This window comes from Xenopus tropicalis, chromosome 1 (assembly GCF_000004195.4).
Source record: "Xenopus tropicalis strain Nigerian chromosome 1, UCB_Xtro_10.0, whole genome shotgun sequence".
NCBI lineage: Eukaryota > Metazoa > Chordata > Amphibia > Anura > Pipidae > Xenopus > Xenopus tropicalis.
The window spans coordinates 126,787,179-126,907,447 of NC_030677.2; the positions used below are offsets into that span (position 1 = coordinate 126,787,179).

General features: G+C 38.6%; 4 protein-coding genes across 11 annotated transcripts; 2 read left to right on the forward strand and 2 right to left on the reverse strand.

The window, feature by feature from the left end:
- Positions 1-5,399: 5,399 nt before the first annotated feature.
- uhrf2 (ubiquitin-like with PHD and ring finger domains 2, E3 ubiquitin protein ligase) lies at positions 5,400-60,251 on the reverse strand. Of its 3 annotated transcripts, XM_018093102.2 has the most exons (17): positions 60,163-60,251; positions 59,008-59,181; positions 41,712-41,936; positions 34,625-34,878; positions 33,671-33,889; positions 24,009-24,118; positions 22,748-22,934; positions 20,562-20,685; positions 20,303-20,410; positions 19,531-19,635; positions 19,331-19,437; positions 14,808-14,970; positions 13,966-14,103; positions 11,588-11,831; positions 9,271-9,431; positions 7,752-7,850; positions 5,400-6,899 (listed from the first exon to the last, which is right to left on the reverse strand). In XM_018093102.2, the coding sequence occupies exons 2-17, from the start codon at positions 59,158-59,160 to the stop codon at positions 6,753-6,755; spliced, it is 2,544 nt and encodes an 847-aa protein (XP_017948591.1). In that variant the 5' UTR covers positions 59,161-59,181; positions 60,163-60,251; the 3' UTR covers positions 5,400-6,752. The 3 variants fall into 3 exon arrangements, with proteins under 3 accessions (XP_017948591.1, XP_012818210.1, NP_001096244.1); XM_012962756.3 differs by lacking the exon at positions 60,163-60,251 and having other exon boundaries at positions 59,008-59,826; NM_001102774.1 differs by lacking the exons at positions 5,400-6,899; positions 7,752-7,850; positions 9,271-9,431; ... (1 more) ...; positions 13,966-14,103; positions 60,163-60,251 and having other exon boundaries at positions 14,736-14,970; positions 59,008-59,446.
- Positions 60,252-77,051: 16,800 nt separating this feature from the next.
- kiaa2026 (uncharacterized protein KIAA2026 homolog) lies at positions 77,052-97,482 on the forward strand. Its single transcript, XM_012952707.3, has 8 exons — positions 77,052-77,586; positions 80,700-80,894; positions 82,924-84,323; positions 86,176-86,255; positions 87,766-87,855; positions 89,878-89,993; positions 91,443-91,609; positions 93,094-97,482. Exons 1-8 carry the CDS (start codon positions 77,549-77,551, stop codon positions 96,393-96,395), a joined length of 5,388 nt encoding a protein of 1,795 aa, XP_012808161.2. The 5' UTR covers positions 77,052-77,548; the 3' UTR covers positions 96,396-97,482.
- A 4,075-nt stretch (positions 97,483-101,557) lies between these two features.
- On the forward strand, positions 101,558-106,920 carry fxn (frataxin). 4 transcript variants are annotated; one of them, XM_018089307.2, is made up of 6 exons: positions 101,558-101,835; positions 102,511-102,608; positions 104,215-104,335; positions 104,685-104,765; positions 106,056-106,153; positions 106,703-106,920. In XM_018089307.2, the coding sequence occupies exons 1-6, from the start codon at positions 101,686-101,688 to the stop codon at positions 106,854-106,856; spliced, it is 702 nt and encodes a 233-aa protein (XP_017944796.1). In that variant the 5' UTR covers positions 101,558-101,685; the 3' UTR covers positions 106,857-106,920. The 4 variants fall into 4 exon arrangements, with proteins under 4 accessions (XP_017944796.1, XP_002934226.1, XP_017944800.1 ...); XM_018089311.2 differs by lacking the exon at positions 101,558-101,835 and adding an exon at positions 101,916-102,024; XM_018089312.2 differs by lacking the exon at positions 101,558-101,835 and adding an exon at positions 102,031-102,190.
- Positions 106,921-108,807: 1,887 nt separating this feature from the next.
- mlana (melan-A) lies at positions 108,808-115,579 on the reverse strand. Of its 3 annotated transcripts, XM_002934172.5 has the most exons (6): positions 115,505-115,564; positions 114,205-114,234; positions 112,439-112,547; positions 111,505-111,601; positions 111,289-111,393; positions 108,808-110,059 (listed from the first exon to the last, which is right to left on the reverse strand). In XM_002934172.5, exons 3-6 carry the CDS (start codon positions 112,522-112,524, stop codon positions 109,991-109,993), a joined length of 357 nt encoding a protein of 118 aa, XP_002934218.1. In that variant the 5' UTR covers positions 112,525-112,547; positions 114,205-114,234; positions 115,505-115,564; the 3' UTR covers positions 108,808-109,990. The 3 variants fall into 3 exon arrangements, with proteins under 3 accessions (XP_002934218.1, XP_002934217.1, XP_004910854.1); XM_002934171.5 differs by lacking the exon at positions 114,205-114,234 and having other exon boundaries at positions 115,505-115,579; XM_004910797.4 differs by lacking the exons at positions 114,205-114,234; positions 115,505-115,564 and having other exon boundaries at positions 112,439-112,692.
- Between the last annotated feature and the right edge of the window lie 4,690 nt (positions 115,580-120,269).

Here is a 120,269-nt window from a genome sequence, read left to right on the forward strand (position 1 = left end):
CACAAAATGTTTCTGCTCATCAAAAACCGTTAACTATTAGTCAAAGATAACATAATTGAACACAAAATGCAGTTTTTAAATGAAGGTTTACGTTATTAAGGGAGAAAAAAAACTCCAAATCTACATGGCCCTGTGTGAAAAAGTGATTGCCCCCCTTGTTAAAAAATAACTTAACTGTGGTTTATCACACCTGAGTTCAATTTCTGTAGTCACCCCCAGGCCTGATTACTGCCACACCTGTTTCAATCAAGAAAGCACTTAAATAGGAGCTACCTGACACACAGAAGTAGACCAAAAGCACCTCAAAAGCTAGACATCATGCCAAGATCCAAAGAAATTCAGGAACAAATGAGAACAAAAGTAATTGAGATCTATCAGTCTGGTAAAGGTTATAAAGCCATTTCTAAAGCTTTGGGACTCCAGCGAACCACAGTGAGAGCCATTATCCACAAATGGCAAAAACATGGAACAGTGGTGAACATTCCCAGGAGTGGCCGGCCGACCAAAATTACCCCAAGAGCGCAGAGACAACTCATCCGAGAGGCCACAAAAGACCCCAGGACAACATCTAAAGAACTGCAGGCCTCACTTGCCTCAATTAAGGTCAGTGTTCACGACTCCACCATAAGAAAGAGACTGGGCAAAAACGGCCTGCATGGCAGATTTCCAAGGCCAAACCACTTTTAAGCAAAAAGAACATTAAGGCTCATCTCAATTTTGCTAAAAAACATCTCAATGATTGCCAAGACTTTGGGGAAAATACCTTGTGGACCGACGAGACAAAAGTTGAACTTTTTGGAAGGTGCGTGTCCCGTTACATCTGGCGTAAAAGTAACACAGCATTTCAGAAAAACAATACCAACAGTAAAATATGGTGGTGGTAGTGTGATGGTCTGGGGTTGTTTTGCTTCTTCAGGACCTGGAAGGCTTGCTGTGATAGATGGAACCATGAATTCTACTGTCTACCAAAAAATCCTGAAGGAAAATGTCCGGCCATCTGTTCGTCAACTCAAGCTGAAGCGATCTTGGGTGCTGCAGCAGGACACTGACCCAAAACACACCAGCAAATCCACCTCTGAATGGCTGAAGAAAAACAAAATGAAGACTTTGGAGTGGCCTAGTCAAAGTCCTTAAAAAGGCGGTTCATGCTAGAAAACCCTCAAATAAAGCTGAATTACAACAATTCTGCAAAGATGAGTGGGCCAAAATTCCTCCAGAGCGCTGTAAAAGACTCGTTGCAAGTTATCGCAAACGCTTGATTGCAGTTATTGCTGCTAAGGGTGGCCCAACCAGTTATTAGGTTCAGGGGGCAATTACTTTTTCACACAGGGCCATGTAGGTTTGGATTTTTTTTCTCCCTAAATAATAAAAACCCTCATTTAAAAACTGCATTTTGTGTTTACTTGTGTTATCTTTGACTAATAGTTAAATGTGTTTGATGATCAGAAACATTTTGTGACACAAACATGCAAAAGAATAAGAAATCAGGAAGGGGGCAAATAGTTTTTCACACCACTGTATGTGGTATACCATTGGAGGAGGACTAGTAAATTCCCAAATTAACAAAACAGCGGCCATTAGGAACTGGCCATAGCCTGCCACTAAGAAACTAAGCTGCCCTATCCTTCCTTTATTATTCTGAATGCTTTATTAGAAAATACCTTGTAAAACGTTGCATCCGATCATTTCAAATACGGCGATACAGAAGATGCAGAATCCACTATGCGACGATCAACATCTCCTCCTAGCCTTCCTTCTGTACATTCGAACAATTGACTTCCACTTTTGGAGTGGGGCTAGGAGGAGATGTCGATCGTCGCATAGTGGATTCTGTATCGCCGTATTTGAAATGATCGGATGAAACGTTTTTTAAGGTATTTTCTAATAGACTCCATTTTAATCAAATAATTCAGAATTTAAAAACCGAATTTCCTTTTTATCTGTAATAATAAAACAGTACCTTGTAACTGATCCCAACTAAGATATAAATACTAGAACAAAATAGACAGGCACATCTGGGGTCCCTTTTACGTCAAAAAAAGTCTTCAAGAAGCAGCTTGTAGTGTAAATAAAAGTATCAAAAGGAGGCTTTTGCAGTTGTTTTTTATGGAATAAATAAATTTTGATACTTTTATTTACACTACAAACTGCTTCTTGAAGACTTTTTTTGACATAAAAGGGACCCCAGATGTGCCTGCCTATTTTGTTCCAGTATGTTTCTGCATGACTCCTGATGGTCTGGGGCATGAGCACCTGGACCCACCTAAGTAGGGGGTAAGATTCTACTTCAATACGATAATTGTGTTAGTCTGTGAGATTTATGTATATATTCATAAGATATAAATAATCCTTATTGGATGCAAAACAATCCTATTGGGTTTAATGTTTTATTGATTTGTTAGTAGACTTAAGGTATGGAGATTCAAATTACGTAAAGACTCCTTATACGGAATACCCTTGGTCCCGAGCATTCTGGATAACGGGTTCTATACCTGTATAACAAATGTATTTATTTTTGTCATCGTGAAGGGCCATCTGCCACATCAATGGTGTTTTGGAAATGACAGCTATGTTGCGAGGCGAAGCTTGCATGTTCATTTCCATATTCCTCGCTCTTTTTGGGATTGGCAACAAATTTACAGACTAGTTGTTGTTAGGGCGGCTGCCTTGCAAACGATGTGTTGCACGTTCACTTTTTTGAGATGCTTTAGCTCACATCACAAAGTTTCATCTGCCACCTAAAACCTGCACTACAGCTTCAGCACTTTCCCTTTCCTTCACTTTTTTGGAGGCTTTCGTTACAATTGCTTTGGTTTTCAATGAAGGACCATCTACCACCAAATGTCCATCCCAAGTGTAGGGCTTCATCAAAGTGGTGGTAAGCGAGACGACTTTATAAGAAGGTTGAGAGTTAAATTCCGGATTCTTCTGACATCTATCTTTTTAGCCACCAAAATGTGCTCAGCCAAACCTTCAACAACATAATTGCTTGAGGGGTTGCTTTTCAAGAAGTGGGCAGGAGGCATCAGGCACTGGTAGGAAAGACTAGCATGGCTTGACAGGGTGGCATAGATTGCATGTTCCAAATAAAATACCTTCCTGTCTGTTCACTCTTCTAAAAAACCCTTTCTTCCCAACCCCTGCATCTGTCAGAGGGTACCTGATCTCTCACTTCTGTTTGCACCTGCTAAATTCCTCTCCTTTCTTGGCTATTCCTTGCCCAGGTACCCCTTCATTGATGTAGCTGGGTCTCCTTTTCCTGATATCTCCATATTCATCTTGCTCTCTTGATATGAACCCTACTGTGGCTGCAAGGATTGTTTATGGCAGGACACCTATTGTCTAGACCAGTGCTGTCCAACTGGCGGCCCGCGACCCCCCCTCTGTGTGGCCCCCCACCTGTCTGGCTGCTTTGATGGCTTACTCTTGTGTAAGCTTTAAATGGTATCAGTACTGAGATTAACTGCCCCCCTGCATGGCTCACACCTCAGATTCAGGCAGTAATCCCCCTGTATTGTTAAACATGTAATCCCCTGTGTTGTTCACACCTTTTAATCTCTGCATTGTTTACACCTCAGGCTCAGACTGTAATCACCCACATTGTTCCCCTGTTCACACCTCAGACAGACTGTAGGAGCAGTAGAAAGCCACAAATAATCCCTGCACACTACAAAAAGAACATATACTGAGGTGGTACTGCAATAAAGAAGTTTTTTAATATATAGTTATTGTGCAGACTGTAGGAGCAGTGCCAGCATTGTGTCACTGTATGCTGCCTGTGTGTGCTATACAGCATAGGGCAGGTAGAGTATGGCACACACAGGCAGGGTAGGGCAAGCAGAGTATGCACACACAGACAGGGTAGGGTAAGCAGAGTATGGCGCACACACAAGCAGCATAGGGCAGGCACAGTATGGCACACACAGGCAGCATAAGGCAGGCAGAGTATGGTACACACAGGCAGGGTAGGGCAGGCAGAGTATGGCACACACAGGCAGGGTAGGGAAGGCAGAGTATGGCACACACAGACAGAAAAGGGCAAGCAGAGTATGGCACACACGGGCAGGGTAGGGAAGGCAGAGTATTGCTGTACTACAACCATTAATATGGGTATGGTCATGTGATAACACAGGTGTGGTTTCAAGTGGGTGCAGTTTCAAAAAGGGGAGTGGTCAAAACTGGGTTCCATTATCGGTACCATTCCGGCCCTCGGTACCACAGAAGTTGGATAGCACTGGTCTAGACTTAGACCTCAAAGTTGCCACATGATATAAAGGCAATATATCTGTTAACCTGTTGTGTGTATGTGTGCTTACTGTAGAATATCCAAAATGCTGTACTACAGAAGAAAGAAATTTACCCATATAGGATACGGGAGAATGTGTTCTTTTCCAAAAATGTATGGTTTTCTATGATGAACTTTTTTGTGGTGTTACCTCATGTAAGCGGCATTAATTGCACTGATTTTACAGCAGCTAAAATACAGAAATGAAAGATAAAATGGGGTATATTAAGTCACTTGCGGGAGACTAACATTTTGGCACCCCCAAGTGACTTTGCCTCTCCTTCTCCTTTAAGCTACTAAAAAAATACCAAACACACATGTTTTGTGCATGGTAAGTGTTACAAATAGTTTAGCCAAAAAAAACATATATTTTTAAAAGTATACCTTCTAACAAATCAAAAATGTCGTTCACATCTTTCTCCTAATGGCAAAGGCTTGCTAAATTTAGCATTTTTCATGACATTTCTGATAATTTATTCAAATCTTTAACTTTCAGGATCTTTTATCCTACATATACTTATGTACTAAGATAAGACAAAACAAACTAAATATAAATTGCAGAGGTCTCCTGGACAGTTTGATGACCAACATCCATAGAATTACAAAACTATATGGCCCATAAGAATACAATGACCCCAGGAAAAAAAAAATACACTTTCAAAAAAGCCACTTAATTGTACAGCAATTTATCTCCCACATATCCTTACATACATAGGCCAAATGTCCTAAAGGTGAAAACTTTGTTTTGATATGACAGTATACTACGTTACACATGGATTGACAATATAAGCCATCCACCTGAAAGATTAAATCACATTAGAGCTAACTACTTTGTTGTACCTGCTTTTGACCTACATACAATTGCTGTCAAATCAGAAGCAAGTAGTAGGATCCCTAACATCCATAGGCAAGCCAATTCCTGCAAAGGACAGCTGGAGATCAATACTTATAGTCCAATTTATTCGTTTTTTCTACATGTGGAGTTTGTACATCGTACTATACCGCCTTTCTGGGGAAAATCATAAACAATCCCTTTTCTGAACCCAGTTGTTTAAAGTTACTAGTAAGTGGGATATGATGCTTACAATGCTGAGAACAGAGTAAAACAAATGAATAATCCAGCAGCATAGTGGTTTATTTGCATAAAAAGGGGAAAAAAAGAAAAGAAAAAACATTTCCATGACCGTACTGAAAAGAAATATAAAGATGTAAGTAATATTTAGGTAATTTGTGGCTGTCATATAATGGTAACAATCTTCTGACAAAAACCAATTGGCTGGGAACATGCTTTTTCATCCCTACTAACCAAATGATCTTACAACCAACTATACAGAAGTCACTTTATACCAGTATCCAAACACAAGCTCATTTAACAAAGCTCAAAGTGGCATTTTCTTAGAAAATCTGACAATAATCATATGTATAAAACACTATCCAAAAACAAGGTTAAATCACTACATCTACTGTACTTAGAATAGAGCAGCAAAAAATCATAAGCATCATTTCAAGAGTCATAAAATATTTAATAAGGTATATTTCTGGGATTATATGTTGTATAAAATTGGAGATCACAATAGGAAACATTTTCAGACCCACAGAGCTATGATTAGCACCCACCAGCAATGCTTGGTATTGCCACTGATACAAGCCCTACTAAAGCATACAATTTTAACTAATACAAAAGTGGCCTGTCTCATAGAAAATATTCTTAAACATAGCTAGACTGGATTGATTATTTCTAAGTGCAGTAAACATGAGCAGAAAAGTAAACAGAAAATCCCAACAACACAGATCACGTTACATTAATGCAGCAACAATGCATACGTATTGTTATTAGTAGTCAACTTGCAGAAAAGCTTAACGTATTAAACTACAAATAGGCTTTGCAAAAATAAAAGTTAAAAAAAAATATGGAAATGCAAAAACAGTATAGGATGAAACCAGGAAAAAAACAGAGTAAATGCACATTAAACTGCTGATTTTGAATCTAAAATTTTTCTAAGTGCTGTCAGTGAACATTGTGCCCTTAAGCCCTATAAGAGTCAACAAGCTGTTGTCCTGCAATGCACTGTAAACTCTTGGTACCAGAGCTGATAAATCTCATAGACCAGGCACAACTAAACATCCAAGAGGGAGTGGTTTGCTGAACACCAGCTGTCCTCATTTCTGTGTCTCCACGCATTCATTCTCCTGATGTTCTGGGGCAGCCAAATCAAACAAGCAGGACTTTAAACGTGGGGCTTTGACAGCCAGCCTGTCATGATGGTCTTCAAAATGGGGACAACACTGGTACTGGAGTCCAAAAATGAACTTTTGGGAACAAGCTGTATGATTTTATATTTTTCATAACAAAATTCCATGGTTCCTGTTGGTCCGCTGCCAATTGTCTTGTTAAATTGTCATATATGTCTGTTAAAATTTTATAAAAAGTCAAAAAGAGAACAAGCCATGTGAGCCCCTAAAAAAATCACCGGCCTTTGCTATATCCAGGGAAGAACTGGTCAAGGAGCGTTTGTAAAACCTTGTTGGGGACCATGTTGTAAGACTTGCCTAGATCGTAGCGACAGGCAGGGCAGGTGTAGACCTCTGCTCGGAATGAACGTTGCAGGCAGCTCTAAAATTGGTAAAAAAAAAAAAAAAAAAAATCACAATTTTTAATTCTTGCTGGCAGCTATAGATTAATGATTATAAATATCATTTAACTATCAATTCAAGCAAGTGTATAAATATTAATCAGTACATTATGCTTTGCACTGCCTCCCCAAGGCTTCTCACATTTTCATTTGAAAGTATATATTGTGGGACTGCCATTTAATGCATTCAGCCCGACAACATTTAGCAGGTCTGAAAACAAAAAAGGCCCTTAGGCTTGCACTGAAAGAGCATTACTCTTCAAGTATCTGAAAGCATATGTGACCATGCACTAGATCAAAACTTATTGTGTGAGGATTAAATACATTACTGGAAATTTTCCAGAGAGCAAAATACTTCATTGCCAAAGTCCCAATATCCATAAAATAAAAATGAAAGTTAAAAGTTATTAAGTTACAGTAGAACGCCAATTTCACGTTTCCCAGGGATCGGTGTCCAAATGGCATACAATCTGGGAAATGCCAGTTCCGGTTTGTAAAACTGGGGTTCTGCTATATTTGCAAATGTAATTGCAATTGAAATCTATATTTATTTATCAATTTCTGTTCCTATGTTCTGTCTCTGTAGCAGAAGGCAGATCTCCTCCAGGTCTGGCTCCAGCTGATTCTGCTACACTTTTTCAGTAGTCAGACCCATTTTTTGCAGTGAATATCAGCAGTCCGAGATACCGATTTAAGTTACATTTACAAACAACTTTAAAATCATTTAAAATTTTATTTTAGGTATATTGAAAAATTGCTTAGAACTGTAAAAAAAAAGTTTTTGGGTGGGCATTTCCCATTAAAGATCAAGGAACTGCAAAATAGGTACTTACTTTGCACACATTGTGGAGGCACGCAGTTGTAACAGGTTGGTACACAAGCTCTTGGCAGCAGACACACATAAAAGACTGTTCAACGTTCTTCAAAAATTTCTACAAAAAAGGGGGAAAAAATAATTTGTCTGTCCTTATTTAATTCCCAGCAGTATATGATTTAGCAGTACCAGATGGTAGGAACAAGCAGGATCACAAAAACTAGGGAACAAGTTTAACTAGTTTTCAACAAAGAATAATCCTAGAATTGCTACATGTCAAGTTTGGGGCTTCTGAACCTGTCTAATGCCAATTAACTTAGTAATGATCTGTACCACTAAAGTAGTCCCCCACAAGGATCTTTTTTTCTGATGATTTGCAGAAGTTCTTGGCTAATGTCAGTTACCTGAGCTAAGGGACTGACAACATACATAGATACATACACAATATAAAATTCTTGATTAACAATGTGAACTGATGTGTCGCAATTAAAATTGTGGTGCCAGGAACAGGCAAAACATAAGTTTTGTATAATATAATGGTGTTCTACAGAGCTTATCTAATATTGAATGAGTGCCATTTAGCCCTATTTCAATTGCTTCCATTGCTACACAGAAGTTTGCATATATACACAATAGTAGTGTCCCTAAAGCAAACATTTGAATTACTTTACAAGACTTTTTTTGGTGTTAGGGCTCTGGCACACGGGGAGATTAGTCGCCCGCGACAAAACTCCCTGTTCGCGGGTGACTAATCTCCCCGAGTTGCCTTCCCCTGCCATCCCACCGGCGAAAATGTAAGTCTCTTCGGCGATTTGCGCGAAATCGTGCCGCCGCGTGTGCCATCCCACCAGCGACTTACATTTTCGCCGGTGGGATGGCAGGGGAAGGCAGTTTTGTCGCGGGCGACTAATCTCCCCGTGTGCCAGAGCCCTTACTATTCCTTTCATTGAACATCTGGAATTAATGTATATTGAAAGTTGCCTACATTTTCTTTCATTATGCAAAAGGTTTTGGGTTTACAACCCCTTTAAGATAATTCATAAATATGTTAATCAGAGTTGCTTAAAGTTGCAGTAAGTACTCATGGTAATTTTCATGAATCAATTTTCCGGTTTTGCATTTTAAAGTCATTTAAAACAGTGAGATTTTTACATTATCACAAAACGCCATTAATTATGAAAAATCATGAATCACAACTCAGCACAAAAATTGGGTTGCAACCATTGAGAAATGTGCCCCTAGCATTTAATTACAATATCGACAATAGACATCCTATTGTGGTAGTCTATGCTAAACTTTAGATTCGGTGTTGTTGTTGTATTATTGCTTTTTTTTTTTTTTTTTGTTTGATAGAAGGTATACATTTTTGCCTCACATGGCAACATTTTGTTTGGAGTGGTAGGAAGGGTTAATGCAAGCTGCACACAAGTATACTGGGCTGTAAAATATTGTAGGCCTGCAAACACTATAGAAAATTTCTGCACAAAGGAAAATTATTTGTATTGCGCATATTTGTGGGAAAAAAAGTTTATACATACGGGTCCTTCCTTGATGGACGCAAGCACTTCGTCCCACAGTTTCTGATTCAGAGTGTCCTCTCCTATTAACCACTGCTGTTGCTCAGTGAGCTGGAAAGCCTCTCCTTTTGAATCGTCTGATAGTTTCATAGACTTGGCAGGGGGCTTAATCTCTTTGTCCTCTGAAATAATATTCCATGCAGAAGTGATGAATACAAGCAAAGTGACAGGTTAAGATATTTTGATAATTTAACTTGATACAGGTATAGGACCCCTTATCCAGAATGCTAGGGACCAAGGGTATTCCGGATAATGGGTCTTTCCGTAATTTGGATCCCCATTCCTTAAGTCTACTAAAAAATCAATAAAACAATAATTAACCCCAATAGGAGTGTTTTGCATTCAATAAGGATTATTTATATCTTAGTTGGGATCAATAAGAAGACACTGTTTTATTATAACAGAGAAAAAGGTCATCAGTTTTAAAATTTTGCATTATTTGATTAATATGGAGTCTATGGGAGATGGGCTTTCCGTAATTCGGAGCTCTCTGGATAATGGGTCCGATACCTGTACGATGTTTGACTCCGATCTTTAGGGTTAGACTGGCCTGTCAGAGTGCCAGAGATCTCCCATTGGGCCCCAGTCAAGAATGATTCTCCATCAACCCTTTTATATTACCACCATGGGCCTACATAACATCTGTAACATTAAACACTATATCTAATTGTTGTAAAAGTGGGTCACTGGATGTCCAGTCCTCTGATGCACACTAAGAAGCTCAGTCCAACACTGCTGATATTCATATGGGTTTAAACTACAGCAACAGATGCATAAAAATTGTCATATTATGACAGCCCACAACTTTTTCAGAGATAGGAAGCTGGAACAATATCATTAGTATTGTTATTATCCTTTATTGGGAATTATCACCCCAAGATCAAAGTCAAAGTTTGTGTTTTCTCCACAAATAAATGAAAGTTGTAGAAGTTAATTTTTATTTATTTATCTTTCTCATAGCATGGATCCTGCTGATCTGGTTAAAGAGTATTTAATTGGATTACATACAACATTATACTGGAATGCAAAATATGAATTAAAAAATGAAAATGCTACACTCAGGGGCAGATTTATCAAAATGTAAATTAGATCTTAATAAATGAAAACCCACCATTTATTCTTATGGAATTTTTAGAAGCGTATTTATCAAATAGTGAATTCTAAATGTCGGTGAGTTTATATGTATTAAGCTCTAAACAGATCTTGCAAGTGGCAAGCATGATGTAACTATGATAGAAGGGATTGACACCCAACATAAAAGCAGGAATATACTGGGATTGCAAACCAATGTGTTATTTACACTAAAATTCCATTTCTAATGGGCTTAGAACAATTTCACTGATCATTAAAATATTACACATTTAGAATAGAATCAGAATCAATTTTTTTTGGGATTGAGCCGAATCCCAAATTTTCCTCAAATGATTCAGACAAATCCTGAACTGAATCTAAATTTGCAAATTCGTATAATTCAAATGGGTAAATATGCACCTGAAGCATGTGCAAAAAAATATTAGACGATGTAATTACATAAATTGACAAAGTCATGTGATTTTAAAGGTTTGGATCTGGCCAGGCACCTGGATTTAGTCCAAGAAACTGTTGCACACTGTAGAACTTGTTGTATTGCCTTAAAGAGACTTTAATGGCTATACATGTAGAAATCTGAAAGGCAACGTTTTGGGCCTTACTGGGCCTGTATCAAGCCTACTGGGCCCTTTACCAAGGCACTTGGATTTAGCTAAATCTTAATCCAAAAAAGGCATCCCAATGTGAATCCAGGATTCGAAGCACCTCTCAGAATAGCATGTTTAGTAATATATAGCTGTATAGAAATAAAAGGGAAATTATGTAGTAGCTATAAGCTCTAACTTGAGCTCAATTTTGGCAGTTTTGCCCTATCTGCTGCCCCTAACTCAGCATGTGCTTCAAATATTTTTACCTATGCAAACTAGCTTTACAACTGCCAAGTAGGGTACTTCTGGGCAACTTACTTAAAACTTTGGCCTAGAGATTGAATAGCATGACCAGGGTCCCAAATATTGAGAATGTCATTTTGAATATAATCAAACCTATCTTGTAGGACTGGACAACTGCAATGCAATCTCTTGTGTTTGAGAAATGTCTTATGTAGTATCCTTTCATGGCCACTCTTTCTTAGTTTGCAAAGTAAAAGTAAACATTTTTAATATATGATTAAAATGGAGTTTGTGGAAGCTGGCATTCCTGTAATTCAAAGGTTTCTGGATAACAAGTTTACAGATAACCGATCCCATACCAGTACTATCTTCCACTGCTCTTTTCTGGTTCCCATTGCTTTCGCTGCTGTTCAACTTCTGGCTTGCTTGTCTGACTGGACTAGTGGCTGGCTCTGGGCTGCTAGGTTGCTGCTGGGTTGCAGTGCTGCTGCTGTTGTGGAGATTCTGATTGACTGGGCTGCTGGTTTCTGATCTTGGAGGCTGCTTCTTTACCTTATCCTTCTTCTCTTTGTTAGCCATAGCTTCCAAATACCCCTCAGGGAACTAAACGTACAAGCAAATAAAGACTAAATATACATATATCACTTAGGATGGGAACATTTCCCTCCACAAATAAATCACAGACAGAACAAGTTGTCCAACAGAGGAGCTAACACTGTCCATAATTGCTTGTTTCATATTACAAATATAAATTCCTCTTAAAGTTTCCTTCAAAGTGCTGGTGTGATATTGCCATATACAGTGGAGGAAATAATTATTTGACCCCTCACTGATTTTGTAAGTTTGTCCAATGACAAAGAAATGAAAAGTCTCAGAACAGTATCATTTTAATGGTAGGTTTATTTTAACCGTGGCAGATAGCACATCAAAAGGAAAATCGAAAAAATAACTTTAAATAAAAGAGAGCAACTGATTTGCATTTCATTGAGTGAAATAAGTTTTTGAACCCTCTAACAAAAAAAGACTTAATACTTAGTGGAAAAACCCTTGTTTGCAAGCACAGAGGTCAAACGTTTCTTGTAATTGATGACCAAGTTTGCGCACATTTTAGGAGGAATGTTGGTCCCACTCCTCTTTGCAGATCATCTCTAAATCCCTAAGGTTTCGAGGCTGTCTCTGTGCAACTCTGAGCTTGAGCTCCCTCCATAGGTTTTCTATTGGATTAAGGTCCGGAGACTGACTAGGCCACTCCATGACCTTAATGTGCTTCTTCTTGAGCCACTCCTTTGTTGCCTTTGCTGTATGTTTTGGGTCATTGTCGTGCTGGAACACCCATCCACGACCCATTTTCAGTTTCCTGGCAGAGGGAAGGAGGTTGTCGTTCAGGATTTCACGATACATGGCTCCGTCCATTTTCCCGTTAATGCGAATAAGTTGTCCTGTGCCCTTAGCAGAAAAACACCCCCAAAGCAAAATGTTTCCACCCCCATGCTTGACGGTGGGGACGGTGTTTTGGGGGTCATAGGCAGCATTTTTCTTCCTCCAAACACAGCGAGTTGAGTTAATGCCAAAGAGCTCTATTTTGGTCTCATCAGACCACAGCACCTTCTCCCAGTCACTCACAGAATCATTCAGGTGTTCATTGGCAAACTTCAGACGGGCCTGTACATGTGCCTTCTTGAGCAGGGGGACCTTGCGAGCCCTGCAGGATTTTAATCCATTGCGGTGTAATGTGTTTCCAATGGTTTTCTTGGTGACTGTGGTCCCTGCTAATTTGAGGTCATTAACTAACTCCTCCCGTGTAGTTCTAGGATGCTTTTTCACCTTTCTCAGAATCATTGACACCCCACGAGGTGAGATCTTGCGTGGAGCCCCAGAGCGAGGTCGATTGATGGTCATTTTGTGCTCCTTCCATTTTTGAACAATCGCACCAACAGTTGTCACCTTCTCTCCCAGCTTCTTGCTAATGGTTTTGTAGCCCATTCCAGCCTTGTGCAGGTCTACAATTTTGTCTCTGACATCCTTGGACAGCTCTTTGGTCTTTCCCATGTTGGAGAGTTTAGAGTCTGCTTGATTGATTGATTCTGTGGACAGGTGTCTTTTATACAGGTGACTAGTTAAGACAGGTGTCCTTAATGAGGTTGACTAATTGAGTAGAAGTGTCTAACCACTCTGTGGGAGCCAGAACTCTTAATGGTTGGTAGGGGTTCAAAAACTTATTTCACTCAATGAAATGCAAATCAGTTGCTATCTTTTATTTAAAGTTATTTTTTCGATTTTCCTTTTGATGTGCTATCTGCCACTGTTAAAATAAACCTACCATTGAAATGATACTGTTCTGAGACTTTTCATTTCTTTGTCATTGGACAAACTTACAAAATCAGTGAGGGGTCAAATAATTATTTCCTCCACTGTAGTAAAACACAGCATGCTATTTTGTAAGTCAGAAAGTTTTATTTCTGGTTCACACGGGCTTCATTTTCTGCATTTTACTGACACCTTTCACTGTGTAGTATGAGATGTGGAAATCAAATGTTTACAGTAAAGGTCCACAGCAAAGAATATGATTATTTCAGTGGGAAAAAATAATTTACTACATACATGCACACACAGACTAGATGCATGAATTAATCAGATAATGAATGCCTATCAAATTAACAGAAGCTGAAATATACACAGAATGCAATCACACGCACATTTTCTGCACAGAGTAGTGACTCATACTTGATGTACGCACCTGTAATATAAGGCCTAGGTTTTTTGACCGCTCCGTGCCTTCTGGAGTCCAGGGAGCAGGCTCGGCATCATCACGCCTTAGAAGGTAGCGCCAGACCAGAAACCCACATTTGCCTATTTCTGGCCAGTATTTCACAACCTAAATTTCAAGCAAATTAAAGCAGTACACAGTGTTGTCTTAAATCAATGGGGCATTTAGCAGCTTACGCATTAAACTGGGATTTGTCACATTTAGCAAAGCTTCAAAAGCAAATTAAAGACAAGGAAATAACCTTTTCTAAATTCACATCTATGGTAAACATAAAGAACACTCATTTAAAAATAAAAACACTAAAACCGTTGCACATAGAAAAAAATTTGGAAAAAAAATTTCACATCCAGTCTCACTGCTATAAAAATATTCCAGCTTTTTGCATTAGTGAGCTGCCTTAAGATTCTGGGAGTAGTTGCTTGTCAGCAGATGCAGAGCCAGGGGTGGGAGGTTACTGCCATATTAATGGATTCAGGCATTATTCTAATGACTTAAGTCTAGAATACTAGACTTAAACTGGCTGCAATGCAATTATTATTATTTTTTCAACTTTAGTTACTTTAGTTTACATTTTTTTACTAATCATCTTTATACACTAGTTCATTCTTTGTAAATCTTATCATAGCTGAAACTCAAGTAAATAAGCTATAACCATTATAGATAACAATGAAACAAATTGTTTGTAGTGCACTCCCCTTTTTTTTTTTTTTTTTTTTTTTTTTAAATGAAACAAAATAAAATGCATTCTTTTGAAATTTTAATTAAAACATTTAAAGGTGAAAGGGATGTATTTATCCCCAGAGATGGTAGACCTTGTAAATTCCATCATATCTGTTGCCATCTTCAGGGGCATATTTGCTGATTCTACGCCCCTTAGAACTACGAACCACACGGACTGGCTTCCCAGCTCTCCAATTCTTAGATTCTGCACCATCTTTATCGTTCAGAGCCGCATCACAGTTTAGGGCCAGGGCCCTGAAAGGATATTCAAACATATAAGTATGTGAAAGAGCTAAGAAACTTCATAGTCCTCTTGCCATTATTTTCATAATTTCTTGCCTCTGTCTGGTAATCTAGGTACATATTAAGCTTGAAGGTCCCCATACACCTTCAGATCCGCTCGCTTGCCGATGTCGTCAAGTGAGCGGATCTTCTCCCGATATCCCCCACCTACGGGTGGGTGATATTGGGAGAATCCAGGCTAATTCGTTCGTTTGGTCAAAATGTATCGCCCTATTGAAAAAAAAATGATAGCATCACTGAAACTAAATGAGCAAATAAGAACAAGGATATTGCTATAATTTTCTAATTATAATTCAAAAAAGCACTAAAATCAGACTGAATCAATGTACCCCATGCAATTGTAGATGAGCCAAATTGGAAGTTAGATCTGCTGTGTATGGCCACCTTTATAATTACTGCTTGGTTGTACACAGAATAAATGTATTTTTATATCTTCTATTGCCTATTTACACTTCTGAGCTTCAAAGGTTAAAATCAATCAAAAACAATAAAAGAAAAAAAGGAAAATCCCTTTTTAAAATAAAAAGAAATCATACACTGAATTTTAAGTTTTCAAATTGTGTGTGCACCACAGAAAAATAGAAACAGGGTGTGGAAGAGAAAGGAAGAATAGCCACAAACATTGCCTTTGCAAAATGGAGACTGAGAGCACCCATGTGCTTGGAAAACTGCTGTATCAGCACAAAGTTAGTGTACCTTTTTATGGCTGTGAAACTTTAATTCTTCATAAAATATTTTTATTTTATGGTGTTATTAGGATTTTAATGTTATATTGGATTGTCTTACCCCTGCAAATTCAAATATTTCTTGTCAGTACAGTCTTATTTTTATCCTTTTATTTTGTAGAGAACCATCAATGGCATTTAAACCAAGATTTTCTGTATCTCTGCTAAGGCTGATGGTATGGATCAGAGCTTTTTAAGGGAAAGACCATTTACAGGTGGTTCCCTTTGAAGTCAGTGGGAGGTGCCACAGAGAGCATTGGTGGGCCAAGCCACCAGGGCTGCCTAGGCAACTCAACCACCCCCACCATTCGGGCTTCTGTTTGCATGTGTGCTTGTTTGTTTACACACACAAGCGAGTTACAAGAGCCCGGACTAGTGGTAGGCGAGAGATACATGCCTAGTGTGCTCCCACCATTGTGTCTTTGCACGTGCACCTCCCCAACTTCCCTCTTGTTTCTGACCTGATAGAGGGGTTTGGATGCTGAAATGCATGTTTAATGCATAAAACAGCCTTGGGCGCAAAAAGTACCCTTAACTATCATTGCTTATGCTTATTACTACTCATAGCATAACTGAAATGCATGTTTAATGCATAAAACAGCCTTTAAAGGAGAACTATACCCCCGGGTGCAAAAAGTACCCTGAACTATCATTGCTTAGACCCCCCTCAGCTCTCCCATATCACATAGTTTTTAAGTTTACACTCTGTCCCTATCGCTAATTGCTAGCTAATAATGCAGAGTAGCACAGCCGTGTACCTGGCTCACATCTTCTTACTGACTGAAAACTCTTTGGGTCTCACCACCGACACCTAACCTGCTTGCGCATGCGCAGTTGAAGCAAATTTCCCACTACCTCCAACTGCACATACACAAGCAGGTTCATATTGGCGGAGAGACCCGAAGTGTCTTCAGTCGGTAAAAAGATGTCGGCGAGGTACAAGGCTGGGCTTCTCTGCATTTTTACCTAGTGGTTAATGATAGGGACAGAGTGTAAACTTAAAAACTATGCGATAAGGGAGAGGTGAGGGGGGTCATGGCAGTGATAGTTATGGGGGCTTTTTGCGCCTGGAGGGTATAGTTCTCCTTTAATTTTTTTTGTGCCCTGAACTTTTATTATGCAGAGTTTCTTGAAATTACCCTTTTTTTCCCGTACGAAGCCACAAGCATAACAACGTTTTAATGGAGATTAACGGATAACATGCAAAAATGTGATATTTGTTTCACTAATGCCATCCCTGACCAGAGAATTTCTTTATAAGTAATAAAAGGTACAATAACCATGGGCCCACATGTGGAAGAGTAACAAAACATAACTCACTCTTCTGTAGATAAACTCCAGGATTAAAAGGATTATAATACTAAACGCTACCAACTAACTGGTCAGGAAATTACATGCTGAAAAACACAAAGGGTGTAACATTTTGTCTGATATATAGTTTACCACCATTCTAGTTTTTATATTAGAAAGGTATGAGCAAATGAGTGAACAAAAGGTTTTTTTTTTCATTCAACTTACAAATTGAATCCACTATTTTCCTAATTGCCATTTGTGTCTTGTTTACAAATTATTACTTTAAGACTCATCAAAAGAGACACTACTGCAGACATATGAAAATCATTAAAATTTCAATGTGCATTCAAGTGATACTGACATGTGCCTATTGTATCCATAAGATCTTTTTCCTTTGAGAAGAGAACTTTTAAAGGGGTAGTGACCCTTCTCAGGTCATACCAGAATTGTATTCTTCATCAAAATGTACCTATTTGTCCTTTAAACCAAAGGTTGCTTATGCTTTAGGAGTGTGTCGGACTATGACACAGTTCTGTGGACCCTTAGAGCCTGAAAGGCGGAAATTAAATGCTTGACTGACAGAAATCTGTCAGCACAGTTAAATGGTGCTGTTGTCAGCTTATACCACATGACCAAAGAGCTCTCCTTTCTGCAGTGATAAGAGCAAGTCTGCAAGACGCATGTTTCTTTTTCATGCCATCTGTTGCCCACCTCTCATCAGTGCCTTTAGGTACCCTGATGGAAACTGAGTCATGGTAGCAATCTATAAAACCTATACCAACAGTGGTCTATTAAACAACGTCTCCAAAAGCATACCACCCAGACAATGTATAAAAACACGGGGAATCTAGAAATGAAGAGGAGCTGTTAATACCTAACAATGTAACAAGGTGAGTTGGGGGAGCATTAAACTGTGTGGAGCTGGGTGGAGTTATGGTCCCTGCAAGCACAAAGACAGACTATGTCCTGAAAAAGGAAATCCTAGTCCTAGTAGTTTTTAAAAAATTTAACACACACATTCTGTGATATTACCACAGACACCACCTACACTTGATAGGACTGCCCTTCAAACCAGACAGTAGTGTGCAGCGTGGTCAGGTTACTCTTTAAACGGCAGAAAACTTGTGGTTCACACCTTAACAGGGTAAACGGCTAAGTATTTACAAACGTATTATAATGATATTAAATTGTTTCTTAGAAGAATCCCTTTCTCAAATCATCAGCTCCCAATTAAACATTTTCTAGAATACATGCGCTTTATATAGTGTAAAAAAAAACTTTTAATATGCCTCATTTATCAGTAAAAGTTTCACTCACATATAAAACAAGTAAAAACTACTTGTCAGTCAATCTGAATCAGTGCCTGCCCTGGACATCCAGTTAATTGGAATCAGTGCCTGCTCTGGACTCGCTGATGTGGGCATCTTTCTTTACCCAGCGTGTTTCTCTCCAGGACGCACTCAGATGACATCAGCAGGTTGTGCCTAACGCGTTTTGCCACTCAAACTTCTTTGGAGGCTTCAGAGTGACGAAATGCGTTAGGTGCATCTATTCTAGAAAATGTTAAATTTAATCGTATTATGTGAAGGTAGTGTCAACAACACGCACAATTAATTTTAAGGTGTGTCTTAAATTTTTAAGAAACTACTACACTATATTATTTTTATTTTTTCTTTGTTATCTATCCTTCAGCTTTGTTTAAAAGCACTGGTTTACAGCACTAGGATTTCCTTTTTCAAGATGCACCGGTTGGTGAACAGATAATAATGAACCGGCTAAAGGAGTAAACCTTCCCTTAAAAGGTAGCCTTAGACATTTTTGGTCTGCTTTCACACATTTTAGTGTGTTCTGGTGGCAGCAACATCTCATGTATAAATAATGTGTAATGTGCTTGCACTATTTTTACATTTTGATGAACAATAGTAGCAAAAAAGGTAGACTATGTACATGTTCAATTTGCTGAAATATGTAGATCAATTATAACCACTGACCAATGCTATATTATGGGTGGGATTTGATGCTTTTAAATTGCAACACACTTTTGGAAATTTGCTGCCTACGTGAAGCAATAAGAGACAGTAGTTTAATTTGCAGAAAAGTTATCCTCTAACTTTCTTTGTGCCCCCACACAATAAGACACAAGGACAATGTAGGCACTTAAGTGTTAACATGTCAATATCACCTTAACAAACATCTATGAGTAACAAAAATTCCCAGACTTGAAACAAAAAGTATGCAAAAGTATGATAAGCATAAGTTCACTATTTGTTACTTATTCCAAATGCTCGATATACCTGTTCATATGAGTTAACGTCTGATCAAAAGAATGTTCGCCGATTCTTTTGTTCCCGGAAAGATCACGGCCTCCACTACCTGTATAAGTGAATTCATCACCTCGATCCTGACAAAAGTACATTTTTGACACTGTTATTCAAGCAGATTCAAGACAGCAGCATGAAATACATTGTTACATGTTGCCATATAAAACACATACCACTTCATCTTCAAAACCCCCTGCTAACACAAGAGAATAGGCTCCATCATTGCTGCGTCCATGGATGCCACCCACATGAGGTCTGTGGACACCTGCTTCACTAACCTGGGGGGTTAAAAGTAACAAATTTCCAATACTATAGCTGCAAAAACTGAAAATAACAACCTAAAATATTTCTCCCTTGAGAGGCGTAGAATTACTTTGAGTGAAAAATAATATATAAGGTACCGGTATACCACTGTACCTGCAGTTATGTGCCACAGCATATCATCATCTTGTAAGGAAGTGTAATTTATACTTAGCATTCTGAAAGCATGGAGGAGCCTTACATACAGAATTAAAGTTATATAATCATCTCTTAAAAACACAATAATAAGCATATCATGTACAAGAAGATTTCTCCTACATTCTTAAGAAAAATTATTTCCTTGCACTCAATGAAAACAATTTTTCTTATTACATGTGCCAACAAAGGTAACTAGATATAAAACAGGCTACCAACTGCTCACTGAATCTCATTTCCTTCACTTCCGGACATGACTTTCTGGGCAGAATCTGGAAGAGGTACTATGGGCCTATTGCCCATAAACTGCATTATTTATATAGCATTATAACTAGCTTTTGGAAGAAATTCATGAAAATGAATTCATTCATGAAATGTCATGAAACAAGAGAATTTCCAGAAATAATATCAGAAGTGAAAGCCATGGGACACAAGCAATATATTTCTACAAAATAAATGATATCTGAAGAATATTCTGTTACACAATACCTGCACTCGGAATTTCCACGTAGCACCAACAGGGACCCCTGGGATAGGTCCATAATGATTAGATGGAACAATAGTGCACTCCTTTGTGCGGCCAACACAAGCCATTCCCTAATATAAAAAGAAACAAAAGCCCAGAGTCTGCACAGCTGTCAAATGTTTTAGGTATAGAGATTACTGAAAATAAAAAAAAAACAAAAAAACATTTAAGCAGAGATGCACTAAATCTGGGATTCTGTGTAATAAAATTCACACACTGTACCTTCCCCCAGTCCCTCTGGCTCTCAGTGCTGGCGGAAGGCATCTTTGCTTTCTTTTTACTCTGCTTTAGTTTCTCACCAGCTTTCACCACTTCAGTGGCATCATTTTTACAGGAAGGGCAATACCTACACCAAGACATAGCAGAGTTTATTTTCATACATGTTCATTTTCAATTAGTTTCTCCAGCATTAAGTTGTAATAAGTAATTTTCTTTCATTTATATTAACTCAGACAGTTAAAAACATTTTCACTAGAAAGCCCCTACTGTACGTCTACTCAGCTCCTTTTTTATTACAAAGGAACCATAATGTGTAAAAACCAAGCATTTGCCAGTGCATTAAACTCTCATAAAAATAAAAGGAATGTACTTTAAAGAATAATGTTTCAGGTTAATTTATTGAAAATATTTTAAAAAAAGCCTACTAGTCCCACCCATCTGTTCTACTTCCTGCTGCCTCCTTTCTCAAGCTGTGCAGGGGAGCTGGCAGCTCTCAGCACACTGCACTGTACGATAGGAACCAATCAGCATCTGAGCTGACCTGATAGGGAAATAAATGCAGGCCTATAATTTACTATCCCCCTTATACTGTGCTTCTGGCAGGGACCATTAGGACACAAATATGCCCACTACAAACCAGAAAACAGACCCTGTTAAAAAACGTGCACTAGGCATAGTCCTTATGGAATGTAGCAACCATATCAGGGGCATCAATTGTTACTGTTGGATACACCGCAAGATCCTCCTCTAAACTGCATGTGACATAAAAACTCCATAAAACCTCATATTTACAAAATATTATTATATATCCACATAGATAGGCACATGGTTAAACACAACCCATATTACTAGCACAGGACATGGGTAATAGAATGTTTGTCATGAACAAAAACTGGCAGAAGCTAGCCATCCAGAGTATGGGCAAGTTGATTCTTATTTCATGAGAGGACTGCATGTCTATGATATGAATTCCAGGTACATTATAACAGTTCTGCTATAGGAAAGGCCTGCTTATCTATGATGTGAATTGCAGGTACACTATAATAGTTCTGCTGTATAAAAAGCCAACATATCTGTAATGTAGAAAAAATAAATAAAAGATGCCGCTGATAGTAACTGCGCACAGCCTTAACATTTAATCTCGCCACTCCCAGGCAAAGCTGTATCATCCAGCTGGAGCACTAGCACCTAAGCACAATGGTATTAGAGTTCCACAGCCAGACCATCACCATTTCCGCCACTGCCTGTTTAGATCAACATACTGCTGACGTGCTTTTCATACCCTCACTTGGACTTTGTCAAGGTGCAATCAGTTTGCATCATCTCAGCAGCCTCACTCAATATGAAATCTCAGTACACACTTTAGATACTCCTGTGCATACGACCCTCCAGGGGTGGCTATTCAAAGATCATGTTGTTTCCCATAGAAAAACCATTAGCACCATCTTGGTAGAGGGCAATGAGGTCTAATGCCCTTACTTATATCTTAGATCACAAAGTTTTCTATAGAGGCCATTAGCACCATCTTGGTAAAGGGCAATAAATGGCCTTACTAACATCACAAATCACATAGTTTTCCATGGAAAAGCCATGATGAAAATAAAAACACCTTACTTACAGTAATCAGCACTACAGGTCACTTAACTATTAAACATTGCACATGATGCCACCAGATAATATTTGTACTTAAATAGACCAAAGCTACAGGGAATGTCTTGGCAACTGTCTATTTTTTTTGGAATTTATGTATAAATACTGCAACCTGATTGGATGCTGTACAGAGGTTTTGTTGTTAAGGGAAAAAAATACACTTCCAAAGCCTTTGGTTACTTGTTTACTGGTCCAAATTTCATCTTCTGAGAAAGGAATATCACACAGAGTTATTTTTTTGCCCATTTTGTGTTTTCAGTGGAGAATCTGCAAAATTGCCTGAGAAGTGTTTTAATGTTATTTGTGTTGCCAGCAATAGGAGGCAGCAATAATTATTTTTGGTGTTTAAACAGTGCTCTTGAAGGAAGAAGACATTTAAAGAAGCTGTGAATCCAATATATATATATATATATATATATATATATATATATTAGTATTAAAAAAAATCAATGGTTTTATGCCCTCACTTGTGACATTGGTCTTATTATTTGTAAATGCAATTGAAAAAAAATCAGTCTCTTTCTAGGTTTTACACATACCAGTCTTCATCTTCTGGTATCTTTTCTAAAGGTGGATTCAGGCAGTATATATGGTAAGCCATGTTGCATTCATCACATAAAAGCTGCATGTGCGCATCCTGCTTTCCACCACACATATAGCAGGAACAGAACCTGCATTCAGTGTCTGGATCTGCTTTGCAGTGCTTACACTCAGGCCCACTTTTCCCTGCAATAAAAGGGGAGGCACGTTAGGCATGCAATATACATGGTTACAAACTACTCAGAAGTCATTGATTCTGGTTTGATTCTTAGGGTAGCTGCTGTTCAAACTCCTTAAAGCCTCAGTGTTGTGTTACGCTCAAATTTTTCATTTTACAGTATCGTGCATAACAAATTTAGAAGATCCTGTTTAGTTATAACATCAAGGTTTAAAGAAAAAAAAATAGGATTTTTTTTATAAAGAGAATTAAAAAAGTATCAATATGTGATTGCATTAACTTTTTTAGTTTAACAACTCACTAGGATCCAAAGGGATGTGAATGCAGTCACTAATTTAAAGAGCAACCAGAACACCACCCAAAACTACATTAAGGGCAGTGGAACACGGGGAGAATAGTCGGCCGCAATAAATCTTCGTTACTGCGGGCGACTTATCTCCTTGAAATGCCATCCCACCAGCAAAAATGTAAATCGCCGGTGGGATGGCATACGCGTGCTTACTGCTTCCTATTGCATGGAGAACTGTACCTGCCAAACATGTTCCTAGTCCCTTCATACTCTATATCCTAAACATGAGTAATCCAAAGACCATGGCAATATTTGAGGGACAAGAAGCTGCAAAAGATATGTCAACTGCAATCTTTGTTGCCATAGGCCTTCTATGTCTAATATTCTACAGGTATGGGACCTGACAGCCGGAATGCTCAGATAAGGTATGGAGATCCAAATTATGGAAAGATTCCTTAAGTCTACTTAAAATTGATTTAAACATTAATAAATCCAATAGGATTGTTTTGCCACCAATAAGGATTTATTACATCTTAGCAAAGATCAAATAAAAGGTAGCGTTTTATTATTACAGATAAAAAGGAAATCATTAACAATTTTTAATTATTTGCTTATAATGGAGTCTATGGGATATATTTTATATCCACTCTTAATTTGCATTTCTCTGCAATGTATTTCCGTATTAGAAAATGAATGAAATATAACGTACGTGGAAAATCTGAAAGCTGTTCAATGACTTCTAAATCAAGGTATTAAAAATAAATAAATAAATAAATAAAAAAAACAAACTCACTTTTGAATTCTCCATCCCCAGATGATAGTGGGTAAGCTCCAGGCTTTTCTATTTTGTAAATTTCATCTGCAAAATTTATCTTGCAGTCGTTTATTACATCCACAGAGCCACTATAATAAAAGAAATTATACCTTTTTAGTTAAAGTTAAAATAAAAAAATGTGACTATAAAGCACATAATTCCTAAAAATCATATGAACGACATTCCATGTGACTTTCTATAGCCGCCTAACTTTCAATCTCAACCTCATGTGCTCATCACGCCTTACATTTTCAGATGTTTTTAGAGCCCCCCTTTTGTAGTCCAACATTTTCTCATGTCATGTCAGGCTTAACTCTTTTACTGCCAAGCACGTATGGCATACGTGCTGGCAGTAAAAGGGCTTAAACGCCAACGACGTGTCTCATACGTCGTTGGCGTTTAAGCGCTGCCCTCTGCAGCGGCGGCATGTGCCGCCGATAGCTCACAGGACCCTCCAGGAAGCAGCAGACGCGATCGCATCGCGTCTGCTGCTTCCTGCTTCCTCCCTCTCCCCCAGCGCCGGCCCAAATGAGGAAGGAGGCGATCGGTCTTCAGGAACAGGTAAGGAGTTTTTTTTTTATTGCATTTACACACTTTTACACACTTATACACACATTTACATACATTTATACACACTTACATACATTTACACACACTTACAGCACACATTTTAGCATTTTTTTATTTTTTTTTTTTCATTTTTCACACTTTTATACACTTATTTACACTCATATACACACTTACACACTATCACACAACTTTTACACATGTACACACATGTATACACAAACACTTTGGGTTTTTTTTGTTTTGCTTTTTTTTTTTTTTTTTTTTTTTCATTTTACCACTTTGTTTTTATTTTCTTTTACCTAAAAACTGTTTATTTTGATAGCGTAACTATTGGATCAGATATTCTGGCCACTAATTACACTGTCATGTGACTTATTTTGTTGTTTCACTGATTTGCACAATTTTTGTGGTTTTATCACATTTTATCCCTATATAAGTGTTCCTGATCTGTTTTTAGCGTAGCTTTGCCAGGTGTAACTTTGGTGTACAAAAATAACTTTACCTATTTTGAATTCATCAGAATGTGTACTTTCCAAAAATATATGGTTTTGTGGGGGTCTCTGTATAGTTAGGGGAAGTTTTGGCACATAATACACTGACAGGGGGCTCTGTGTGCAAAAGCTGAGCAGGCAGGCGAGAAATCCTTATGCGCTATTTTCATTTTGGGTTCAGTACATACCGCAGACTTTGGTATATCTATGTATATTGGGCATCAAACTGTTCAGTAGACCTCTGGTGTTCCTTTTTGGGGTGATTTGTCTTTATCTGATCTTTATCAAGAAATTGTGAGAGATAAATGCGGCAAATTGCAACATTTTTATGCGATTTTCGAAATGTCATATAAATCTGCAAACTTAGGAAAGCTTTACAGCTTGGTACTTTGTAGCAATAAGAAATATTTACCCATTATAGATTCGGGGGGATGTGTATTTTCCAAAAATATATGGCTTTCTGGGGTGAATGTACTTTTTTTGTAGCATTATCCCACATAAAGGATGTAAATGTGTTGATTTTGCAGGAGCTGAAATGATAGATCATATGGGGGTATGTTCCCATTGGGGCCCCTACATGCCACATACTTAGGTAAACCTATACATATTGGGCATCAAACTGTTCAGTGGACCCCTGGCGTTCAAATTTAGGGTGTTTTATCTTGGTACCTAACACTATGTGGGAGATAAGATGCTGCAAAGTGGAAGCTTTGAGGGGATTTTTGGAAATGTCATCAAAATTGCTAACTTTAGAAAAGCTGTGCGGCTTGGTACTTTGGAGTAGAAAGACATGGGTACCCATTTTAGATTCGGGGGAATGTGTACTTTCCAAAAATATATGGCTTTCTGGGGTGAGCGTACTTTTTTGTAGCTTTATCTCACATATAATGATGTAAATGTGTTGATTTTGCAGGAGCTGAAATGACAGAAATGACAGTATATATGGGGGTATGTTCACATTCGGGCCCCTACATGCCACATACTTGGGTAAACCTATACATATTGGGCATCAAACTGTTCAGTGGACCCCTGGTGTTCAAATTCAGGGTGTTTTATCTTGGTACCTAATGCTATGTGGGAGATAAGATGCTGCAAAGTGGAAGCTTTGAGGGGATTTTTGGAAATGTCATCAAAATTGCTAACTTTAGAAAAGCTGTGCGGCTTGGTACTTTGGAGTAGAAAGACATGGGTACCCATTTTAGATTCGGGGGAATGTGTACTTTCCAAAAATATATGACTTTCTGGGGTGAGCATACTTTTTACTAGCTTTATCCCACATATAATGATGTAAATGTGTTGATTTTGCAGAAGCTGAAATGACAGAAATGACAGTTCATATGGGGTATGTTCACATTGGGGCCCCTACATGCCACATACTTAGGTAAACCTATACATATTGGGCATCAAACTGTTCAGTGGACCCCAGGCATTCATATTTAGGGTGTTTTATTTGGTTACTTTATGACCTGTAGGAGATAAGATACTATAGACTGGAAGCTTTGAAGCGATTTTTAAAAAAAATCACAAATTTTGATAAAAACCAATAACTTTAGGAAAGCATTGCGACTTGATAGTTTGGAGTAGACAGACAGTTGTGCCTATTCTGTATTCCCCAGAATCTGTTCTTTCCAAAAATGTACAATTTTCTGGGATAAACCTTCTGTTAGTGGAATTTTGGCCTTGAAATCCAAAGTATGCAGTTTTTTTGGAGCAGTGCTTTGGGAATTTGGTAGTGTACTGCTGGGAGTTTTTGACCTATACAAGTGAGAAATCTCCATAAAACTATATATATTTGGTATTGGCACGTTCAGGAGACATGGGACTTTCCAAATCAGTTGTATATTCGTGCATAAAATAATTTTTGTTTCTAGTATGTGTGATTATATTATGGAAAATTTGATTTTTTTTGCATTTTTAGACATTTAGAAGCCTATATCTTGTTACAGAATTGGAATTACACAAAAATTCTACCATATTTTGAAAGCTTAGGTTGTTCTGAAAAAAACGATATATTGTTTTCCTTGGTAAACTAAAAGTCCCCCCGAGGAAAGGCCCCTAAAGTGAAACAGTGCAAAATGTTCAAAAACTGTCTGGCAATACAAGTTCCGCTTTGACCAAAATGGCTGGCAGTAAAAGGGTTAATCTTATTTTTCTTTCATACTGCAAGAAAGAGACAATTTTTGATTGGAGTCCTCTTCTGTCCTGACCATACAAATACTGGCTTATGATGACCGATAGTAAATGGTCGTCAAGCACACCTACACCATGTCCCTGGATGGAATTTAAGAAGACATCACAGTTGCTGCATTCATAATTTGACCAGTATTCTATATACAATTATCTATTTACAATTATCATTGTTTACACCAAGGGGCAGATTTATCAAAACTTGAGTTCGAATCCCGAATGGGAAAAATTCAGATTGGAAACAAAAATTTCTGAAGATCTCAAATATCACAACAATGCGGCACAAGTTGCACAAGCGGCGAAAAAGTTGCGGAAAATACGATTGGACCGATTGAGCGAATGGTCGGAGAATTGGTGGATAAGTAAATGTGCCCCCAAGTGAAAGCATATTTGCTCCCAATTTGGTTTTTGCAGGGACTGTATAAACTAAAGGTACAGCCTAATTTTCAAATATACAATTGATACAGGCCATTCATAAAATCTTAGATATCAATTTTAATAAGTGCAATACCAATAGTGCCCAGCAGATGTCACATAAGTTGCAATTATTTCACAGCCTATATATAATACTTAGTTTCATAATATGGAGTGAAAGGAACATGCATGCTCCACTCATGTCTCTCTAAAAGCAAAATAACTTTAGAGGTATAAATATAGTAAATATAAATAATATAATAAAACCAAAGCAAATAAGGCTAAACTTGTATTTTTATGGTCAGACACAATGTATTAAGCCTTTTATCCCCCTAGACTAAGTATTTTAAGTCTTTTTGAACCCCAGATTCACATAATTTATATTAAAAAAAAGAGGAAAGCCTACACTGAAAGATTTAACACAGATCATATTTAAAAACAGCCAACGTTTAAATAGCTATGGTGCACAAGACATTCTCTGCCATGGGAGAGAAGCCTGATACAATCACTGCAGTTTCCTCATTTACTACAGTTGCCACTCTCACCCTGAAAAGCACCAGTACCAGTATGCAACATCTTTCCCATTAAAGTTAACAAGACACAGCAGTGTTGGGGGAATAAAACACTTTTCATATTAAAGACTTAATATGGCAGTTCTCTGAAACCTCTGTCATCTGAAATAGATTAGGCCGTGAATCTGCCCCGTGCGCCATTAGCCTTACATTGCAGTACTACATTAGTATTCTACACCATTTTTCTTGCAGGGGCTTAACAATATAGAGACCCTGCAACTGCAGAAGGCCTGAATGGTGCATAATTTCATTACATGTTTGTGAAACAGGTTGTGTTTCTGAAGGCTTGGAGACCCGAAAACTATTTTACTACTAGTACATCGGCTAAATACAACAAATGATTTCCAGGTTCGCCTATGTTTAGCTTTATTATTTAACTGACACACATTCAAATCTTTACTCTCATACAGATCTTTAGGACTCCGTACAAACATTTGTACAGTAGGTTGATCTGCCGTGCTTTATGACACAGTGAAAGTATTGCAGTCTCAGAGGGTTACTCATTAAAGATGCATTTTTGTCTCTTCTGTTTGGTTCAGGCGCTGGCATTCAGCTACACATTCTGGCTATAATAATATGCCTGCAGAAAACTTCATAAGAATGTTATATGATAAGAACATCAATTAAACAAAGACTTGGATAATCTTTTCTCAAAAAGAAAGCTAAGATAATATTTACACAGGATTAAAAGTAGGGTTTACATTTATTGTATATTTATTTTCAGTAAGCTATTGGCCTAGGTTATTCAGAAAGCTTTATCTTGATAGTTAGGATTATCCATATGAGTCAGTGTAACCAGTTACATTTAATACATGGAGATGCCAAAATAATAAATTAAGAAGATTGCTTAGCTGTACCAAATTAATTACTTATGACTGGAGAATACCACACATACTTAGGTGTCCCCTTGTTATACCAAGAAAAAGATAATGGGAAGTGCTTAACAATCAAATCAGTATACAACTGATGTCCGTATAAGTTATGCAGTCCTCATATAAAGGCAGAAAAAATTTATGCAATTTTAGCAAATAATATAATTACAACAGTAATTAAAACACGCAATAAAATAATAGCTTTGACTACAATCTCCATGTCACCAATGCAATACAAAATTAAATTCACAGTGGCAGTATGTTCAGTAAAGCTTGGAGTCTTTTTCTCTCCACTCAAACTCCATCCAAGAAAAAAAAAGAAATAACACTGTTTTTAAGATATCTTATACTGGGTTTGGCCTGAACATTCACCATAATGGTATTAACTGTAAAATTGTTGGGCTCTGGGCTTTAACAAAACAGCGTCTTTATTTCTATTTGTCTTTGACTTTCTTTTTTTGGGCATAAAATACATTCAATACCAATGCATGGCATACAATAGCAACCATGTATACAGCAAGTGCCAATACAAAATTTATACTGTACAGGCACATATTACTAATCTCTCCTAACTGTATACAAGGCTTCTCAAAAGTGAAGCCTGCTCTTGTTACATTAAAAAAGTCTGTTATGCTGCTACCCACAGCCAGCATCTCCAGCGGTATTGGGTTAGAGCAGTTATCCCCAACCAGTGGTTTGTGAGCAACATGATGCTCACCAACCCCTTGAATGTTGCTCCCAGTGGCCTCAAAGCAGGTTCTTTTTGAATTCCTAGACTGGAGGCAAGTTTTGGTTGCATAAAAACAGCTGCCAAACAGAGCCTCGTTTAGGCTGCCAGTCCACATAGGGGCTACCAAAGAGTTAATCACAGCATTTGGCACCCTTGTGAACATTTTTCATACTTGTGTGGCTCCCCAACTCTTTTTACATTTGAGTGTGGCTCACGGGTAAAAAGGTTGGGGATCCCTGGGACAGAGCCTCCTGAGCTTACCTTTTGGATTCAACTGGCATGAACTGTGGGTGTTACAGGGTGTAGAGAACTAAAGCCACAAGCACCATTGTGCAACACACCCAGGGGGCTTCTCACTGCTCACCAGCTACACCTCAGATCAATAGGAGGGTGGCCATGCCAATAGATATTCATTGTAAGTTCGGCTTTAAAGTTCAATGGTAATTTAAAAGGTTGCTAGATGTGCAAAGTGATCCTCAGCAGATCTATAAATAGGAAAATAATAAAGGTTGCAGCAAATTGGCCCCCCAGCTAGTATACTAACTAGTATACTTGACAAAATGCAACGCTGCTTAAAAAAACAAAAACTTGCTAGCAGCCTTACTTGCAAAATCAGGCAAAACCTGCAACATTCCCATTTCCTTTTTGTTGTCAACCATATGCAGCTGTTTTGTACTATAGGAAATATCTTTTTCCTTGTTTTTTTTCCTGATTCTTCAGTGTATTTGTTCTGCATCTCCTATTGTGGTACAGGCTTTCGCTTGCTGTTAGGCTAATAGCACACAATGGATCAAGCCAAAGCATTCCTGTGTGTGCAAGTGATATGAATAGCACCTCATCTGTCACTGCCCCCAGGGGGGTTGATATTTTGCAGAAAACACTCCAATGTGCATACCAATATCTAACTCCCATTCTCATCACTCTGCTGTGTTTAGGCCTGGAAACATTGTTGATATATTTCAATAGATAATGCCCTAATTATTTGTAAAATATATCATTATAAAACAGTGTTAGTGTTTCATTGAAATGTGTGTATTATAAATAGTGGCTTTCTGAATTACACCAACAGGATAGAAGATGTAGTTCCATTGCCTCTATAAAAGCCTGTGACCTTGTGACCTGGGCCTGTGTGTGTTCATAAAGGTCCTAGAAGACTGAATACCCTTATATTTTACAGTGAATACATTATTACCTGTATAACCTATATAACTTTTGGAAATGCCAGCACAAAAGGTCTTTCCCACTCTCAAGCACTCACTCATGACTTATATCTTAGTTCCTTCTCTACTAGAACACTACTTACATCAAACTTTTCTGCCTGTTCAGTTATGCTTTCATAAATTCACATCTCAAATGTTTGGCTGCCATCCAAGGAGCTGCTGTTTTTATACATATTTTATGAAGACACTGAAAAACAATCCACAGTAAATGCTTAACCAAACCTGCTGAAAGGCTGAGCAAGGATTTGATTTTTCTTTTGTTTATTTTTGAATTGAAAGACAAATGTATGTCTTTCTCTCAATCTGTTTAAGATAAATTAGATGTTCCATCAGATGTGTGTATTAAGGAGGAACACTCTTTACTGGGGTTCAAAACACAGCCATAAATTGTTATACAAAAAAGAAGGGCAAATAACACAAATGTTTTCTGAGGCTACTGATAATAACTAAAACATCTGAATTTCAAAACATTTCTAAAATTGTTTGCAGAAAGTGTGTCAAAATAACACATGTATAAACTCATTGCATCTCATATCAGACATCTGACAGTTTCTTAAATGCTCTGAACAAAAGCCAGCAAGAGAAAAACATGACCTCAGCAACCACAGAATCCAAATTTCCACGTAGCATGAAGAAATTAAATTCCCAAAGAGGAAAAGGGGGAAACGCTACGGACCAGGACTTCAAGGAATTAGATTTTGCTGTGCATACACAGTTACATACACTGTTTCATAAAAATACTCATTGTCTGAGGATTAAATTATCTAAGCCATTAAGTACATTTATAAATCTGGCAAGATATGGTAACATGCATATTTCATACAAGCTCACGTGTATTTTTTGGCATTTTAGCTCTTGCCTTCCACGCAGGGGCAGGTTTCTCAAAATGTGTGATTAGAGCTCACCAGGAAACACTCACCCACTTTCTATTCATTCCTATGGGATTTTTAGAAAGGGTATCAGTAGTCACAAAGACCCATGGTAGCTTTATAAGTACCTTTTAACTCCACAAATATACTCAAAAAAAATGGTGAGAAGCACGGTCGCTGTTGCCATGAGGCGAATTGAGAAACTCGCCTTAGGCGGCAGCGCCCAATTAGTTACCAGGGGCGGCAAAAATCCGCTCCTGGTAACTTTAAGAGCTGATTTTCCCTTTATTATACTGGAAATTCAGCTCTGCTAGTGCAGGGAGCGCTCTCTGTACTAGTGAAGCAGCCTCCCCTAGACCCTCTCCGGCGCTCTAAAGGTAAAGGGGGGGGTGGGGGGGCAAGGGGGTGGCACCGTGAAAGCCCCTCAGGCGGCATTAGGTACAGAAACACTGCTGGCGAGAAGACTACAAGACCATACAAACAAGGATATAAATATAAAAGTATGTGGTCTATTGCCAGGAGTGCTTAGGAAATGGGATTTTCACAATAAGGCAGTATTCTGTAATTTTGAATTCCATGATCTAATGCTGCTAAATACATATGACTTAACCCAAAGGCGATGCTGAAGAGATACAAAAGATGTGCAGTAAGGATAATGTTGAATGGCTGGGAAAACATAATCCATCCACGCCTAATAAGAACTCACTACAATACTTTATATGGGAAAAATGCTTAGAATTAGGTTTCCTATCATTATGGCAAAATACTATTAGCGGTAAATTCTGATAAAGGACACTGCAAACTGTGAGCATTAAAATAGTAGTGCAAACACACTTCCCTGAGAGGTTGCCAAAGTTATATTTTATTATTTACCTAGACTTAAAGAAAAAATAAATGAGAAAAAACAATAATGAATCAACTTGAAGGCCTTTACTTCTGCACTTGCTACAGTTTTTTTTCCTGTCTTTTAAATTGAACAAATGAAAACTAACTGCATCATTGTGCATGTGGACAACGCTTGTGGAAAGAGTGTTTAAATATATTGCATGACGACAATGTGTTAACTTCTGTTTACTTATTAAATCAACAACACATTTTATTTGTGCTGGGGTGCACAAATATGGGGCAATTGCTCATTCTGTTTCGGTTTGAAAATTTTAGATTTACTTTTGACAACCTTTCTGTATATATGTTTAAAACTAACATTTCATTTCTATTGCTATTTATATTTGATCTAAAATGTTTGTTACAGCAAAGAAAAATACAAAATAGTGTGTTTTTGTTAAATCTGAATTTATGATTCCCTTTATGAAGGCTTTTATACAAAAATAATTGTACTAAAATTAATGAGTGCAAAATGATTAAAAAAAATTGCATGGCAACCAGTGTGCACTTGTAAAAAAAAACCACAACTGGCACTGAAGCTGTATTTCAGACTTTATTTGCCAACTGAATTTTTGTTTGTTGCAATACTCCTCAATCCCACGTTATACTTATACTATAAAATACTCTAAGATGTTTCCAAAGCAAATGGATACCTCACTTAAGATATGCAAGGGCCACATTTAAATGTTAAGCCTCACTGGCAAAGATCTCAACCCACAGGAAACAAATATGACTGCTCACGTCAGTTGGAAGAACACAAATTATATAGTGGCAAAAGTTTATACTAGAGATTTTGTCTTACAAGCAGTTACAAAAATTACAGTTGCTTACCCCAAAAATATCTTGGCAAAAACTTCTTTATTAGTTCTTGACATTTCCTTTAGTTCAGTTATTTCAGCATCAAACCAGAATCCCCGCTCCTCTGGAGTTTCAACATTGTAATTCACCATGACTTTGTCACCAGTTTTGAGATCGCTCCACTTTAGTAAAGTTCTTGCTCTTGGCCGCAGGTTGGACAAATCCATTTCCACTAGGCCATTTTCTGGATAACTGGGATAAAACATTTTAGATTTTTCTCAAACACAATTACACAATGGCAATATACAGAATTGACAAAAAAAAGATGGAAATTTTGAATGTTTCATTTATTAAATAAGATTTGAATTAAACATCCCTCTGCAAGAAAAGCTATACGCAGGGCTAGAACTATGGGCACAAGCCTAAGGTGCTAGGTGGGGGCTGCTGGGCACATACCTCTTCTGTCTGCCTACCCCCTCTAACTCTGAGCAGCAGCCAGCTTAGAGAACAGCAGCTGCTCAGAGTTTTCTTATTTGGCATGTCATGGCAATCGGCGATGGGGCTTTGCCTTTGGTACTCTTGCTGCTCCATCAGGCCCTGGCTATAAGGCAATAGTATTGGCTTTCATAAAAGTATTTGCAATTATTGGTTTATATAATGAAAAATTATGGATTTTTTTGCAAGAGCAGACTAGAGCTATCTATACACAGACCAACAGTGGCTACAGCCATTTCAAGTTGGCAGATGAATGACCCATGTACAGCATCAAAACGACAGCCTGCCCAACCAAAATCTTGATGTAACTGATTATTGTGTGTCAGTGTGAGAAGCTTTTTATTGTGGCAGTGTTAGAATTTTGCATATGGGAAAAGTGTTTATCTTTCTGTTTTTATGCAATGTACAGATACATTTCTTCAAAGTATCTTAAAATCCTGAATCCCTATTTTGAAACCAGAAACGTCTTCAAATTAGATTCACAAGACTTACTCGTCATATTTGATATGATAAATAACATTTTCATCTTCATCCAAAATGTCATTGTAAGAAGTTGAAGGATTAGTATCCACAGCATGGGAATTTTCTCTTGAATGCTCCAGGTTTCCATTAGTTTCTCTGTAAGAATGGCCACCTTTCAAGTAAGCCTTGCCATTCTTCTGTGCTTTTTTCTGGGTGACATTCTCCACATGAGCTTCAAACCAGGCTCCTATACTGACATCACGGGCATCCACCAACTCGTTAATCTAAAGACAATTGAAATTTAGATTAAACAAACAATTAACACTGTAATTAATAATAATCTCTCTTTAATGAGACAATAAACTGGTTTCAATAACACTACCTGTGTACTGCCTGCTATGGGTAACTAAATAAATAGCAAACTTTAGACCATTTATTACATTACCCCAATAGTCCAGTAGAACACCTACTCCAATAAGTATATCTAGAATCTCTACGTTAAGCAAGACAGGACTTCTGTTGTTCACCAAAAAGTTTACTTGAATAGTTAGTACTGGGAAAGGGATTCCTCCATGCAAGCATACAAAATCGAAGCAGAACATTTTTTTCCCAAAATTACTTAACTTGACACAATATTACAAGATGTTCTTGGGTAAAAGAAAACACACAATTGCTAATAAATGTTAAATTGTGCCAGAATATTTTCCACAGTGCTGTCCACAACCCTCACAGGAACTGCAAAACTTTGGAATCACTAACATCTGTATTGAGTCACTCATGTAATAAAATGCATGCTAACTTGCAAAAGTAACACTAACACAAAATGATTCTGCTTTTCACAAAATATAAATGACGCCATGTGCGAAAGTGCAAATATTCACATCCACAGGTAGTTCAAATTGATACAGTTAAAACTATTTACATTTTTTATTTGGAACACATATTTAATGTACATCCATTATCATAAATTATGTTGCAAAGACCTTTAGCCCCCATCTATCCTGACCCTTGAGGAATGCAAGAGCCTACCAACCCACTTACCCTCCTGGGTGATACCAACTATGTGACTGGGTTGATTTCTTTTTTTTTTTTGTTTTTTTTTTTTCATTTCAATATAGGCAGCAGTGCTTCATGAAATTCTGAGCACATGCCAGCTCGCATGACACTGCCTCACTGTGTAGTGTAAAAAGTGCTGTGCTATGATCCAGTGATACTGGCACATGATTAACAGAGAAATAGACTTCCACCTAGTGGACTGCATCTACATTCTCAGCAAGCAGAGTAGTAAGTTCTTTTAATGTAGATAGCAGGTAACTGAAATCAATTGTACACTATTAGCTAGCTATATACTTAAAATTACATATTTCTACATGTAGGTGAACATGCCCTTTAAAGGGATTCTGTCGTGATTTTTATAGTGTACTTTTTATTTTATTTTTTTTATAAATATATATATATATAAATCCAGGCCTTTCTGCTATCGCAGCTTATAACTGTGACACTTTATCAGAATGTGTTCAACTGCTTTGAATGCCCAAACTTTTTCAGCAGTAGTGCTAAGCACAATCACCTCTCCGAATGTTTGCTCCTATGCAAATCACAGGTGGCAAGAGAGGTTTCAGAAATTTTTCATTCAGGGCACAAAATGAGTTGTTACATCTAAAATGCCCAGTAACGTTTTACAGAATGGCCACAATCATTACTGCTCAGTAGAAAATACAATGGTTTTAAAAACTGCCCCCTTTAAAGACTGAAAGGATTCATCTCTGTACTGTACTGTGCACAAAGATGTGGGAGAAACAAACAAAATCTTGTGCATCTTTTAAAACTAAAGCATAAGGCATTAGTAAAACATTGCATAAGTTGTGGTAGAAATTTTTTGCAACAAAGACCAAAAGACCAAACATTTTTTTGCCCCCACTGCTGATATCAATAGAAAAGCTATATTAGTTGAACCACCAGTGGACGTTAGCCAGCATGATATCTACTGGCAAGCAATTCTAAAGGCCTATGTTTCATAGGAGCAGAATACTGCTAAAGCTGAGCAGTCTCTCATTATCGTCATTTTCAGGATATGTTAAATGGGTTAACTATGCACATTCATTGTACTTTGAAAGAGAAAAGAAGAAATACACTGCAGCACAATTACCCATTAGCTTGAAATCATTACAGATTCCTTTCTTCAGCATTTCCCAGTTCTGCATAAGCTAAGGATTCCTACATCATATCCATGCCAAAAAACCTTCAGTTCCCGCAACAAGTTCATAACAAATGCAAGCTCAGTATCACAAAATCCCCATGGTAACCGAATGTTAAATTAGACACGTGAAAAGAATACCAGATGAGAGCTATAGCCGTAGCTACACTGAAGTCTGAACCACACATTCCTTAATATTCAGTGGGGATCATTAACACTTATTGCTTGTACAACTGGTTAGGTCAGCTGGTTATCTCTAGCACCTGCATACAAAGAAGAGGAAGACCAAAGTATTCTAAATTTTCATTCTTTTAGCAAGCGCTTGATAACTGCTGCTTACACCTTGCACATTTTCACCATCAGAATTCTGTCGCAGAAGCCCGTCAGTTTGCAAATTGTTTAAGCTTGGGGAACATTTTCTAACATCTTGAAATTTCCTATTATAAAAATTTTCTATATAACAAGTCAGTTGTTTTTATACTGCACACTAATGACACAGCAGACCTACTACACATTATCATGCTATCAAATCGCATTTTAAAAGTATTTCTTATGTAAAATAAGATTTAACAGAAATGCTTAGCAACAATTATGATGGCAAGCATTTGTTGCAACAGGGATACTAACCCAGAAGGTACTTTCTGCACATTCCGTTCCGAGGCTTAGCCTTGCGATTGCGAAGATTAGGAAGACTAAAGATTAATAATTGCTTTCACTTTACAATGCTGGTAGCATAGGCTCAGAAATGTTGGGAGTAACTAATCTCTTATTTTAAATGTTAGTACAAAGTTGCAATTTGGGCAGAATAGCATAAGAGAATGGATAAAAGTTTCAGTTCTTTCTTAAGAGAGACGGATATTGGCAATAAACCGTAGTAGGATTTGACTGTGTGAATATACAACTAGAGAAGAGTCAAATGAGCATGATACCATAGGTCTTCTACTACAGAAGAGCTCTATCAACAGCTAAACAACTGTACAGGTATGGGAACTGTTACCCAAAATGCTCAGAATCTGGGGTTTTCCAGATAAAGTTTTTTCCGTAATTTGGGTCTTCATGCCTTAAGTCTACCAAAAAAATCATTTAAACTTTAAATAAACCCAATAGGACTCTTTTGGGCAAAGGCACACTTGTTTCATGAAAAAAATCACGAGGCACACCACCATTAGAAAATGTTAAAAAATTTAACTCTGTGCCCAGCAGCAGTGCCCCCCTAGTACATTGGTGCCAAGAGCAGTGCCCCCCTAGTACATTGGTGCCCAGCAGCAGTGCCCCCCTAGTACATTGGTGCCAAGAGCAGTGCCCCCCTAGTACATTGGTGCCCAGCAGCAGTGCCCCCCTAGTACATTGGTGCCAAGAGCAGTGCCCCCCTAGTACATTGGTGCCCAGCAGCAGTGCCCCCCTAGTACATTGGTGCCAAGAGCAGTGCCCCCCTAGTACATTGGTGCCCAGCAGCAGTGCCCTCCTAGTACATTGGTGCCAAGAGCAGTGCCCCCCTAGTACATTGGTGCCCAGCAGCAGTGCCCTCCTAGTACATTGGTGCCAAGAGCAGTGCCCCCCTAGTACATTGGTGCCCAGCAGCAGTGTCCCCCAGTACATTGGTGCCAAGAGCCAGCCCCCCTAGTACATTGGTGCCCAGCAGCAGTGCCCCCATAAGTCAGTGTGCCCCGTGGCCCCCCCTAATACATTGGTGCCCAGCAGCATTTTACTTCTGCTCTTCGGCGGCTTCTCCAGTGGCTTCAGCAGCATCTTCGTATCCCTCAGGCGCGCCGCCTCTGCACTTCTGCCTATACGCGACCGCACACAGGCCCTTTTATAACGTTGCGCCCCGTGCGTACTGACGTCACCCGTACACACGGGGCGCAACCAATGACAGGGCCCGGATTTTATTGAAGGTTGCTTCACATGTAAAACATATGTTATTATGCAAAAGGTATGTTGGTTGGAAGACCCCTTAAAAAATGTGTAATCGTTTTCAGATATTAACTTTTAACTTTTTCACCCTCGCAGCAGTTGAGTTCCTGTGTTCACACATGCTGCTAGAGCGGGTTGCAGCAGATTTCTTTCAAAGCAGTCGGGTCTGCAGTAGCTTTGAGGCACAAGTTCTCTGCTTACTGTACTAATCAAGCCTGAAATCTGTTGGCCAGATCAGTAGAAAGCAGATCTCCTAAAAATACTGAATGCTCTGAAAAACTTTAGTCACTCCTTACTGCTAGGCTGCATGTTGGAATGATATCAACCCCCTTTCCCCTCAGCAGCCAATTGGCACAACAGTGGGAAAGTAGCAAGGTAGCAGCTACTTGACACCTGTATTGCTAAAACTGCTCTCATGCCCCACCTAATGGTAGATATGATAACAGAACTTAATGTAAATAATCCAAGTCTGTTTTACCCAGTTCATTACACTGAGAAGGAGAAACAATAGCTTGTTTGAATAGCTGCTTGAAAGTAGTTTTATTGTGTAGTGCTGGCTCTTTCTGAATTCTCAGGATCAGGCATAATGACCTGCCTACACACCATAAAAATCACAACAGAATCCCTTTAAAGGGATTAGTAGCTTCTGTGCTGCAGCTCTGGCTGCTAGTAGCTCAGATTACAGCACATTTGGGAGGGGGAGAGAGATTATGGGAGGGGAAGGAGGAGAAGGGAAGGGGATAGAGGAGCAAACTGAGCAGTCTAGTGCATACCCTGAAAGATTTGTAAGCAGGAAGTCAAAACAGAAGAACATGTGTACACAAAAGAAAAGAAATCCTGTGTTTCTTTTGATAGAGGACTGTGGCTGTATTTACATAGACCTTTCTCATACAGTTTACTTCTCCTTTAAAGAATCCATACAGCTCAGGGGGAAACTCTGATTTCCTCCAATACCCTGCTGCTGGGCTGTGTTGGATTTCTTCAATAGCAGAGAGCCTGGGTTTTGATGCCGAAAGCTACGAGAGACTAAACATTACAGAGTTAACATATGAACATCAGTACAAACTGCTTTGAAAGAAATCTAATACAGCTCCAGGAGAGGCATGAATAAGGGCTAAGACAAACGGAGCAGTAAGTGGCTGCAATTTTTGAAAACCAAGTCACAGCTACTAATCGCAGTGGCAGCTAATTCCATACGCAACGGTACAAGTCGCCGTGTGTGAAATATCCCATACAGCACAAATCCAAAGCCACGACTGGGATTTTAAAAACAGCAGCAACTAATCACCCCTTTTGTCTTCACCCTAAGAGTAATAGCACACTGAACATATGTAGTGTTTTATTGCTCCAGCTATTTAATGCTTAAATGTTGCCCTTTGTGTTAGTGTTACCCTGTCTGCATGCCTACTGATTGAACTTTCCGACGAAATGAAAAATGGGAGGTTTTAGTCCACAGACCTAATCCATGGGCACATGCCTTACTCACCTGGATGGTATGCTGTGGGAACTTGTGCACTAGCAATGATTCTTAATTATTTGTATGGTATATTAATTTAAGTAAGGCAGGTGAAATCTAAAGGGAACACAGTCAACTTGTATACAGAACTTTCTCTACATATGCTTCACAAGAGTTAGACTGCATTAAGTAAAAAGCCATGAGAGTCAATAGTTCAGGAAAGAATGGAGTTACAGGTATTAACAAAATTATTTGTTATATTATATTATTAAGGTGGAAAGCAGAAAGACTAGAGTTAAGAGATATATCTAGAGTTGTTAGGTTAACAGTAAGTATAGTGAACCAAGATGGGGTGGGGTTAGATAAGATTAAGCAGGGAGTGAAAAAAAGACAGATACAAGCTAATGGGGATTCCTGCTAATTGCAGTAAAATATTTGGCAAAGTGAACCAAATAAAGAGTAGAGAAAAAAAATCAAGTTAAGTAATTTTATAATTATTTTTGCAACAAAATTTTTAAACCATTCCACACAGATTGCAGGTGGGATGGACTTGCATAAGAGAGTTTAAATGTCTGCAGCTTTTTAGAAAACCTATTATCTATTTCTCTCTTCCAGTTCATTAGGAAAGATCAAAGGGCAAATATTTTAATTTGAAAGGCTAATGGGTCAGAGATTTTAGAGGGTCAAGGAAGATCCCTTTTTAAGTGCTTGGTAGGCACTGCAGGCCAGTCAGCAATAACACATGGGGGAGTTTGTTAAAAAAATCAGTACCACTAGCTCCAAATCTCCCCGAAAATGGCTTGCCATAGACAAACCTTGGGATTGCCTCGAGTGTGAGTTTACTTGTAGTGATCCTAGTGTTAGCAAGGCATTGGCAAGGCAAGGCATTGTCATTGGATATCCACATCTTAAGTCTATAAAAAAAATTTTACTCAAGAGGATTGTTCTGCCTGCAATAAGGATTAATCAAATCTAGTTAGAAGCAAGTACAAGATACTGTTTTATTACTACAGAGAAAAAGGAAATCATTTTAAAATCTTTGAATTATTTGATTAAAACGGAGTCTGCGGGAGATGGCCTTCCTGTAATTTGGAGCTTTTTTGGATAACGGGTTTCCACATAACATCCCATTTTTTCCCAGGGGATCCAAATAAAAAGAGTCTGCATTAACTATAATGAATAATGTTTATCATGAATAATCAGTTTTCAAGATATGTTTTTCAGATATAAATCTGCTTTTTATTGAGGAGGAACATTTTGGGAACAGCTCAACAAAAATCTGGTTATCTTTTACCTACTATGCAAGAGATTTTAAAGTGTGTTATATTTTTGCCAGACAAAAATATTAGTGTTCACATAATAATAAACTAAGACAGAATGAAAAAATATTTTTCATTGTGGAGGAAGCTTAAAAAAAAAAAAAACAAAAACCACACAGCAAGCAACTATACAGAACATCGTATAAAGCTACTGACAAACACCTTAGATTTATACAATATTTCTTTCCCACATCATATACAATTTATAACTGAAATAATTAATGTACCAACCTTGTAAATTCCAATGCCTGGATCAATGAGGAATGCTCTAGCTGATGTCGATGGAGTGGAAGTTGCATTGACTTTGGACTTGTTGGTGGCATTACTGTGAGCCCTCCCATCCCCATCTTTTTTCTTTGTGGAAGATGAGGAGCCATCTGACTGTGAGCGAATTAATAGCTGGACAATGTCATTCAAGCCAACATTGTAGTCAAAAAGCGTATGCCCATCTTCTAGCTGAAAATGGATAAAAGATGAATTTATTTAAATGACTCATGAATTTAGTGCCTACAATCATACTAATAGTTCCTGTAAATAACATTATTGCTGGGATCTCACATCTGCACAATTAATACAATATCAAAGCTTGCCATATATACACACACATATTGCCATATGATATCAGGCTTTTGTACCATTTTGGGACATGCATGTTTACAGCTCAAATTAGTTTCTTACACATAAAACAGGGTAATTTTGCCATGAAACTGGATTGCCTAATTGGCACTGCCTAATTAGAGAGGAATGTAAAGTAAGGCAATAATTAGAAATCTGTTCACTATTATTACAAAGCCACAATTTTGCACCTATTAATATTTCGTTATTTTAACTATTCATTTAGGTGCTGCATTATACATCTATCCATCAAAATGGATTACTAATTAGCCAATCAGCCTGTCGACTCCAGTGGTGGTCTGCATGGCACAGCCAGGTGAGCCATATAGAATAGAGAAAGCACTTCTCATAGATCTAAATGGCAAGATTTTACCCAATGTCAAGATCCCTAAAATGGATGTCTACTAGATAAAGTATAATAATTCCTTTGGGAACTTCTTGTTCCTACACTTCTGTAATATATAAGGATATTTAAAGTCAATCCATGACCTCCCAAATTCTAAGGGTACTGGCACATAAAATTTATCACCCACAGGGACAACCTTATAATTTTACAATGGCTAGTACATTTTCTTTTGTAGTAAAAAAAAAAAAGTTTGTACACCTCAAATGAGATACATAAGCAAAATTTTTAAGGGTATATTTGATAAGAGTTACTGATGGCTCTTCTGGATTCTACTCTATGTGCAGACGCAAGTTTATGCTAGTTAATACTCAAAATAGCAGGGGATGAGGCAGAGCTGAAATGGAAATTATCCCTGGCAGGTGTATATTCCCCCCCCCATAAAAAGAAGCTCCAGTCCAGGGGAAAACCTATGGGCCTGAATTCTCATCAGGGGTGTCAAACATATTGGCATCCACCAATGAATTTAGGATTTCTAATGCCATAAGATTATCTTGGTGAAAAATAGGACTGCAATGGTTTTGTTAGTGCTTACCAAGAAAAAGACAAATGTATGATTTTCATCTTAACCTCGATCCAAAACATAAATTTCCAGGACCTCTAAAACTATCTAGAATCAGACTACAACCCCACTTTAAAAAAAGGTTACCATGGCTATCTTCACTAAAGGGAAGTACAAAAGGTTTTGAAGATCTCCTCCACTACAAAAAGGACTAAACTAAAACTGGTGTGTGCAAAAACAGAAAATCATAATTAAACTGAGGTGCATAAAAATTCTAAACCAAGTCCTTGGTTGTGAAGTCAACTCTCAGATTTAACCTATACATGCCTTAACTTTCTCTTATGTTTAACTTGCCTTAAAAAAAGTCACAGCCAGCGATTGAAACATCCGGTTTTTGATCCAGTAAAAAAAAAACATGTTTGGTGTTCAGTGCTACACAAACTGCACTCTCTTTTTTGCACAAAGTCCCAGAGAGTGCAGTAATCTTTTTCTATATATTTACTTCAAAAGTTCAAGACGTTATGTGGTACAGGTACTCTAATCCGGAAACCCATTATCCAGAAAGTTCCAAATTATGGAAAAAGCATCTCCCATAGACTTCATTATAAGCAAATTTTTAAAAATGATTCCCTTTTTCGCTTTAATTATATAACAGTACCATGTACTTGATCCCAACTAAGATATTATTAATCCTTGTTGGAAGCAAAAAAGCCTATTGGGTTTATGGAGATCCAAATTACAGAAAGATCCCTTATCCGGAAAATCCCAGGTCCCGAGTATTCTGGATAACAGGTCCCATACCTGTACAGACCAAGGGATATGTCAAACACTAAAGGTCAAATTTCAGGCCATAACCACAAAGCAATAATTAGATTTTGTTTGTTCCTGGAAGAACAACTTCACAGCTACTACCTGAGCCACCATGGGGCAAACCAGGAAGCAGAGCTGAAGAAAAACTGTATAAAGGAAATGTTTACGCCTATAATAGCTGCCAGCATTACAAGATGGTGACAAGGTGACAATGTCATATGCTTGACCTAACATTCTGCTTCAATACACAAAATAGATACTAAAAGATTTTCCTTTAAGTTAGTGAGTGGGCCTTATCTGGTTCGTAAACCTGTGAGGATACTGTAAATGGTACAGATGCTCTGTAGTGAAGGAAAGAGAAAATAGTCCATAACCAAACAATAAACAAAAACATTAATTTGGATTACCACCTTGTCTTTAATCTTACATTCTTTCCTCAATAATCAAATAATATAACCTTTAAATAAATACTAAATTTTCCACAAAAATGTGGCCAAATACTGAATCAAATGCAACAAAAATGATTGCATTAAGTTTTCCAGAGCTAACAGTCATGTTTTTAATAGTTTGGATTTGGCCAGGAACCACCATTTTCTTGTGGAAATCACACAAGATATGACTGGCCCTTACTATTTAAAAAAAATCCTCTGTTTTTCATTATTAAAGTGCTTTAATAGACCCCTCCATTCAAAATAATACCTATTATTCACAACTACTAGTACAAACAATAAATTGTCTGGCAAGCTGTACAGGCATGAAGAAACTATAGCTGGGGAGAAAAAAAAAAAGTGCACTTCTGAGTGATATTACAGGGATTACATTTTCAAGGCTGGTATTAGCACAAAATGCAAATCCACAGTACTGCCATCTGGCATTTTATGCTTAAGAATTTTTTAACATTTTTAAAGAAAAAAAAAAAGCAGGCAGAGCTGAAATGGAAAATATCCCTGGCAGGTGCCCCCTCACCCCATCAAAAGAAGCTCCAGTCCAGAGAAAAAACTTAAGGGGCAGAATTTTCATCTGGGGTGCTGTTGCCCTCACTTCCTTACCCTATCGGTACCACCCCATGAATTCTTGGTCTACATGCAATCCATCGGGTCCAGAGGCCTTCATTCTGACACATATACATACACGTTTTGGGGGTTTGCATATAGTGCACACGCACACTATCACATTGGGTACACCCTTTTTTGGTAATCCTATGCATTTTGCCTTCATATTTATTTTTGTACCTAAAAACATGTGGGAGATAATATGCTATAAAGTGCAAGTGCAAGGTTTGAGGCTGTTTTCATAAGTTTTACAGAAAAGTGCTAGTTTTAGCAGAGCTTTGCAGTTTACTAGTATGAAGTACAGCAAGACCCATTTTGAATTCATGAGAATGTGTACTGTATACGAAGTTTAATATTTTTATTTTAATAATGGTATTTTAATTTTGTGGGATTTGTAGCTATACGATCTCCATACACTATAAATCCCTTATATTAAACAACACTGCAGAATACACTTATGCTTTAAATATGTGTGGTATTTCATGCTGGCAAACTAGACAGCTGTATGTTCTTGCATATAATAAAATATATTTCTTTAATGTCTCTATAATTAGAAATAAGCACTTAATTTTTTTTTATTTTAGAAATTATCTAGTTTCAGAACTAGAACTGCACAAACATTCAGACAGGATTTAGAACTCTTAGTTTGTCCTGAGAAAAAAACAAAACAAAGCAAATTGACAAATTTTAAATAATGATAATTTATTTATACTTGTTTATTCATATTATAATCAAAGAAGAGATTCAAGGCAAGTACATTTCCCCTAGGTTCTTCTCGTGCTTTCTAGTGTGCAGCTGTCCTGGGTAGGTTAATTACAATGTCTCACCTGGGGAATAACTAGCAGGTTTAGATCTGCTGGTAGCCCAGAGAGAGCAAGGGTCCACAGCTACAATCTGAAAGACTGAGTTGAGACCTTATACTGTGTGGAAAGAGGGGGGCAGCTTGGAGTATTTTAGGGCCCCAAAATATTGGTATGTTAACCTATTCTATCAAGATGTATTGAAATGGCTTATTAATTACGGATTTACTGGGCTCCATACAGTCATGGGCCCCCTGCAACCACAGGGGTCTGTTTCCTCGCTCACAGATACCCCAGGCTGGTGCTGTTTTCTCCTAACAGGAGCACCAGCCCGGGGTAAAAGGTAAGCGATTAAAGTCACTTGGGGGTGCCATTTTGCCCGATATCTGGCCGATGTCAGGCCAGATACCGGTCGGGAAGGCCTGTCGGGAGTCCAAGGGACCGATATCGGCAGCTACTATCGGCCCGTGTATGGGGACCTTTATGCATTTAAAAGAGAGGCATTGTAGTTCAACATGCCGTGAAAAAGGATAGTGAATCTCTGAAACGTTGCCTTTATATTTTTGCTATGTGTTTTTAACATGTTTAAAATGTTATTTAAATGCAGGACTTTATCAACCATAGTCTACATTATGCAAATAATTTTTTATAAATTCTAATAATGATTTCCTTTTTCTCTGTATAAATACATATTTGATTGGGTTTCTTTAATGGGTTTCTTTAATGTTTACATATTTTTTTTTTTTTAGTAGATTTAGGAGAGAATTAAACCCTAGTCTAGTCCCATCCACAGCCCCCTCCAAACTTTTTATTATATTGCACAGTGGAGTTAAAAGGCGCCATGTTTTTCTGTGTTCTGATTCTCTTCTGTCAGTTTGTATTTATCTGTAACCAATAAATGTTTCTGTGTGAAACTACTAATTCTGGTTGTATGTTCAAATATTATACATCTGTAGTAAATCTCACTCACAGAAAAGTTACATTTCTCCGTCATACAAATTCACAAAGTATTTACATGAATATAAACAAATGTTACAGAATGTGCTCTCTTAGTAGTAACATTGTACTTTAGCTCAGTAGTGCCAAAACCATTAAAAAAAAAATAACTATATATCCATATACCACCCACATCTAAAAAACAAACGGTTGGGGCTAAGCAAAGGTATGGTACCAATTACTGTCCTTAGTCCACAACAAAGTAGATATATACTAAAGATTTTCAATTTAGCAAAACATGTGCTTTCATTATAAAGTAAATTTTTTTAACCTATAGCTTTAAAGCTGAAATATTTCAAATATGTCATTATTTATAATTATATATTAATTATAGTGATATGCCCTCCAAAGTGAAACAAAAAAATTAAAAAAGGACAAAATAAATTATTTTACTGTGACTACTAGGACAGCTGCATATACATTAAAGTTCTGTGTTAGTCATAGTTTAGGATAAATGACTGCTATGTCAAGGGCATGATTTAGGATCATTTAGAGTGGTATTTCAAAGGGTCTCAAAGTCCAGGAAAGACTTGTATAATTTATAGGTGAACTCTGAGTGTACAGGAAGCTTTAACGCCTTGATAAACAATGACATACCATTCACGCAGGGGTAAGGGAAAGTTCGAAGGTTCCCATACAGTAAGTAACCAGTACACACATTGGGGCTAAGGCTCATAATAAATTTATAGAAACACTGAAAATATTAAAGTTTTTTTTGCTCTATATTTCTCAGTTTTAGGCATCTGGTTCTTGTAATCTACATCAGGACAGCCAGTCCAAAGGCATAGTATGGTGAGACCAATTGTCTGCCTGCCCGATATCTGGTTGGAGACCAGAAAGATGTTGGACAAGCCCGAAATCCAGCTAAGAAAGCAAGGCAGTGCCTCTGAAGATGCCAAGGGAAGGAATAACCAATACATATGGGGATAATCAGAGTTATTCTATACAGTAAATACAAATTCAAAAAACTGGTTAAAAAGTCAGTGGAAGGGGGACAAAAAAATACATTTTAAATTGATGAATTTTACAATTTTACAATGTATAAATCTTGAAAAACATCTGTTATAGTAAGTAATCCATTGTTTTCCATTATACATAAATATTCTTCTCCTTTTGAATACTAAATTTCCTCATAAAAAATGACGGCAAAAGAATGTGAACAGGATCCTGTGTGGGAGGTCATCAAACACCCAGTTTTGCTTTTTTTCTTTCCTTTTACTTTGACCCCAGCCATTGTAACTGAGTGAACTTCCTCAGCATAAATGCCTCTGATCATATGGGCATGTCCATGAATTTCCAATTCCCCGTCTCTAGGCAATCTGAAACCCTCCCCCAACGAATACCCTGTAGCAACATATTTCAGACCTGTTTCTGCATACAAAGACCTTTTTTTAAATGACAGGGGGGGAAATGATCATATACTGAATAAAGTTCAGTCTGAATGTTAAACTATTCTAAAGCCAAGGCAAATTAAAAAATCTGAATCTGTCATAAGAAAAAATTACTTTTGTAATAAAATGTATTAAACTATTGTAATAACAATAACAAAAACATAAGCTAGGATGTTAAATCCTATATGAATGGCACTAAAAATCTTTGATTAGAAATACTTTACCCAACAGTAGTTGTTACTAGCTGGCTGCTGGCTTGATAAGGTACAATTTAGCTTGGCACAGAGTTCTAAAACAAAGTAACATGTTTCTTGGGTAGCAATCAATATTAAAGTAGAACCTGAATTTTACATTTCCTGAAATAGACAGTTTTTTTTCTTCCAGGGCTATAATACTGTATGGTGTAGCCATAGGCATATATGTCCCCCCTTTCTATCAGCAATCAGCACATGCACAGTACCATAGTGCAGTTTGTGGGGAGCCAATTATGAAGAGAGTAAAAATACCCATTTTTTACATTTTTGTTGGGCTAAACCCTACAAAATTCCACACCTGGCCACCTCAGGTGCCTATATGGTAAAGATGGCTTTGGCTATACTCCACCTTTCCAAAATGCATTGGATAAAATTCAAAGGATCATAAAAGGATCATAATTTCACCCACTATTTTTTGTTATATTTTTTGACAGTACTGAGACCCAGCTCATAAAGGATACCAGAAAGTCAAAATGCTGTCTCCTTTTCCCTACAGAAGCATACAGTTACCCGTCTTACTAAACCAGGGTCCGCAACCTTTTTTACTTGTGAATCACATTCACGTGTAAAAAGTGTAACTGAGCCACACAAGCATGAAAAAAATTTCTTGAGGATGCAAAATAAGGGCTGCGATTGGCTATTTGGTAGCCCCATGTTAATTGCTAGCCTGCAGAAGGCTCTGCTTGGAGTAAAACTGCATCTCTATTCTTCTAAAATTTGTTTCTAAGCCAGAAAGTTAAAAAGGGCACCTACTTTGAGGTCACCGGGGGCAATATTCAAAGGGTCGTTAACATGTTACTCACATGCAACTGTTTGGGGATCACTGTCCTAAATAATTCTTTCTGAGACCAAATTCCCTACCAATGATTGTCCCAAGTATGCTGCATTTTAAATAGATGGGCTACCTTCTTCTATAACTGGTCACTGCCTTAATTGTGATGATTTCTCAAACATGAATTTCTACTTGCACTTTTTAAAGGAATACAAATACAGGTATTTGCAGTGAGGGTTCTATTGACAATTTAATATTCCTGAAGTTGAGTAAACCATTGTATGTAATAATCCTTAAAGGAGAACTCAAGAAGTAAGGCAGATATGCTAGCCATTAAGTTTTGCAGATCTGTACCAGCCCAAGGCAACCCATCTTTTTTCCCTTGAATCACACTGCATGCTCTGTGCTGCTGTCAGTTACCTGAGCTTAGGGACAAACTTACAATATACTATATACTATACATAGAATATAAAAGTCATGATAAAAGCAGGTTAAGTAATTCAGATCCTAGTTATATGGCAGTTCAGAAACCAATTTAATTTGCACCTGAATTTGCCTTTTAGCATTAGGTATCAAGTGGACTAGTCGCCACCAGGTTTTTCATTCACTTGACTTTTAGTCTACAGAATATCCCATAAGCTTAAAGTAAACTGCGGGTATGGTAAAACTGCATGACTGCACAGATTCTATACTTTTGGCCCTTCACTAGTTAGCAGAATGACAAGAAAAATTGATGTCAGTGGCACAATATAAAAGTTCATGATGCTTCATTTGTGTCTGTGGCATGTTAATTCTGTGTTTTCTGTTTAAGTAGGACTTGATTGGGCAGTTGCACATAATGTTGCATGGAAGTATAGCACATAGTTATTATCTTATACAGTATTTTTTTTTTTTTCTTGATAAAATTTTCTGGTTCTGACAGTGAAGACCTTTGCCTCTCATGTTGTCTATTGTAGCTTCTTATCTTTCAAATCATTTAACATGCTGCTTCTGAAATGTTTATGGTATGCAGCGCATACTCAGTAATAGCACTCTAATGGAAGGTAGATTAAGGCCAATGCCACATAAGCCGAAAACGCTTGGGAAAATACGCACCATATGCTCCTACCTGTTCCTGCACCCGAATGAATGGAATACGCTTGAGTGCAGGCACATGTACTCAAAATTCACATATAAACTGGAGAGAATGCAAAATCTGGTATTTTTATGCATATTTTGGCTACATGTCCCTGCACCAGAGCGTATTCAATTTATTCGGGTGCAGGTACAGGTAGACTTGCCGAAAATATACACCATACGCATGGAATGGCATTAGCCTAAGATTTCATGAGATATGGCCTATTAGTAGGTATAGATATTCACTTTTTATTTTGCAGTTTTGCCAGAGGGTGTATAATCATGTATGCTGTGTAACTTATAATGCATTAAAGCATAATGATAAATTCATGTACAGGTATGGGATCAGTTATCCAAAAACCCATTAACCAGAAAGTTCCGAATTACAGAAAGGCCATCTTCCATAGACTTCCTTATAAGAAAATAATTCTAATTTTTAAAAATGGGGATATAATTAATCCTTATTGGAAGCAAAACAATCCTACTGGGTTTATTTAATGTTTAAATCACTTAGCACAGGGGTCCCCAACCACCGGGCCGGGGACCGGTGCCGGGCCGTGGGCTGTGCTGAACTGGGCCACCTCTGGTCCCAATTACTTGTGATCCCAACCCCATGACAACAGCTATGCAAAGCCCAGGAAGCTTTCTACTGATTGCAAAAAGGATCAAAGTACTTAAAGCTCCATACTAAGGGGCACATTTACTAATGCACGAACTGGCCGAATGCGTCCGAATGCGTTTTTTTCGTAATGATTGGTATTTTGCGATTTTTCAGAAAATTGTTGTGACTTTTTCGTAGCCGTTACGACTGTTTCGCAAAATGTTGCAACTTTTTCGTAGCGTTACGACTTTTTCGCAGCTTGCACGCCGAGTACAAAAGATTCGGATTCATTCAAGCTTCAGTATGGTGACTTTTCTTGGGCCAGGTTGGAGCTGCAGAGTGCCATTGAGTCCTGTTGGAGGCTTCCAAAATCATGCTGAGTCTGAAAGTTTTGCCCGCAGTTTACGAGCGCTCAATACGAAAAAGTCGCGACAAGATACAGGCATATTGTAACGGCTACGAAAAAGTTGCGACTTTTCGCGCAAGTCGTAATGGTTACGAAAAAGTTGCGACAAATTACAAAAAGTCGTAACGGCGACGAAAAAAATCGCAAAAAATACGAAAAAGACGCAAAATGTTCGTTTTCCAATCGGAATTTTTCCAATTCGGATTCGAATTCGTGTCTTAGTAAATCAGCCCCTAAGTGTCAGGGGATGTCAGCACTTAGATGATAGTAAGAAGAGCAAGGGGGCTGGGCAAATCAAGTTGCAGGGAAACAAAGTCAGGTCTCCCACTGATTTTGTATTATGATGAGCTGTATTATACCACCACCCCTGGTCCTCAGAAAAATTGTCTTGCTTGAAACCGGTTCGTGGTGCAAAAAAGGTTGGAGACCACTGTCTTAGCAGACTTAAGGTATGGAGATCCAAATTACGGAAAGACCCCTTTCAGCACACACAGGCAGCATAAGGCAGGCAGAGTATGGCACACTCTACCTCTGTCTACCCTACCCTACCTGTGTGTGGCATACTCTGCCTTCCCTATGCTGCCTTTGTGTACCATACTCTGCCCTATGCTCCCTGAGTGTGCCATAATCTGCCTATCTATTGCTGCCTGTGGGAGGTGAACCTGACAGGGGTTTGTTCTGGAAGTTTGTTAGCATTTGGAAAGTCATTATATGGTTCCCAAGGTGTGTAATTGTATGCTGTGCTATCCACAGGGAAGGAGGAGGCATATGGACTTAAAGGACAAGGAAAGTCAAAATCAATTAAGCACACTATTCAAAAGTACTACTCTCTACTGCACATGCTTCCCCCCCCCCCCCGCTCCTCAAGCACTTGCAGGCTGTGTCTTTGATTCCTCCCCCCCTGCTCCGGCCCTCGGTACCACAGAAGAAAATAAATTTAAGGTGAGAATGAAAGGGTGTGGGAAAAAGTGCAAATTGGACTAAATATAAAAACATGAGGATTTAATGGAGAACTAAACCCTAACCAATACACAGCTCCGCTCCAGCCCCCTCCATTGTACCTCAAAAGCACACTCCTACAACAGCTATTTTGTTTACAAGTGTCGCTATGTGCTGACAAGCCATTGTTCAAAGGTGCCATCTTCCCCGATCTTCAGATCCTCTTCTGTTAGATCACCAACCTCCTGAAACGGACAGGAGAGGTCAGAACTCAGAGAAAGATGGTGCTTTTAAACTCCTCTATACTGAACTGCAGATTTATGGCAAGTCAGCACACAGTGGAACTTTTGAAGAGACTATAGGGAGCTTGGAGGGCGTGTTTTGTAACCTAAGTTGAGAAGAACTGAGCATGCTCAGTTAGTCAAGAGCCAAAGAAAATTTGGGGGGGGGATGAGTGGGTTAGAGGAGAAGGAATCCCAAGTAATTAAGGGGATGCTTCAGCCTTACTATTAACCTTTAAACAACAGGAGTGGCAGGTATTTAAAGAATTCAAAGAAGCTGTTCACTAATTAAAATTTTTTTTTTGTGGGGGGCTTACATGTTCTTTAAAGTTAGATGAAAAAAGTGTAATTTGAAAATGCATAGCCTTAGCATTTTGATAATTTACTTCAATAACTATGTGGGACCGCAGGTGTTGCGCATATCAGGTGCCAGTTGTCTCCTTTCTTCTATTGTCTGCCAAAAGTTGGTAATCGATCAGCTGCTGGTATGGGAGGGTTTTGCTCCTCTTTAAACACAGAAACTTGATATTTAAGAATCATTATAGGTTTTTGAAAAAACAAACTAGTCTTTGAATGCAAATGAAAAAAGTAACGCGATATTTTAAGTATTTAAACTTTGGTGACTATCATTTTTTCTGTGTATAAATCAGAAGCAGAAATATCATACATACAAGCCCCTTCAGTAAAAATATAATTCTACTCCTACACCTGACAACATGGGCACAGAATAAAAAAAATGTTTAATTGTAACAGAAAGGAAACTGGGTCAGCAATTAAACTTATGGGGTTAGTCAATAATAGCAAAGTACATAACTACTTCAATACTATTGGATAAGCAGCCATCAAATGTAGATGCCTTTTTCATGACGGTCATTCCAATCTCCACTCATGAGCTGAATCCTAAAACAGGGCCACCATTAGAAACTTTGGGGCCTAGTAGAAGTTATTTATGTGAGCCCCCCTCATGGACACATGAATACTAATTTGGCCACATCCCTTGTGTTAACTACACTAAGAGGCACATTTACTAATCCACGAACGTCCGAAAAGCGTCCGAATGCGGTTTTTCGTAATGATCGGTATTTTGCGACTTTTTCGAGCGCTCAATACGAAAAAGTCGCGACAATTCGCGAAAGTCCCAATGGCTATGAAAAAGTCGCGACAATTCATGAAAGTCCCAATGGCTATGAAAAAGTCGCGACAATTCGTGCAAGTCGTAACAGCTACGAAAAAGTCGCAAAAAATACGAAAAAGTAGCAAAATGTTCGTTTTCCAATCCAAATTTTTCCCATTCGGATTCGGATTCCTGGATTAGTAAATCAGCCCCTAAATGATCAGCTAGCAGGGTGGTAGATATTGCTGGTCTAAAACATTGAACTTGATGGCTATGCAGGTTTTTTTTCAACTGCAGATACCACTCACAAATCATTTTATTGAAAAGCAGGGTTATAACTATACAGGAAATAGACCCTGCAGCTGCTAAGGGGGCCCTGAACTATTGGGGCCCCATAGGGATTTTGACTGATAAGCAGCTGCAAAATATGTTTATGGAAGAAGTATTGTTCCCAGAGTTTGGGGGCTCAATAACTCGTCATTTATATACCGTAAAGGTATATAAATTGCATAAGGTTTAACATAAGTTTACAAGTAAATTACACAATTTACATAACTTTGCATTACACAGCCAAGCCCCCTTTGAAACTAGAAATAGCAGTATTGGGGAGCTCAACTCTCTGTTAACTAACCCAAACGGGTATCAGGTGCAAATACTGGAAGAACCTCACCTTGCATGGGGGTCAATATTCAACAGCAAAAAAAATCCAGTAGCACACTGAAGTTGCAAGCCCTGTAAAAAAGTTTTTATTTGCCCAAGTACATACAAAAAAACAAGAGCAATGTTTCAGGCCCCTCCGGACCTTGCGAAAGGGTCCAGAGGGGCCCAAAACGTTGCTCTTGTTTTTTGTATGTACTTGGGCAAATAAAAACTTTTTTACAGGGCTTGCAACTTCAGTGTGCTACTGGATTTTTTTGCTCCCTTTGAAACTAGAATCAGTCCCCCCTCACCCTTTCATGACGGCCCTATCCATATACATATTTGTGTTGCCGCTCCCAAGCTAGGCCACCAGGACCCTTACTCTGGCCATATAGCATATGTTTAAGCCTTTTTTGCCCCAGTATATGGTGGTCTTAAAAGTTAATACCCAAAGTACTGAACATTTTAATGAAGAAAGATAGCCCTTCATATAGTGAGCTCCAGAAGACCTATGCAATGCTGCTATCTGGTCTTTAAATATAATTATTATTAAAACATTATAAAACTTGATACCTTAACTAAAAGGATAGCTAAAAGTTCTTGTCTTTCAAGATGTTAAAAATTTCATAGAAAATGGTTTCAGTCTTTGTTTTAGGCAGTGACCTCACCAAGCTAGTGAATCTTTAAATATATGGCCAGCTTTAGGTTACCTAGAAATAGTGATCTCTGGATAAACAACCCCATCCCTTTAGCCTTTGTTGGAACTGTTCCACAGATGTGGAAACGTCTATTTAGCAGTAAAATTGTCTGTGCACTGGTAATTTAATTATCTACCTTGCAAAAATGAAACATGAAGTGGTTTAAGTTCCCCCATTTGCCCTGTATAATTCAAGTACTATCAAGAAGCATTGATTTTTCATAATTAAAACAATGGCAAAAAGTATGTTCAGCCTAAGCCCTATTCATTAAACTCTTGTTGAACAATGGGGTGCATTGCCATAATAAAGTTAAAGTGGAACATTTGAGGTGAATTTTCCAAAAAAAATCTTAGATTTCAGCCAAGTATTAGATTTACATTCTGTGGGCAGCGGTGCTAATGAATTACACATTCTCAGTTCACATGTTCAATCTAAAACACCAAATAATCTTTATAAAATTACATTTATGTTAAAAAAAATATTTATGTGAAGGGGATGGGGGGGTGTGTGCAGATGGGGGGGTGTTTGGGGTGGGGGGGTGCGTGCGGATGGGGGGGTGGGGGGGTGCGTGCGGATGGGGGGGTGGGGGGGTGGGGTGGGGGGGTGCGTGCGGATGGGGGGGCTGCGTGCGGATGGGGGGGTGTTTGGGGTGGCGGGGGGGGTGCGGGTGGCGGGTGTTTGGGGTGGTCACCTAATCATGCATGGGGAAAAAAAAATACCGTCAAATACCGTGATACCGATATAATTTTGAAAAATACCGCGATATAAATTTTTGGTCATACCGCCCAGCACTATGAGTAACAAGTTGCTCCCCAACCCCTTGGATGTTGCTCTCAGTGGCCTCAAAGCAGGTGCTTATTTTTGAATTCCTGGATTGGAGGCAGGTTTTGGATGCATAAAAAAACAGTTGTACTGCCACACAGAGCCTCATTTAGGCTTCCAGTTCACATAGGAGCTACCAAAAAGCCAGTCACAGCCCTTATTTTGCACCCTCATTAACATTTTTCATGCCAGTGTTGCTCCCCAACTCTTTTTACATTTGAGTGTGGCTCATGGGTAAAAAAAAAAGGTTAGTGCTACCTGTTCTAAAGGTACAAGACCAATAAAAGAGGTTTCTTTGTTGCTACATTGCCAAGGTTTCTGTAAAAGCTCCCTTGTGTTAATCATTTCCTTTGGCCCTTGGTACTAATTGAAACGCCTTACTAAACTCCCTACACATTATTGTACAGCTCTGAAAAAATATGCTCTTGCTTAACACCTTAAAATAAAACTGCAAAAATAACAGATAAAGTTTAATTTGTGGGGAAAGTACAAGTAAACAAGCATGCACATGTGTGAAGATATTTTTCTAGCCCTGTAAAATAGTTAGATATAACTGATTAATTTGCATAAACAATAAAAAGCAAAACAACGGCACAGGGACCAGCATGGCTGCCTACACTTTAAATTAAGCAAAAACCTGGATTAGTAAAATAAAGTTTAGTATAGGAAATAAGAATGCATGCAATTACATAGGACCTATTTTTAAAAAAATATTTATACCCCATTTACCCTAATTTATAATGTGTATAAAACATGCATGTTGTATTTGGTCTGTCAGCACATAAGTGACATGTTTTCTTCCAAAACTAAAAAATAATACTGAAGAATTCAGATTACCCAACACAAAGCAGTACTATAACTACAAGACCAAAACATGCTGTAATGTTAGGGGGCGGTTTGCTATTCAATGCCATATGCCTTTCATTAAATGTGCAGACTGAAAGTAAAAAAAAAAAAAATAGACTACTGAGCTGCAAGGCAAATATGTCTAACCTTACTGGCAAATATCATTTGGTGTGTATTGTACATTTCATAGGTGGTCATTTAATATGAAGTGCTAAATATGAAAATATGATTCTTGATTATAGACTAATTGGTATAAAAGCCTGTGGACAGATTTAGGCATATATTACACACCACCACTGAAAACAGCAGTTTACCAGAAAATGACTGGTAAAAGTGTTGCTAATGGCGCAAATATCTTTTTTTCTATTCAGAAAGAAGCTTCATTAATTAATTAGGTAACTGATTGTAATACAGAAGAACACAGAACAGCGTTACGAAAGTACACACCAATATATGTATGCAAAAATAAACATATTTGTAAAATGTCTTAGTTAGGCTGCAAACAATCTAGTTTTGTGGTCCTAGAAAATATATAAACTTGTCCTGCTATTGGAAACTCTGTTTACGGATACATTTAAGAAATGGTACAATAGTTTAAGGTTTTTACTTTTATTTAGTGACAAGCCTTTGACACAGAAAAGCCTGAGCAAATACACTGTTAAATTATACCACTCAGGCCCTATCCGACTTTTTTTTAGCAAGCTTTGTTCAGAAAGACGAGTCACATGGCGGAGACGGCCACGGCTTAGTGGCTTCTCGGTGGGCAGTGCTGCAATCTGCACATTTCCACCAAAATAAAGGGTAAAGATGGAAATTAAAAGACACTAATGAGGTAAAGACAAGTGTCATGGCTGCAATTAATTAAAACAATTGCATAAATTAGCCCATTATGTCACAATGGCACAAGAAAACAAAAGCTTGTTTAAATGCAGTTCAGTATTTTATAGAACAGTGTTATTGCACAGTAATTAAATAAAACATTTACGTCACCCTGTCTCATTCTAAGAAGAATGCAATTGAGTTTAAAGCATATAGTGAATAAACTGCATGTTATTACGGGATTTTTATTCCGACATATTGAATTAGAAATCTGAATATTAACTCAACATTGCACCCACACATCAAAACACAGGGAAAGAAAGCCACTGGGAAAGACTGTACATTTACAGAATAAATATCAGGATAGTATTAAATGAGAAGTGAGGCATTAAATTACTGCTAATATAAAATGTATTCTGTACAAAGCTCCGGCATAGCGAAGCAAACGATGCCTCTGTATTGACTAGGATTTAGCAGTAACAGTTGAAAGAGATGAAAAAAATAAGAATATGCACCACATTTATTCGGCTGAAAGGCTTTATTTACCATGTGAGCTATTCTCCATGTAGATATTGGCTTTAGTGTAGCAAGGAAAGAAAGACGCAGCCTATTTTGCAGGCCTGTGAACGACTAGCAAACTAGAGTGTCTAAATGCTAGGGTACTGTAGGCCTTGTCCAGAAAGACTGCAGTAGACACAAACAACAAAACTGAATAACCATGCCTGAAGAAGGGGATCTAAGTCGTGTCACAGATTCATATTAACCAAGCCATCAAAGGGCTCAACTTGGGTTATCCTTCTATTTACTTTTATGGCCGAAGTCCTATGTACTTCATCCAAACAATGCAAGAAATTGACTTCACGAGAGCATATAACGATTTTAAAGGTTAAAGGTAAAGCTTGGTTGTGCAACTACTTCCTGCAGAACAAACTTTGAGCACGCTGCGCATTTACAGAACAAGGCACCATAAAGGTGATACAGGAACAGGAAGGTTTTCAATTTACCAATGTTAGTTAACTAATTGGGGTGCAAGAAAAATACAAAACTGAGTACTACTATGGACAGATGGTGATATCAATAACCAATAGAATATCTAATATCTATACCCAATGCACAAATTTAGCCCTTGAGGTTTGGATTTTAAAAAATCTTTAATATTTCTGCATCTGGTGTGGTTTGAGCAGAGAAAAAAAAAAGTGTCTGACCTATGGGCGCTCCTAGTTTCCTGTGTGTGTTTAAGGGTCTATAGTGCCACATTAAGGGGGTGGAGGAAGTAAAACTAGTTTGAAGAGGGTTGAGTGCATGAGGCAAAGTTGCACAGCACTGTTTTCCTGCGGATCTTCCAAGGCTAAGTTCAGCAAAGCCCCCTGCATTTGTTCCAGGGCCCTTAAGCATGAACCATGAGCACTGCAAACCAAAACAGTCCTATTGACAGACCACCCCCCTCCCCCAGCTCTAGCCTGTCACTCAGTGAAGGAATGCAACCTTCCAGCCTCCTGCAGCTTCGGGACTACAACTCCCATCATCCTCCTACATTCTAAGGAGATAAGTATAGTGGCAATATCAGTACCAAAGAGTAGTTGTAGAGGAGCTAGGCAAAGCCCAGCAGATGCGGGTAAGGAGTCAAATGCACAGATGGCTGGGGCTTTACCTGTTTGCCCCGGTAGAAGAGCCTTTGCCTGTCTGGTGTCACGTTGAAGCTCTCCTGGATCTTCAGCCTCAGGCTCTCAATTTTGGTAAGCCGCGACAGGTCATCTATGGTCTGGGTCTCGGTGCCGTCTATGGTTCGGACCTGGATCCACATTGTGGCGCTGCCCACTTACCACTAGTGGAGAGGAAATATAAAAGCACCAGTTTTATCCGTGCAATCGTCCTTTGCCCTTCTTAATAATAAAGCTTGCGATAAAAAAAAAATCTAAGATAATGGCAGATGAGCCAACAAAAGAGAATTAAAAAAAATCGCAGGTAAGGCGCTTGGCAGGGATGAGGGTGGGCAAGCAGCACCGAGTCCGCCGCTAATGTGTCGTTGTCTCGCTGAGGGGATTCTTAATGTTGTTTTGGATCTATTTTTACAAGGAATAAGAAGCCATGTCTAAGCTGCAAAGGGAGTGTTTACTAGGAAACTGCTTCTCACATGGGGGGTCACGGCGCCAAGCTAAAATCTCGCGAAATAAAGCGGAAAGGCGGCTGGGCTGGCTCTGGTTAAAGAGACAGGGAAAGGAGAATGGAAGCTTGAAAGCTTCACGCCCTCTGCTGGAGAAAGTGCCCATAGCATCCCCTCTGTCAGCCGTGTGGCATGTTGCCTGTTCGCTGATGCATGCTGGATAATACCACTAAGCTGCTCGCACTTGTACAACACGCGTCCACTTTCACTTCGGCAATGTTACGACTTTTAAGTTGAAAGAGTTCGGGAGAGTCACAATGTATATTCTCATTACCAGGGCTGGTTTTATTAACGTGACGCGGAATAACAATGACTATAAAAATTAGCAGTATGATTGTTATAAAGCGCAAGCGGGATTGGCTCAGGGGGAAGAGCAGCCTTCCCTCACTCGTGCTTCCTCGTCTTCCCACACCGCCTGCAATCCCACCTCTTCCTAGAGATAAGAAGGCGCGAATTTGTCCCAAGTTCCCATTGCAGAGGCTTTGGATTCGATTTGTTCTATTGCTAAAAATAAAAATAGGCCCCAGCCCCCCCCCATAACTTTGTAGCGTCTTTGGGGGTAATGTCCCTGGTGCTACATTCCCCCTGGTCCCAAACTTTATACAGGGCCCCACCTGCCCATGGCAGAACCTAACACATTACCTGCAGCAGTGTTTTGTCCCTCAGTGCAGTCACACCTCCTGCCCCCTGGCATACATCCCAACATTTGAAAAAATGCAAAGAGGGACAAAAAGAAAAGGCGTGCGTAGCGTGGCAAAGTCTTTTTGACCATGCCTGTTTTCGTGACCACACCCCTAAATACTGCTCCCATTTTACAAAATTTGGCAGGTTATTTAAAGTTTTAACACATTTCTGGGGATTTTGGAGTCTTGTTTTATGTGTTAATACAGTTTTGCTTAAAAAAAAAAAAAAAGGTGAAATTGCCCTTTAAAGGAGAAGGAAAAGTAAAAACTAAGTACCAGTAAGCTTTATCAGAAAGGTATATGTAAATACAACCATAAGCACTTACAGTAATGCTGCACTGAGTCCTCTATCAAAAGAAACACTGGATTTCTTGTCGCTTTTTTGTAAACATGATGTTCCAGTAAGAACTCCCTCCCCTCTCCCTTAGGAATGTGTGATCAGTGCTACAACAACTAGGAAGGAATGAAGCTACTTAAAATGGCAGCTGCTATCTCAAGCAAATGGAGAAAGCTTCGAAAGCTGCTTACTCAGGAATAGTTATGGTTTCTGCAGAATAAATATAGTTCTAGGTGGCACTAATGTGGCAAATCTATTGGAAAAAAATGCCAAAATTACTTTCCTTCTCCTTTAAGCTGCAAGTCTCAGTTCCCCCCCCAAGAGACCTATTTAGCTAATTAGTTACAATTGTATTTAAGTCAAGGTGTTGCCTGTTGAGTTTTCTGGGCTCTCTGCCAAAAGCCTCCTCATCTAATTAAGAGAAACATTGTATCTTTTTAAGCATTCAGTGCAGGAGATCTAAGAGAAATAAGGGATTTTCCAGTAAGAATACAGGACTGCGGGCTGAGCTGTTAAAATTGGTGCTGTCCCACAAAAATTAGGACAGTTGGGAGGTATGCCCTGGTAGTTATGCCACTGAACCCCAAACACTGAAAAGGCCTAAAACCAGTAACATAACTGTGAGTAACATAACTGCCCAGTGCAATCTTTGTGCTGGATTCGAGTGCGATTACACCTGAGTCCGCACCCCCTGTAGTTTCACCACTGCCTAAAACACACCCAAATTACCCCAGAAAACCGGAAGGATTGGGATACCTGGGGAGCTGTGTGGCAAGACACATCTGAAACACAAAAGCACTGGGTTGGCATCACTGTTATTGAAGATAACAAAGAAGAGAGGCTAATATTTTTCCCAGAAAAGGTGGTGATCTTGAGAAATGTGCAAAATGATATATAGACTGATTGTACAACTGTTTGTCTTTAATTTTACACTATATAGGTCCTATAAAAATTGGGCTATACTTGAACCCCATTTATTTTGGATAACTCACAGACTGTTAAAGAGTTAAAGTAGAAGTTACTGGGCCCAGCAGCAAAACAAAGGGGGGCCCTCATTATATATTAAAAACTGCTTATAGTTAGACCCTGGTGGGTGGATTGGTTGATCTTCTCAACATAACCTTCTGTAGAGATATGTATTATAGGCTTAGCTAAATGGTAATTTTTATGATACTCTGCATGTGGTATTTTATTTACTTAGAGAAAGCATATCATATAGTTGACACCACAGATCCTTTTTAAAACAAGGGCATCTTATCTGCCTGTCTCAGAAGGTAAAAGTAAAATGTAGAAAGAAAGAAAATGCACAGATAGTAAAATATAAAGAAAAGTTGCATTTAAGTGGTATTGTAACTCTTATTCCTAGCATCATACCCTCATTCTGTTCACCAGGACCCATCTTGATATTTCCTACCACTAGTGCAGAGATTAGAATACATTTCTATTAAAATTAGGGCTCTTATACATGGGCATTTTTGTGTGTTTTAGATGCACGTTTGAGACGCAGGTTTGAGTGCACAGTAACACATCAGCTAAATGATTCCATTATCTTCTGTATTCATGAGTGTTCAGGGTTGCATTTTATTTAATTATTTAAATGCAACATGCCGCATTTTCTTGTGATTAATAACAGAGGTCTTTTCACTCAGGTATGGTAAAGCTTTCTGCAGAATAATTGTGTTTGGTTGAACACCCCAACATACTGTTCTTCGACTTATTCTTCCACTTCTTATTCTTAGTGTCCTCCATTTTCTCAACGCTACTCCTCCTACAGTTTTAGGGGTACAACACCCAAACTCTCCACACTTCTTCGCCCTATAGCGGAGCAGGTTGCTTGTGCTTTTCTTTGGATGACCCCCAAAGTGGGAGGGGCCAACAACAGCCAATCAGATTTCACCTATTGATTTTTATTGGTTTGAAGCCAGAGTTCCCAAACTTTGACTTTCAGTCACTGGGTAACTATGCATTCAAGTTTTTTTTTTTTTTTTTTTAAACAAACAGTGAAGTGGGAGGGGCCAATAACAGCCAATCAAATTTCACCTATTGACTTTTATGGGGAAATTGAAACTGCTGCCGATCTTACAGCTTTGAGGCTACCCAAACTTGAATCACATAGTCATAGGGTCAGCCTGAATGAAAATATGATGATTGTTGGATGCCCAAAAGTGGGCGGAGCTGTGATCAGATTTTAGCTATTGACTTGCTGCCATTCTCACAGTAATAACACCAGAGTCCCCAAACTTTGCAGGGTTAGGCACCAGGTAACTGCAGTTCAAGGTTAGAAAAAGTGGGTAGAGCCACCAACAGCCAATCAGATTGACTTTTATTGGTTTGATGCCAGAGTTCCCAAACTATGCACAGTCAGTCACTGGGTGATTACGTATTCAAGTTGGGTTTTTTTTAAGTGGGCGGAGCCACAAAGAGCCAATTAGATTTTACCTTTTGACTTTCAATGGGAAAATTCAACCTGTTGCCATTCTCACAGGATTAACACCAGGATCCCCAAACTTTTCACAGTTGGTCACTAGGGGACTGCAGGTTTAGTTTTGAAAAAGTGGGCAGAGCCACTAACAGCCAATCAGATTTCACCTATTACATTTAATTGGTTTGATGCCAGGGTTCCCAAGCTTTGACTTCTTAGCCAAGGTTAGAAAATGTGGGGGGGCCGCCAAAAGCCAATCACATTTCTTTCATTGTTTTCAGTGGGGAAATTTGCAGACATTTTCACATGTTTAATGTCAGGGTCCCCAAACTCTGCACAGTTTGTCACTGGGTGACTATGTTCCAAGTTTAGAAAAGTGGGTGGGGCCCACAACAGCCAATTAGATTTCACCTATAGACTTCAGATGGATACATTTAAACTGCTGCCATTCTTTAAATATTAATACTACTACTAAGGTCCCCAAACTTTGCAGAGCTAGTCACCAGGTAACTGCGGTTAAGAGTTAGAAAAAGTGGGTGGGGCCACCAACAGCCAATCAGATTTTAACTTTTGATTTTAAATGGGTAAATTCAACCTGCTGCCATTCTCACAGTATTAACACCAGGGCCACTAGTGAACTAGATTTTTAGGTTTTAAAAAAAAGTGGGTGGAGCCATCAACAGCCAATCAAACTTTACCTATTGAATATTTTTTTGTTAAATTAAAAATGCTGCCTTTCTCACTCTATTTATGCCAGGGTGCCCACTGTTTGTCACTGGGTGACTATGTTTCAAGTTTAGAAAAGTGGGTGGGGCCAACAACAGCCAATTAGATTTCACCTATAGACTTCAGGTGTTTAAACTTAAACTGCTGCCATTCTTTAAATATTAATACTAAGGTCCCCAAACTTTGCAGAGCTAGTCACCAGGTAACTGCGGTTCAGAGTTAGAAAAAGTAGGTGGAGCCACCAACAGCCAATCAGATTTTAACTATTTTCAGTGGGGAAATTCAACCTGCTGCCATTCAGACACTATTAAAACCAGGGTCCCCAAAACTTTGCACAGTGGTTTTTACTATATAACTGTGGTTCAAGTTTAGAAAAAGTGGGCGGGGCCAACAACAGATCAGATTTCATTCAGTGACTTCACGTTTTTCAACCCAACATGAAGTTTGTTCTCAAACTTCCCTTTCTAGTTATAGAATGCTAGCTTGCACTAATGTGGCTAATTTATTGGCAGTACAATGCCAACAGGACTTTCCTTCTCTTTTAAACACAATTTTCTGTGATCCAAATATTTTTTTTGACACAATAAAGAGTAATATAATAATATAATTATAATATATAATAATATAATGAGTATTTTGTATGTTTGATACACTTGGATCTAAAGTATCAAAATGCTTTAGATCCAAGTGTATCAAACATACAAAATACTCAATAACATTTAAAGAGAGGGGCAGTGAGTTAGCATTCATCACTCTAGTGGTCTTTAATGCTTTTGTGCTAATAAACATTTTTCACTAATTTATATATAAATATGTCCATCAAGTTCATCCTCAGGAAGTTGCTGATTAAGCCCCTTCAGACTTCAGGTGCATGCACAGTCAAAGATGACCCATGGTCTTGGACAAGTATGTATGCTTCAGGTCACTGATCTAAGGTCCATGCTGGAAAGGAAGCAATGCTTTCAAAGACTGGGCAAGTGATAGTGATAACATGTGGAAAGGCACAATAAGGGGCAGATTTATCAAAATGTGAGTTTAGAGGTTAACACATAAAAACTTACACACTTTCTGTTTATTCCTATGGAATTTTTAGAGGCATATTTATCAAATTAACTTTCACCTATTGAAAAATACACTTCTAAAACCCCATAGGAATGAATAGAACATGGGTCAGTTATGTATTAATCTCTAAACTCACATTTTGATCAATCTTTTCCTTTATTGAAAATATTAAAGTGTAAAGATTGAATATTTATGCAAACTATTATTTTTTTTTTTTTTTTTAACTTTTAAAACTTTCTAAAAATTAATTTTCAGCCAGAGAAACAGATACATACACATGCAAAAACATTAACAGGGTACACCTTACCCTAAAAATGATGTTAAATATATCACAGCACTTTTGACCTTTAAATATCTCACTGAGGTGGACACAATTGTCAGTTTTCTGTGAATGCTCGATAAACCAGAACATATTTGGCAGAGATTTTACATCATTCACATCAATTCCTATCAATAAAGCTGCATATTTGATGTAATTATACAGGTAGCTGCAATGTTTTTCTTGTTTAATTCCTCCTCACATCACTTTTACATTATTATTTGTATTTTTACATATATTAATGTTTCATTTGCTGTACACAGTTATGGTGTAATGTGTTTTATGTAAGTTAGCTATATAAAAAAAAGTAAATATCCGGATAAATTTTCATAAGGCGCATTTACTATCGGTACTGCTAAAGGGTGATAATGATTTCTCCATTTAGGATATATATATATATATATATACACTAATATTCTAGCTTACTGCTTTATACATTTGATAAATTAGCTACTTTACAAATACATTTGCTTTTAAGTTTATATGCAAGTTTTCTAGGGTATAATGGTCACTTACTCGACTTTGGAATGCTGACTAAACCTTTCAGTGGTTTCTAGCACCCCACCCATACTGGGTTAATTAATAAGGATATTAATAAACTGCATATTGTAGATGGTATTGCTAAAAAATTATGTATGCAGTTCTCTCTGTCATCCCATGTGATGCATCAGTATGTGCCTTATGCACTAGCAAAAGGAGATTCTGAATATGTATTTGGATAGAGTACAGTTAACTGTCAATAGATACAATATCCTAGCTCCTAGAATCACACACAGACATCATTTTGACACCAAGCCCAGAAATGACAACACTACATCACAGAAAATGTGATCACAATTGCATCTGATTCACGCTGAAGCACAAGCACAATTGATTGCTTTTTAATGCATTAAAAAAGAAGGGGGTTATAAAGCCAATTTTACTCTGTCTCTTTCTATAAGAGATAAGAGCCAGAATCGAAGCTATATGAATGGAGAACACCTTTTTAAGTCTGTAATAGTGGGGAAACCCAATGAATCTCTAAATGGCTTTAGTGCTTGTAGGGAGAGGTAAGTCTTGAACTGCAGAGATTCAATCCATTTCAAACCTTTCCTGGGAGGAGCTTGGCATAAAGGAATTCTTTCTCACATAAGATAGAACTTCATGTACCTGGGCTCTGTGATTGATATGTGTTGGAACCAGCAGGGCAACGAAGTCCAAGGCTCTGACCCCCAGAATTTCTCCCCAGTTCCTAAAGATGAAGCAGGCTGCTTGGTAGGGAGTCAGGGAGGTAAGAAAACTTTTGTGTGGCTGCAAGCTACCTCCCGCTCAAAATCATCCTCCATCGGGCCTGCTGTGATTAGATAGATAAATCTTTGGAGAAGACCAAGCTATTGTAAATGATCATTAATGAATTCCTGGAAGACAGGTGGGCATTGCAGAATCCAAAGGGCATTACCCAGTACTCACAGTGCCCAACTCTGGTGTTAAAGGCTGGCTTTTGTTCATTACCATTATGAATCAGATTATAAGCCACGCTGAGGTCAGTTTAGTATAGATCCTTGCTGATTTTAGTTTTAGGTCCAAAGGATATTGGTTCTTTGTAGGAGAGACTTATGTCCGGATAAACCCATCTTGGAGATTGTCTTGAATGCACTACTTTATAACCTTTGTTTCAGAAGGGGACAGCAGGTAGATTTGGCCACTACGAGGCATCAAAGGATATCAGCAGGGCAATCCTAGGACTGATAAAGTGGAAGAGTTTAAGCAGACTTTTTATTGAAAAAATCGTCAAAGTCTTTAAACCAACCAAGGCAACTGGCAGTAGTAAGGAAATTACAGACAGTTCTTGAAGCAATATGAACTCCTCCAGGACATTTGGTTTCAAGACCAGTCTGCTGGAGGATTATATAAGTGGAGGTATTGAAAATCTAGAACCTCTGGAGCTGAAGGGCAATTTATAATAATGAAAGCAGGAATCGATCAGTGATTTTAGGGGCAGAAGGTTCAATACCACCCAGAAGAGACTACCCCGTTCCACCTAAGCATTGGAATTTCCCTGCTTTAGATGCAGACAAGGTGAGCTTTGCCTATAATGTAGAGGCACTAAACCGCAAAAAATCTCCAGAGCTTTTTCTGTTCTGACCTTCATCTGGTGACCTTTTTAAATGTGGGGCCAAGATGGGTTGTAATCTCCTGTTACATTTTTATTTGCCTGTCATTCTCTAAGGCGAATCTCTACTTTGATTCTAAGATCTATGGATACCTTTCAGTTTTTCAGACAATCCCATCCAACAGGTCGCAAAATAGGCTTTGTAATTCCAGCCAGTCCCTGAAGCCAGTCTTAAAAATGTGAACTGCAGAAAGGTTCGTTGTCATGGTTATGTATGATTGTGCCTATTATTAAGTGCCCTTTTGGTATGAAATGCATTAGGCCGCACAGATGTTATAAACAAATAAACTTTTTTATTATATTTTTGTGGCCTTTGTGGATTCCTGGAGTGCCCATTGCCTGTTTTTGCTTTGCAATGGTTCACCACTCAGTTGCACATTTTTGCTCAGAGTAATTATTTTAAATAATTTAAAAAGGGTAAGTGAACATAGTTCTAACATTCACACATAATGAAGTTGCTAGGGATTTAATGTCTGTAAATGCACCTAAATATTTAGTACACAGTACTAAATACTAAGTACTTTGTGTGTGTGCAAATAATGACTATATATTTCTTATAGTAGCTGGTTAACTTTAGAGTGTATACAGTATTTGTCTGAGAGCTAAAAATTGGTCATTGCTATATTGTGGGTCATCTGCTGTGCATTTGTGTCCTTCTAAGAAAATCTGTTTTTTATTTACGGATCTGATCTGTGTTCTGCTACTGGCCAAAATAAAAGCCACTTTCTCATTAAAGAAACTAGCTGTTGTCAGAATAACTCTGCATAATGGGAAAATTTCTATATATGTCCAATTTAGAGAGAGGTTTTGAGCGCATAACATCGTTTTCTCTGTATTTTCCATGCCTTTAGAGAGTAATCTGCATCTCTAGAACTAGAATATATTGTCCTTTCCATTTCAGGTAGTACTAAATGACCTCCAGCCAGCACATCATCATGGGGCATGCACATAATGAACAAGAGTCCCACCTTGCTCTTAAGGTGTATGTGCATAGTGCACAAACTGAGACTTGCTCATTATGCAAATATGTTCTCTAATGTGGGGTGCCTAGCACTGTCTCGGGAGCTTTTCTGCAGAAAAAGTTTTTCCCTTTCATAGTATGAGCTCTGTCAGCCTCTACTTGTTGTCTACTTAGATTTTGTTCAAGCATTAGATACGGTATGACACAGAAGGTTAATAAATATTGGTAAACAAAAAAAATTCCAATTGGACCATTGTTGGAAATAGAAAATCAGAAAATTTGGGACCCGTACAAGTTTATATGGCCTCACCATATACACAAGTACACAGTACTAACATTCGGCTTTTCACTCTTCTGTGCATGCACAAGCTAAGTGATGACAGAAGAAGAGGATTGCTCTTTCGCCGCTACCCCATGCTGGTCCAGGGTATAAGGAAAGTGATTACAATCACTGGGGGGTGGCTAACATTTTGGCATCCCCTAGTGATTGTACCTTTACTTCTCCTTTAAACAGCTGATGTTACTCTATAATAAGCAATTTATATAAATAGTTCTATTAATTAATGTTCTAATTAACAGTCAGTTTATTGGAGGGTCAGTGGAGTTTGCCCTAAGTTTAAACTCTTCACTCCTTCCTGACTCTGCTCTGCGCTATAATTGCTTGATATGTAAGTTATGTGACGGAAGTTGCATAAGTTCATTTGAAAGTAATGTAGGTTTTTGCATAAGTTACTGTGTATTGTGACTACTTGGAGTAAGGTTCTCAGTGGGGTCCCTTAGGATTCTGTACTGGGTCCAATTTTGTTTAACTTGTTCGTTAATGACTTAGGATAGTTTATTACAAGTATGTATCAGTGTTTGCAGATGACACAAAACTCTGCAGCTCGATCAATTCTATCCAGGATGTGGCATCCTTGCAGCAAGATCTTGACAATCTACAAACAGGACATTATTGAGTTAGAGAGGTTCCAGAGAAGGGCAATTAAACTGGTAAAGGGTATGGAAAGCCTGTGTTATGAAGAAAGATTGGCCTTGTTAGCATTACATTTGAAAAGTAGAAGGAGGGACAAAAATGTCTGGCGTGCGTAGCGCGGCAAAGTTTTTCAGGCCACGCCACCACTTTATGGCCACCCCCCCCCCAAAACAGGCCCATTTTACAAAACCACACCTGAAAAGCATAACCAGAAGACAGACACGGTGGCCCCAATCATTTTATGACATATTGTGGCCCTAAGGATTTCATTATGCACTGTGGCACCTGTATATCATGACAGACTCATGACAAGACATTGGTAGCCAGGGCCCCCCTAAAACATTGGTAGCCAGGTGTTACGTTTTGAATTGGTGCCAGAGCAGGGACCCCCTATAACATTGCTAGCCAAACCGCCCTGGGCCTCCTAAAACATTGCTGGTTCTCCCCCAGTGTCCCCATACTATGGGCCGCTCCCCACTGCAGCATCCTTCAGTTCCCCCCAGCATCCACCCAACATCCTCCAGCTCACCCCTGCATCCACCCAACATCTTCCAGCTCCCTCCCAATGTCCTCCCCAACATCCTTCAGCTCCCCCCTAGTATCCTTCAGCTCCCCCCTACTATCCTCCAGCTCCCCCCCAGCGTCCTCCCCAATGTCCTTCAGCTCCCCCGCAATGTTCTCCCCAGCTCCCCTTTAGCTTCATCCAGCTCCCCCCAGCGTCATCCCCAATGTCCTTCAGCTCCCCCACAATATCCTCTCCAGCTCCCCCTTAGCTTCCTCCAGCTCCCCCCAGCATCCTCCCCTACATTCTTCAGCTCCCCCCTAGTATCCTCCAGCTCCCCCCAGCGTCCTTCCCAACATCCTTCAGCTCCCCCCTAGTATCCTCCAGCTCCCCCCAGCGTCCTCCCCAACATCCTTCAGCTCCCCCCTAGTATCCTTCAGCTGCCCCCTACTATCCTCCAGCTCCCCCCCAGCGTCCTCCCCAATGTCCTTTAGCTCCCCCGCAATGTTCTCCCCAGCTCCCCTTTAGCTTCATCCAGCTCCCCCCAGCGTCATCCCCAACGTCCTTCAGCTCCCCCACAATGTCCTCTCCAGCTCCCCCTTAGCTTCCTCCAGCTCCCCCCAGCATCCTCCCCAACATTCTTCAGCTCCCCCCAGCGTCCTTCCCAACATCCTTCAGCTCCCCCCTAGTATCCTCCAGCTCCCCCCAGCGTCCTCCCCAACATCCTTCAGCTCCCCCTTAGCTTCCTCCAGCTCCCTCCCAGTGTCCTCCCCAACATCCTTCAGCTCCCCCCTAGTATCCTCCAGCGTCCCCTCTAACATCCTTCAGCTCCCCAGCGCCCCCAGCTGCCCTTTACCGTCTTTCATCCCCCTTCCAGCGTCCTCCCCAACATCCTTCAGCTCCCCCGAAATCTCCTCTCAGCATCCCCCTGCTTCCTGCCGCTCCCCCGCTCCTGCTGCCTGCTTCCTCCGTCTGTGTCCCCCGGCTCTTCTTCTCCCCATGACGTCACACTCTCGGGAGCCACTTCTTCTGCACCGCAGGACATTTACAAGTCAATTCGGGACAGCGTGGCAAAATCGGGACTGTCCCGCGTAAAGCGGGACAGTTGGGAGGTATGTTGTTAGGTATGTTTACACTGGAGAAGAGATGCTTAAGGGGTGATATGATAACTATGTATAAATATATGAGGGGATCATATAATATTCTCTCTATTGCTTTATTTACCAGTAGGTCCTTCCAACTGACACAAGGGCACCCATTCTGATTAGAAGAAAGAAGGTTCCTTCTAAATATTTGTTAATACTGGCTAATACATTATATAGCTTCAAGAAGGGGTTGGATGTCTTTTTAGCAAGGAGGAAATACAAGGTTATGGGAAATAGCTCTCAGTACAAGTTGATCCAGGGATTGCCACCTTGGAGTCAGGAAGGAATTTTTTCCCCCTCCACAGCAAATTAGAGAGGCTTTAGATGGGGTTTTTTGCCTTCCTCTGGATCAACTAGCAGTTAGGCAGGTTATTTAGAGGCATTTAAGTTGGTTGAACTTGATGGATGTGTGTCTTTTTTAAACCTAACTTACTATGTTACTATAATGCCGTGTGGCCCAATTCTCACTGTTATATGAGCATCTCCTACATCAGTGCTGTCCAACTGGCGGCCCCCCCTCTGTGTGGCCCCCCACCTGTCTGGCTGCTTTGATGGCTTACTCTTGTGTAAGCTTTAAATAGTATCAGTACTGTGATTAACTGCCCCCCCCCTGCATGGTTCTCACCTCAGATTCAGCCTGTAATCCCTCTGTATTGTTTAAATATGTAATCCACTGTGTTGTTCACACCTTTTAATCTCTGCATTGTTCACCCCCTGCAGTTTTCACACCTCAGGCTCAGGCTGTAATCACCCCATTGTTCCCCTATTCACACCTCAGGAGCAGTAGAAACCCACAAATAATGAGGTGGTACTGCAATTAAAAAGTTTTTTTAATATATAGTTATTGTGCAGACTGTAGGAGCAGTGCCAGCATTGTGTCACTGTATGCTGCCTGTGTGTGCCATACACACAGGCAGCATAGGGCAAGCAGAGTATGGCACACACAGGCAGGGTAGGGAAGGCAGAGTATGGCACACACAGGCAGAGTAGGGCAGGCAGAGTATGGCACACAAAGGCAAAGTTTGGCACAAACCAGCCAAGAATGGCACACACAGTGAAAGTATGGCACACGCAGGCAGGGTAGGGAAGGCAGAGTATGGCACACACAGGCAGGGTAGGGAAGGCAGAGTATGGCACACACAGGCCAAGTATGGCACAAACCAGCCAAGAATGGCACACACAGTGAAAGTATGGCACGCAGGCAGGGTAGGGCAGGCAGAGTATGGCACACACAGGCAGGGTAGGGAAGGCAGAGTATGGCACACACAAAGGCAGGGTAGGGCAGGCAGAGTATGGCACACACACAGGCAGGGTAGGGAAGGCAGAGTATGGCACACACACAGGCAGGGTAGGGCAGGCAGAGTATAGCAGGTTTTTTGCTGTACTACAACCATTAATATGGGTATGGTCATGTGATAACATGGGTGTGGTTTCAAGTGGGTGCGGTCAAAACTGGCTTCCATTATCGGCCCTCCACCACGTAGGTCGGAAAAATTCCGGCCCTCGGTACAACAGAAGTTGGACAGCACTGTCCTACATGAATGTTCTTGTAGGAGATGCTCATATTACTCAGTAAACAGACCACTATATAAACAGCTGATGTTACTCTATAATAAGCATACCATATAACTAGTGTAATAGTGTAAAGTCAGTCAGTTCATTTGTGGGCAGTGAAATTTACCTTAAAGGAATACTGTCCGTTAATAGCACTGCTCCTGCAGAATTTTGCACTGAAACTAATTTTTTAAAAGAGCAAAATGATTTTTTAATATTTAATTTTAAAATTTGACATGGGACTAGAGATATTCTTAGTTTCCCAGGTGCCCTCAGCCATGTGACTTGTGCTCTGATGAACATCAGTTTCTCTTTACTGCTGCACTGCAAGTTGGAGTGATGTCACCTCCCTCCCTTCCCCCACAGCATCCGATCACCAGAACAGTGGGAAGGTAGCATGATTACAGCTCCCTGATAGCTCCCCGATAACTTCATTGCTACCTAGTGGTAGATTTCAGAACAAAAGTCCAGCTTACCCAAGGCATGGCTCCTCCACTTACACTGAGTAGGAGAAACAATAGCTTATCTGAAAGCAGTTGTATTGTGCAGTGCTGGCTCTTTCTTAAAGCTCAGAATCAGGCACAATGCATTTCAGAACCTAAGTGGATCCTTAGATTAAGAACTGAGGCACCTAGGGGTCTAAATAAAAAAAAACTGAAGTTCACTGATTTTCTCAGTTAAAAAATAATTTACTTAGGACCTGGATTTGTTTACTATGTATCTCCCTATTACACAGGACCACTGCAAGTCTATTAGTTGTTAAGACATGGATGGGTCTGCTTTAGGATCAGAGTGAGGAACGTTTAAGGGTTGCAAGGAAAGCATTTAAGAAATACAAGTCAGTGGGGACAGAAGCTCCATTGTCGCAGGCGACTAATCTCCCCGCAATGCCATCCCACCGGCTAGAAGGTAAATCGCCAGTGGGATGGCATACACGGTGCCGTGATTTACCAAAGTCGCCAAAGTTTCCTCTCAAGGCAACTTCGGTGACTTCAGCAAATCGTGGCACCACGTATGCCATTCCACCGGCGATTTAAATTCTAGACAGTGGGATGGCATTGTGGGGAGATTAGTTGCCCGCGACAACGGAGCTTCTGTCCCCACTGATTTGTCTTTTTTAAATGCTTTCCTTTCCCTATTACCTGCTTTATTCCTGAATTAAGTCACAAAGGGTGGTTCTTAATGCTTTTAACATTTACTTCTTAAAGGAATAAATTAAGTAACAATTTAATATCAATTTAAACATTCTGTTTTTAATAATGCTCCAATCTATACTCTGAAGGACAGCCCTTAAAGGGCATGTCAACCCCAAAAATAATTTTTTGCATAATAAAAGACAACATAATTCTAAGCAATTTTCCAATACGGAATAATTGAAAATTTGTAGCGTTTTAAAAGTTATTTGTAAATGTAATTGCTATTGAAAGCAGCATTTGCTGAACTCCTGGTTGTTACTTTTTAAACAATGTTGCAACTGTCTCCTCCAGCAAGTCAAGTCTGTCAATCTGCTGCCTTGTGTTTCATTGTTTTAACAGTCAGAGCCCCCAGGGCAGAGAATAGAAAAGGACAGGCAAACACTGCTTTTAATAGCAATTATATATATATATATATATATATATATATATATATATACATTTATATATATATACAAATAAGTCAAAAATCATTACAAATTTGTAATAAATGTATATTGCAAAGCTGCTTAGAATTTTGCTTTCATTTATTAGGCAAAAAATTATATTTTGCGTTGCCTTGTCCTTTAAGAGGAGTTACAATTTGCTTTGTTGCCCCACTTTTTTGTTTTGTTGCCCCACTGTATATTTGTTCTTTGCACCAAACATGAAATGAGATAACATTATGGTTACTATTACCCAGGGGTTCAAGCACTTGCATATTTAATTTATGTTCTGCGTCATAAGAGAACCAGTTTCTGGTTCGCTCCTTTATAACTTTATGAACTTGTTCCCATTTATTATCCTGGCAGTACTGTTGCTCTAATCACTATCTGGGTAATTAAAACCCCCCATTATTATTATTGCCCCAAACTAGTAGCCTTTTCTATGTGCAACAAGAGCTAAGCCTCTTCTTCACTTACATTAAAGAGGTCTATAGCAACCCCTACAATTAATTTGCTGGCCGATTTACTATCTTTGAAAAGCATCACCCATAAGGGTAAAGACACACAGAGCTACTAGTAGCAGCTGCTTGTCATGCCTACAAAAATAGACAATGCTGAAAATGTGTGTGTGTTAGCAAAGGCAATTCTCAATATTGTCTATGATAATTTCTGGCATTTAGTATCCATGACAAGTAGCTGCCACTTAGTAGCTCCGTGTGTCTTTACCATAAAGCTTCAGCTCCATTATTTTCCATAATCACTTCTTCCTTTATATTGGCTTTTAAATCCTGCTTAACACACAGGCATCCCTCTTCCTTTTCTATTGCCTCAGTCAGACTCCTTGCTTTTGTATACATGCATTTAATACTGGTACCAGCATGACAATTTTGCATAGACAACTTGTTGTCCTCCCTATCATTATAAGTACCCCCAACCAAGTCATCTTCCCATTTCCAATTTCTATGCCCGCTACCTCATCTAACCTATTTTTGCAATTACTCACTGCACTCTTTCGCCCTTTAAAAACTTCTCCAACACTCTAGCCATCCCCCAAAGCAGCCCATGCAGGAGGCCCAGACTGGCAATCTGTAAATTCTGGCAAATGCCAGAGGACTGCTGTAAGATGCCATAGAACGTCACTATTTAGTGAAACAGTGGGGGCTGTTTGGGCCTTTTTGTACTTGGAGTGCCAGAGCCTATTATGACTTCCAGACCTGCCTTCCAGACCAAGTCAGTATCTTCTTGGCCCTTCATTGGGAGCACCATGATGTGCCCAAATCAGGCAAAGATCTGCTCAAATGGCCAAACAAGAGTATGGCATATCTATCAGTGATCAATATACTATACAATATTTCTGTCTTTGCTTTATATGGGCTCTTTTTTTTGCAGGCCACATGAAGGACAGTGTATATTTATTTAATGACCCCAGGACTTCTACATGTGAGTAGGGTCCTAGATAAAAAATAAAAACATTTGTTTTGTTTGCATGCTTTACCGTCACCATATAAAATGGTTTATTCCATTTGCTACACACAGTGCAAGGTGCTACATCTGGTGCACAATTTTGCATTTGAAATTGACTGCCATAAGCATGCTCATCTATACTTGAAATGATTTGCTGGTTGCTCCTGCTTTGATTCAAAACGTGTAAGATCCAGTTCACTCTGGCATGCGAATCCTGTATTTTACACCTGCCATCAGTTAGTTATGAGTGAAGGGATACCTCTGCATGCTGTGCTCCTAAAGGTAATGTTTAGCAGGTTACTGTTTGTGGCATGCTATTTTTAGAGGAACAGTTCAATGTAAAAATGAAACTGGGTAAAATAGATAATATTTGCAATATAGTTAGTTAGGCAGAAATGTAATCTATAAAGGTTGGAATGGGCAGATGTCTAACACAGGGGTGCCCAGACCTTTTGGCAAGGCGATCGACTTTGGCTCCTCCCCAAGTACGTATGTGATGCAACGTACGTACGCATACCCCATAAAAGCGCGGCACTTCCGCATTTGCAGGCTTAGACACAGTCCACGGGGGATCGACTGGTGGACCGTGATCAACATTTTGGCCACCCCTGGTCTAACATAATGGCCAGAACTCTGCTTCCAGCTCTCTAACCTCTTAGTTAGTCAGTGACTTTGGGGGGGGGGGCAAATGGGACATAACTGTTCAGTTAGTTTGTCAGCACGCAGGTCAGATTCAAATGCAAACTTACTAAATAGTTATGTCCCATTTGACCCTCCCTCAAGTCACTGTAAAGGAGGAAGTAAAGTTCTGGCTATTATGTTAGACATCTTCCCGCTCCAGCCCTTATAGATTACATTTTTACCTAACAGACTATATTGAAACATTTTTTATTTTTCAGTCTATTTTACCCAGTTTCATTTTTATACTGAACTTTCAAGCTTGGAGGACTGGGGCTGAATCTTTAAATATATCTACTAATGCAGATTTAGTACTGTTCTGCTTTTGTACAGTTATATCCTTTTATGTGGGAAATGTTATGTTGCTGAATCAGCTATCATAGTATTCCTCATTTTTTTTATTTGTTAAGCATTTGATTTCTATCTGTATTTGTACATGAACTCCCGAGACTGTGGGACTCTGCAGGTATCACTCAGCAACATGGAAAAGTTGCTAAACTATCAGAGAAACACTTTATCTACTGATAAAAACATTTTTCGTTTTCCTTATTCCTCCTTCAAGAATGTGACCGATTTTTATAACATAACATACGAGGCGACACTAGAAGCTGTATTGAAAGAGAGAGCAGTATAGCTGGGTGTCTCTATTGAAGATGGCCACTGGCCAGTACCAGGCACAGGTGATTTTGGCAGATTTCAAAACATTGTTGTAAAGCTGTTACCTCCAGGTAGACTGGGCCAGCTGCTAAATATTTGCTGCAGCCCTCATGGGAATTGTTTTGTTGTTTGCAAAGCACGTGTAGCACCTCGACCACCTTGGTTCTTACTGATAACTCTCCCTCTGAACAGGCGGGGGCGCCCACGCCTTTTATTTCGAGTTCCGCCCCTTGCGTATAGAGCGTACGTCATCACAGTCCTGTCAGGTTTGGCTTCCCACCCTCGCTCCTCCCCCTGTACGTCAGACGCACGCTGTTACGCAGATGGTCCAGGAGGACAGGACGCAGCAGCCAGCAAGATTTAGAGGCAAAGCAAGTAAATGGCAGGTGACACAGGCACTGAGGCAGCGGAACTTACTTATTAGCTGCCTGGACCCTAGCTCTGCGGGCTGCCATGAATGAAGTGATTGATCTGGTCGCGTCCCGCTCCATTAATTTATTTGCTAAATTTTGACAGTTTCTGGGCCGGCCCCTAATATTACGCGGGCCCTATACTAATACCTGGGTCGCATCTCTGGTAATCCGGCCCTGGTTACTGACTACATGGAGTTGAACATTGATTGCCCAAAGAAGGCTAATAACCGAGGTTGATGCTCGGCAGAAAGTCCATCGCTCCACTTATTACAGCTGAAGCCTTAAAGTCTGTGAAATGGATGAGCTGATCACACAGTGTGAATTTATTTAATGAGACCGAGAGTTTCGGATGGGGTTACAACATGCAGGTGGACAGACAGTCGCAATTACATTCACCTATGTAGGTTGACATACAGCTGGTATACCGTGATCTACATATACTGTGGTTTTTAATGTCTTTAATCTTTACCCCTGTGAAAATCTCACACAGAGTTTTGCATAATTTGTAGTTGTATCCAAACTCAGTAGAGCCTGATTTTTGTTCATCTGGAATTGAGAACTGAGTCGCACTCTACTGTGAATAAAAGGGACAAATACCTTCCCTAAAATTGATTTAGTTTTCCAGAATAAGCTCAACTAAGCTTAACTACACATGCAAGAATCCTCCACTAAGACTCCTCCTAACTAGCTGTATGTCAGTTATCAGTCCTCTAATACTGAGTATGCAATAGGTTGCAATTTTTACTTAATATTACACTCTAATCACACTTTAGAAGGGCAAACATAGTTCTGTGTTGAACTAAAAAAAAAAAAATCCCATGGCAATGATCATATGAACAAATGTTGAATGAAGCTGGAAGGGTACTCTTGCATCAGTTGAACCACTAGGCCAAAATGTTAACTTTGTAATGTTGCTTTAATCCATTTCTATAGTTGCTTGACTACAGCTCCCATCATAATACTATGTTGGAGAATGGTGAAAGTTGTAGTCCCAATAATACCTATAAGCTTTTTGGGCAGGGCCCTCTTTTACTTGTTTTAATGGTTATTGTTTTGGTTTTTTTTATGTAATCTGAATGCCCAGTGTGCACATTCATTAAATGTACAGTTTTGATGAGTAGGTTAATACTTTTATAATCTGTGCTGCAACCAATGAAATTGCTTATTCTAAGCATATCACCACAGTCATCATTCAGCAAATTGTACATTTGCATTTAATAGGGCCGCTGCACATTACATCTGTCCTATTATTTCTAAACTGCACAGAGTGTAAGGCTTCTGACTTAAGCAGAGGGGGCCTGCAATTTATGTCTGGGTTTTTTATAATCATACATAATTATACAGTGTACATGTCACCTTTGCATGTGTGATTGGCCACAAAGTTACTTGGTGTTGTCAAGCATATGGTCTCTGTGATCCTTGAAGTAAAGTATACACTGTATAACTTCACCTTAGGAAACTTAACCCCAAAACATAATGTATCTTTAATATCTGCATTTACGTTAGCTATAAGCTGCCAACTCCTAAAAGGCAGGTTGCACTAGTAACCCACAGGTTTTCTTTTTTTCCTACCAGCAGTAATGTAAATCGCCGGTAAAAAAAAGTCCCTATATATACTATTCATCAACTATATATGTATATATATGTATATATATCTATCTCTATATCACCGGGAGTGAGTTTTACCCATCCCCATACGGGACATCGCTTCAAGATTCGGCATCACATCACTTGCACTACTACACATGTAATATATCTTATTACGTGCCCATGTGGGCTTTCATACGTGGACAAGACTGATCTTATGTTACGCCTACGTATGGATGCACACAGACCAGCAATTAATACGGCTTACCGAGATAATAAAACTACGAAACCAGTGGCTAAGCATTTCTTGGAATTTGGTCATAGATTGCCCACTTTTATCTATATAGCCATAGATCATTTGCCCATGCCCAGACGCAGAGGGGATAGGTCTAGATTACTGCTCCAGCGTGAATCTTTTTGGATTAAGAAACTTGACACTTTGTCACCGAAGGGACTTAATGAATACTGCTCCTTTAACTGTTTTTTTAGCGATTAGATGAATGAATGTGTCATTTATCATGTATTTTAAGAATCAATGAATTTTCAATGGTGCTTTGTATAATCATGTATACACTATTGACTGTTACATAGTTACATAGGGTTGAAAAAAGAGTCCATCAAGTTCAACCCATCCAAGTAAACCCAGCACACACAACCCACACCTACCAATCTATATACTCGCATACATAAACTATATATACAACCACTAATACTAACTGTAGATATTAGTATCACTGTGCATGTAATAGTCCCACTTCAATGCATATGTTATGCTTGTCAGGGGTTGTGGGACTAAAGGGCTGATACGAGTCATGGGGGTGGGGTTAAGTTTTTTGTATATAATGTGTAATTGAGTTGATTTTTTGTTGGGGTTTAACATCGTGAACAAGGTCCTTATATATATATATATATATATATATATATATATATATAAATATATATATATATATATATATATATATATATATATATATCCCACCTGAAGCAAGGTTCTTACCTTGACTTTAGGTTTAAAACGGTACTGATGGTTTATGTGCTTGTGCTTCACAAAGGATTGTCATGAACTGTTCACCTTTAACATTTAAGGAATGCTCACTTCTGAGCATCTTCACCTTAGCACTGGGTAAAGCATCACTACTAACATTACTTGTTAGTAATGGTAGGTAAGTTCTGGCACTGAATCCAAAAAGGCATAAGTCAAGTTTGTTGTTGATTGCTAATGAGCCATCTCCGCATTATTCAAAAAAATTACATTCTAATAAATTCTAAGCAATATTTTTACTTTTATTATTAAATTATACTTGTTTCATTTTAGACTAATATTGTAAGATTTAATTTGTTTATAAATCATACTTTTGGTTTAGGGCTCTGTTTAAGGTCCAACTATTTTTCAACCCCCCTACACCATTGGCTCGTCAAACAGCTAGAGACACACTAAATATTGTGATTACAGTCACAGTAGTATAGTTAAACAAAAAAACACCCAATTCTTATCTAAAATGCCTTTCAAAATGGGCTGCTCATCGACCGCTTTAAGCTGTCTTAGGGCGCTGTCACACTGGGGGCTTTTCACATTTGTGGGCAATTACTCAGGATCACTGCATTTAATGTACTTTACATGCGGCAATTCCAGGTAATATAAAGGTGTGGATATTGCCAGGTGCTTCATTGCCCGCAGAAGAGGTGATTTCTTACTGGCCAATGAATGGCCCGCGTGACAGGGCCCTTGTGGGTGTCAGCCCCACAACACTACACAATTAAATTTAACTGTAGAATAAGTTTACAGATGGATGTAAATGTTGAGTTCATTCTAATATTTAATTGGTTTCATGCAAAATATTTGCGTTACTGGTGAAATTGGGGTTTGCATATTTTTTTCATTGTTATTTGTGTGGCAATTCCTTGATTTTTGTCTTTGCTCTTAAGGAACTTAAGAGATAAAACATCAATAGCTGTGATATCTAAAGGACGTTATGAACCAGAGGATAATAAAGGAGCACTCTGCACTACTACTCGAAGAAGATGCATAACAAGGGGCTTGGCAAACGCTGGTGCTGCAGAATCTGTGATGGTGCAGACCCAACGACAAGAAGATTTTCTGAAATCTAAAGAAGAAAAAAGGTACAGAGATTGTAGTCATCTATAGACATGCTACAAATGTAATGTTTTACCATAGTTTATTTTCTGCATAGAATATCTGTTTGTCAGGGTAAGTGTTTTGCCACAAACTGGGCACTATTGCATAACATTCTGTGGAGATTTCTTCAGCCAGTCTGCTTCCAGTTGTAATTAAAAATTCAAAAATAGTAGTGGTTAGTGCTTACAATGACTTTTGTACCCTTATACTGATTATGTTTAAGTGTACAGCAAATTAAAGATAAATCCTTCCTTAACATCATACTATACTTTCTTTCTAAAAGGAACTCTAACTTCATTATGTCTAATTCCCCACTAAGTAAAGACTGAAGGGAATACTACTTTTTTGAGTTGGTTGCTTATAAAAACATGCTTGCAATACTATTGGCTATATTTTTTAAATTATTTTTCATTATGCTGTGTAAAATACTTTTGTTTATTATTAATGCTGTTTTTTAGTTATAAATATTAATTTTTAACACATACTGGAGAGAAAAATGTTGTTGCTAAAACAAAATATTTGTGTTCTGAAGGAGAAATTAATGAGAAGATAAATGAATCAAGAAAAATATAGAAAGTAATGTAGATATTGGATCTGCTGCTGTTTGTCATTTTAATGACATATTTTAGATTATCAAGAGAATGTTTCCCTTACTGTAAAATGTAAGGATATTGAAAGTCATCAAGGAGTTCCATGATTGTATGAAAGCACAGGGCCAAGGTGACTTATAATATCCTTGTATCTTACAACAGGGGTGAATGATTTTTTGTGGCACAAATAACATTACTAGATGTTCATGGATCTTTTGTACAAGGGTAAGAAACCATGGAGTGGTTCTTTATGCTACTTTGGAAAACAAAGAGGTGCAAAGCGCTTCCCACTGGTGACTGCTATTGTTGCCGGTGGAAAGCCTTTTTGGAGTGGGGTTCTTACCCTTAAGGGCCCTGTCACACGGGGAGATTAGTCGCCCGCGACAAAACTCCCTGTTCGCAGGCGACTAATCTCCCCGAGTTGCCTTCACCTGCCATCCCACCGGCGAAAATGTAAGTCGCTGGTGGGATGGCACACGCAGCGGCGCGATTTCACGCAAATCGCCGAAGTTGCCTCGCGAGGCTTTTTCGGCGATTTGCGCGGAATCGCGCTGCCGCCGCGTGTGCCATCCCACCGGCGACTTACATTTTCGCCGGTGGGATGGCAGGTGAAGGCAACTCGGGGAGATTAGTCGCCCGCGAACAGGGAGTTTTGTCGCGGGCGACTAATCTCCCCGTGTGCCAGAGCCCTAACACACATACATATATATTGTGAGAAGATTAGCTTTTGAAATGGTAGGCAAGTGGGTCTCTTGTGCTAAGGACAGATGTACACAAAGTTCTGAAAAAACAAGACTTTGCTTTAATTATTCACTCAAACAAATTATCAAGGTGTTAATCTTTATATGGCAACAAAAATAAGATAAGATTGTAGTCTTCCTGACTACCCCAGGGCCCCTCCCAGACTTGAGACCACAAGCACCATGTTACCCACATTTCAGAGTAGTTGTCTATCAGCATGGCCACACAGCCTACTTCCAAGTCAGCTTCACTGCTGCACTTCGATTCTCTTACAGGCTTAACAGCCAGAGCTTTGTCTCTCTCTCCAGACACACACAATAGAGACCCCATGTATTGAAGTACACCCCTTTTATCTCTCCTCTCTCAGCTGCCACTTAATTACCTGACTGACAGGGGATATTAATCATGCACCTTAAATGCACACTTTCCTCTATATTAGGCCACACTAAACACACTGTTTTTCTTAATATTACATTACATTAACATTTATTTATAAAGCGCCAACATATTCCGCAGCGCTGTACAATATGTGGGTTACATACATTGGACATACAGAGTAACATATAAAGCAATCAGTAACCGATACAAGAGGTGAAGAGGGCCCTGCCCAAAAGAGCTTACAATCTACAAGGAGAAAGGGTTGAGACTTAATATCTTCTTAAACATTACCTTTTTATTCTAGGCTCAGAGAACAAGAGAGACGAGAAGCTGAAGAAGCCAACCAAAAAGAAGTGGAAGAGTGGGAAAGGAACCTGCTTGCCCTCTCGGAGCCCACCTCCATGCAATCCCTGTGGGAAATACCAGCCATTGGGCACTTTCTCTGCTTAGCTCAACAAATTTTAAATCTGCCAGAAATTGTTTTTTATGAGTTGGAACGGTGTTTATTAATGCCTCAGTGCAATGTGTTTCTGTCAAAGATAATGACTTCTTTATTAAGCGCCCCGCATCGCAGATCAACTTTACATCGGCGGCCTAACCTGCCATATCAGGAGTGGGAAACTACTCTCAGGCAGAGGGTGCAGCAGTGGTATACTATGGTAGGTCAAGCGGAAAACCCAGATCGTTGTGCTGAAAAACTTGGCCTCTGCTCACAGTTTTTTAGGGTACTTGGTGAAGTCAGTCCACTTGAAAAAAAAACATTTCATGAGCTGCCATTCTATCAAAAAGTTTGGCTGTTGAAAGGTCTCTGTGACTTTGTGTATGAAACTCAGAGCGAAGTCCAAGATGCTGTACTTGGCCAGCCTATTCATGAATGTAGAGAAGTTATTTTAGGCTATGATGCCCAAGAAAATGCTTACATCCATTTCCCTCAGTTTTGTGGCGCAGATGTCCGTGTGTATAAACAAAGACCATTTCGAGCCCCTGAATTTCCAGCCCCACCAGTTCAGGTGAGAAGAGCTACCAAAACTAGACTGGAAAAAGCAAAATGTAAGATTTCTAACAAATGCAATGGCGACCTAAGGCCTGCCAAAATAGTATTACCTGAAATCTGTAGGGCAAGCCTTCAGAGTTGTGAGAGCCAGAAAAACTGCCCTGAAAAACCCCACACTGAATATTGCAGCAGTAGTACAGACCAAGACATGAAGATAATTTATGAGACCAAAGTTCAGGAGCCATGCAACACTGCAGAGACTAGCTGTTGTAAGGAAAATGTGGAAAAGCCCATCAGTCCTAGAGAAGTAGTTGGTTATGGGGAGCCTCTGAGTCCTGGAGAAATTAGAGTTCTTGAAGATGTTGCTAAATATGGAGAGGCAGCCAAAGACAAATCAGAAAGTGGGTTAAAAACTTGCCAAATTCATGTAAATGGAAACCACAGTGATAGTTCTGATGTGATTTGTCATCAAGTAGCTATGGATATAATTTTAGATAATTCTTTACTTAACCACAAGAAATTAAAACTCAGCAGAATACGGGCTAAAAAGAAAAAGAAAAAAAAGAAGAAATTAAAAGATATACTTAATGATCACTTGCAAGTTAAATGTGATACCCTACAACTGCACAAATTCAGATCATTAAAGACTGAAATTCAAAGCAAGCTGTATCTTACAAAGAAGAGGGCAAAACACAAGAAACACAAATCAGGTGAGTATGTTACTTTAGCAGTGTACCTGTCTAAATATACTGTAGATTTATATGTGGAAAATTGTAAATGTTTAGGCACAATAAGGTTCTTTACTAAAACTGGTCAGTTTTGCTTTCACCCTATAATTTCCAAAGTCATCAAGGAGTTCCATGATTGTATAAAAGCACAGGGCCTAGGTGACTTATAATATCCTTGTATTTTACAACAGGGGAGTTACCCAATTTTGAAGGCTCTCCCCTGTTCTCCCGTCCCCCAGCCATATTCTCTTGATTTTTACAAAGTCTTGTGTAGTCTTGCGCTGAATTTCAGGCACGCATGTGCATTCGGTGACATCATTTGAAAAATCTGCACAGGTGGACTTTTTTTTTTTTTTGCTTCAGTGGTGATTGTGTGCATGCACATTAAGACACTTCCGGAAGCGTGCGTGACATCCGTGATGTCACTTCCTGGTATCCGGAAATTGTGCGTGCTGCAATGTAATGTGAAATGCACACAGAGCTTAACTTGTTTTTGACTTATAGATAGGTTTTATGTTTGCAATTCAGTTTTGAGTGTAAGGCTATTGTCAGACAGTGCTGCTTCTTGCAGGCCAAGAATTGGCCCCTATGCTGGCATCAGCCTCTGCCTGCACCCAAAGCCATTGCGTCAGCTTGGGTAAAGACACATAGAGGGTATTTTAGTGCAAAATGGAAATCAGAAATCTGATCCATGCGCCTGCATCCGGGTCATTACATAGTTACACAGTTAGGTTGGGCTGAAAAAAAGCCATTAAGTTCACACCTTCCATGTGAACCCAGCACACACACAAACCTATACTTGACCTATCTATACACACACATACATAAACTATATATACCAACATCAATTTTAGTATTGTAATAGCCTTGAATATTATGCTTATTCAAGAAATCATCCAAGAACATCTTAAAGGCATTAACAGAATCTGCCATCAGAACATCACTAGGAAGAGCATTCCCCAATCTCACTGCCCTTACCGTGAAAATACAGAAAATTTTAAAGTGTTCACAAACTTTAAAGGGTTTATTTGATGGTAAATCTTGTTTTTATGCAACCAAAACTTGCCACCGAGCCAGGAATTAAAAATAAACACCTGCTTTGGGGACACTGGGGGCAACATCCAAGAGGTTGGGGAGCAACATGTTGCTCACAAACCACACTGCTCTAATGCATCTCTCCCTCAATTTGTTTAATTGTCAAGTGAACTTAAAGGAACACTGTCACAGGAAAACATGTTTTTTGTAAAAACACACCAGTTTATAGTGCTGCTATACTTGGTGAGTTTACCTCCAAAAGAATGATTTACTGGATGTTACTGGACTTTTTTCCATTTAAGCAATCTTAATCTTAATTTGGAATGTTGTTCAGTTATGAGGGATCCACCAATTCCATAATGTTTGCATCCAACTGAATAATGAATACTTCTGATATGATTCAGTATATTTTTATAAATTAGAAATATGATTTGAATATAGTCAACACAACAGCATTATCAGTGAACTAATATTTGTTGCCACCAGAGTGTATTCTCAATATGAGTTTGTTTTTTCAATTTTAACTTGACTGCTATTTGTGAGAGATGTATTGTGAAAATATACAGTATATAGAAAATATACAGTATAAGTAAAGAACTTTTATTGCTCAGTGAATATAAACTGACATATCATAATAGTTTTTGAAAGCCAGCTATTGATTTGAAATCAGATGTTGAGTTGCTTGTAATGGTTCACAATCTCAACTACCTCTTTATAGCTCAGTGTGCTTAATCCTTTTCATGCATCCAATCATACATATAAAGTGTCTCCTTTTTTTTTTTTTTTTTTTTTTTTGAAGGAAAAAATACTGTATCCAAGAAAGCGGTTGCAAAGAACAGAAAAACAAGCGCAAATTCAACCACAGCCCCAGAATTCCAGGTAAAATTTTTTTTTTTTTTAAAAAGTAAAAAGTACACCATAAAAATCATAACAGAATCTCTTTAAGGAAAAGTAATAACTGATAAGTGTAGTAAACTGCTCTTTTAAAAGTGTAGTACATCCCCTGTTTAACATGAGGGCCTCCAAAAGAATCAACATATTTTGCTATTTTTTTGAAAGATTTTGTTTATTGATTTTATATTAACACAAAAGAAAAATATGAAATAAAGGTAGGAAAGGTTAGAAGGGAAAGATAGAAAGAAAGAAAGAAGGTGGTGGTGGGCGTCTCAAATTTTACCAATACAGCCTTGGTTCATACTGTAGGGCTCCGTTACTAGTCTTTAGGCAGTCAACTGGGTGTGGAAATCTGTCCTGTCACTCAGTCGTGGATCTGCTAGCCATCGGCTCCAGATTTTCTCAAATTTGGCTGGGCATCCTCGGGCCAGGTAAGTGAGTTTCTGTCGTGGAAGTGCGTTGTCCACAAGCTTAGTCCAGAATCCCAGAGTAGGTGGCTCTGTGGCTTTCCAAGTCAGTAAGATAGCCTTAGTGCATGAGTTGTTGCAGGCCTGTCTCCGGAGGTTAAGTTAAGGCCTTTAGTATGTCCAAGTAGGCAGAATGCAGGTGTCCGAATATTTGGAAGTACATTTTGCTATTTTATCAGTAAAAGGAAGTTTACTTCTCAAGGACCAAACATGGGGTATTTTCAATTTTCCTGTTTGCCATGTTTTGGTCAGAATAATAAAAACATAGATTTTTTTTAAATTAAATTAATAGGCAATAAGTATGACCAGCACAATTTCTTTTCATCAAGCTCATGCTGCCCCTTTAGTGTAGACACAAACTGCACATATAAATTTAGACAGCCATTTTCTGCACTCATTTTCATACAAATGCTGCTTTGTTGAGGACTGCTCCAAAACCAACAACAAAGGCTATATGAGTGAAGAGAAAATAATTGGTCAAACAGTGCAGGCAGTAGTCATTTCCTCCCCACCCATCCCTTTTTAATGGCTGCTAAACAGTGTTTTGTTTGCACTTTATTAAAATTTTGTTAATAATTATATTTGTAAATGAGTAGCCACATTTCAGCTTTGTGTGTGTATATATATATATATATATATATATATATATACATAGCTGCAGCAGAAAGCACTCACGGCTCCAATTTGTGCAAAAATATCAAAAAATTTTATTGCTCCACGCTCACATCAACGCGTTTCGATCCACCAGGGACCGTCGTCAGGATCCTGACGACGGTCCCTGGTGGATCGAAACGCGTTGATGTGAGCGTGGAGCAATAAAATTTTTTGATATTTTTGCACAAATTGGAGCCGTGAGTGCTTTCTGCTGCAGCTATGTTAATACGTTTGGTGAGCACCCGGCGCGTGGTTTGCGATTGGTGAGTGCCGTCACTGGAACAGATATATATATATATATATATATATAATGTTCTTGTTTTTTTAAGAAAGTCTCCTATTCTTTGACAAAGCTAATTTATTTTTATTAACAGCTGGTGTGTACAAATCTTGACGAACTCAGGGAACTGATAAAAAAAATTGAGGGAGAGCTTAAAGTTTTGGAAACAAACAAAAAGAAATCGGTGAGTATATTGAACAATATTATGGTTATCACTGTGGATTAGAATTAGAAAGGATGGGGTAGTAACACTGCAGAGGTTTAAACTATACGCTAAGAGGAACTTCTTGATCTTCAAAATCACTGATGAAATGAAAACCTTTTAGTTATCAAACATCCCCATGCTTGCCACAAGACTGACACATATTGGACCATTGCATGCTCTTACTAACAGGCTATATGTAGTTTGTGGATTGAATGCAGCAGCTAGAGCAGTGATCCCCAACCTGTGGCTCGTGAGCAACATGTTGCTCACCAACCTCTTGGATGTTGCTCTCAGTGCCCCCAAAGCAGGTAGTTATTTTTTAATTCCTGAATTGGTGGCAAGTTTGGTTGAATAAAAACAAGATTTACTACCAAATAAAGCCTCCTGTAAGTGTGCATAGAGGCTGCTAGAGTATCATGCAGCAAAGTTTAGAGACAGGGACAGCTATGTAAACAAGAAGCAGTTGTGATGTGGTAAGTAATGTATTTTGGTATTTAAATGATCAGCTCCCGTGTCTCTCTCCCAATCAGAAGCAGGTGCATGTCTGTTCAATGGCCATAATCCATCACAAATACCAAATAGAAAAATAGCAAACGGCACCTTCTTGTCTCTATTAAAAAAACTTTATTTGATATACATTGCTTTTGGATATAGCAATATCCAAAAGCCATGTATATCAAATAAAGGCTTTTTTAATGGAGCAATGTATATCGTACAGGACTAGATGACAGCCTACATTTGTGGCTGTTCCATCCAGCCTCAGCCACAACTACCAACAGATGAGCAAGATTCATTCTATTTTACAAACCCTAATGATTAACAAGGTACACATCCACAGTTGGAATTAGACTGCAAGCACATATACACTCAGGGCAGTACGCTCCCATTGCGTCAGGAAGGCAAGGTGCTGTCAAGGCGAAGACATACTCAGGAACTAAACCAATAAGGTAGCTCAATAATCCAGGCTTTGTGAGGATGCTGTACCAGCCTTAAATAGCCCCTTTAATTAGAAAATCACCTATAGCTGATGCCAAACATCCTGCAGGTGTCCACAGTATCAGCAGTTTGGCTTCATTAACTCATTCTGCATCATTTCATATTTTGCCTCATAGCAAAGGTTTTCTAAAGGTTACAGAGCATGTAAGTTTCTTACTGTCATTTATTAAATAAACAGTAAAAGTAATAATATAATGTACTATAATGTACTCTGGGCAACAGTTATTTTTTTACAACCAAAACTAATAATAATTAATTCTGTCATCATGTCATGTATTAACTACTACTACTATAATAGTTATTGGTGTTCCCCTCTACATACTGTCAGCACACCAGTCCTTTAAGACAGACTTTCCAACCTTTCCAACTGCTCTTCCTTTGCCATACCACTCTGTCAGTATCTGCACTTGCTTATGCTATCGTTCAGGATAATATCAGAATTACTGACACTGACTACTTCTCACAACCCTTTTCATTACATCCAGACATACACATGTTCAAGATTTTTCTATAGCTGCACCTTATCTCTGGATTCATTTTCACATTTCTATCAACTATCAGCCTTTTATATGGGAGCTATGAAATGTTATTTGTAGTAACGTCTGTTATGGTCCAACCCCTGGTCTGTGTAAAGTGGTGAGATTGGTTCCCAATACGAGTGAAGTGGTACGGTATGCCATATAAGGTGGTAAATCTAATAAATCTATCTCCACTTTTATTTTGTCTCCATATCACCACTTTTTTTAATTCCCCCCATTATGTCACTTAACCCCTTTTACTTTTAGATTGTAGATCTAATGAGCAAGGCCCTCTTTAACTAATGTAAAATCACTTTGCATGTAATCTGTATGTGTTCATAGCTTCACTAGTCTTACATTGCACCGCACTGTAGAATATGTTGGCACTTTATAAAAACTTAACATATAATATTGTGATTAATGTAAACTGCAGAGAAACGGATTTTGATTGATTTTCTCACGTCCTGAAATAATTACTTTTTTGTAGGAGAAATGGTATTTCAGAAGACAAGGTGTAAAAGAGTTGCACAGCACCTTAGTACGTTTGCTAAACGAATTGTTGCCTTGGGAACCAAAGCTGCAGAAAGCTTTTCAGAAACACAGGTACTTTCATCATCTCTAAAATGCCTACCATATTATAAAATACCTATATAAAACCTCCAATAGGCATGAAACACATAAGCCTAATCTGATGTCCTAAATAAATTAGTTTTTTAAGTTAATCTTTTTTTTATAAATTTTATTTTTGGGGAACCCACACTTTTTCTTTTTGACTTTTGTATCATACTTCCACAGACTGGGGTGCTTTGTGGGTATTTTCCCTTAGTATTCACAAATTTCCATTAACTACTGCAGTGTAACCTTCATCGCTTTGAGCATTTATCACCGCTCCTTGTTTCTATAGGGGATATACTATCCAGATTAAAAAATGCAATAACTGGATTCAGCTGCTTTACCCTGCCTTTGACAGCCAAAGGAGAGAGTGCAATACAAAGGGCAGTAAGGGGAAGAAAATATCATTGTGAAAAAAGGGGAGAAAGGGAAATTCTAATGGTGTTACAAAATGGGAAAACAAAAATCAGTGAAAAACTGTAAAGCAGAGCTGTCCAACTTCTGTGGCACTGAGGGCCTGAATATCTGTGGCCTACACAGTTGAGGGCCAATCCTGGAAGACCGTTTTGACTACACCCCTTTTTTAAACCACATCCAAATTAAAAAGAGCTTTTAAGACCATACCCAAGTTTATGGTCATAGCACACATATATCCCTGCAGTACTCGCTGCAGGGATATCATCCATCACTTATATCTGAAAGAAGTGTAAGGCAGGCAGAGTATGGCACACACAGGCGGCATAGGGCAGGCAGAGTATGGCACACACAGGCAGCATGGGGCAGGCAGAGTATGGCACACACAGGCAGCATAGGGCAGGCAGAGTATGGCACACACAGGCAGCATAGGGCAGGCAGAATAAGGCACACACAGACAAGGTAGGGCAGGCAGAGTATGGCACACACACAGGCAGTGTTAGACAGGCCGAGTAAGGCATGCATAGCGCAGGCCAGACTAGGGAAGGACAGGAAACCTATCATGACTACACATGACCCACTCCAGTAACAGTTTCTACTAAAGATACAGTGACATGGTGCCAGTACTGCTCCTATTGTCCGTATGAGGTGTGAACAGGGGAACAATGCGGGGGTAACAATTATAGGTGTGAACTATGCAGGGTCTTACAAGTATAAGCAACACAGGGGCTTGCAGCCTAAATCCGAGGTGTGAACAATGCAAGGGTCAGTTAATATCAGTACAGGTACCATTTAAAGCTTACACAAAAATAAGCAGCCACAGCAGCCAGACAGATGGGGGGGGGGTGTAAAGGATGAAGAAGAAGAAGAACATGAGGTATAAACCTTCTAAATATAAAAGAGGGGAAGAGGAACCAGTGCTAACTAGTTTGTAAAGGGTCTGTATAGAAAGGGAGCATTAGCTATGACACATTTTTTCTTTTAAATTTCCTGCCTTAACTTACAGCAAGATATTTCCTATTTTAGAGCTCGTCTTAAAAAAGACTTTGATGATTTTAAAAAGTTTCCAGAAAATAAAAACTTTACCAGGGGGCATGCTTCTAGTGAAGAATACGAAGCATCCAAATCACCAAGTTCCACGACCAGCACAACTGGAATATGCCATCAGAACATTCTGAGAAACGATGAGCTTGGTAAGATTTCTTGTTTTGTGATTATTAGATCAATAGCACAGATGTTTCATGTAAACACAGTACTGTATCACATAAAGTACTACATTTACTGACACCAGTGTTTTTCTTTAGTATAGCTAACCTTTTCTAAATATATATGCCATTCAGTCTAGTATATAGCAGTAGTCCATATTGTATTTAGGTTAACCATAAACTAGTTTTTAAGTTTGCCAACATTTTGAACACATCCCCAGCCTTTCTAAATATGCCAGAATTACAGTTGTGGGAAATAAAACAATCAAAGAGCAAGATCACTAAACAAAATGTTTAATATTTGTGTAACAAATATAAATCTGTATATAACTGATGGTTAGTACTTAAATGTATATACTGTTTGCTTAGACAAACACAGAATGCCACATCTGTTTGTATGAGCAATGCTAAATCAGGATATTGCCAAAGAACCAATAATTGACATGCACTGCATCCTTAATGCCTCCATATATACATAATGGAAAACTAGTGGTAATAAAGGCATCCGTTCCTCTGTGTAAATTCCTCCAGTATTTATTGTCTTAACAGGATAACCACTCTGAATAATTGGCATGCATGCAGCAGAGATATTGTAACACACATAATAAAGAAAAAAATTAATCCTATAAATATATGGGGAGAAATACTGAACTTACTGTGTATGATCCATGTCTTTAAAGTTGTCCACAGCAACTGCCCAACTTGGATGTTTTTTAGTCATATTTTTCCCTGCACTTATTGTGCTTTGGGCTGCTTTTAAAAGCAATGCTTAGGGGTCATCAAAAAGCATAGACAACTGGCAGAAATCAAGATCACATGCTGTGTACCAGCAGAAAAAGAGATGGAGAGCTAGTGGGGGCATCTTCACAGGTGCATATCTTCAGGGTTTAAAGGAACAGTAACACCAAAAAATGAAAGTGTATTAAAGTAACTAAAAGATAATGTGCTGCTGCCCTGCACTGGTAAAAGTTGTGTGTTTACTTCAGAAAGTCTACTATAATTTATATAAATAAGCTGCTATGTAGCCATGGAGGCAGCCATTCAAAGGAGAAAAGGCACAGGCACATAGCAGATAACAGATAAAACACTATTGTATTCTACAGAACTTATCTGTTATCTGCTATGTAACCTGTGCCTTTTCTCCTTTTTTCCAGCTTGAATGGCTGCCCCCGTGGCTACACAGCAGCTTATAGTAGTGTTACTGTAGCAAACACACCAGTTTTACCAGTGCAGGGCAACAGTGCATTATATTTTTATTACTTTAAAGCTCTTTCATTTTTTGGTGTTACTGTTCCTTTAAGGACTGAAGATTTCTAGACTAATTCTTTGTTTAGCTTTAGTTTCCCTTTAGTGTTAGGAGTTAGGTTATGCTAATTTTATTTAAAAAAACATTTACAGTAATTTTATTCCTTGTGTTTTCTTAGACTCCATGTTCAGCTTTTGAACATGCAACTTTTTTTTTTATCTTGCAGATACCCCTAATTTTAAAGAGATGGATACACATGAAAGGGGCAAAATACCTAAAAAAGAATTATTGGTAAGAGACTTGTGGAAATCACCATCAAAAGCCTGTAAGCGGCAGTGCAGACAATCCACAAGTCCAAGTACTGAAACAAAGGATTTTGTGTCAAAAAAGAAAACAAAGTTAAGTTCACAAGAGGATAGTCTGCATTGCATTGGATTAGCTCAAACATGTTGCAGATTAAAAGACACAAAACATGTTGAATTAGAAGGTCAACATATATCAAAAGACACTATATGTGCTTCAGTAACCGATTCTGTTAAAGGAACCAAACCTATTCAGGCTTTGCTTGCAAAAAATACTGGGAACAAAGTGACCTTAACTAGCCATCAAGTGCAGTCCACAGATGAGACAGTATCTACTGGTGAAACATCAGCAATATCCCTTATGCAGTCAGTTCAGGCAAAGCCTTTGCTGCCTGGCCAGGAAACTTCCAAAAATCCATTACAAATGATTTATAAGTTGCCAGATGGTCAATGTATTCCTATAGACATAAATAATTCCACGGTAAAGATTCATGTTCAGCCCATGACCGAATCTAAAAATAGAGAAAAAATAATGCAGCAGGTTCTATTTTTACCTAAAAATCTGTATATTCAGCACAAAGAAGCAAAGACAAATTCAAAAGGAAGTCAGCAAGTACAATCAGACACAGGAGGACAGCTTTGTATATCAAGTGAAACATCTTCCATACCTCCCAGGAGTCTTGCTTTTCCAGAAAAAACAGTAGAACTGACACCGGTTCACAGCACAAGTATGGTTCATGTTCCAGAGACTGGAATATCCACATCTGATATAAATGTTTCTCAGTCACTGTGTGAAAAGGCCACTACTAAAATCCCTGTTTTGGCTACTGTAACATCTCTTCCTATTCAGTCTGACACAGGGAAAGCAGCCCAAATAAAGGACATTGCCAGTCACACACTACACCTGTCACCCACACTACCTAAGGAATCATCTGAATCAAAGCAAGAACTGAAAACGGTGTGCATTAGAGATTCTCAGTCAATCCTCGTGCGTACACGAGGTGGTAACACTGGTGTTGTAAAAGTACAAACAAGCCAAGATCAGACCACTAATCCTAGCTCAGTTTTCTCATTCACACCACAGCTTCAGTCATTTTTGGTTTCAAAGCCTAAAACATCAGCTTCATCCACATTAACCCCTGTACCACCAGCTTTATCTGTACTGCCATCTTTACCTGGCTTTTACTCATCTTCTGAATACTCACAGATATCTTCAGCATCTGTTCCTGGAGGTTTAAACCAGTTATCTGGAACAAACACTAAGCTGTCTCAAAGACAAATTTCCAACAGTGGTTTTATATGTAAGGTGTCAGATAATCTACAGACGTCTAACCTGCTTTCCACAGTTTCACCAACAAGTTCTTGGCTTCCGTCAAATTCATGGGGTAATATGAATGCTGCAGTTTCTAATAGTAAATTATCTCATGATGATCTATCACATGGAAGAAGTGTTGTTACTGTTGCTACAACAGATATAAAGCAGACTGAACCAAAGATGAGCAAAATATCTGTGGTGCAACCAGATAGTACTACATCAAGAAGTGAACTGGTAAATGGGCCAAACCTTCAAAAGGTTATGTTAGTCACATCTCCCCCTGTTCTTACACCTGGAAATATGAATGTTTCAGCAACACAAACATCTTGTGCAGGTTCCCCCCAAAAGCTTGTATTCATCAATGCACAAGTTCCAACTGTAGCAGTACAGTCCACAAAACAAACCATGCCATCTTACGTTGGAAAGACACATGGTAAAATGTCAGAGCAATCTCAGATTATTTTAATTCCTTCAACATTAGGCTCACCTGTAAAAATTAGTTCTACACCAATAGTGTCTCAAGTTAAAGATGTTACAATTGGACTAACAATTGGTCAGACTATTGTAAATACTGGTCATGCTGCAAATAATATGTTACCAATGAACATTTTCCAAAAAACATTAACCAAAGGTGATGAGAGCATCCTTAAAAGAACTGCAGTCTCAAATGTAACTAATTTGATTCCAGGTACTGAGAATGGTGCCCATACTGCAGACCAGAATCCTAATAATGATTGCATAGTAACTACAGCAAAATGGCCTACTGGATGTGCTGCTGCATCTTCCATTAATTCTGTTGTAGCAAACACCAGTCCTACAGATCAGAATAACCGTCATATGCCGAATATTGTGCCAGCTCTGACAAGTCGATTGTCCACCGCAAATAAAAGCAACACTGTAGCTATATCCACGGTAAAAACAGGACATCTCTCTTCCTCTGTTTTACTGTCAACAACACAAATGGCTGGTCAGGCAAAGAACACATTGTCATCATTTCAGATACCAGTTTCACCAACATTTTCCACTGCTTGTGGGGCTTCAAATGTGACAACTCCAAGTTCTGCATGTAAATCATTATCTAAAGACTTGATGGAAAAGATTCATTTTCCAACACAAATATACTCTAAAACACTGTCAACAAATGTCTGCACATCACAAGGTTTACAAACTCCTTTAACCACAGTGACTAAACCAAGGTCTGATTCATACTTTTCACAAGGTTCCTCTGTTCCTTTACAGATATCCTCAGCACTTCCTACCACCCAACTATGTGGACAATTAAATGACTCTTTAGTTCAGCAGAAAATAATTATCAATACTAGCACACCACTGGCACCTGGAACCCAGATCACAATTAACGGCACACGCTTTATTGTGCCACCTCAAGGTCTTGGTGTTGGAAGTCATGTTCTTCTAATTTCAGCCAGTACAAAACAAGGGGTTTCTTTACTTGGTAATAGTAGCCAAACTGGTCATGGGCTGGGAAGTAACAATACCACAGAACAGCAAATGACCCTGAAACAAAATATGTCTTTAACACAAGACCTTAACAAGCCACTTACTATCTCTAAAAATATGAATTTGTTTAGCACTACAAACCTTGTACCTGCTGCACATGCGTCAACTCTAAATATGACGTCTAAAGATAGTACTCCAGTGGATGGGCCTCCTTTATCATGTCCCCAGTTTACAACTGCACTTAAACCACTACTAATTTCTGCTTTGCAGCAAGGCAGATCACCCCAGCCAAGTAACACCTTACCACTTCCAGCTGATACCACTGTTAAAAACAGTGGGGTTCTTAACACTGTTCTGCCTCCATCAATATTATCAGACAGTAAAAATTCAGATTTGGCCTTTGCAGCACATCAGCCCTCTGTGCCAGATAAATCACATACTATAGCATTATAAGTTAAGTGCAGAACATATCTATAGTGCATGTTGGGAAAATCTTTGTCCACCTGAACATCATCTTCCATTTTTACCAGCCATCCATACTGCCAAAATTGAGGTGATGGCAATGGCAGATAAAGGGGTTGTTCACCTTTAAATTGACTTCTTAGTATGATGTGGACAGTAATATTCTGTGACAATTTGTAATAGCTTTTTATATTCTTTGTGATTTTTAAATTATTTAGCTTTTTTGTTCAGAAACTCTCCTGCTATCTGCTTGCTTGAGTCCAAATTTCCCTAGAATCAGGCAGCTCGTTAATGAAAGACTGGAAGAGACTGAAAGGTGATAAGGAGAGGGCCTGAATCGGAATAAAATTAACAATAAAATGTAGCATGACAAAGCAATAGTTTTTTGGCTGTCATTTGAAGGCTGGAAAGAGGCAGAATAAAAAGGCAAATAAATAAATTTAAAAAAAAAAATAAAAGTGAAGACCAGTTAGAAAGTTGCTAAGAACTGGCCATGCTAAAAGTTACCTTGAATATGCTCTACCCCTTTAAGCTACTGCTGGAAGGCAGTAAGTTGCACACTTACACGTTTGTGGCATTCTTTTTTATGTCAAACTTATTAAACATTGTTTGTTGTTTTATGTACCATACAAAGAATACAGTTTACAGTTGATCTGCAAAGGCTGTATGTTTTTTGTAGTTGTTCGTGTTAACTCAGAGAAGCATTCTGAAAGCACTTAGTTAATACAATGGTTAGAAAGAACAAATAGTTTCTATATAAAATGTCTAGTTTGACATTGGTAGTCTAGATCTTTGCGCACTTTAATTAGACTTTTTTGAAGTTTGTCTAGAACAGTATTTGTCTTTCTACATTTGTAAAATCACCTTTTCCTTCAAAATGATGTAAAATTGTACATATTCTTTACCTTTAACATTCTTTACTAAATCTTATGTATAAAAGAACAGTGTCTTATTTATGTTTTGTTTACATAATGTATAGTTTTTTAAGTATTTTAGTGATTTTTTGAACAGTGTACTGTTTAGCATTGATGCAGACCAATCTGCATGTAATAAATAAACCAAGTTGCTGTATTCATTTCTTTTTGCCACTGTAAATTTCTTTAATGTTGCGAATGAATGGTACAGCTTCACATTTCTTTATCCGTATAATTGCTTTTGTCTTTTATTGTACATGGAGCTTCCATGAAGTTTTTCAGGCACAATAAGTTTTTGCGTTTCAGCACCTACAATTTAAGTACATAAAGTCCTAAGAGCCACTGAAGGAAATGTTTTAGATTTCCACCAGTTCTAGTAGCCCATAGCAGCCAGTAAGATGGCCTATAAATGATACCTTCTGATTAGTTAGGATACTAAATCTGGTGCAAACTTTGCTCCTTTTATTAAATTACCTCCTATGAAGCATTTAATGGTACTACCAAAAATAATTATCTGCTAGATGTTTTTAAAGGATATAAGGATTGATGAACCCAAATGAACAAGGATCTAAAAGAGCAATCAAATACAGGCCTGTAGTCTTCCAATGAAAGACCTAGAATCTGAAAACTGTAGCACGTTACATAGAGGCATCAACTTATGGTCCCCATACACGGGCCAATTCTAGCTGCTGATGTCGGTCCCTTAGACCGATTCGGCAGCTAATCGAGAAGTATATTAGCTAATTAAATAGCAGCTGTACCCCCACAAATCACAAGCCTGCTAATTATTTACTGTAACTGTACAGCTGCTTTATCTTACCAACCCTACTGGCGCAGACAGAGACCTAGACTTTTCCAGTTAGCCTCAAATAATGTGACATAAATGAAGTGAAGGTTGATACATGTAGCCTGGTCTAGAGAATATTTGTGCTAGCTGGAGCCTTGTCTAAAATGGACCACATTTTCATTGAGATATTCTTATATATGTGGCAAGCCTATATACTTAAGTTGGGTTGAAAAAAAAGCCCGAAGTCCATCAAGTTCAACCCTTCCAAGTGAACCTGACACACACAAACCTATACTGACCTATCTATACACTCACATACATAAACTATATATACCAACATCAATAATAACTGTAGATTTTAGTACCACAATAGCCTTGGATACTATGCTTGTTCAAGAAATCATCCAGGCCCCTCTTAAAGGCATTAACAGAATCTGCCATCACAACATTACTCAGAAGGGCAATCCACTACCTCAGGTGAAAAACCACCTACCCTTCTTCAAATGAAAGTTTTGTTCCTCTAAGGCTGATACCACACGAGGCGTAGGGCTGATATTTTCTGCAAGCGGAAAAACGCTTGGCGAAAATTCAGCCCTACGCCTGCTACTTGTGCAGGCACATGTAGCCGATATACGCATGAAAACGCGAGACTTTGTATTCTCACGCGTTTTCATGCGTATATCGGCTACATGTGCCTGAGAATTTCTGCTTTTCCCTGTTCTCATAAACCAACTGACCCCCCTGTGATAATAAGGGCCCCACCTTCTTACTTTTTTTTTTTTTTACTATTTACATATTCAGATTAAAAATAAGCGTTGAGAATTTCTGCTTTTTCCCTGTTCTCATAAACCAACTGACCCCCCTGTGATAATAAGGGCCCCACCTTCTTCTTACTTTTTTTTTTTTTTTACTATTTACATATTCAGATTAAAAATAAGCGTTGAGAATTTCTGCTTTTTCCCTGTTCTCATAAACCAACTGACCCCCCTGTGATAATAAGGGTCACATATTTAAAAAATTATCTTGGATTAATTTTACTCCTAGCTGCAATACCCCTTTCCATCTCTATTTTAGCTTACCCGATAGCTTTTTTGCATGATTTATTTGCTTTCTTATACCTAATGAAAGTTCCTGCTGTCACAGCTAACTTGAATGCTTTAAAAGCATTTTTTTTTTTTTTTTTTACCAATGTCAACACTAACACTTTTATCCAAGCATAAAGGTATTGCTTTGTGATGTTTTTCCTTGCTTACAAGGGGAATATATTGACCTTGTATACTTGATAAGACATTCCAGTTTCCTTCTGTGTTTAACCCTGTAAAAAGCCTTTCCCAGTTGATACATTGCAGAGATGCCCTTATACTGGCAAAGTCTGAATGTCTTAAATGTATTGTTTAAGTTGCTCCCCTATAGACCTGTCTCTGCAACATTATCTCAAAGAGACCACGTTATAATCACTATTCCCTAAATGCTCACAAATGTTAAAGATGAGTTTAGTATTATTAGATATCACCAGGCCCAAAAGAGAGTCATTCCTAGTAGGTTGCTGAACTGCCTGAAATAAAAAGTTGACATTTAGCCTGTTTACAAACCTATTTGTTTCTTGACCTGGTCACCCCATTACTCCAGTCAATGTCTGGATAATTAAGGACTCCCATAATAACAACTTTACCTAGTTGTGAAGCCCCCTCCATTTGCAATAGTATCTGGGCCACATCCTCCCCACTTATATGTGGTGGTTTATAGCATACACAAATGATCATTTGTTTTGTAACCTATAGCCCTGCTGAAATCTCAACCCAAAGGGATTCCACACCCTTCCCATTGCTGTCTCTGGTAATTTCTTTAGCATATGGCTTTAACCCTCCTAAAAAGGATGTAACCATTTAAATTCACTGCCCAGTCCCATGTCATAAATCAGATTGTCCTCTCATTTTTTATAGAAGAGCTACAGCTACACTTTGTACTTTCTCATTTTAATCTAAATTTGTAAATTATATTGCTGTTAAAAGCTGCTGGTTCTCGCTACATGCATCATTGACAACAAGTTAGCTCTCCTCCAGCCATGACTGCAGATCCCATAATGCAGGGCTGTCAACTCCTAATGATTGCAGCACAGGGGAGTGCAGTGCATGTTGCTGAGAATTTACGCCTAAACCCAGAAGTGATGTCACTGGAATAACACAAATGCCCCTCTGATGCTGAAAAATCACTACCCGCTCATGTGCAAATGCTCCGGATGATATCACAACTTGCATACTGCGAATGAGCGCCCAGAATTTGACGCAACCTTCTGAGGATTTCTTAAAAATCTGGAGAATGCTCTTGGATGACGGGAGACGGGGAGAGAAGCCAAATTCGGGTAGCTCCTGAGAAAAATAGGGGGTGGGGGCAGGGTTGACAGCTCTGATAATGACTTACATATTCTATGGCTTACAAGCCTGTAAAGGAGGAGAATTGCCCAAGAAGAATTGCAGAATAGTGCAAGGCACTTTAGAAACTATAATCTTGGCTGGAGAAGAGCAGACTACTGTAAAATTATTTCAATAGTATATGTAGTCAGAACCAGCAGTGAAATAAACAGGACAATCAAAACTAAATTTACAAATAACCATTGACAACAACGTTTCTTGATCAATTGGCAATTTAGTTTCCATCAATGACAAAACAAGTTCAACTACAAATTGAACAAGATACATTGTGCTTGAAAATCTTTGCAGCTGTGTCATGTGTTGCTTAATAATAACGTTGTTACTCTAAAGCTGGCCATACACGGGCAGATCCACTCGCTTGTCAATGTCACCTACGGGTGGCGATATCGGGGAGGCATGTAGGCGAATTCGATCGTTTGGCCCTGGGGCCAAACGATCGAATTCTACACGCGGCAATGGGGCAGTCAGTTCGGGGACCGCATCAACGAGCCGATGCGGTCCCCAATCCGATTGGATTTTCTAACCTGGCCGATTGATATCTGCCCAATTTCAGGCCAGATATCGGTCGCCCAGGCCCCTCGGTTCTGCCCCTACACGGCCGATAAGCTGCCGAATCGGTCCAAGGGACCGATATCGGCAGCTATAATCGGCCCGTGTATGGGGACCTTTAGGGTGAAGACACACAGAGCTACTAGTAGCAGCTACTTGTAGTGACTAATAAAAAAAGATAATACTGATCATTTACTGATAATTGTCTCTACATGAGTAGCAGAAGCAGTTCTTAGTATTGTTTCTAGAGTTAAGTAGCCTTAAAAAAGTAGTTGCCAACTAGTAGCTCTGTGTGTCTTCACCCTTAGGGACGTAAATCGTATCTAAAGTTCAGTGTGTACCTAGTAATGACTGAAGCCAAAGTTGTATAGAAGACAGATTTTCTGGCACAAAAGCCACGGAACGCTTGTCCCTTAATTCGCCGCTTGGTGTCAGCAGAGTCAACCAAGGATTTGACTAAGGCAAAAGCAGAGGAGACTGGAAAATATCGAGCTGTGGCAGCCAGGTACAATCGAACCGACTGATGTATGCGCATCAGATTATCTGTAGCTTTAGTGAGTTAGTGCCTTAGGGGCAGTGGGCTCATTAATGCTGACAGAATGTCAAAGCTTGTACGGACTCTCGCACGAAAGGTGACGGTGTCGCATCACATATGGACTGCATCCAATTGTAGAGTACTGTGTAAATGGCAACATCTGGAGACGGCTGGGAGTTCGAGCAGTCAGTACCGGGGCTTTCAAATATTTAAGGTATCGCTGCTTGTGCAACAGGGGCGGGGCAACGTGTTGTAGTACCCCAAGGTCAGCCACTTGCCCTGCAGTCACATGACACGGGGGAGGGGGAGTCATTCAGTCAAGTGAAGATTAAGTGCAAATAGCCACGAAAGAACTTCCTACCCAGTATTAATGCATGAGGAATTGAACACCCTGGCATCTAGGGTTTGCCTATAAGCTTCATTTTTTTTATAGGCAGTTGCTAGCATTTATGAATATAAACATGTTTGTGGTCGTATTAATAAAGTCCAAGCAAGTACTTTGTTATTATGGAGCAGCTGGAAGAGGAACGGTGTTTTATAACTCTGACTGAGATATGTTACTCACTGAGGTGGGGGAGCAGCTAAAGTAGGAGTTTATGTAATACACTGCTTTTACAGCATCACATTTAAATGTAAATAACAGCCATTACATGAAGTATACACAGTATACACTGCTTTTATAGCATTGCATTTAAACATAAATAACAGCCATTACCTAAAGTATACATAATTATCAATCAAATTATAGAACTTTTCAGCTTATCATATACTGAAACCAGTTTACGGGGTCCCCCCCCCCCAAACAGTTTTGTTTATCATTTACACATGAAAGTTAACAAGAACCATAACTTCAGTTAATATTTCTTTTATATTCTTGTATTTTTCTTAGATCCAAACTCTTCAGTCTTTTAGCCACTTGCTGGACCCAGCTACAAGAAATAGTCTGCTTTTATGTAGAAGAAATGCAGGAACCCTTTCAAATACAAGGTAAAATACAAACACATGCACAGAAAGTATTAGAAACACTGTCATTCAGTGGAGTGAAATTTTGAACTCTTATTTTTCATCTGTCTATACATCTGAGGAGCCAGCTAATGAAGGCTTCCCTTTTAATATGCCCAGTTCTAGTAATATAGCTGCTCGGGAGGGAATTCAAAAGAGACTTGAGCATGTAAAGGTAAATCATCCCAGGGTATTAAACGAACTTAGCGCTGTTATCGCCAAAGGTCTGGCATGGTGCAGAGAGACTGGCTAATTGCTAATGTGGTGCCGTTATTTAAAAAGGGATCCCGTTCTTAGCCTGAAAACTATAAGCCTGTTAGTCTGACATCAGTAGTAGGAAAGCTTCTGGAAGGGCTAATAAGGGATACGGTACTTGAATACATTGCAGTTCACAATACTATAAGTTTGTGCCAGCATGGTTTTATGCGTAACAGATCTTGCCAGACTAATTTAGTCACCTTTTATGAGGAGGTGAGCGGGAACCTCGATGCTGGAATAGCAGTTCATGTCATCTACTTAGACTTTGCTAAAGAGTTTGATACAGTACCTCACAGAAGGTTAATGATAAAAATATTGGCCTAGAACATAATATTTGTAATTGGATAGGGAATGGGCTGAAGGATAGATTACAGAGAGTGGTGGTAACAGCTGGACAGAGTGCAGAGACGTGCAACTAAACTGGTGAGGGGGGTGGAAGATTTAAACTATGAGCTTAGACTGTCAAGGTTGGGGTTGTTTTCTCTGGGAAAAAAGGCGCTTGTGAAGGGACATGATTACTCTGTACAAGTACATTAGAGGGGATTATAGGCAGATAGGGGATGTTCTTTTTTCCATAAAAACGATCAGTGTACCAGAGGCCACACCTTTAGATTAGAGCAGGGGTGTCAAACTCAATCACATAAGGGGGCCGAAATCAAAAACACAGGCTAAGTCGCGGGCCAAATTTTTTATTAATATACTTAGTAAGATACTAAGGGGTATATTTATCACAATGTGTAAAAAGTGGAGTAAGACATTACCGGTGATGTTGCTCATAGCAGCCAATAGATGCTTTGTTACTGTTGAAATCTGATTACTGATTGGATGCCTTGGGCAACATTACTGGTAATGCTTCACTCCACTTTTTACACAGCATGATAAATATACTCCTTAGTCTTAGTTACTGTGTGAGCAAAATGGAAATTTATGAGGCTGGATGGTCAGACACACTCACCAAGGGCCACATAAAACAGCCAGGTGGGCCGGATTTGGCCCCCGGGCCATATATCCATATATGGATTAGAGGAACGGAATTTCCATTTGAAGCAGCGTAGGTGGTTTTAATGGTGAGGGCAGTGAGGTTGTGGAATGCCCTTCCTAGTGATTTTGTGATGGCCGATTCTGTTAATGCCTTTAATTAGGGCCTGCATGGGTTCTTGAACAAGCATAGTATCCAAGGCTATTGTGATACTAAAATCTACAGTTAGTATTGATGTTGGTATATATAGTTTATGCATGTGAGTGTATAGATAGGTCAGTATAGGTTTGTGTATGCTGGGTTTACTTGGAACGGTTGAACTTAACAAGATTTACTGATTTTACTGTATTGCAGCTCACTTGATGAAACAACCTATGAGAAGCTGGCAGAAGAGACTCTTGACTCTTTAGCAGAGTTCTTTGAGGATTTGGCTGACCAACCCTTCACACCAGAAGATTATGATGTTTCTTTTGGGGTATGCTTCCTTAAATATGTCTTTTCAGAAGTTTTATAGAGGATGTTACAGGCACATGATCTTCAAAATTAAGAATTAATTTGTAGCATTTGTTTCTGAAGAATAGAGTGCAATATGACATCTGCTATCCAGATGCTTGACCTGAGGTTTTCTAAATTTTTCTAAAAGTTTTTTTTCCCATAAATAGAATCACCAGGTGAAAAAAAACTTAGAAATCAATATGGCTAGAAATTTCAATTTTTATGTACTGATTTTACTGCATCTACCTAAAGTTTAGTCTCTATAACAGTAATGATTCAGACCTTCAAAGTTGTAACAGGAGCTCACCATCTTGGATTTTTTGTGTCAGTTGCAGATACTCAATGTGCTCTGGGCAGCAGCTGAGAAGCAAAACATGGGGGCCATCTCAAATCATCAAGCAAAAAATAAGGTTCATCTGTCATAGAAGCTGATGCTACAGGGCTGATTATTAAATACTGATGCTAACTGCACAGATTTCTGAGTTGTCATGTAATGAGAACTTACATTAATTACTAATCAGTCTTGTATTTATATTTTATATATACAGTATATTGTGAGTTGGACCCTAAGCTCAGTAACTGACAGCAGCACAGAGCATGTGCAGTGAATCAGCAGAAAAGAAGATGGGGAGCTACTGGGGAATCTTTAGAGGCACAGATCTTCCCTGCTAAAGAACTGTAGTTACCTTTAGCTGGCACCTTACTTCTTTGTTAAGGTTTACTATTGAAAAGTATTCACATATTAAATTAGCTTAAATAGGCTCAAGTAAAATATGTTGTTTTATTATTACAGAAAAAAGAATGCATTGCACTGTGATGTTACTTTTCTTATTTACATCATGTGTGCAGGAAATTGTAGGAATTTTGAGGATGCAGGCTGAAAATAGTCGACTACTGTTATATTTTCTTTTTGAGTCTCAAAGTAGTCAGCCAGATCAGCAGAACACGGATCCATCATCCATAAACCCATTATGGGACCCATTACGGTCTGTAATAATAAAACAGTACCTTGTATTTGATCCTAAGATTTAATTAATCCTAACTGGAGGCAAAACAATCCTATTGGGTTTATATAATGTTTAAATGAGTTTTTATCAGATAAGGGATCTTTATGGAAAGATCCCTTATCTGGAAAACCCCAGGTCCCGAGCATTCTGGATAACATGTCCCATACATGTATTAAATTTACATAAAAAAATTAAAAAATGTCTGCATATTTTTTAATTGATGTGTATTGCAAAGTTGCTTAAAATTTACATTTCAAAAAGCTTGTGTTTGGGTGGAGTTCCCCATTAATATTATTCAAGCATAAATCTAATGTTCCACGTAGAGATTAGTCACCCGCAATAGTTCTCTACTACTGTGGGCGACTAATCTCTCCTAAATGCCTTTTCACTGGCAACAAAGGGAATCGTCGGTGGAAAGGCCTACCCATTGCTTTTGTTTTCCGAAGTTGTGCGAAGTTTAACTTTGCTTGATTTAGTTTCCCAGATAGCAGAGATCTATTGTGAGTGACTTATCTCTGTGTGGAACATCAGCCTAAAAGTATATATTTGTGTTCTCACGCTGTAAATGCTGTAGCAAATGTACTTGCGAAACCAGCATTCAGCATTAATTGTTTTTTTTAATGTGGTACATATATAATTCAGCTACTGTCCTAAAAAAAAAACTTTTTTTAATATATGTATTTTTTTTAATAGAATGGTGTACTCACAGTTAAACTGGGTGGAGACATGGGGACCTATGTGATCAACAAACAAACTCCAAACAAGCAGATATGGCTGTCTTCTCCCACAAGGTGATTTTTTAAAACTGTTTTTAGTCTTCTCATACACACAATACAACATTTACAGCTTTCTGCTTTTTATTTTGCACATACAGCTTACATTTTGCAGACTTGAAAATACTTTTTAAATCTTTACAAAACCTATGTTTCTATCAAAACTAATTAGAATGTGCTCTTTTATGTAACAATTGTGTACTTCAGTAATTGGGTTGCATTCTAGTCTATGTACAGGTTCTATCTACTGCCTGTAGATAGGACCTGGCAGCTTGATTGTTAATGTTAGGATAGGTATGCTTATTTATTTGCTATCTTTTACCAGTTATTGCCATTTCTGTTATTTCTGTTAAGACCAAAAGCATATCATAACGATATGAACTGGGTTTCCCCAAGTTCGGTATTTGAAAGTCTTTGTAGCATTTCCGTGAGGCTTCCCTTAGCTTCCTATTCCCAGTATAAGCAATGAAAAATTGTCTACTTATTAATTAACCTTTTTAAGTACAGTTGCTACTTTCACTTAATATTGTATTACTTTTTTTTTTATCTAAATCCTTCTCTGTTTAGTGGGCCCAAACGATACGACTGGACTGGAAGAACGTGGGTTTATTCTCATGATGGAGTTGCACTTCACGAGCTGTTGGCAAAAGAATTATCTGCAGTACTGAAAAATAAAATAGATCTATCAAATTTGCTTTATTCTCATGGGAATTTGAAATAGCTTCACTCTGTTTAGTCTACTTTTTTTATTGTGCCTATGATTTCAGTAAAATGTATTTTTTCAATTGTGACTCATTCTTCATTTTTGTCTACAACTTTTCAGTTCTATGAATTACATCTACAAGCCTGTAACTTTTCAGACAAGCCTGGGACCATTAACAATGTATTTATAATGTAATATTTACAGGTAATTATATGCAAATACCCCATAATTTTGTAAAAATTGTGTGTCGTTTTTATTAGGATGGGGAAAGGCATATGACTTGTACAGCCAATTACACTTTTTGTGAGTGAAACAAAAGTAGAGTGGGCAGAATTACCATTTCAAAACTTATATTTATTTATGTTCTTTGCACTCAGTATTATATTCAGCCATGCTTTACCCCTTTTATCTATAAACCATTTTTGCTTTGGCAGTCTCTTTCTATATCGAGTGCTAGGTCAGATGGCACAGAGCTTCTATGGTGACCTCCAAACTCTCCTCTTCTTTTACTCCACCTAGCCTGAAAAAACTGTGGAACAGGTTGGTACAGAGAGCACCAGTAGTTGCACTGCTGGCAATAAATTATAAATATAATTGTTCAATAAATGTTTAAGTCCCAGAGATAAAATATGTTATACCAAAATAGCTGTATGAACAGCTTAAAGGACCAGTAACCACAGATAATGAAAGTTTTCTTTGTTTTTAAATATAATGTACTGTTGTTATCCCTCACTGGTATAAACTGTGTGTTTAATTCTGAGGCTATAGTACAGTTTATAGAAATATAATATCTGAGGCTTACTGAGAGGTATAAGCAGGGTTTAAAGGTCATTCATGGCTCTCCACAGATTATTAGATAATAAAAATGATTTATTAGCAACAAAGGCAAACTTTTTTTTTTCAATTTAGTTTGTTACTGGTCCTTTAACTGAGGTTTGTGAATGGGAAATAAAGTAAAATGTAAGTTGAGGATGACAAAGAACAGCAAGCTGTGTAAGGAGCAGCACCACTCTTTTCAATCCATTACTGAGACTTCAGTAAGAACCAAACTGGTACCAAGTGTGATTCTTGCCATAAATGGGAGCATATGTATTTAAGAGTGAAACCATTGATACATACACCTTTATAAATCACACCAAAAGAGCACCAGAATTTCATCAGCGATTTTATTGTCGATATTTTTTGGTGAGCCATGTGCAATATTTTAATTAATTTGCAATATATTTATGCGGTATTTTATAGCACACTATTACCCAGGTAACCATTACTTTCTGAAAACTACCGTTCTGAAAATGGCCATTTCCCTGAAAACTCGAGGATGCATCACTCCAGGGCAAACACATACTTGATTCTCTTCTTCAGATTCCCGAAAAAAATCTGACTGCAAACTCCATCTTGTCACCAAAGACAATCGCGAACTGCAGTGTTGTTTAGTAGCGCCTATTCCTGGGAGGCGTTAAGTTTCACAGTAATTATCACCACATTTTATGCTTTTAACGCTTAATGTCTGTGAATAATGTGTTAGTATTATTTCCATTAGATAATTATTGCAATACAATGGACATAATGCTCTGCGAAATTTGCGCATGCGATATGATGAATCGTTAATTAAAGAACACTTTTTAACGCATAAAACTATGCGTGAAGTGATAACGACCTTTTGTGAATTGGCCCCAAAATATGGTCATTCACTCTACAGCATATGTTGTATTGAAGAAGCAGTGCTACATAGCAGAGAATTTTCACTGACTTCTTGTACACCCCTTCTGATGATAAATGCGCATTCCAGCATGCTGAGCTTAAAGAACAGGGGCTTTTGCCTAAAACCATCTTCAAGGCCAAATATATGATCAGAAGTAAGGGTAGGTGTGATGCAGGATTTTAAACAGTAGGAGTTGGAAAACCATAATCACTTCTAAAGAGGTGCATTTAGGTGCACATACGGTGTTCATATTGAAACAAACATGACTAAAATGCCCATACCCTAAAATATTAATTGGTTACCCAAATTCCTGATATCAGTATACTTGAGACTCATGAACCCCACACCAGTATCTGGACTGGACTATGCTGTTCTCCTAGACATTTATTTCACCCCTCCCCACTACCACCAGATTTTAAATAAGGGATGCACAGAATCCAGGATTCTCAGAGAACAAATGACAATATTTAAGGGCAATGTAGAATCTGCCCACTTGCCACTGTTATGCTTATTATATCATTCTTTATTCCAGCAGGTTCACTTCAACCTGTCACAGGCATGTATGTACTTCTGAGTCACTAACTCTATTCTATGCACACAGGAAGTATATTCAAGGGTAATTTTAGGACTGAATTAACTTGCCTCCATGTTTAGGTTATTTTTTTCTTTTTAAAAGAAGACTGTGTCCTCTTAGTCACCTGTTTGGTTATTTGTTTTTTTATTAGTTATGAAGAAACTGCCTTGAGACTTTCTTTTTGATAAAAGTTTACCAAGGCATTTATTGTGATGAAAAACAGTGAAAAGGCATGCAACTGGCAATGCGAAAAATGTTTAAAGCCTAAATATGAGTATGACTAGAAGTGCTCTATTTTATATAGCAAACTTGCTGAGCTAGCAGTTAAGCAGCTTGATACAAGTAATGATCAGTGCCTTCAAAGTAATCTGTCACAGATCTCCATAGTGTTAAGTCATTTTGAGTGACAGTGACACTACGCATGCTCAGTGTGTCCTGGCTGCTGTTGAGAAGCTTAGCATAGGAGTTGTCAAAACATTGGCAAGGTGATGCCAATGAATTAGTCAGATGATTAATCAATACTAATGCAGAATGCACTGGTTACCATCCTGCCAAATAATGTTAGTCTGAACACATCACTGATCAGCCTTGTATCAAAATGTTTAGGTAAGTGACAGCAGCCCCAATTCAGAAAATACGGGGGAGCTGCTAGGGGCATCTTAGCAGGCACAGATCTTTACCGCTAATGGGCTTTTGTAGCTTTGGGCAGGTACAGAAGCCCAGCACATATTGTTCATTGAGCTTTAGTTTTTCCTTCAAGCTATGACATTCCTGTCCAGTATTCAAAACAAGTCTGTAAGTAAACTAAATAAGTGAAGACATTTTATTCTTTTGAGTTCTGACATTTGTTAGGTCATGATGGCCTAACTGTGTGGCTCATGGGGTATATGGTGGAGGCTGTGACTCTGATGATATTTTCTCGTAGGCTGGTGGGGCACCAGGTACCTGCAATAAAATAAAAGTTTATTATTAAACTTTGCAAAACCAGCAATTCTGTTGTTCCAAAACAGCACTAAAATTAGCCTAACATTCTCACCTTTAACATTTTGCACACATTTGTTGTAACTGGTATCAGAAACACAGCTGCATCACCTACAACCCCATATTAGCTGGAACATTTCTATTTAAAAGGTAAAATATGTCTTCAACGTATTACTCATGGCCACTCTGTAGTTTTAATAAACTACAGGTATGGGATCCTTTATCTAAAAAGCTCTGAACTATTGATTTTTCTTTGTAAAAAAACAGTAGGTTGTACTTTATTCAAACTAATCTGCACAAATCCAAAATGGTGGCAAACAATCAATTGGGTTTATTTAATATTTGGCAGACTTAAGGTATGGTGATCCAATTTACAGAAATACCCCTTATCCAGGAAACCCCAGGTCCCAAGCATTCCACATGTTGGATCCTGTGGTTAGTCATGGACACCTATGTCACCATTCTGAAATTTTACCAAGGGCAATTTAATGGTTTTAGGGAACAAACTGGATTTCTTCAGTCTTGCAGACTGATCTTCCATTTAAAATATATGTTTTTTATGTTTTTGTGGCATAAGCTATTACATGTATGGGATTGCTTATCCAGAAACCCTATATCCAGACAGTGCCCAAATTATGGGAAGGCCATCTCTCCACTTTAAAAGGACATGTCAACTACAAAAAAATTTTTTGCCCAATAAAAAAAAAACGTAATACTAAGCAACTTTCCAATATGAATTTAACATTTTTAGTGCTAAAAGTTTTGTAAATGTAATTGCTACAAAAAGCAGCATTTGCTGAACTTCTGATGGTTACTTTTTAAACAATGTTGCAAAGGTCAGTCTTCTCCAGCAAGGCAGGTCTGTCAGTCTGCTGACTTGCGTTACATTGTTTCAAGAGTCAGAGCCACCAGGGCAGAGAATAGAAAAGGATAGCCAAACTGCTTTTAATAGCAGTTATATCTACAAATAACTCAAAAATCATGGCATGATTCTTAGAGAGCATACCACCAAGTATGGACAAACTTGTAACACTGTTCCTAGATCACTGTGCCATTGGCCCCAAAATATGTTTGTGACTATCCTAACACATGAGCTAGTTGGAGGGTGTCAGAAGTAGTCTGGAAAACATGGGGTCTAGCAACAAAATGGAGGAGGGGTGGTTATCATACTGTACATACATGTATAGACTTACCACAGAGGTTATGGTACTGTAGTCTTGTAATGGCACCTTACATTCTGTATTCTCATTGGATCCCCCAAGAAAGGACCTGATAGCAGCAGAGCCGAAATGTTGGTTCTGCATTAACAGGAAAAATGTATGTTAATGACTTCTGCCCATGCATCTTATTCAGTGAAACATTCTCTATTATGACGGTCAGCAAAGTGGATTAGTATGCCAGAAACTTACCTTAAGGATTTTGTAGCCACTTCGCTTTTTATAATACCAGCAGCCAATGACAAATACAACAGCTATGATGATAGCAAGAATAGCTATTCCAGCTGTCCTAGAAAGAGATAAGAACAGAATCTAATTAGACTAGGTTTTTCTCACCGAAATTCACTGTTTGCATTATTGGCCAAAATCTGTTAGGAAAATAAAGGGATGCTAAGTATTTGCCCTTCTGCTTTTTTTTTTTTTATATATACACGAGAGTATATTTATTTGCAGATTCTATTTAGGCCTTCAGCTAGAGGCAGGGATTTTGCCTAACAATAGCACAACACATTTTATCTACATCATATTTAAGGTTCAATTTTTAACAAAAATATATTGAATATTGAGGAACAAACAGTGGAAGAGCAGGACATTTTTTATTACACTCACAAGTCTTTAAACAGAGGACATATTGTGCAAAGTTGTGCTAAAATCTCATCAGCCCCATATTAGGCGTGTTTTATAAGTCTGCCTGCTTAAATGTAAATAGTGGCAGGTGTGTATTTACACAGTTTAACCAATCCATATACAGGCCACCACAATTCAAATATAATGTTCTGTTTATTTTCTCTCATGTTATGTATTGTAGAAAAATGACAATTTGCTGATTTAAAAAGGATACGGAGTGTATTTCAAAAGTCATGCATATGTCATCACTGGGACTTCTAGGCCCAACCTACTTAAACTATGCAAGCTGGGTTATTTTCTGCATTCCCCTATTTAAGTCAACAGGGACCCATCAAGTAGGTTGGCCTGGACATTCAAGTTGCTGTGCAATGTACAATTCAGAATTTTGGAAAAATTGACATATAATTTTTAATACTATCAGTATCCCCTAAAAATAAGTTGCCACAAACAAGAACCCCTTAAATACACAGCCAAAAATACAAAGCTCTAGTATACTTACTCCTCCACGCTTAGCCCTCTGTATGCATAGCCTTTGCCTGAGCTGCTGTATGCGCCTAGGGTACGTGCTGAGTCAGGGCGTGGCATTGCTAATCGTCCACACTTCCTGGCTGTGTGGAAAGCAAAATAAAATGAATTTCTTGACATTATACATAAAACTGATGTCCTTCAGTTCTCACTTTTATAAATCCCTCCCTCTATGTTTTCTAATTGGTGTGGAAATTGCAATTAACCCATTCATGGATTTTCTGAGATTTATATTGATGTGTATCAAATACTTTCCCTATTACTGGCCTGCTAGCATAATTGGGTGGTGTCAGCAATATTTTTGTTTTAATGTTTATTAAGTTTAAGGATTATTAAGGTTTTTATTTTATTAGGGCTGTAAGTCATTATTACATACATTCCAGCATGCCTTTTGTTAAGAGGAAAATTATGAAAAATACAATATGCAAGACTGTGCTGAAATCTTTGATTCCACATATTAGCTGTATTGTCATCAAATTCTTTCTCTTTAATGGTGAATATTACCATGTATGTACAGAGCATAAACATTTGTATATCATGCACGCATTTATATATTACATGTGGCAATTCTTTTAAGGAGATTTGTCTCCAGTAGATAGCACACAGATTTCCCACAGTGATAGTTCTTCTCATGTGACTTTGCCCTTAAATGGTAAAGTGGCAACCCAAAAGATATATGTAATATTTTTTCTTTCCCTTTTTTTTACCTTATTTTTTAGGTGCCACAATTTTTAAACTAACTTTTTTTTGTTTGTAAAATAGTTGTTTTTTTGTTGCAAAATTTGTGTCAAATTGTACACCCCCTTCTGGTGACACTAGAACAAAAATAAATATCAATGATGTCAAACAATCCCTGTTTTGCTTAAAGAGGAGGGCATTTCTTGATAGATTAATGCACAGAATGTCTTAATAGCCTACACATATTGATACTGGGTGCGTGCAGAGGATCTCTTGTTTCTGTCTATATGAATTTTGTGATCACAGCCTCATTGCACCCCAAATAATGGTTTATAACTTAGTGGTGAGCATAACTTTCCCTTTTGTGCTATAGTTTATACAGGAGCAGTGGCCAGCTCCATGTTGTAGGTCCCACCCTTCCCAGCTGCAATCAGGTGATCCCTGTGGTTTTAACCTTAAACACAAGTTGCAGGCAAAGCTCAGTCCCTTTGTAAAATGTTTATTGAAGCAGTAGAACCCTTAAGGGCTCTGGTACACGGGGAGATTAGTCGCCCGCGGCCATCCCACCGGCGAACATATAAGTCGGCGGCGGGATGGCAGACGCGGCGGCGCGATTTCGCGCAAATCGCCGATAAAGACTCGCAAGGCTTTTTCGGCGATTTCCCGAAATCGCCCCGCCGCGTCTGCCATCCCGCTGGCGACTTACATGTTCGCCGGTGGGATGGCAGGGGGAAGGCAACTCGGGGAGATTAGTCACCCGCGAGCAGGGAGTTTTGCCGCGGGCGACTAATCTCCCCGTGTACCAGAGCCCTAATGAATCAGATAAAAGTGAGTGTAGGACTGGCCAGAGTGGGGATGACTCTGACGTAGTTGGCCAGCTTGAATATATTGCAATACATGGAGAAACAATCTCTGTTTTGCTTAAAGGGGAGGGCATATCTTGGTAGCTTAATGTACAAAATGTCTTAATGTCCTGTATATACTGATAATCGGTGTATGCAGTGTACAGATGACCTCCTGTTTCTATCAATATAAATATAATTTGAAAGGCAGCGCACTCACCCAAAAAAGCCAAGAAAAGCCCAGGTGCTGCTGCAAAAAATAATATCAGCACGTAAGATACAGAGCACTCATGGGACTTAAATTATGTGCAAAAATGTAATGGTGTAATATAAATGTATATACAAAATATATTTTCAGACTGGCACACCCTAATTAAAATTCAATGTCTTTAGTGTAAGCACATTGCACAAAAATCCGTTGTTTCAGTCCTCATTAGGACCTTTTCTCATCCTTGATACTGCTCTTAGCCATAGAATCAGTGCAGCCATAGTTCACTGCTCGAGGGCTCAGAATTGAATGTGCAGATGAATGGGTATTTATATTTTAAGCTCAAAATGCTGTCCCAGCGGCGGCGGCTACGGGCTTTATCTTACATGGCACAAGGTTACTGGACATGGTAATGGACATGTCAACCTACCCACATTTTATTACAGGTGTTATTTTAAGGGTACAGTATATATCACCTCTTATGGGGTTGGATTTTTATTCTTCTAGAAGCAGACCTTACCATTGCTTCTATTTCCCAATCTATTTCATGGTACTATAGAATAAGAGTAAAATATACAGTAATATATTCACATTTAAATTACAGTACACACAAATAAAGACACAAGCAAAAATATTTTAAATCCTGCCCTTTAAAATGTACAGTCTACAAGAAGGGAAGCAAAATGAATGGAGTATTTTTTTTAAAAAAAAAAGTTTTTTAAAAGTAGAATAAAATGTTTTTTTATGCCAGAAAATAACTTCCCACATGTTTTGATGCCAGATTTTTAATTAAACCCCCTTAATCCACAAAAGTTTTATTTAATCTGAAAAAGCTGAATTTTACATTAATAACACCATCAAAAATGAAGTTAATAATGCCCAAAACGCACACTAACGTTAAATTGTCATAAATTGTTTTGCAAATGATAATCCAATTTAAATGTGTAGCAATGAGCAAAAAGCTAAAAACAAATTATACATTTTCAACACATATTTTTCTGTTGAACCCCTAATATAATCAACACAGGCTGCAGAAAAACACATAAGATGTGTCTCTGGTGAATACAAAATATTGTAAATATATAGACATCAGAGCTTTATTAAATAAATTAAATTAGAAATCATCCTTTGCTGGTTATGTTGTGAAAAGCCTATTGATCGACTGCAAAATAGCTTGTTCTGGAGAATTAAGTGGAAAAATTGAAAGCAACACTAGACACAAATAAACCAATATGCAAGAAATCAGTTATGTACACTAAATTGCTAAACACTTTTAACTAAATGCTTGCAGAGAAACGTCTTGTGTACTCACCTCACGTTTAAGGACTGCAGATCTTCTGTAGTGGAACGGTTTGTGGAGTTTCTGCTCCCTTAATCTCTTTGGCTAAATCTTATGACTATCACAAGATGAATTCCTGAGCAACCCTTTCATTTGGGTTAATGAGCATGACAGCAGGATCAGTCAGCCCAAAGCCATTCAGATCAGTCTCTTCAGTAATATTGAAAGGATGTCACAATGAAATAATAGAAAAAAGCTTACAATAAGTGCAAATTTTAAACAGATCTAACTATGATTTTTACCCTTGATGCAGAGATTTTTCACAGAATTCCAGTATAATTGATAGCACCTAAGTAGGGTACATCACTTGTGCATAATACATAAATGAAGGTGTGAATTAGACAATACAGATGCCAATTTGCACCCACATTCCCTCGCTGCACAGTTTTTAAGTTGGGGTGGTGTTACTTCCAGTGTACCTTTATGTGTAGCATCAATATGTGCATTAGTGCCAGATTCACTTGACACAAGTCAGTTGGCTGGTGTAATTTTAGCTTTCTGAATTAATTAAATTAATAGGTTCTCAACAGGGCCGGGACTAGGGGTAGGCAGAAGAGGCAACTGCCTAGGGCGCAACGATTGTGGGAAGCCAGGCAGGAGCCTATCCTGCCTACCCCTAGTCCACTCTTTTTAGTCATCTAGTCCATCGGATCGCGAACCAGCGCCCCCCCCCCCCCCCGTGACTGCGTTAGGTAGGGGATGTTAGGTGCAAGGGCAAAGTGGACGACCGGGTTGCCTAGGGTGCCTGATCGGCTTGGCCCGCCCCTGGTTCTCAAAGATCTTACAAAATGTGTGGCCAGAGAAGATCTATATGCTCACTCCTTGGAGGGTATAAAGCTCAAGATGTGGGGAGAGCCGTTATATAGAAAGCTCTGAATTACAGAAAGGTAATTTCTCATAGACTCCATTTTAAACAAATAATTTGAAATTTCAAAACATATTTCCTTTTTCTCTGTAATAATAAAACAGTACCTTGTACTTGACTCAAACTAGGTTACAATTAATCCTTATTGGAGGCAAAACAATCACACTGGTTTCATTTAATATTTCAATGATTTATCAGCAGACTTAAGGTATGGAGATCCAAATTACAGAAAGACCCCTTATCTGGAAAACCCCAGGCCTCGAGCAGTCTGGATAATAGATCCCATACCTGTACCAACATAAGTGTCTTGTCAGTACCAGTAGGGCCTATGCTATTATACTGTATATTTCCAGTTAGCAAAGGATTATAAAAGAAACTAAAGCCATAAGTATCTTATAGGTGTAAAAGAAAGGAACTAAAAATGTACTTTCCCTTTGCTGAATCTGCATAATACTTCAGCGCCTTTGTATTCATTTTTTGTTTGATCCTGCTTAGGTTAAAATACAGGCCTTTAAGCTCATGGGTACATGATTAGTTTTGTGTTGGTGTTTGACAGAAAACACTATCCTTAGGGAAACACCTGAACCCACATGCTATATCTTATCAAAGTGGTGTAGTTGCTAAAGTGAATTGACACTGGCTACTAGGTATGTGTAGCACTAAATGAGGTGATCTATGACTTTTACTACTACCTCCATCTTCTACTTCCTCTGTCTAAAGGGCCTGCAGGGGGAAAAGTCATGTGTGACCTAGCAATACATGTGAAATCGCAAGTTATCTGTAATTTTTTTTTGCACATCTTGAGTGGCTCGCCATATTGCCCGGGTGGGGACGAGACTGTCAAATCAGGAAAATCTAGTGATTTCGCAAAAAAAGATGTAATAGTTACTTTGGGTTTAGTTCCATACACTAGACTGAATAGCATCAAAACAATAGACATTCCAAAAAAAGCAAACAGAAAGACCAATCATAAACCTCAAACCCTGCTATGCAGAGGATCCCCCATAATTATAATAGCCCCATATTTCTAGATGGTTTCCAATATTTTAGAATATGTTTTTTTCTTTAAACTGTCTATGTCAACCTTGCTTTATGCAAAGAGAAATCATGCACACCAGAACTTGCATTGCTGTGTAGGACTCCTTTAGTTACATGGTATCTGTGCAAGAAGAACCCAGCTGTCATAAAACATGTCCCCTGCAATAGTAGATTATTATTTTTGTCTCTTAATAGTCTGTAAGTATATTATTGGCAATAACTCAATACTCAAATATTTTTCCAGTTTTGTGGTACAGTGGGATAGTGATGCTAAAATCTATGTTTCTTCTGTTAAAAAAAAGTTGTGAGCATTCCAAGTAAATATTTAAGATAAATGATGTTGAATGTGCCATATTTAACAGGATCTATTATCTGGAATGCTTGGGACCTGGGGCAGCAAACACTATTTGTACTAAGCGATAAAAACAGTAGCATCATTTTTTAATAATCCTTTTATTTCAATTTTTTAAGAAGTGGTCCCAGGAAGCATCATACAGTATTTTAGGTCTTTCACTTGTAGTCCATGGCCATACGTAAAACAGGAAAGGGTAACAGAAGGATGGATAAAAATAAAAGCAAATGAGTAAAAAATAATGTGTTTAAATAGAACTTCATTATATGATTCTGGGAAATAGGTCCCATACTGGTATGAATCTGGCCATACATTGGCCAATATTAGCAGACTGAGTCAGTAGCTTATTGACCCATGTATAGAACAAATTGATGACAGGCCTGACCAACATGTAGCTGCAGATTAACCAGATATCTGTTTAGCTTAAAAATCCTGTCATGTAAGGACTGCATCGGCTTGTTGGCGTGACCCAGTGGTCAGCCTGACTTGGTCCACCACATGGGTAGCAAAGCTAGGCACAAATCCAATGGTTTGTTGACGATGTGTATGGCTAGCTTAAACATATCAACATGAAGTTGTCTATAGCCAACTTAAACACATTTTACTTCTACATACTTTTCTACTTAAGTTACTGTTACTGTTTTATTCATATATTAAATTCATATATTTCTTCTCCAGGCGTGTTCTCTTCAGGGATTGACTCCTGCTTCTATGGGAGATATTTCATGCTGTGCTCAGCTGCAACAATTCCACCACATGTTTCCACCAGAATGCCTTTTTCATTCCCATGATAGTCATGGGTTAGGGTTTCACAAAGAAAATCCTTTGAATTATTTGTTAGGACTAATATAAGATTCCTACCCAGTCCCTTCTGCATGCCAGGCTCATTCACTGAAGCATTTATTGCTACAACTAATTATGTTAATTAAATGATCATTAATTACAAATTATGAAGAAATGGAACATAGAAAGAAATAATTTAGGATGTTATCAATGTATCAATGGGTATTTTTTTGTTTTTCTGAGGATAAATTCCTGGCATCTGAAATGGGATTATGTTATTAGTCAGGGGATGCATTTTTTGTTAATATTTTTGAATTTACTACTTTTCAATTGTATAAATATATTTGACAACATTTTTAGGCAGAAGATAGTTGCATTATCTTACAAAAAATGTTGGTATCGGATAGGGAAAATGTTATTTATGTGATCAGCCCACTACATGTAATATAAATTAGAGGATTATATAGCATTCCATCTATAATGCTCTAAAGCAAGACTGTCCAACTGGGGGCCCAGGGGCTGGATGTGGACCTCCAAGTGATTTTAATACCCCCCAGTTTGCTCTAGGGCTCTATAGACTTTATTGTATGAAATCATCATTTTAATACAATCCAGCCCTCAAAAATGCTTTAGGAGAATAAATCAACCCATTAGATGTAATAATTTATCATTGGATACTGTGAAGTAATGTTACAAGCAATATGTCTTTTGTGTATCCATAAAATGTTTTTTATGTACTGTATGTATTGATTACGATTAGGAGATTTCATCCATCTAAGTATAGTAATTGCTACAGTGTGCACAATTCTGTTACAATGATGCAGGCAATGACTGGTGCTTTTATTTTTAGGAATCTTGTGGATTGCAGTTTTGCACAGTTTTACCTAACTTGATTTAATTCCCCATATAATTCCTCATATTCCCCAAATAAGATTCACAATAGTAACAGACAATTAATTTTTTCACATATATGTAAGATTCACACACTCTGCCTGCCCTATGCTGTCTGTGCATGCCATACTCTGCCTGCCCTACCCTGCCTGCGTGTTTCATACTCTGCCTGCCCTATGCTGCCTGTTTCTGCCATACTCTGCCTTCCCTATGCTGCCTGTGTGTGCCATATTCTGCCTGCCCTATGCTGCCTGTGTGTGCCATACTCTGCCTGTCTTATGCTGCATGTTTCGGCCATACTCTGCCTTCCCTATGCTGCCTGTTTCTGCCATACTCTGCCTTCCCTATGCTGCCTGTGTGTGCCATAATCTGCCTGCCCTATGCTGCCTGTGTGTGCCATACACACAGGCAGCATACTGCAGGCAGTACATACAGTGACACAATTCACTGCTCCTACAGTCTGAGGTGTGGGGCCTTACAGTCTGAGCCTGAGGTGAGAACCATGCAGGGGGCCAGTTAATCTCAGTCCTGATACCATTTAAAGTTTACACAAAGGTAAGCAGTCCCATCAGCCATCCCAGATCATTGTGCCTAATCCTGAGCTTTCAGAAGGAGCCAGCACTGCTTATGGAAATGTTTTAAGACAATCTATAGTTTCTCTTACTCCCATATAACTGGAGGAATCATGAGCAGGACTTAAAGGACAATGAAAGGTTAATATAAATTAAAAGTAAGGCTAAAGGCATTCTTTTAAAGTACTTACTGCATATCTAAATTCCCAGATCCCTGCTTGCTTCTCTGAGATATGG

Bases quoted from the DNA above. Each gene is read 5' to 3' on its own strand.
- mlana (XM_004910797.4), bottom strand. From the start codon at position 112,584: ATGTCAAGAAATTCATTTTATTTTGCTTTCCACACAGCCAGGAAGTGT. The intron at 111,602-112,438 runs GTAAGTATACTA...ATCTCTTTCTAG, and splicing joins AGAGGGCTAAGCGTGGAGGA to GACAGCTGGAATAGCTATTC. The intron at 111,394-111,504 runs GTAAGTTTCTGG...CTGTTAATGCAG, and splicing joins GTGGCTACAAAATCCTTAAG to AACCAACATTTCGGCTCTGC.
- fxn (XM_018089307.2), top strand. From the start codon at position 101,686: ATGTCAAAGCTTGTACGGACTCTCGCACGAAAGGTGACGGTGTCGCAT. The intron at 102,609-104,214 runs GTAAAATACAAA...ACTGTATTGCAG, and splicing joins GGAACCCTTTCAAATACAAG to CTCACTTGATGAAACAACCT. The intron at 106,154-106,702 runs GTGATTTTTTAA...TTCTCTGTTTAG, and splicing joins TGGCTGTCTTCTCCCACAAG to TGGGCCCAAACGATACGACT.
- uhrf2 (XM_018093102.2), bottom strand. From the start codon at position 59,160: ATGTGGATCCAGGTCCGAACCATAGACGGCACCGAGACCCAGACCATA. The intron at 33,890-34,624 runs GTAAGTCTTGTG...GTTTTATCCCAG, and splicing joins TATCATATCAAATATGACGA to TTATCCAGAAAATGGCCTAG. The intron at 20,411-20,561 runs GTACAGTGTGTG...TTTTTATATTAG, and splicing joins GCCAGAGGGACTGGGGGAAG to GGAATGGCTTGTGTTGGCCG.
- kiaa2026 (XM_012952707.3), top strand. From the start codon at position 77,549: ATGCAGGTGGACAGACAGTCGCAATTACATTCACCTAT. The intron at 77,587-80,699 runs GTAGGTTGACAT...TTTGCTCTTAAG, and splicing joins TCGCAATTACATTCACCTAT to GAACTTAAGAGATAAAACAT. The intron at 84,324-86,175 runs GTGAGTATGTTA...TTTTTTTTGAAG, and splicing joins ACACAAGAAACACAAATCAG to GAAAAAATACTGTATCCAAG.